This window comes from Oncorhynchus mykiss, chromosome 28, assembly GCF_013265735.2.
Source record: "Oncorhynchus mykiss isolate Arlee chromosome 28, USDA_OmykA_1.1, whole genome shotgun sequence".
NCBI classification, from domain to species: domain Eukaryota; kingdom Metazoa; phylum Chordata; class Actinopteri; order Salmoniformes; family Salmonidae; genus Oncorhynchus; species Oncorhynchus mykiss.
The window spans coordinates 28,773,792-28,893,546 of record NC_048592.1 but is presented as its reverse complement, the minus strand read 5'-3'; the positions used below and the strand labels follow the sequence as shown (position 1 = coordinate 28,893,546).

The following is a 119,755-nucleotide window of genomic DNA, read 5'->3' as shown; positions in this document are numbered from 1 at the left end:
AAGATTGCTTGTCCAAAAATGTGAAATGCTTTTTACTGGCAGAAGTGCCATATATTGCCTGGCGTTCACCTATACATATAGTAGGGGAGGAATCAGAAAGATAAGTACTGGATCAGTACTGGATAAACTTGCACAATTACCATAAATGGTTTGTCTTTCACTTAAACAATGGGAGGAACCAGAAATATAAGTTTTAGGCTACTGGAATTCTTTGCAGTTTGGATGTTTTAACTATAATTGTTTTATCACCGGCCAAATGGGGCAATCTCAGAACGGGCTCAACTGCTCAGTTGACTTGCCCCAGCCAATAGGGCAACGCTTAATGTCAATCCCTGCTTATACCAGTAACTTGCAACTTGAATTCTAGTTTATGAAGTTTTGGCTCAGCCACTGAGACTGGGTGCCAACAAACCGTTGGACAAAGGAAATTATTACACAGCCACATGCCAAGTTAAATAGTGTGAGCAGCCAGAAAGGAAAATGTGAACAATCCAAATCCATTAGCAACAAGGACTTCATTATAATCCTGAGAATTTTATATGGGAATTTATTGGCATTTTATTTAATTTGTGTTACTTTGATATTGGTCAAACGGAGGTAAAGGTTTTGTGGGTGGTTTTGCTATGTTATGTATGGTATGAAACCAAGTCTATCAATCATGACAGGTCTATTTATTGTGCTTGAAACCCATCACAGTGACCATATACTATCACAATAGTGGCATGAGAAATAATGTCAGTACTGAAGATGTCTTGAAAGTTAAGGAGCCTGTAGTCATTTTAGAAGGGGAAAGAAATGTGTAGGAGTAACAGTAGCCTGGGTCCAATATCTGCTTGTACTCTTGCCAACTCCATTGCTGTCATTAACATGACAATTCCATAAGGAGTTATCAAAAGAGATACAAACTGGCACCCAGGCTAGCCTAATGGTAGTTTGTACACAACATGACACAAAAAAATGTATTGTGATAACATACTGTGTGCATTGGGACAGAAGCCTAACACCTAGCTTACCTGTCACACATTAAGTCACGATGCCGAACTTTCTGGGTATACAAGGAGCAGAACATAGGCATCCTATTCAGTGTTTAATAGATTGTCTATGGTATCACCTGATTTGCCCAATTAGTGCTTGCGTTGCGTAATTAGTGCTTGGTTTGGTTGGTGCATAGTTTTGGATCATAAATTCTCTGCTAACCCAACTGGGAGGCTGCAGACTGCTGCCAGCTATTTGTGTGGGCAGCTGTATCTGGTCTCAGAGCATTTTGTATTATTCTGTACGTAAATGTTAAGGTGAGTGAATGAGGACCCAAAAGCGAACTAACTTAAACAGAGCTTCTTTAATAACCAAACATAGGTAGGCTCAGATAGACCGGCAGATTCCGACAGGACAGGACAAGGTTACAGCAAACATGACGATAGTCTGGCTCAGGCATGAAACACAAACAAGAATCCGACAAGGACAGGAACAGAAACAGAGAGAGATATAGGGACCTAATCAGAGGGAAAAAGGGAACAGGTGGGAAACGGGGTGAATGGGTAGTTAGAGGAGACAAGGAACAGCTGGGAGAAAGCGGGGGAGAAAAGGTAACCTAACAACGACCAGCAGAGGGAGACAGGGTGAAGGGAAAGGACAGAGACAAGACACAACATGACAGTACCCCCCCACTCACCGAGCGCCTCCTGGCGCACTCGAGGAGGAAACCTGGCGGCAACGGAGGAAATCCTCGATCAGCGCACGGTCCAGCACGTCCCGAGAGGGAACCCAACTCCTCTCCTCAGGACCGTACCCCTCCCAATCGACAAGGTACTGGTGACCACGGCCCCGAGGACGCATGTCCAAAATCCTGCGGACCCTGTAGATGGGTGCGCCCTCGACAAGGATGGGGGGGGGGGGGGGGAAGACGAGCGGGGGCGCGAAGAACGGGCTTAATACAGGAGACATGGAAGACCGGGTGGACGCGACGAAGGTATCGCGGAAGAAGAAGTCGAACTGCGACAGGATTAATGACCCGAGAAATACGGAACGGACCAATGAACCGCGGGGTCAACTTGCGAGAAGCCGTCTTAAGGGGAAGGTTCTGAGTGGAGAGCCAAACTCTCTGACCGCGACAATATCTAGGACTCTTAGTTCTACGCTTATTAGCAGCCCTCACAGTCTGCGCCCTATAACGGCAAAGTGCAGACCTGACCCTCTTCCAGGTGCGCTCGCAACGTTGGACAAAAGCCTGAGCGGAGGGGACGCTGGACTCGGCGAACTGAGATGAGAACAGCGGAGGCTGGTACCCGAGGCTACTCTGAAAAGGAGATAGCCCGGTCGCAGACGAAGGAAGCGAGTTGTGGGCGTATTCTGCCCAGGGGAGCTGTTCTGACCAAGACGCAGGGTTGCGAAAAGAAAGACTGCGTAAGATGCGACCAATAGTCTGATTGGCCCGTTCTGCTTGACCGTTAGACTGGGGGTGAAAGCCGGAAGAGAGACTGACGGAAGCCCCAATCAAACGGCAAAACTCCCTCCAAAATTGAGACGTGAATTGCGGACCTCTGTCCGAAACGACGTCTGACGGAAGGCCATGAATTCTGAAAACGTTCTCGATGATGATTTGTGCCGTCTCTTTAGCAGAAGGAAGCTTAGCAAGGGGAATGAAATGAGCCGCCTTAGAGAACCTATCGACAACCGTAAGAATAACAGTCTTCCCCGCTGACGAAGGCAGTCCGGTGACAAAATCTAAGGCGATGTGAGACCACGGTCGAGAGGGAATAGGAAGCGGCCTGAGACGGCCGGCAGGAGGAGAGTTACCGGACTTAGTCTGCGCGCAGACCGAACAAGCAGCCACGAAACGACGCGTGTCATGCTCCCGGGTGGGCCACCAAAAACGCTGGCGAATGGAAGCAAGCGTACCCCGAACGCCAGGGTGGCCGGCTAACTTGGCAGAGTGAGCCCACTGAAGAACGGCCAGACGAGTAGGAACGGGAACGAAAAGAAGGTTCCTAGGACAAGCGCGCGGCGACGGAGTGTGAGTGAGCGCTTGTTTTACCTGCCTCTCAATTCCCCAGACAGTCAACCCGACAACACGCCCCTCAGGGAGAATCCCCTCGGGGTCAGTGGAGGCTACTGAAGAACTGAAGAGACGAGACAAAGCATCAGGCTTGGTGTTCTTAGAGCCCGGACGATAAGAAATCACGAACTCGAAACGAGCGAAAAACAGCGCCCAACGCGCCTGACGCGCATTAAGTCGTTTGGCAGAACGGATGTACTCAAGGTTCCTATGGTCAGTCCAAACGACAAAAGGAACGGTCGCCCCCTCCAACCACTGTCGCCATTCGCCTAGGGCTAACCGGATGGCGAGCAGTTCGCGGTTACCCACATCATAGTTACGTTCCGACGGCGACAGGCGATGAGAAAAATACGCGCATGGGTGGACCTTGTCGTCAGAGAGGGAGCGCTGAGAAAGAATGGCTCCCACGCCCACCTCTGACGCGTCAACCTCGACAACGAACTGTCTAGAGACGTCAGGTGTAACAAGGATAGGAGCGGATGTAAAACGATTCTTGAGGAGATCAAAAGCTCCCTGGGCGGAAACGGACCACTTAAAGCACGTCTTGACAGAAGTAAGGGCTGTGAGAGGAGCTGCCACCTGACCGAAATTACGGATGAAACGACGATAGAAGTTCGCGAAGCCGAGAAAGCGCTGCAGCTCGACGCGTGACTTAGGGACGGGCCAATCAATGACAGCTTGGACCTTAGCGGGATCCATCTTAATGCCTTCAGCGGAAATAACAGAACCGAGAAATGTGACGGAGGAGGCATGAAAAGTGCACTTCTCAGCCTTCACAAAAAGACAATTCTCTAAAAGGCGCTGGAGGACACGTCGAACGTGCTGAACATGAATCTGGAGTGACGGTGAAAAAATCAGGATATCGTCAAGGTAGACGAAAACAAAGATGTTCAGCATGTCTCTCAGGACATCATTGACTAATGCCTGAAAGACAGCTGGAGCGTTAGCGAGGCCGAAAGGAAGAACCCGGTATTCAAAGTGCCCTAACGGAGTGTTAAACGCCGTCTTCCACTCGTCCCCCTCCCTGATGCGCACGAGATGGTAAGCGTTACGAAGGTCCAACTTAGTGAAAAACCTGGCTCCCTGCAGGATCTCGAAGGCTGAAGACATAAGAGGAAGCGGATAACGATTCTTCACTGTTATGTCATTCAGCCCTCGATAATCTATGCAGGGGCGCAGAGACCCGTCCTTCTTCTTGACAAAAAAAAACCCCGCTCCGGCGGGAGAGGAGGAGGGGACTATGGTACCGGCGTCAAGAGCTACAGACAAATAATCTTCGAGAGCCTTACGTTCGGGAGCCGACAGAGAGTATAGTCTACCCCGGGGGGGGGTGGTTCCCGGAAGGAGATCAATACTACAATCATACGACCGGTGTGGAGGAAGAGAGGTGGCCCTGGACCGACTGAACACCGTGCGCAGATCGTGATATTCCTCCGGCACCCCTGTCAAATCACCAGGCTCCTCCTGTGAAGAAGAGACAGAGGAAACAGGAGGGATAGCAGACATTAAACATTTCACATGACAAGAGACGTTCCAGGAGAGGATAGAATTACTAGACCAATTAATGGAAGGATTATGACAAACTAGCCAGGGATGGCCCAAAACAACAGGTGTAAAAGGTGAACGAAAAATTAAAAAAGAAATGGTTTCACTATGATTACCAGAAACAGTGAGGGTTAAAGGTAGCGTCTCACGCTGAATCCTGGGGAGAGGACTACCATCCAGGGCGAACAAGGCCGTGGGCTCCTTTAACTGTCTGAGAGGAATGTCATGTTCCCGAGCCCAGGTCTCGTCCATAAAACAGCCCTCCGCCCCAGAGTCTATTAAGGCACTGCAGGAAGCAGACGAACCGGTCCAGCGTAGATGGACCGACAAGGTAGTGCAGGATCTTGAAGGAGAGACAGGAGTAGTAGCGCTCACCAGTAGCCCTCCGCTTACTGACGAGCTCTGGCCTTTTACTGGACATGAAGTGACAAAATGACCAGCGGAACCGCAATAGAGACAGAGGCGGTTGGTGATTCTCCGTTCCCTCTCCTTAGTCGAGATGCGGATACCTCCCAGCTGCATGGGCTCAGCACCCGAGCCGGCAGAGGAAGATGGTAGTGATGCGGAGAGGGGGGCGACGGAGAGCGCGAGCTCCTTTCCACGAGCTCGGTGACGAAGATCAACCCGTCGCTCAATGCGAATAGCGAGTTCAATCAAGGAATCCACGCTGGAAGGAACCTCCCGGGAGAGAATCTCATCCTTTACCTCTGCGCGGAGACCCTCCAGAAGACGAGCGAGCAAGGCCGGCTCGTTCCAGCCACTGGAGACAGCAAGAGTGCGAAACTCAATAGAGTAGTCTGTTATGGATCGATTGCCTTGACATAGGGAAGACAGGGCCCTGGAAGCCTCCTCCCCAAAAACAGATCGATCAAAAACCCGTATCATCTCCTCCTTAAAGTCCTGATACTGGTTAGTACACTCAGCCCTTGCCTCCCAGATTGCCGTGCCCCACTCACGAGCCCGTCCAATAAGGAGAGATATGACGTAGGCGACACGAGCAGTGCTCCTGGAGTAAGTGTTGGGCTGGAGAGAAAACACAATATCACACTGGGTGAGGAACGAGCGGCATTCAGTGGGCTCCCCAGAGTAACACGGCGGGTTATTGATTCTGGGCTCCGGAGATTCGAAAGCCCTGGAAGTGGCCGGTGGATCGAGGCGGAGATGGTGAACCTGTTCTGTGAGGTTGGAGACTTGGGTGGCCAGGGTCTCAACGGCATGTCGAGCAGCAGACACTTCCTGCTCGTGTCTGCCTAGCATCGCTCCCTGGATCCCGACGGCTGAGTGGAGAGGATCCGAAGTCGCTGGGTCCATTCTTGGTCGGATTCTTCTGTTAAGGTGAGTGAATGAGGACCCAAAAGCGAACTAACTTAAACAGAGCTTCTTTAATAACCAAACATAGGTAGGCTCAGATAGACCGGCAGATTCCGACAGGACAGGACAAGGTTACAGCAAACATGACGATAGTCTGGCTCAGGCATGAAACACAAACAAGAATCCGACAAGGACAGGAACAGAAACAGAGAGAGATATAGGGACCTAATCAGAGGGAAAAAGGGAACAGGTGGGAAACGGGGTGAATGGGTAGTTAGAGGAGACAAGGAACAGCTGGGAGAAAGCGGGGGAGAAAAGGTAACCTAACAACGACCAGCAGAGGGAGACAGGGTGAAGGGAAAGGACAGAGACAAGACACAACATGACAGTAAATCTGAGACACTCCTTTTTAGTATGATATGTTATGTATGTTATGTATTAATTTATGGATGTCCATCACCCATTTTGTATGACATGTTACAAATTAAAATTCGTATTACATGTTACAAATGTGCAAAAATCTATGATATTTTACAAATTCTAGCTAGGATGCTAACATTAGCTAGCTTGCTAACGTTAGCTAGGCTAGGATTTAGGGTTAGGGTTAAGGTTGGGGCTAAGTTTAGGAGTTTGGTTAAATGGTTAAGGTTAGGGGAAGAGTTAGTTAAAAGGGTTAAGGTTAGGGTTAGGGTTAACTAACGTGCTAGGTAGTTGCAAAGTAGCTAAAAAGTAGTAAGTAGTTGAAAAGTTCCTAATTATCTAAAAGTTGCTAAAGTTGTCCATGATGACATTCGAATTCGCAACCTTTGGTAACCCTCTGTCTTATGTAACCATACCAAAAGCAACATATCATACTAATTTGAGTATGCCGGATTTACATTTACTATGTTACTTCTAGTCTATGAGACAAGGCTGGGCAGCTGCAGCCGCCACTGGTTACTTCTACTATCAGAAGGCCCAGAAGACCATCAAACCCAAGGAAGAGGTCCAGGTGATTTACAATGAGAATAGTAAGCGCCGACAGAGATGGCCGCCTCGCTTCGCGTTCCTAGGAAACTATGCAGTATTTTTTTTTTTTTACGTGTTATTTCTTACATTGTTACCCCAGGTAATCTTAGGTTTTATTACATACAGTCGGGAGGAACTACTGGATATAAGAGCAACGTCAACTCACCATCATTACGACCAGGAATACAACTTTCCCGAAGCGGATCCTCTGTTTTGCCCACCACCCAGAACAACGGATCGGATCCCAGCCGGCAAACCAAAACAACAACGCAGTAAAAGGGGCAGACGAAGCAGTCTTCTGGTCAGGCTCCGGAGACGGGCTTATCGCACACCGCTCCCGAGCATACTACTCGCCAATGTCCAGTCTCTTGACAACAAGGTTGATGAAATCCGAGCAAGGGTAGCATTCCAGAGAGACATAAGAGACTAACGTTCTTTGCTTCACTGAAACATGGTCGTTACAGTCACCTGGTTTCTTCACGCATTGCGCCAACAGAAACAAGCATCTTTCTGGTAAGAAGAGGGGCGGGGGGGGGGGGGGGGGGGGGGGGTATGCCTTATGATTAACGAGACGTGGTGTGATCATAACAACATACAGGAACTCAAGTCCTTATGTTCACCTGACCTAGAATTCCTCACAATCAAATGTCGACCAAGAGAATTCTCTTCGATTATAATCACAGCCGCATATATCCCCCCCCCCCCCCCCCCCCCCAAAGCAGACACATCGATGGCCCTGAACAAACTTTATTTGACTCTATGTAAACTGGAAACCACATATCCTGAGGCTGCATTCATTGTAGCTGGGGATTTTAACATTGGGATATGTTCCGCATTGCGTCAAACAACATTGACGAATACGCTGATTCGGTGAGCGAGTTTATTAGCAAGTGCATCGGCGATGTCGTACCCACAGCAACTATTAAAACATTCCCAAACCAGAAACCGTGGATTGATGGCAGCATTCCCGCGAAACTAAAAGCGCGAAGCACTGCTTTTAATCAGGGCAAGGTGACCAGAAACATGACCGAATACAAACAGTGTAGCTATTCCCTCCGCAAGGCAATCAAACAAGCTAAGCGTCAGTATAGAGACAAAGTAGAGTCGCAATTCAACAGCTCAGACACAAGAGGTATGCGGCAGGGTCTACAGTCAATCACAGATTACAAAAAGAATACCAGCCCCGTCGCGGACCAGGATGTCTTGCTCCCAGACAGACAAAACAACTTCTTTGCTCGATTTGAGGACAATACAGTGCCACTGACACGGCCCGCTACCAAAACCTACGGACTCTCCTTCACTGCAGCCGACATGAGTAAAATATTTAAACGTGTTAACCCTCCCAAGGCTGCAGGCCCAGACGGCATCCCCAGCCGCGTCCTCAGAGCATGCGCAGACCAGCTGGCCGGTGTGTTTACGGACATATTCAATCAATCCTTATCCCAGTCTGCTGTTCCCACATGCTTCAAGAGGGCCACCATTGTTCCTGTTACCAAGAAAGCTAAGGTAATTGAGCTAAACGACTACCGCCCCGTAGCACTCACTTCCGTCATCATGAAGTGCTTTGAGAGACTAGTCAAGGACTATATCACCTCCACCCTACCTGACACCTGTGACGACCCTCCCACTCTGTCTGCTGTATTCTGTCTTTGTTATTGTTTCCTTATTAGGATGCCGGTGGGCGGAGTTGGGAGGGTCGTCAGCTTCATGGGAAACACCTGGGCCAGGTGTCTCCCAGGATAAATAGACCTCTTCCACATTCATGGAGGAGACTCTCTCCATGCAGACATTTGTAGATTGTGTTGTGGTTCTTGGTGGCCTTTTGTTTGTTTGCTTTGGCACCTTTCAACACCCTGCATTATCACATTCATGCATGCAAAACACTCACTTACGCTACTGATTACTGATTACACACATCATTGTATATTTTCCTTAGTTGCTTTAGTTAATAAATATATATTTTGTTACTCCTTATCTCCACGTTGTCTCCCTTTGTTACGGGCTTTGAGCCGGTTCGTGACACACCCTAGACCCACTCCAATTTGCTTACCGCCCCAATAGGTCCACAGACGACGCAATCGCCACCACACTGCACACTGCCCTAACCCATCTGGACTAACCCATCTGGACAGCTCAGCATTTAACACCATTAGTACCCTCCAAACTCGTCATCAAGCTCGAGACCCTGGGTCTCGACCCCGCCCTGTGCAACTGGGTACTGGACTTCCTGATGAGCCGCCCCCAGGTGGTGAGGGTAGGTAACAACATCTCCACCCCGCTGATCCTCAACACTGGTGCCCCACAAGGGTGCGTTCTGAACCCTCTCCTGTACTCCCTGTTCACCCACGACTATGTGGCCATGCACGCCTCCAACTCAATCATCAAGTTTGCAGACGACACTACAGTGGTAGGCTTGATTACCAACAACGATGAGACGGCCTACAGGGAGGAGGTGAGGGTCCTCGTAGTGTGGTGTCAGGAAAATAACCTCACACTCAACGTCAACAAAACAAAGGAGATGATCGTAGACTTCAGGAAACAGCAGAGGGAGCACCCCCCTTGAATGGACACTCCAATTCAAAGCAATGCACCATGAGATGTGGATTGGCAGCAGCCATGTGGGATGGAACATTGCTTCAGTGAGTTTCAGAACATGATGTCTCCCTTCCTCTTCATCTCAGATTGCCTGGCAGAATGTGGAGCACTTATGCGCACACAGCTTTAGAAGTTACAGGTCTATGAGAGCCAGAAATCGTGCTTGTCTGTAGGTGACCAAATACTTATTTTCCACCATAATTTGCAAATAAATAAATTACAAATCGTACAATGTGAGTTTCTGGATTTTTTTTCTCATTTCGTCTGTCATAGTTGGAGTGTACCTATGATGAAAATTACAGGCCTCCCTCATCTTTTTAAGTGGGAGAACTTGCACAATTGGTGGCTGACTAAATACTTTTTTGCCCCACTGTAGCTCTTCCCTTGACTTCTTCCTCTAGCATCACACTGACTGATGTCATATTTTACATGTCAACTCTCAGGTGGAAAAAAGGCTGCACTGCAGTACATGTGCATCGTCAGGGGCAACAAGACACGCCTGTGCTAGGCCATGTACACAAAAAGGTCCATGCTGTGACTCAATGGAGTATAACTACGACCGGAAGTGACTTTCCATAGCAGATTCGGATAGCACTAACCCTAACCCTAGTGCTATCCGAACTAACCCTTTTCCTAACCTTAACCTAATTTTCCTAAACTTCTGTGTTAGCTCTCCTAACCTGCTACGTAAATTCTCCTAACCTGCTACGTTAATTCTCCTAACCTGCTACGTTAGTCCTCCTAACCTGCTATGTTAGTTCTCCTACAAAAAAAAAGTTACTTCCGGTCGTAGCTGTATACCACCTAGTCAAAACCCACTGGATGAGTCTGTAGGAGCAAAGACTCCTACCCCTTCAAAGATGTCACTATTATTTGAGATAAGCAACTCTATACAGTCAAAGATGTCCCTCTTATAGGAGATAACCAACTCTACACATACCTTAAGAGCAAAGCTAACACTCTCATAGGATTACAAACTCTACACCATAAATCAGGGACGGATAACTGGCTTATTTTTATTTTAGGAACTCTCAAATTACTGTTGAGTGTAAGAATTGTAGAATACTTAAGGTGCAATTTCGAAATTTGGTTGTGCATCAGCAGTTTATCTCTTGTTATGTCAGCCACTCATTTAGCCCATGTCAGCTAAAACATTTTTTGATCGGTAAGATGGCCAGACTATCTAAACTTTTAATAATCATGGTCGAAATACAGACCGGGAGGCCCCCATTGATTTTGTTAGTCACACTCACTCAGATATCATATGCTGGCCTACTAGGCAGAGTTGCTCTGTCCACTGTCTGTGTTCGTTTGCCCATCTTAATCTTTTATTGGCCAGTCTGAGATATGTCTTTTTCTTTGCTACTCTGCCTAGAAGGCCAGCATCCCGGAGTCAATTCTTCACTGTTGATGTTGAGACTGGTGTTTTGCAGATACTATTTAATGAAGCTGCCAGTTGAGGACTTGTGAGGCGTCTTTTTAACAAACTAGACACTAATGTACTTGTCCTCTTGCTCAGTAGCGCACCGGGGCCTCCCACTCCTCTTTCTATTCTGGTTAGAGACAGTTTGCGCTGTTCTGTGAAGGGAGTAGTACACAGCGTTGTATGAAGTCTTCAAAATATTTCTCGCATGGAATAGCCTTCATTTCTCAGAAGACGAATAGACTGACGAGTTTCAGAAGAAAGTCCTTTGTTTCTGGCCATTTTGAGCCTGTAATCAAACCCACAAATGATGATGCTCCAGATACTCAACTAGTCTAAAGAAGGACAGTTGTATTGCTTCTTTAATCAGAACAACAGTTTTCAGCTGTGCTAACATAATTGCAAATAGGTTTTCTAATGATCAATTAGCATTTTAATTAGCATTCCAGCTTCAAATGGACAAATGGGCTCCTGAGTGGCGCAGCGGTCTTAGGCACTGCATCTCAGTGCTAAATGCATCACTACAGACCCTGGTTCGATTCCAGGCTGTATCACAACCGGCCGTCATTGGGAATCCCATAGGGCGTCGCACAATTGGCCCAGTGCTGTCATTGTAAATAAGAAATGACTTGCCTAGTTAAAAAGGTTAAATAACATAAAATGTTTATTAAAAAATTGTTGGTGGAAGGTCATGATCATTACTCTGAAATGTTTTTGGCTGCTATTCTTTTCAATATTCAATAGGGTTCAATCATTTTGGTTGAATAGGTTGGCTATAGTAGAAAACCAGGCTTCCTAGATGTGACAACATCGTGATTTTGGAGGTATGGCTACGCAAGACTAATAGTAGCATAATCTTTCTCACTGGACTTACAGTTGAAGTCGGAAGTTGACATACACCTTAGCCAAATACATTTAAACTCAGTTTTTCACAATTCGTGACATTTAATGCCAGTAAAAATTCCCTGTATTAGGTCAGTTAAGGATCACCACTTTATTTTAAGAATGTGAAATGTCAGAATAATAGTAGACAATTTATTTCAGCTTTTATTTTTTTCATCACATTCCCAGTGGGTCAGAAGTTTACATACACTCAATTTGTATTTGGTAGCATTGCCTTTAAATTGTTTAACTTGGGTCAAACGTTTCGGGTAGCCTTCCACAAGCTTCCCACAATAATTTGGGTGAATTTTGGCCCATTCCTCCAGACAGAGCTGGTGTAACTGAGTCAGGTTTGTAGGCCTCCTTGCTCTCACACACTTTTTCTGTTCTGCCCACAAATTTTCTATGAGATTGAGATCAGGGCTTTGTGATGACCACTCCAATACCTTGACTTTGTTGTCCTTAAGCCATTTTGCCACAACTTTGGAAGTATGCTTGGGGTCATTGTCCATTTGGAAGACCCAATTGCAACCAAGCTTTAACTTCCTGACTGACTGATTTTGCTTTAATATATCCACATCATTTTCCTACCTCAGTTGCCATCTATTTTGTGAAGTGCACCAGTCCCTCCTGCAGCAAAGCACCCCCACAACATGATACTGCCACACCCGTGCTTCACGGTAGGGACGGTGTTCTTCGGCTTACAAGCCTCCCCCTTTTTCCTCCAAACATAACGATGGTCATTATGGCCAAACAGTTATATTTTTGTTTCATCAGACTAGAGGACATTTCTCCAAAAAGTACGATCTTTGTCCCCATGTGCAGTTGCAAACCGTAGTCTGGCTTTTTCATGGCGGTTTTGGAGCAGTGGCTTCTTCCTTGCTGAGCGGCCTTTCAGGTTATGTTGATATAGGACTCGTTTTACTGTGGATATAGATACTTTTTTACCTGTTTCCTCCAGCATCTTCACAAGGTCCTTTGCTGTTGTTCTGGGATTAATTTGCACTTTTCGCACCAAAGTACGTTCATCTCTAGGAGACAGAACGCGTCTCCTTCCTGAGCGGTATAATGGCTGCGTGGTCCCATGGTGTTTATACTTGCGTACTATTGTTTGTACAGATGAAGGTGGTACCTTCGGGCGTTTGGAAATTACTCCCAAGGATAAACCAGACTTGTGGAGGTCTACAATTTTTTTTCTGAGGTCTTGACTGATTTATTTTGATTTTCCCATGATGTCAAGCAAAGAGGCACTAAGTTTGAAGGCAGGCCTTGAAATACATCCACAGATACACCTCCAATCGACTCAAATGATGTCAATTAGCCTATCAATTAGCCTATTAGCCATGACATAATTTTCTGGAATTTTCCAAGCTGTTTAAAAGGCACAGTCAACTTAGTGTATGTAAAGTTCTGACCCACTGGAATTGTGATACAGTGAATTATAAGTGAAATAATCTGTCTGTAAATAATTGTTGGGAAAATTAGTTGTGTCATGCACAAAGTAGATGTCCTAACCAACTTGCCAAAACGATAGTTTGTCAACAAGAAATTTGTGGAGTGGTTGAAAAACAAGTTTTAATGCCTCCAACCTAAATGTATGTAAACTTCCGACTTCAACTGTACATGGACAACTTAGCTGTCTATCTGTACGAGAACCTGTCTGTAATGTATTTTTTGTTGTGTTGGAACCCCTGGAAGACTTGCTGTAATCATGGAATGGGGATCCTAATAAAATACAATCTAAACCAGCAGTGAAGGATAAGAATGTGAGTCTTTTTGGACTTTCCCTCGTCTGTGATGTAAAGAAAACATGTGGTGTCGGAATGTCAGATGTGCTTCCAGGCACGAAACCACCTGATACAGGCATGTTGGAAATGAATGGGAGGAGTCATGGACTGGAAAGAGCTCTGCAGGGTAGTTATGCCTCCAATAACAGACCTGGAAAAACCCAACTCAATGTGTGTGTGTGTTTTTGTTGTGGGTGGGTGTGTGGGTGTGTGTTCGCGCGTGTCAACGAGCCTCACAGTCCACTTACAGGCAGCCCTTCTGGGAAAGTTGTACTAAGCATCTCTGAATGCATTAGTAGAGGCATTTCCACGTCATTTCATTGAAATGACGTGGAAACAACATTGATTCAACCAGTGGGTAAGGACCCAGTGCTGGAAGTGTGTAGCCTGTAAACAAGACAAGTAAAATTATAAACTTGTAATAATATGTAAAGTCTACATTTAGTAATGGTATTTTGTGAAAAGGTATGTGGTCACAAAAATTAAATTCATAATTTACCTAAGATGTTGGAGCCACCTTATCAATGTCATGTAATATAGGTCTAATGGTTGAGTATGCCTACTGGCACAGCACATTTAGTACAAGGACAGTAGGTTTTGACCACAACAAAACATTTAGAGTAGTTGCTAATGCCTCTTTGTTGTAGGGGAAATGTTTTTTTTCGCTCTCCCATCACATTCATTTAGGATGCTGGAACGCATCCCTTTGGGCAAAAACTGGTTGAATCAACATTGTTTCCATGTAATTTCAACAAAAAAATTCAATATGGTGATGTTGAATCAACGCGGGAAAATGATTGGATTTGAAAAAAAGTCATCAAGGTAAGGGAATTTCATATTACTTTCACCCAACTTTTAAACTTAATTCAAGAATATGGTGCCATTTTTTTTGCTGATTTCACATTGAATTCATGTTAGTTGACAACTCAACCAAATGTAAATCAAAACTAGATGTTGAACTGAAGTCTGTACCCAGTGGGATGACAACATGACCTACCGTGGCACAGACGTGTGCAGTCAAAAGACTCTCCTGTTTCTTCTTAAGAACTTCTCAACTGGAAAGGATCTGACTAAGAAAAGGAAATAATCTTCTTAATCATCAATCAGAAAAACATCCTTACAGAGGCATGCCTGCGCACACTCACACACACACACTCACGAAGGGCGGGTTCAACATTACAGCAGACTTTAAAGGCGAGGCAAGACTGACGGATCTACAAATCATCTTACATCATAAATAACTACTCAATATAATATGTAGATCAGTTACCCATGAAATATCACGGTTTTGGTGCTCTCGAACACAGCCAAAGACTCGCGTGTGAAGGGATAGTCAGGGCTGACTGACTTGGCTAAGGAGGGGGATTAGTGGAATGGGAAATTGACTGTCCAGCAACCAACAGTCAAATTAAATTAAATTGTATTTGTCACATATGATGAATACAACGGGTGTAGACTTTACCATGAAATGCTTTCCCTTCTCAATAATGCAGTGCAAAAAAAGAACTTGGAACACGGCAGAATAATATACACAAGAATGAAGCTATATACAAGGAGTACCAGTACCAGATCAATATGCAGGGGTATGAGGTATTTGAGGTAAATGTGTACATAAAGGCAGGGTAAAGTGACTAAACATCAGGATAGATAAGAGTCAAATAAAACATGCGCCGTGACTAACATAAGAATAGGGAATGACAGAGGAATTAAAAGGAATTAAAGGATGAAAGGAGGGGTAGCAAAAAAGTCATGTTGTTACAAGAAGAAGGAATAGGGGATCAAACCTGCTGCACAATATGTCATGAGTCACAGACTCACACGAAGGCCATAATGGCTATGCAGCTTAGATCTCCCAAACTAGGAGCGGCACCATGCAATTCAACAATGTGAATTACACTCAGTGGTGGAAAAAGTACTAAATTGTCATACTTGAGTAAAAGTAAAGAAAGATACTTTTACTTGAGTAATTTTCTATTAAGGTAAGTCACATAATAAAATACTACTTGAGTAAAAGTCTAAAAGTATTTGGTTTTAAATAAGATTGGCAAATTCGCCACTGGCGCCCTGTGCTCTTCACAGATGAAAGCAGGTTCACACTGAGCATGTGGAGACGCCGTGGAGAATGTTCTGCTGCCTGCAACATCCTCCAGCATGACCGGTTTGGCGGTGGGTCAGTCATGGTGTGGGGTGGCATTTCTTTGGGGGGCCGCACAGACCTCCATGTGCTCGCCAGAGGTAGCCTGACTGCCATTAGGTACCGAGATGAGATCCTCAGACCCCTTGTGAGACCATATGCTGGTGCGGTTGGCCCTGGGTTCCTCCTAATGCAAGACAATGCTAGACATCATGTGGCTGGAGTGTGTCAGCAGTTCCTGCAAGAGGAAGGCATTGATGCTATGGACTGGCCTGCCCGTTCCCCAGACCTGAATCCAATTGAGCACATCTGGGACATCATGTCTCGCTCCATCTACCAACGCCACGCTGCACCACAGACTGTCCAGGAGTTGGCGGATGCTTTAGTCCAGGTCTGGGAGGAGATCCCTCAGGAGACCATCCGCCACCTCATCAGGAGCATGCCCAGGCATTGTAGGGAGGTCATACAGGCACGTGGAGGCCACACACACTACTGAGCCTCATTTTGACTTGTTTTAAGGACATTACATCAAAGTTTGATCAGCCTGTAGTGTGGTTTTCCACTTTAATTTTGAGTGTGACTCCAAATTCAGACCTCTATGGGTTGATAAATTTGATTTCCATTGATAATTTTGTTGTGATTTTGTTGTCAGCAAGAATATTTCATTCATTCAGATCTAGGATGTGTTATTTTAGTGTTCCCTTAATTTTTTTGAGCAGTGTACATTCTTTAGGCCCTAATCTATGAATTTCACATGACTGGGAATAGAGAAATGCATCTGTTGGTCACAGATACCTTGAAAAAAAAATTGGGGCGTGAATCAGAAAACCAGTCAGTATCTGGTGTGACCACGATTTGCCTCATGCAGCGCAACACATCTCCTTCACATAGAGTTTCTTTTGATTGTGGCCTGTGGAATGTTGTCCCACTCCTCTTCAATGGCTGTACAAAGTTGCAGGATATTGGCGGGAAGTGGAACACACTGTTGTACACGTCGATCCAGGGCATCCCAAACATGCTCAATGGGTGACATGTCTGGTGAGTATGCAGGCAATGGAAGAACTGGGACTTTTTCAGCTTTCAGGAATTGTGTACAGATCCTTGCAACATGGGGCCGTGCATTATCATGATGAAACATGAGGTGTTGGCGGCAGATGAATGGCACAACAATGGGCCTCAGGATCTCGTCACGGCATCTCTGTGTATTCAAATTGCCATTGATAAAATGGAGAAAAAAACCGGATGTGGCAGTCCTCGGCCAGTTGGACGTACTGCCAAATTCTCTCAAACAAGGTTGGAGGCAGCTTATGTTAGAAATTAACATTACATTCTATGGAAACAGTTCTGGTGGACATTCCTGCATTCAGCATGCCAACTGCACACTTCCTCAAAACTTGAGACATCTGTGGCATTGTGCTGTGTGACAAAACTGCATATTTTAGAGTGACCTTTTATTGTCCCCAGCACAAGGTGCACCTGTCTAATGATCATGCTGTTTAATCAGCTTCTTGATATGCCACACCTGTCAGGTGGGTGGATTATTTTGGCAAAGGAGAAATGCTCACTAACAGGTATATAAACAAATTTGTGCACAAAATGAGAGAAATAAGTTTTGTGTGCGTTTGGAACATTTCTGGGATCTTTTATTTCAGCTCATGAAACCAACACTTTATATGTTGCGTTTATATTTTTCTTCAGTATACATCATCCATACACATGCATTATGTAATAATCTAATGAACACTTCCACTGAGATTGTAAATAGTATAGGATACACCAACCAAAACTATTTTAAACTTAGGGCAAATTGGACAGTTTTCTTTTTGGCATTCGGTACATATCTACTATTTTTTTTTTCTCTACTTACTTACATTCAGAATATCTGCAGTCAAGTTGGATTACCAATGACAGAGAGCAGGGTTTCTGGGTTGATGTGTTCAAATCTGTCAGGCTCCAAACTCTCTTGCATTTAAAGAAAGTGGAACAAGGATGTTGACAGTGAAGTCGTTCATCTGGAGAAAAAAAAATGTGAGCAATTTAAATGGTTCAGATAATGATTGGATAAGGGGAGAGGAAGAATAATTAACTACAAAGCGTCATTGTAGAATGCCAGGTGCCGTGTGCAGTAGACCAGTTCTCTAAGTCAGCGCATTGCAAATAGTTGGGGCCAGGTTAAGGGTTGTGAGGAGGCAGCGGAGCCAATGTAATGGGGGCCACATTAAGGGGAGCTAGGATAGTGATGGGGTTTGGACCAGAGAAAGAGACTGGGGATGGTGCTGCTGTACTGCCGAAATTAGGAGCCTGGCAAATGGGCTGGGCCAGGGCCAATGTAGTGCAGAGAATATGGGTTACAGGAGGCACAAGCTGGGTGTAAGAAAGCTAACTTGGTGCTTCCTTACTTGTCTTCTGTAATTTATATTAAATGTTTACGAATTACTTAGCACAGATCAAACACAGGTGACACACTCAACCAAAGGTAATATTTGGTGAGGTGACCAAGCAATTAAATCCCCATGTACACTGTGAAATGGGACTAATCAGATGAAGTGCATTAATGTTGCTCGTTTAAAGCAGTATTTACAAATGTTTCTGTGTGAGATCTGTCTTGTAGCATGTGGATGGGCGTGGCCAACAAGCACACAGGTGACATGTGACATGTGCACACGGTTTGCTCATTAAGAAAACACATTCCATTACTAATTGGAGGGAAAGAGAAAACACACTCCATTACTAATTGGAGGGAAAGAGAAAACACACTCCATTACTAATTGGAGGGAAAGAGAAAACACACTCCATTACTAATTGGAGGGAAAGAGAAAACACACTCCATTACTAATTGGAGGAAAGAGAAAACACACTCCATTACTAATTGGAGGGAAAGAGAAAACACACTCCATTACTAATTGGAGGGAAAGAGAAAACACACTCCATTACTAATTGGAGGGAAAGAGAAGACACACTCCATTACTAATTGGAGGGAAAGAGAAAACACACTCCATTACTAATTGGAGGAAAGAGAAAACACACTCCATTACTAATTGGAGGGAAAGAGAAAACACACTCCATTACTAATTGGAGGGAAAGAGAAAGCACACTCCATTACTAATTGGAAGGAAAGAGAAAACACACTCCATTACTAATTGGAGGGAAAGATTTTCTGCTCTAGTCCAGCTCTTTATAAGTATTCTATATATGCTTGTATCGTACAGGTTATAGTATCTAAACAGTTATTGTAGAGTTGTTTACTTTGTTAATTATTTATTGGCTTAGTTTGACAAAGTGTTTTCTATTAATATAAGTGTTTTTTGTTTCCGTCCACCTGGTCTCTGCAAAGGTATGAAATGCTCAGGTGTAGCGCTTTATGATTAAGATTAAGATGGCAGTCTGTCTCTACAGGGGTTAGTTAGGGTTGTTCTGAGCTCTTGGGGCTAGTCAGACTGTTCTTCAGCCTTTTTAATTCTTAGGGCTAGGCCCCTTTTTTCTCCACTTCCTGTCTGAATGACATGCCCAAAGTAAACTGCCTGTAGCTCAGGCCCTGAATCCAGGATATGCATATAATTGGTACCATTGGAAAGAAAACACTTTGAAGTTTGTAGAAATGTAAAATAATTCAGGAGAATATAACACAATAGACATGAAAGGAGAAAATCCAAAGAAAAACCAACCAGATTTTCTTTTGAGAGACCATCCTCTTAGAATTGCAAGAGAAAGGTCATATTGAACATTTGCTCCCTGGATGCAATTCCTATGGCTTCCACAGGGTGTCAGCAGTCTATGTTCAAGGTTTGAGGCTTGTAACTTCAAAAACGAATAAGAAATATCAGTTTTAGTAGAGGGACACAGTCTTCGAAATTCATGTTTGCGTGCACCATGAAGACATTACGCACCTGCTTCCTATTGAACACACTTCTTTCCGAAATAAATATTATAGTTTGATTACATTTTAGGGTATCTGAGGGGTAAATAGAAACGTATTTTGAAACAAAGTTTAGGGGTAGATTTTCAGATTCCTTTCTCTGCATGTTGAACGAGTGGAGCCATCGATTACTCAAATCGATGGCGCCAACTAAACTGACTTTTTGGGATATAAAGAAGGATTTTATCTAACAAAATGACACTACATGTTATAGCTGGGACCCTTTGGACGACAAATCAGAGGAAGATTTTCAAAAAATAAGTGAATATTGAATTTTTATTGGTGAGAGTATGAAACCTGTGCCGGTGGAAAAATATTTTGATGTGGGGCGCCGTCCTCAAACAATTGCATGGCATGTTTTTCACTGTAATAGCTACTGTAAATCAAAACAGTGCAGTTAGATTACCAAGAATTTAAGCTTTCAGCCGATATAAGACATTTATATGTACATAAATGTTTAAAATCCATAATATTTATTTATTTATAATATTTATGTATTGATTATTTATTTGAATTGCGCGCCCTCCAGTTTCACCGGAAGTTGTCCCTAAGAGGTTTTAATCAGTTTATCATTTACTTTGAGCCTGGTCCAGCATCTTGTTGGATGATTTGTATACTTTGTAAATACCTGCATCTGCTCCAATAACCTTTAAATAAAAACCTTTCACTGGATATTCTGCTTCCTGCCTCTCTTTGTTCACCAACAGTAAACAGACAGCTCAAACTATCCAGGGCAACTAAGGGGCATACCATCCACCCTTACACTGCGGTTTATATGGGGGTAACTAGATACAGTTGGTCCTCAGGCTGAGATAATAGTTTGACCTAAAAAAGGTTGGAGGATTTGCGTAAGCAGTGAGGGGGTGTTGAATGTGGGGGTGGTAGGTGAATCATGTCTAACCCAGATGAAGACCAGTTAGACCACCCATCCCATATACCATATCTGTCTGTGAATCAGGAACCAACATTGAGTTTCCATGGCGATGGCACACATTCACAAACCTGACCAATTACTGGAACTTTCCATGATGATGCATTCACTCCCTGACCAATCACCTCTCCTTAACATGGACACACATTAGAGGAGTGTTTAATGTGTTTAAATGACTTTTCACTTTGCATATACCTGATTATCTAGCTGGTTAATGATAGTGATTTAACATTACACCATTATATCGTTTGATAACACAGTGAGCAATGGTTCCGTGGTTGCCATGGAGCCGTGAGTTCGCCTAGGTAGAGAGCTACTGTACATTTTGTAAATATTTAACAATTTTGAAGTGTGTTTTTGTTAAATGTTTTAATCAATTTGTTTGTTGATAACTCTGTTTTGATCACATAAATATGGTGGTCTTCAATGTCAAAGTTACAAGACCTTGATGTTAAATCTGTTTGTTTTTCCTTGGCTAGCTAGCTAGCTGGATGGCTAATGTTTTCATTTAAATAAGACAGCAGCAGCTCAGGCTTTTTATTTTCACCTGCTGTTTGGAAGGTGGAGACTGATGTGTCTGAGATATCAGAGAGGCAGAAGGACTGTTCCTCACCACTGCTGATGTGTGGTTGAATTTCTGGTGCTTTACTGCAGCTGATGCATCACTCAGTAGGGTGTTACACTGCCGACAATAGAGGATTAGCTAGCTACCCACGGATGAGCGGCTACTATGGAGTAGCTGGGTACGTCAGACAAAGAGATGGGCCTTGATGAAAAACTACTGGCTTGTCTGACAGGCTTACTTTCTCCCTGGCTGTAATGTACCAGCGATGCACCCTCCGCTCAAGCCATACTGACTTTTCCAAACTGCATCAACTCCATTCGTTTTTCATATTTAATTTGTTGTTCATTAATGGATTATGTATTTTGTTAATGAGGACCACAATGGAAAAACTTTTCCAAACTTGTGTTATCCTCTGATTTGTAAATGCTTTGTATCCATGTGTGTGGTTGTATTGTACATTTCATATAATCTCTCTTTTCTCATTCAATGAACTTGAACGTTTCCTTTCCTCATTTGTAATTCCTGGAGTCACAAGTTGTCAAAAGGTCTGATGTTATTAGGATACTACTGTGTCATACCGTATGACATTTCTGTATTAAGTGTGTGACCTTTGATGATTGTTTACATAAGCTTACTTGTGTAAGGAATCTACAGCTCTTCTGGGTGGCACACCTGTGGTTTTCTTACAGGAGACCTGTGGCCTATGTAAATGGTTTGTGAAGTATTGTTATAGCATCTACGTAGTGCTTTCCCAGGGTCCGGATGCAAACAGGTCAGCTGCCTTATATGGCAGTGGAAGGAAGTAGAGGGAGGTGCTTACACTAGCAATTAGGTAGTGGCACAGAAAGCAGTTAGGCAATGACACAAAAACATCAACAGCGGTGGTCTGTCTTGACATGCTGTAAATAGGAAAGACAGCTGTGATCTGTGTTTACTTCATGTACAAGTCACAGCTGTGTTTGAAATAAGTAGAGACAGGGAGAGAGAGAATGGTAGAGAGAGTGAAAGAGATGGGACAAACACCAAATTGAGACTGCATGCAGAATTCTGCAAAAATATCCTCTGTGTACAATGTAAAACACCAAATAATGCAGGCAGAACAGAATTAGGCCAATACCCGCTAATGATCAAAATCCAGAAAAGAGACGTTAAATTCTACAGCCACTTAAAAGCAAGTGATTCCCAAACTTTCCATAACAAAGCCATCACCTACAGAGGTGGAGAAGAGTCCCCTAAGCAAGCTGTTCATGGAGCTCTGTTCACAAACACAAACAGACCCCACAGATCCCCAGGACAGCAACACAATTAGACCCTACCAAATCATGACAAACCGAAAAGATAATTACTTGACACATTGGAAAGAATTAACAAAAAACAGAACCGGAATGTTATTTGGCACTAAACCGAGAGTACACAGTGGTAGAATACCTGACCACCGTGACTGACACAAACCTAAGGAAAGTTTTGACTATGTACAGACTTAGTGGGCATAGCCTTGCTATTGAGAAAGGCCACCGTAGGCAGACCTGTCTCTCAAGAGAAGACAAGCTATGTGCACACTGCCAACAAAATGAGGTGGAATCTGAGCTGCACTTCGTAACCTCCTGCCAAATGTATGACCATAGAGACACATATTTCCCTCAGATTACACAGATCCACAAAGAATTTGAAAACAAACCATACTCCCATATCTTCTGGGTGAAATACCACAATGTGTCATCGCAGCAGCAAGATTTATGAGTGAGAGATATGGGTAGAAAGAAAGATTCCCACTGAGATAAGTGACTCTGCCTTGCTGCCCTATCAGCACATTGTATGCAATGTGTGTGTGTGTGTGTGTGTACGCCAAGGTCTGAAAGTCCCAAGACAGCATGAAACCATCGCTAGTGTCAGAATGATCAATATTCACACAGCGATTCATGTTTGACAGCAGTATTGGGTTTGGTTTGAATTGATGCCAAATATATCTATTTATTTCAATTCATTTCTGTGCCTGAGGATTACATCTCGTCTTAGTCATGATGTAATCGTCATCGATTCGACGACCATATAAACGTGCATCCCTTTCACTAGGATAGAGCTGTGTGAGTCACAGAAAATGTGAGGGCAAAAGTTTAAACTAACAGAAAAATGTATGACAATATTAGAGACACATATTTCCCTCAGATTACACAGATGCACAAAGAATTCGAAAACAAACCCAATTTTGATAAACTCCCATATCTACCGGGTGAAATACCAGTGTGTCATCACAGCAGCAAGATTTATGACCTGTTGCTACGAGAAAAGTACAACCAGTGAAGAACAAACTCCATTGTAAATACAACCCATATTTATGTTTATTTATTTTCCCTTTTATACTTTAACGATTTGCACATATGACATTTGAAATTATTTTATTATTTTGGAACTTTGTGAGTGTAATGTTTACTGTTATTTTTTATTTTTTATTTCACTTTTGTTTATTATCTACTTCACTTGCTTTGGCAATGTTAACATATGATTGATTCCCTTGCCAATAAAGCCCTTAAATGTAATTGAATTGAGAGAAAGAAAGAGGGTGAGAGATATGGGTAGAAAGAAAGATCCCCAGAGATATGTGACTCTGCCTTGCTGCCCTATCAGCAGATCATCAGCAGTTCATACAATGAGTGTGCAGGATTTCAATGACATCAAGGGTGGCACATATACTTCAGACAGTAGACACCCGTATGGAGTAGGTGACAGGATGGGGACATGATGGTGACAGTTTAAGGTAACCAGGCTACTCTGGTCAGTACAAAACATCAACAAAGAGATACGTTAAGGTTGTGAATGTGAGGTTACAGTGTGTATCCTGAAAATCACTCATCAACCAGGAAGTGACAGAATAAAACATGTGTTACTGTATGTCATCAGTGTATCAGAAACATGTATACTTTCAAGACAATCTGAAGTCCTCGTTCAGGTAGACTAAAACTGAACCTGACACACAATTCGTTCAGACAGAGAAAAGTATGATAAGAACTGGTTAGTATCATCAAAGACAGAACAATCAGTTAAAAAATATATATTGACCACAAGACAACTGGATTCTCTGAGTGTGTGACCCTGATAGGTTTGTGTTACAGGCATAAACAATGGATGAAAGGGACAAAGATACACAACAAGATGAAAACAATATACATTTAGTCTCTTCCTCTTTACATCTAATCGATGCCACTCCTTTCAGGAAGTGCAAAGGACTGAGTGACAACCTAAAACAAATACTCAGTTACTATAATGTAAGCAACATGACATTGAGGGTTGTTATAAGGACAATGAGCTCTTTATTATATAGAAGTAGGGATTGACATTAAGGGTTTCCTTATTGCCTGGGGAAAGTGAACTGAGCAGTTGCACAAGTTGAGCATGCTCTGAGGTTGCTCCATTGGGCCACATGTGCTTTAAACAACCAAACTGCAAATAATTCCAGGGGACTAAACAGATCTTTCTGGTTCCTCCCTTTTGTTTAAGTGAAAGACAAACAATTTATGGTATTTATGGCAGTCGGGCAAGTTGAGCCGGCTCTGAGATTTGTTTTACTGATAACAACCGAATTAAAGAATTCCAGTACTGATCTTTCTGATTATTCCTATATGTGTAGGTGAAATGCAGGCCATATATGGCACTTCTGAATGTAAAAAGCTAATTACAATTTTTGGGCAAGTGATCATAATCTTTGGGTAACAAAACAATTCTGCTGATTTGCCCAATGGTCAAATGCCTTTCAGACTTTAATGTCAATCCCTTAGAAAATCAGAATGTGTTCCCACTAAAATAATATGATGAAGAAGTACAGTGGCAAGAAAAAGTATATGAACCCTTTGGAATTACTATTCTGTTGTTAATTTACTTATGTGTTTTGGGTCGCTGTCCTGTTGCATTACCCAACTTCTGTTGAGCTTCAATTGGCGGACAGATAGCCTTATCCTTATATTCTTTTTCATTTTTCCGTTTTTCCGTCATTTTTCCATTGATGATAGCAAGCTGTCCAGGCCCTGAGGCAGCAAAGCAGCTCCAAACCATGATGCTCCCTCCACCATATTTTACAGTTGGGATGAGGTTTTGATGTTGGTGTGCTGTGCCTTTTTTCCTCCACACATAGTGTTGTGTTCCTTCCAAACAAGTCAACTTTAATTTAATCTGTCCACAGAATATTTTGCCAGTAGCGCTGTGGAACATCCAGGTGCTCTTTTGCAAACTTCAGATGTGCAGCAAAGTTTTTTTTGGACAGCAGTGGCTTCTTCCATGGTGTCCTCCCATGAACACCATTCTTGTTTAGTGTTTTACATATCGTAGACTCGTCAACTGAGATGTTAGCATGTTCCAGATATTTCTGTAAATCTTTAGCTGACACTCTAGGATTCTTCTTAACCTCATTGAGCATTCTGCGCTGTGCTCTTGCAGTCATCTTTGCAGGACGGCCACTCCTAGTGAGTAGCAACAGTGCTGAACTTTCTCCATTTATAGACAATTTGTCTTTCCGTGGACTGATGAACATCAAGGCTTTTAGATATACTTTTGTAAACATTTCCAGCTTCATGCAAGTCAACCATTTTTAATCTTGGGTCTTCTGAGATCTCTTTTGTTCGAGGCATGGTTCACATCAGGCAATGCTTCTTGTGAATAGCAAACTAAAAATGCATGAATGTTTTTTATAGGGCAGGGCAGCTCTAACCAACATCTCCAATCTGGTCTCAATGACTGTACTCCAGGTTACCTGACTCCTGACTCCAATGAGCTTTTGGAGAGTTCATTAGCCTAGGGGTTCACATAGTTTTTCCAACCTACACTGAATGTTTAAATGATGTATTCAATATAAACAAGAAAAATACAATAACGTGTGTGATATTAGTTTAAGTAGACTATGTTTGTCTGTTGTGACTTAGATGAAGACCAGAACTAATTTTCTGACCAATTTATGCAGAAATCCAGACAACTCCAAAGGGTTCACCTACTTTTTCTTGCCACTGTAATTTACTAATTTAACATCGAATTGTAATATAAAACATTATATAAACAGTTGAGCTTGGCTTCCAATGAGAATGTTTGTAACTTTCCACCCGCCTCTATCCACATCTGTTTCAGATATTATAACAGCAACTTGCCGGAAAGCAATCATCCTGTATGAAAAAAATCTGTCACTCTGCCATGCATATACAGAAGTATGCCCTGGTCTGAAAGTCCCAAGACAGCATTAAACCATCGCTAGTGTCAGAATGAGCAATATTCACACAGCTATTCATGTTTGGGAGCAGTATTGGGTTTGGTTTAAATTGATGCCAAATACACATTTTTATTTCAATTCATTTCTGGGCCTGAGGATTACGTCTCGTCTTAGTCATGATGTAATCCTCATCGCTTCGACAACCATATACACGCACATCCCTTTCACTAGGATAGAGCTCTGTGAGTCACAGAAAAAGTGAGGGCAAACGTTTAAACCAACAGAATCACAAATATTGTAAATATTTACTGTGTGGGAATTAGGGAATCCCTGTCATGAATCATGCTGTCTAGGAAGGAAATTCAGTCTGAATTCAGATTTGTTAATTCATCATAGAACAGTCTATGCTATTGGTTTTGCCCTGCAATGTATGCATGATAATGTGATTTCAAGAATTATTGGAAAATCTTTTTCAGAGGCCTACTGACTGAATATATAATTATTCTATTCTAATAAAGAATTAATGTTTCCCACGATACACAATCATGTCTAGTCACACATGCAGTCAATCACAGTCCCAAAGAGGAAACTGCTCTTTTCATTTTAGAATCTTTCCATTATCATTCTCTTCAATAGATTTCAATAGAAAAATATTAAACAAAAGTCTAGCAGCATCCCTGCACCACTGGTTCCCCCGTCCAATAGTCAGTTATGCCATGCGCAAATTCTGTCTCATTTTAACCATTCATAACCTCTGTCACCTTGTTAGGTTATGATAATCCATACAGACTTTTAAAAATAATGAAACATTTGGACAGTCTTCTGTTGCCCAGCTTCCCAGATTCAGCATGTGTTATGCTTGGAGTTGGGCACTGCTGGCAGTATGAGGGGCCCCTAAAATTTCCATGTTGCATGTTCTGAGAAATTTATAAAATTGGGGGGGGGGTTAGGAAACTGATGTTGCCATTGTGATTGTGTAGCTTTTTTGCCATGTCGAACATGTGACTGAATCAAACTAGCTACACTTTAATGAGTTACCAGATTGAATAATCATGGTATTATTTACCCAAATTTCCCAACATGAAAACAATGGCCAGTAAGAGACTAGCAGGTCTAATCATGTTAGCTTGATCCCAGATCTGTCTGGCCCACCCCTATGGTAAACTCACAATGAACATTGGAGTTGACAAGACAGCACAAACAGTTTTGGAACCTATCTTGGCCTTGCACTGTCCAGAGAACACTTTTAGGATGTGGTCTGACTCTGCGTGCATCTCAGATGTTGTTTACAGAATGTTTGCTTACTTTACATCAACAGTGATACAGTGACACATCCACAGAGGATTATTTGGTGATGCATGTTTAACAGATGAAAATAAACTATGTGACTCATCCAGTTAGGGGCTGTGTTGCTGATATTATGCTTTCGAAGCTACGCATGAGAACATATCCTGGTCTTCTATGACTGACCTAAGGCACTGGTGGCAAGCTTTCCCTTTCAAGGCCCTGGCAAGTTAGGTCTTGACTCTGTGTGTATGTAATATTGCCATAGCAACAGGAAGGGAAAATATAACAAGCCTGAAGAACAAATAAAAGATATTGACATAACTTTTGTTTTGCTTTACCTCCTGAGCATGCTGTACAGTCGTGGCCAAAAGTTTTGAGAATGACACAAATATACATTTTCATAAATTCTGCTGCCTCAGTTTGTATGATGGCAATTTGCATATACTCCAGAATGTTATCAAGAGTGATCAGATGAATTGCAATTAATTGCAAAGTCCCCCTTTGCCATGCAAATGAACTGAATCCCCAAAAAACATTTCCACTGCATTTCAGCCCTGCCACAAAAGGACCAGCTAACATTATGTCAGTGATTCTCTCATTAACTCAGGTGAGTGTTCACGAGGACAAGGCTGGAGATCACTCTGTCATGCTGATTGAGTTCGAATAACAGACTGGAAGCTTCAAAAGGAGGGTGGTGCTTGGAATCATTGTTCTTCCTCTGTCAACCATGGTAAACACATGCCGTCGTCATTGCTTTGCACAAAAAGGGCTTCACAGGCAAGGATATTGCTGCCAGTAAGATTGCACCTAAATCAACCATTTATCGGATCATCAAGAACTTCAAGGAGAGCGGTTCAATTGTTGTGAAGAAGGCTTCAGGGCGCCCAAGAAAGTCCAGCAAGCGCCAGGACCGTCTCCGAAAGTTGATTCAGCTGCGGGATTGGGGCACCACCAGTACAGAGCTTGCTCAGGAATGGCAGCGGGCAGGTGTGAGTGCATCTGCACGCACAGTGAGGTGAAGACTTTTGGAGGATGGCCTGGTGTCAAAAAGGGCAGCAGGAAGCCACTTCTCTCCAGGAAAAACATCAGGGACAGACTGATATTCTGCAAAAGGTACAGGGATTGGACTGCTGAGGACTGGGGTAAAGTAATTTTCTCTGATGAATCCCCTTTCCGATTGTTTGGGGCTTGTCCGGAGAAGACAAGGTGAACACTACCATCAGTCCTGTGTCATGCCAATAGTAAAGCATCCTGAGACCATTCATGTGTGGGATTGCTTCTCATGAGCGGTTTGTGGCTGGTTGAAAATTTCAACAAGCATGTCTATTCTGGGCTCAGTTTTTGATAGTGCAACACTGAGGTCATGCTCAGCATTGACACCGTTTCTTTGCTTGAGAACCCTGACTTGCATATGTATGTGGTGCCAAACTGGATCAGAACATCTACTGCTTTCTCAGTCAGGCAGGAGACCGCTTCCTGCTGTAGATGAACAGCCCAGAACTGTGTGAGTGTTTGTCTAAAAAAAAACATCTTGCTTCAATCAGTTTATTCCAGTTCAGAATAAAAATTATTACTTGTATTTTAACAGCAACAGTTCCGACCTAGACGTGTTTTCAACAAACATTTCTACAGTTAAATGTACAGTAGGCCTGAATTTTTCATCTGTACTGTTTCTTAGGGTTGCACTATCAGTAGCTAGTTAGCTTGCTTTGGCTAACGTTAGCTATTAGCTGTGTAACGTTAAAAGGCCAGGGGATTGTTTGAAAGAGAAACTCACATCTACTACTATGAGAGATAGTACTCCCTTATTTCTGCATATACCTGTTATAAAATGACAACAATGCCTTGCTAGTTGACTGACTTTTCCACTTTAGAAGCACTGTTTCTGTGATCTTCAACAAAACTGCAGAGAAAAGATCCGGTAAACCGCGAAGCACGCGGTCATCTCCCTCTCCAACTCGCGCAACTACCAAACTGAGCAGAGCGCGTACTGAACCGAAAGCGCAGTCGCACTTGGCCAAATAAATTCCAGTAATTAATGAAATAATGATGCATTTACGTCGCGACCCACCATTAACAGGTCCGCGACCCATACTTTAAGAAACGCTGCTTTAGGAGCTTAGTTCAACTGTCCTACCCCATCATAACGCAATATACAAGCCGGTTTTACGTCATTGTTTGTAAACAATGAAATTGTAAACAAACCCTATATAGCCTCAAAACATGGTTAAAAATATAATTTTGATATAATGGATAGTCAGTCCTTGCACCCATAGCTCTTTCTATTGAATTTAGAGTGGTTAAATTTGTCCCGCAACATCCATCAAAGTTTTACTAAAAGGTGGAAGGGCTTTGTTATTGTTTGAGCTGAAGATTTTCCCTTTATAGGTTTATGGTTTTACAGTGTACTGTGCGTCACTGTGTTCTGACAGGTGTACTAAAGACCATGTTTCATGTCTCTGGGATTAGAATGCACATTCAGATGGTTAAAATACGTTAATCTGCAACCCATCATTTCAGATAACCAGCGCAATAGTCCGCACTAGATGGAGCAATATAAAACGACATCAGGCCTTATCATAATTTATGCTCAACATTATCGAAACCACTGAAATGTTTTGCTTGTGTATGGATCCATATAAAGACTATTCTGTAATTTACTGCAGCATAGCACACATTTGAGGGACAGTGCCTAGAGCACTGGAACGTCACCTTGGACACAATGATGATGTACAAGACAAACCAAAATACATTGACACACTGTACACATTTATTAAGAATCTAGCAAGTTGTGTTGGCAGCGTTATCATCAAAGATAATGTTTTATTTTCAGCTCTGTAGAAGCTTTATGGTTTATGGTTGCCCTAGGGGGGCAAAGTAGCTTTTCAAATTTAGCGACAGAGATCAAATGAGAAAGGTTTCAGGTTAAATTGAGATGTTGTATTGTAGTTGCTCTAACACTGGAGATGGAGATGGAGAGATTTTGGGGGGAGGGTGTGTATATCACAAGGATTGGCATGGTCCAGATTAGTAAGGTTTAGGTTTGAGGCATTGTTTTGAGCAGGCCTATGAATGCTGTCATTACTCAGACTTAGCCGCATCATGTCTAAACAAGCTGCTGTTGTAATCGCCTCTTTAGATGCTCCACCTGAAGAGTTGTATTGGCTCCCTGATCTTATGCTTAGTGGTTTAGGGGGTCTGTATAGGTCATACAAATAATACATGCCACATTGTTATCTTTATCTCCAAGCAGCATCTTACACACGTAGTCCCACGCAGACCCATGAATTAACTCTGTTTTAGAAAACCCTGAATATTAGACATAATCTTAATCTGATAATACAGCATCATCCTGGCTCCCTCTGAATGTCTCTGACAGTTTCAACATGCTGCATACAGCACACAAGCCAGGCACACCTACGAACCAATGTGATGCTGCAATGCTGCCAAGGCGACAACTTTGTTACAAGCCAGTCTCTTTGAGGAAGTGGTGATAAGAAAATGGTTTTCATTGATAAACTGTATTTTGTCTCTTCATTCAGAAAGTTCATTATGTCAAGCCCAGATGAAGATGAGGTGCCAGCAATCCAAACAGGTGACAGACAAATCATCAACTAATATCAACCCTTCTAGTGACCTGACTCTTTATAGGTCTACACGGTTTACAATTCAAACCTCACATGAAATGAGAGTGAATTCTGTACAAACAGTCTTTCTGATGCAGACTTTTTTCTCTGTAAAACTCGGCTCTTGTTTTCACCTATTGATGGACCCCTCTCAACCCATATAATTACATATAGAACCCCGTCTCAACTACTTTGTGGTTTATCTACAAGGCCCCAAGGGTGTGATCAATGACTGGAAGAAGTTCAAGTGTGAGGACCAGGACACCCCTCCCAGCAAGAAGGAGCTCCTCAGACAGATGTCCAACCCCCAGAGCGATGACATCCCAGACAGACTCAACCGCAAGGTCAGTCAGTGTTCAACCACAACCACACGGTCAGTCAGTGTTCAAACACAAACACACGGCGAGACTGTAAGTGACTCGACCACAGAGGGAGACACAAGTGTTACAAGCTCCTGTGAGAATCATAACATGTTTACTTTACCTATTTTAACCCATAGAAATAAAATGAATAGACCCTCCATTCAAGTCAATTATATTTCTGTTTCAGACCCCTATACATCCTAGACATGAGCCTTGACTCAGCTTCCATCACCCCATTTGTCTCCATACAGATGAGTATCCAGGAGTTTGAAATGATTGCAGAGGAGGATGAGAAGTGCATGCACTGCTGTCGATTCTTGCGCAGGAAGGAGATGCACAAGCGTCTCAGCTTTGGCCCTAAGTTTGACAGTGTGGTGGAGTTGGACAGCGCCGAGGCCTTCCTGGAGGTCATTGAGAAGGCGCACCGGCTCACCCTGGTGATCGTACTAATCTACGAGGACGGGGTCAAAGGTTGCGAGGCACTCAACTCCTGCCTGGACTGCCTGGCCACAGAGTACACCAGCAGCAAGTTCTGCCACATCCAGGCGACCGCAACAGGTGCCGGCGAGCGCTTCTCAGACAACGTGCTGCCCACCATTCTGGTGTACAAGGCAGGCAAGCTGCTAGGCAACTTCCTGTCCATGACACAGCACCTCAGTGAGGAGTTCTTCGCTACCGATATCGAGGCGTCCCTCAGCGAGTATGGCCTGCTGCCCAAGAAGGAGTTTGCGACCTGTCCTGATGAGGAGGATGCAGGTGTGGAGGTGGAATAAGGGTCTTAATAGGGTGTCAATGACAGTCAGAGCACATTTCTGAATCTATTAGCCTTCTAGGCTGCTGTAAATGCAATATTTTTAGTTAACAGTATCCACTATCCAGTCAAGGCCGTTTAAGTTTATCACAGGCAGCGTACATTCACATCAGCAAAGCTACAGATTTCAGACATCAGCTCAATACTGTATGTGTGTATCACTATGAAATGCTTTTATTCTCTATGTGTGTGAGATTGATAAGTGGATAATATTGCAATCTTTGTTAAAGGTTGTATTGGCGACACAGTATAGGATCCTGCGGTTGGAGTAATGAACCCCCTTTTGGGGGCTTGGGCTTGTTTATCACTATTGACTCAACGTCATTGCATTCTGTGCTATATTTTCATGTTTGAATTCAATAGGTTTAATGTGTTCACCCCCAATCAGTCATTAAAAGCAGTGAAAGTGTTGGTTGGGTTCTCATGAAAGTGTTGGTTGGTTTCTCGGTCTAATTGTTTTATCAATATTAACAAGCCTATAGGGAAATGAATGGGGGTTTTGTATGGATTTTAGATAAACGCTGAAAATAAGTCTGTGGTAACAACAGGCTTAGGAGATGTTATACATTTTGTTCCTTGAAAATCAGCTAATGTAGCTTTTTGTGAATTTCGAAGCATTTATGTAATCAAAACAAGCCCGCCCGTAAAGCACTGTACATAATAATTGTTCATAAATTCATAAAGGTCATGTTAACTGACTGATATTATCTGACAGAACAAAACTTTTTAAATACTGTATTCTAAGCCTGTATTAAACTGCAACCTTATTTTCGGCATTTATCCAAAAAACAACGTCCTTCCCCGTAGGAATGGCTGAATGAACCAGAGGTAACTCATTGCTGTTTTTTAGGTCTACAAGCTGGCGAGCTCTATACCGAGCATGACCATACTGTAGCCCTAGGTCATCGCAAAATACTGTAATGAATACCAACGCTCTGAGCACTTCTGATGCATTTCCGTTGTTCGTTGTGCCAGCACTGTGGGTGAGGAGTGGTCCGATAGACATGGTTGTTGGCATGAAGCGTGGGTGGCATGAGGTAACATGTCAGGACAGAGTGGATAGTTTGTGGTTATCTCACATCAGAATATCTTATGATGCCTGAATTAACTGAAAATAACAATTAGCGGGTCCATTTTCCCCATCATAATAAATCATAGAGGGAATTTTAAATATATGCTTCAACATGTTAATTGGACACACACTTACTGTAAGACATTACACCATATTCTATACACATGCTTCTCTGAGAAAATTCTTTATTTCTCTCTATATAATTCTGCTTTACAATTCATTTGAAAATAAATATGCTAAATGATCAATACAGCTTGCATATGCTTGTATAATAATAAATCATGTCAACTCAATTTCATGAAAATGCAATTAAATCAAGCGATTTAGTCACTCCACATAGGACCAGCTGTTGTTGTGTGTGTATCCTGTGTGCCTCCACCACTTGTTGCTCAGGTAGAGCAGCAAGTTGCCCATGGCTAGGAGAGTGATTGCAACACCTATACAACATGGCAACACCTACAAAACACAACGGTATCTGGCTGAGTCAAGAGACAGCTATGTTACATACCTGATGATGCTGATTAATAGGTTGGTTAGGTGTTAGGAATGTCACGAGAGGTGCTTGCCTAGTGGTTCACAAAATAACCACAATACCATTGTCATGGTTCCACCTGTCACCAGAGGGCGGCAGAGACCGTCCTAGAGACATTAACGACACTCAGGTGTGTCCTATTTACTTCTGATTTCCCTGTTAAAAGGAGGTGTTTTCTTGTGCAGAAGCCTGTATTATGTGCCGTGTGCGGTTGTCTCCCGAGTGAGTTTTCGAGACTCAGTGTTTGTTGGTCTCCCAGTGTTACTGCGATCCTTCTGTTACCGTTTCTCAGTAAAGTAACATGTTTTTCCTTAACCACTGATTCCTCGTCTGGTCTCGTTACACCTGGGGCTAACCTCACCATGTCACAACCATTACCCTAATCTTTTCGCAATCGATACTTCCTGTACATGCCTTTACATACACAAGCTTCAGTCTTTCTCAATAGCTATTGATATAATGTTAACTCAAATCACGACAGCCAGGAGTTTTTCCCTGGTCATTCAGAGTCGTTGGGTTAAATGCAGAAGACACACTTCAGTTGAATGCATTCAGTTGTACAACAGACTAGGTATCCCCCTTTTCAGTTCCTTTCCTTTCTTCCTCCTGAATTCTGAGGAAATGGTTGTTTGAAGAGAGTATTTCAAACGAAATACCAGCGTAGTACACTATATATACGAAAGTATGTGGGCACCCCTTCAAATTTGTGTATTTGACCATTTTAGCCACAGCCGTTGCTGACAGGTGTATATAATCGAGCATAGAGCCATGCAATCTCCAAAGACAAACATTGGCAGTAGAATACCCTTACTGAAGAGCTCAGTTACTTTTAATGTGTGGCACCATCACATTCCAACATGTCAGTTCCTCAAATTTCTGCCCTGCTAAAGCTGCCCCGGTCAGGAGGAGCAACAACAGCTCAGCCGCGAAGTTGTAGGCCACACAAGCTCAAAGAACGGGACCACCAAGTCCTGAAGTGCGTAAAAATTGTCTGTCCTCTGTTGCAACACTACCGAGTTCCAAACTGCCTATGGAAGCAACGTCAACACAAGAACTGTTCGTCAGGAGCGTCACACTTCACTATCTGGCAGTCCAAAGGACAAATCTAGGTTTGGCGGATGCCCCAATGCATAGTGCCAACTGTAAAGATTGGTGGAGGAAGAATATTGGTCTGGAGCTGCTTTCATGGTTTGGGATTAACCCTTAGTTCCAGTGAAGGGAAATCTTAACGCTGCAACATAGATGATTCTGTGCTTCCAACTTTGTGGCAACAGTATGGGGAAGGCCCTTTCCTGTTTTAGCATGACAATGCCCACATGCTCAAAGCGAGATCCATAGAGAAACGGTTTGTCGAGATCGTTGTGGAAGAACTTGAATGGCCTGCACATACCCCTGACCTCAACCCCATCGACACCTTTGGGATGAATTGGAACGCCGACTGCGAGCAAAGCCTAATCGCCCAACATCAGTGCCCGTCCTCACTAACGCTCTGTGGCTGAATGGAAGTCCCCGCAGAAATGTGCCAACATCTAGTGGAAAGCCTTCCCAGAAGAGTGGAGGTTGTTATGTCGGCAAAGGGGGGACTTTGGAATGAGGTGTTGGACGAGCAGGTGTCCACATACTTTTGGTCATGTGGTGTACATCTTGTATGTTTTGGGGTCTTCAGTCTTCAGAGGGTGTCTTAGGAGGTGCATCAACAGTAGATTTAGCCTTCAGCTACTTCTGAAAAATCATCTTCTCTAGGTCAATCATAGGAGCTTCAAAATCAGACATTTTCAACAATGTCACCCTTACAATCAATGGAAGACAAGTAGAAGTATGGAAATAATAGAAAATTTAGATTCTAAACTCTACAATGATTTAGGAAGCTAAAACAACCCATATGATATCACTTCTTAACCAACATACCAAAATAAAAACTATTGGTTTGAAGAATTTCAATTATGAGTAACGACCATCATAAGATGTCTTTCCTCACGTGACTGACTAAACCGAAACACAGTTGACAATGAGGTTTCCCCACAACATTGTGTGTCACGGTGGGGAAACCTGATATGTTTCCAAGTAGTCATTGTATGATCTTTCATGAACTATTCACAGGCATGTAGCCTCAGGTTACTGATTGTGACCGTTTCCCTCTGGAATTCCTGTTTCATTCCTCATAGGAAGTAACACTCCTTGCTTTATTGACCCGGTCATTGGAAGATTACACTTGATACTGTGGTAGTCTACATTGTCTATACCAAAACAGAGAATACCCACTTCCTGGATCATGTTTATTATGGCATGTTTGTGTTTTGCTATGGAAAACGAAAATGTGTCTTTCCTATTGGGAAAGTTCAGATAGTACCTCCCTGTTTGACAAGCATAATTTTAACAATCAACTAGCGTAATACTTGTCATTCTTTGAGTTACTTATAATCCAAATTAAACTAACTGTCATGGCGTCCACCTACGTTGACCCCTGACCACCGGTTGTCATGGTAACCCTAACCCACCTAAGAGGGCCTCCTGGGATGTGCCAATGTTGTTCTCGGGCATGTCGGGCATGTCCCTGTTGAGATGGTCACTCACGTCGGACACACACTCGTCACGGAACATGTAGTCACACACACACAGGCCCGTGCCGGGCAAGGAGGCAAAAACTCTGTAAACCAACTGACCCCGCTGAAGAGAGGAGAGCAGAAAAGCATTATTATTATTTTTACCTTTAACTAGGCAAGTCAGTTAAGAACAAATTCTTATTTTCAATGACGGCCTAGTGGTGGGTTAACTGCCTGTTCAGGGGCAGAACGACAGATTTCTACCTTGAACCTTGTCAGCTCGGGGGTTTGAACTTGCAACCTACCGGTTACTAGTCCAACGCTCTAACCACTAGGCTACCCTGCCGCCCCATTATGTAAACTCTGCAGATTTAAGTATGAGTCATTGTTCAGTGTTTGATTTGTTATTGTTTGGGGGAATATATACTGTAATGCAGGAGAACAGGTAAATGATGGGACAGTGAGTATTGCGACGACCAGTGAATGGTCAACAGTGTCACCTTGTGGTTGATCTGCATAGCCTAAAATCCAATGCATAGCCTAAAATCCAGAGAACTAATACTGTATCTTTGTCCTCTCTCTCTCTATTAAAATATCTTCCAGGAACATCTCCACTCTGCTGGACATTATGTTCATATTAGTGGTGTAAAATACTTTTGGGGTTATCTGTACTTCACTTTTCATATTTTTGACAACTTCTAATTCACTACATTCTTTTAAAAATTATGTACTTTTTACTCCATACGTTTTCCCTGACACTAAAAAGTACTCGTTACATTTTGAATGCTTAGCAGGACAGGAAAATGGTCCAATTCATACAATTATCAAGAGTGGTCATCTCTACTGCCTCATATCTGGGTAACTCAGGGCTCCCGAGTGGTGCAGTGGCCTAAGGCACTGCATCTCAGTGCTAGAGATGTCACTACAGACACCCTGGTTTGAATCCAGGCCGTATCACAACTGGCCGTGATTGGGAGTCCCATAGGGCCGGGCACAATTGGCCCAGCGTCGCCTGGGTTTGTCCAGTGTAGGCCGTCATTGTAAATAAGAATTTGTTCTTAACTGACTTGCCTAGTTAAATAAAGGTACAATTTTTTAAAATAAATTTCAAAAAACTCACTAAAGCACAAATGCATTGTTTGTAAATGATGTCTGAGTGTAGGAGTGTGCCTCTGGATATCCGTAAATTCAAGAAAAAATGTAATTGTATCGTCTGGTTTGCTTATTAAGATAAAGAATTTGAAATGATTTATACATTTACTTTTGATACTTTACACTGGATGATATCTCTTTTGATGACCTATCACAAAGGCGGCAGGGAGAATGTTCATTCAAAGATACTAACTGTTGTGGCTCATGCAATGGAATTAATTTTTTGTAATGTCAACAAATCACAGCACAGATTGAAGGGTAAACTTCCTGGTTTTCACTCGCAATGGCTGCCAGTCCACCCACAATGCCACCATTTACTTGAACGGGCATGCCCATTCTATTCATTATATTTCTACAATACACACACGAAATCAGGCACACACTCACAAAAGCATAACACACACTGACGAACGCGCAGGCACACAAACAAGCATGCACACATACAAATGAACTGCAGCAAGGAAACTCTGAGCCCTTGTTATGGGCTACAAAAAAAAACCCTACTCATGACATTCTTACCAATAGGATAATGATCTGGGCTCGGAACGTCTGCTAAACAGCCTTTACGTTATTTTTCTGAACAGAAAAGCATTGACTTGTAATAAGCAGTAATACGGTCCTACGAACTACACTGTGCCACCAAAAGTAACGCTGTGCTTACCTGCCCTGCCACTAGCTACACTTCATCAGGCATCGTTTTGCCATTGATGAGGCAAAGCCCATCTTCAATCTGCTTTGCCCATGTTTGAAGTTCCTCCTGAAACACACAAGCAAATTATTAGTTTCACTAGAACTAACATTTTAATCCACTGTCCTATTTGAGAATATAAAAAAAGGCAAAGTGAGCTCTGCTAAAGAGGAACTCACTAGGCATTTCCTAAAATGTACTGTTTATTCATCTCTCATTTAGTGATGTAATGCTGACACACTTAATAAAGGTGTTTTAATAAGGGTGTTATAAACATTCATATGGAGCTATAACAATAGATCAGGTAATAGTATCCAATATAACCTCCATCACCTTCACACACTTTTCCATGTCCTGTGGAAAGACATGCATCTCTAACACGGGGAACAGCAGGTCCAGTTTCACTGAACATGTAAACATTGGCCACGAAGTACACCCCCACCACTGGTACTTCCAATCAGCAGGCTTGGCTCTGAAATCACCAATCAGAATAAAGTTAAGGCTTGTAGTATTTCCAGGGCTGAATTTGAATACAGAAAAGAGAAAGTAGAGGAAAATTGACCGCTTTAAAAAGGCCATACTGTCACACATATTAACTCATCTTGGGATCTCGAACATCAAATGTTCAGCAAACGGCTCTGAGAATGATACAAATGTTTTCCAATGCTAAGGCTTCTCCTTGCATCAAGCACACCACACAACTCGGCAAAGATGTCACCACCTTCATCAGGGACTTTAGTGAGACCATTGTTCATCATTTACTGTCTTTGGGCAGTAAATAGATGATGCAATTGAGACCAATTTGGGCAGATGTGAAGCGTGACCTCAGTAACATCCTCCTTTGTGAGACTCCATATTCGTCACTTGGATATGTGCTTTCCCACTGCAAAGATCAACAACTAAAAACACACTCTAGTTTTAAGAAGCCCACTTTCTAGTAATGCAGTTCCTGTTATTAAAATGCATGATCTCTCTATATATAATAATACTCAGAAGGATTTAGGCTTTTGAAACATTATTGCCCCAGCTTTAGTTTGTGTCATGCTTAACTGTCTCAATGTATTTTGAGTCTCTTTGGGCAGCTCAGGTGGGGTGACAAGAAATATACCAAAAACTGAGAAACCTCCCTGTAACACCCGGGAAACCTTCAGAAAACCTACATTACTACATAATTAAACATTATTACAGAGTGAGACAGAGATACAAGTAATTGCTCACAGTGCTAAAACTGTGTCATGTTATGTGAACTAACTATAAGAGCTGACATTTTCATTTTAAAAGTTGCATTATTATTATTGTATAAAATGCACTATTGTCATTATCTAGCTGTCTGGCATGCTCAGTGACCACGTCCAAGTCCAGGTGGTCCAGTGAGATCCCAGCTCTCCTGCTGACAGATGGAGACCCCAGTCCCTCTGTGTCCTTCTGAGGTGTCCTCATAGTCAGCACCACAAAGTCTCTCTGGGATGAACTCTGACAGAGGGGACTAGGATGTCCTACTTAAGAGTGGTTAGAAGTCCTACCAGGAGTTTTTCTGAGTCCCGTGACCTGAATAAGAAAAACTCTGGGCCCTCTGTAAAAAGTAAGCTATTTTCTGGTCAAATTGTGTGCTCACTAGACACCAAACTGAAGAAGAAAAAACAGACTAAACCAACTTTCCAGCTGAAATAATAAATGTAATAAAAATATAGATTCAATTATTATATATATTTATTTTTTTCCGATTTTTCAAGGGGTGCTGCACCCCTCAGCACCCCTACTTCCCATGGCTGTGTAAACATGAATATAAACTACATTTATTTGCAGACGATCTCCTGATATACCCAATCAATATGGAAAACTCAATACCCCCTTGTTTAAAATATTTTCTGAATACTCTAAAATCAGAGGATATAAAATTAACGTGGTTAAACTTAAATAATGCCAATAGGAAAAATAATAACTCATGATCTACAGCAATCCTTTAACTGGACCATACTTATGATGCTTAATATAAGTGACATCTGTCACGTCCTGACCTTAGAGAGCCTTTTTATGTCTCTATTTGGTTTGGTCAGGGTGTGACTTGGGTGGGCATTCTATGTTCTGTTTTCTATGTTTTTGTATTTCTATGTTTTGGCCGGGTATGGTGCTGTCTATCGTTGTCTCTGATTGGGAATCATTCTTAGGCAGCCTTTTTCCCTTCTGTCATTGTGGGAAGTTGTCTTTGTTAGGGGCACTATAGCCTTTGTAAGCAGCAAGGTCGTTTTTGTTATTTCTTGTTTTGTTGGTGACATTTTAACGCTGCACCTTGGTCTCATTCTGACGACGGCCGTGACAACATCAAACAACAAATATTTAAAGATAACTTTATCCCATTATTCAACAATATGAAAACAGATCTAATTAAATGGAACAATTTTCCCAAAAATCTTACAGGTAGAATAAACCTGTTCAGAATGGCATGGCTCCCAAATCTATTCCCGGTAATACCAGTTACCCCACCGAAGACATTCTTTAAAAAAGTATACTCGGTCATAACAGACTTTATATGGGAAAATAAAACTCATAGAAGAAAAGGAAAGTTTCACATCTCCCCAAGTCTGAGGGTGGTTTTAACCTCGCAGACGTGGAATTGTATCAACACGCAGTGGCGTGTATTCCTAGATGCCAAGGGAAGCCAAGGCTTCTCCAAAAATGGACAAAACCCCCCTACAAAAAACACATATCATTTTTTTTTTTCATCATCTCTCTGTGTTTCATAATTTTCCTTCAATTTGCAAGAGTCTGAATGTATCTCACAGGAGAAAGCATCCGAGCGAGAGAAAACAGCGCCCCACTGTCTCAGTATGTGTAGGCCATCTACGTATCTGACACTCCTCTGTTCAAAAAGTGTATTGCATTGTTGCCACCTGTAGCATTGAACGCAAAGGAAGCCAGCGAGTATTTGGCCTCCCTTGATAAAAAAATGGTATAAAATAATAGCCAATCAGCATTGAGCTAAACTGAGTGAGCTCAATTGTGAATGGCCCTGGCGCACTAAAATAAATTGTCAAGGGAAGCCAGTTTGGATATGGCTTCACTCCTATCACATGGCATAGAGAGCATACATCATTGACAGACAATTTGAATTGTTGCATCTCATTATGTTGATGTCCTCAGGGACTTAGCTAGCTAGCTAAAATTGGCCCTTTCCTAAATTAGCTATGGATGGAGATAGGGATTTGGACTTGTGGTTTTACTTAATTATCTGTACTGGCCAATGGTTGTTACTGGCGATTCTGATCTAACCATAAATTCATACATTGTGCCCCTTGCCCGAGAGGATGGAAGTTCAACATGTAACGTTAGCTAGATGTAGAAGGCTAATGTTAACTAGCTAACGTTGCCCATGAAAGGAAGTTAGGCTAGCGAGCAAGCATTTTAGCCAGGTAGCCTAGGACAACAAAAAATAAAAGCGTGTACTTTATAACAGAGTCATAGACCGTTTCGTCAACATGAAAGAGAGGAGGATGGCATTGGCGTTCCTCTACAAGTAGGGTGAATCAACATGGTTTTTCTATTTGCACGAATGCATCCACACACACACACACACACACACACACACACACACACACATACACACAGAAATAAGAATCATGGAAAGCCACATCATATTTAGCTTACGTTGTTTGGACTAAATTGTTTTTGGTATATTTTAGTTGTCACTGTACTAGACTAAGCAGAGGTGATTTGATGATATTGAAGTGGGGGTCTTGGCTTCTCCAGTGATTTTACCCACGCACCGCTACTGTCAACTCGCCACCCAAGGCTTTTACTTGAGACATACACTGAGTGTACAAAACATTAGGAACAACTGGTCTTTTCATGACATAGACTGGCCAGGTGAATCCAGGTGAAAGCTATGATCCCTTATTGATGTTACTTGTTTAATCCACTTCAATCAGTGTAAATTAAGGGGAGGAGATAGGTTTAAAAAAGCCTTGAGACAATTGAGACATGGATTGCGTGTGTGCCATTCAGAGAGTGAATGGGCCAGACAAAAGATTGAAGTGCCTTTAAATGGGGTATGGTAGTAAGTGCCAGGCACACCGCTTTGAAAGGGTCAAGAACTGCAACGCTGCTGGGTTTTTCACGTTCAACAGTTTCCTGTGTGTATCAAGAATGGTCCAACACCTAAGGGACATCCAGACAACTTGACAACTGTGGGAAGCATTGGAGTCAACATTGGCCAGCATCCGTGTGGAACGCTTTAGACACCTTGTAGATTCCATGCCCCGACAAATTGAAGCTGTTCTGAGGGCAAAAGGGTGTGCAATTCAATATTAGGAGTGTGTTCCTAATATTTTGTACACTCAGTGTATTGTTAAATGCACTAAAGAGGAACAATGGGTACATATTGTTTTCAAAGGATAAAGCTAAGAACATTAACATAATAAGAACACCATAGCAATATGGAAGAAAATGAAACATTCTACAAGAATCAATATCACTCCCAAAAAACACACCCCTATGGAACAATTCTTGGATAGCTTTTCAGAGCAACAACATCTCCACCCCGCTGATCCTCAACACTGGGGCCCCACAAGGGTGCGTTCTGAGCCCTCTCCTGTAATCCCTGTTCACCCACGACTGCGTGGCCACGCACGCCTCCAACTCAATCATCAAGTTTGCGGACGACACAACAGTGGTATGCTTGATTACCAACAACGACGAGACGGCCTACAGGGAGGAGGTGAGGGCCCTCGGAGTGTGGTGTCAGGAAAATAACCTCACACTCAACGTCAACAAAACTAAGGAGATGATTATGGACTTCAGGAAACAGCAGAGGGAACACCCCCCTATCCACATCGATGGAACAGTAGTGGAGAGGGTAGCAAGTTTTAAGTTCCTCGGCATACACATCACAGACAAACTGAATTGGTCCACCCACACAGACAGCATCGTGAAGAAGGCGCAGCAGCACCTCTTCAACCTCAGGAGGCTGAAGAAATTCGGCTTGTCACCAAAAGCACTCACAAACTTCTACAGATGCACAATCGAGAGCATCCTGGCGGGCTGTATCACCGCCTGGTACGGCAACTGCTCCGCCTACAACCGTAAGGCTCTCCAGAGGGTAGTGAGGTCTGCACAACGCATCACTGGGGGAAAACTACCTGCCCTCCAGGACACCTACACCACCCGATGTTACAGGAAGGCCATAAAGATCATCAAGGACAACAACCACCCGAGCCACTGCCAGTTCACCCCGCTATCATCCAGAAGGCGAGGTCAGTACAGGTGCGTGCATCAAAGCTGGGACCGAGAGACTGAAAAACAGCTTCTATCTCAAGGCCATCAGACTGTTAAACAGCCACCACTAACATTGAGTGGCTGCTGCCAACACACTGACTCAACTCCAGCCACTTTAATAATGGGAATTGATGGGAAATGAAGTAAAATATATCACTAGCCACCTTAAACAATGCTACCTAATATAATGTTTACATACCCTACATTATTAATCTCATATGTATACGTATATACTGTACTCTATATCATCTACTGCATCTTTATGTAATACATGTATCACTAGCCACTTTAACTATGCCACTTTGTTTACATACTCATCTCATATGTATATACTGTACTCGATACCATCTACTGTATGTTGCCTATGCCGCTCTGTACCATCACTCATTCATATATCTTTATGTACATATTCTTTATCCCCTTACACTTGTGTGTATAAGACAGTAGTTTTGGAATTGTGAGTTAGATTACTTGTTGGTTATTACTGCATTGTCGGAACTAGAAGCACAAGCATTTCGCTACACTTGCATTAACATCTGCTAACCATGTGTATGTGACAAATAAAATTTGATTTGATTTAATTTAGAATTCACAATAAACTGGTCCACAAAGAAAAAATTAAAGTCATAGAAACCATAAATGACTTGGTAATAGGAAATACATTTATTTCAATTACAGAATTAAAAAGCAATTTTGGACTGACCTATGTAGATATTTTCAAATACATGTCACTTAAGTTTCATATCACGAATATGTGATTTGAAATCATTTGGACATCAGAGCTATGTGGAGGGAATCCTATTTGTGTCACAACTTCCTCCGAAGTTGGTTGTCTTATCTTCCCACACACCTGGCATTGTAGCCGTGCATAATTGGCCGACTCCCACCACAGTAAAGGAGGTGCAGCGGTTTCTTGTGTTTGCCAATTACTATCAGAGGTTTATCCGGGGTTTTTGTCAGGTAGCGGCTCCCATTACATCACTGCTGAAGGGGGGCCCGGTGAGTTTTCAGTGGTCGGCTGAGGCGGACAGGGCTTTTGGTCACTTGAGGGCTCTGTTTACCTCGGCTCCTGTGCTGGCCCATCCGGATCCCTCTTTGGCGTTCATAGTGGAGGTGGATGCGTCCGAGGCTGGGATAGGAGCCATGCTCTCTCAGCGCTCGGGTACGCGCTGAGAGAGCACGAAACTATGACGTGGGGGACCGGGAGCTGTTGGCTGTAGTAAAGGCTCTGAAGGCATGGAGACATTGGCTTGAGGTGGCTAAACACCATTTTCTCATCTGGACTGACCACCACAATCTGGAGTACATCCGGGCAGCGAGGAGACTGAACCCTCGCCAGGCTCACCCGTTTTGTGTTCACTCTGTCCTAAAGACCAGGCTCCCAGAACGTGAAGGCAGACGCATTGTCCCGGCTGTATGACACAGAGGAGCAGCCCATGGATCCCATTAGGCATTAGGCATTACGTGCAGAGCCCGCTCCCGTCCAGTGTCCTGCTGGGTGTCTGTACGTCCCGTCTGCTCTCCGTGACCGGTTGATCTATTGGGCCCACACGTCACCCTCCTCTGGGCATCCTGGGATCGGTCGGACAGTGCACTGTTTGAGCAGGAGGTACTGGTGGCCTACCTTGGCTAAGGACGTGAGGGTTTATGTTTCCTCCTGCTTGGTGTGCGCCCAGTGTAAGGCTCCTAGGCACCTGCCCAGAGGGACAGCCACATAGACAGTCATAATTATAGCTAAAAAAATCATAAGACATTGTAAGCCATACTTATCAGGACATTTCTAGTAAGACCTTTTGCTAAGGCACAGTCGTTAAGGCAACCACTGACCAATACCTATAAGCTACAACCTTGTTCGGGCGGCGTTCGGCCATCATCGGCCCACTTTTCATTTTCCATTTGTTTTGTCTTATCTTCCCACACACCTGGTTTCAATTCCATTATTCATTCCACAACAGCCTTGGTCGCACCTGTCGGTGGATTTTCTTACCGATCTCCCCGCTCACAGGGTAGCACCGCGATCCTGGTCGTTGTGGATCGGTTCTCCTAGTCCTGTCGTCTCCTCCCTCTGCCCGGTCTCCCTACGGCCCTACAGACTGCAGAGGCCTTGTTTACGCACGTCTACCGGCACTATGGGGTGGCTGAGGATATAGTGTCTGATCAAGGTCCCCAGTTCACGTCTAGGGTCTGGAAGGCGTTCATGGAACGTCTGGGGGTCTCGATCAGCCTTACTTCGGGGTTTCACCCCGAGAGTAATGGGCAGGTGGAGAGAGTAAACCAGGATGTGGGCAGGTTTCTGCGGTCATATTGCCAGGACCGGCCGGGGGAGTGGGCGGCGTTCGTGCCATGGGCCGAGATGGCACAGAACTCGCTTCGCCACTCCTCCACTAACCTCTCTCCCTTCCAGTGCATACTGGGGTACCAGCCGGTTCTGGCGCCTTGGCATCAGAGTCAGACCGAGGCTCCTGCGATGGATGACTGGTTCAGGCGCGCGGAGGAGACATGGGAAGCTGCCCGTGTTCACCTTCAGCAGGCCGTGCTGCGCCAAAAAAAAAGAATGCAGACAGTCACCGCAGTGAGGCCCCGGTGTTGGTTCCTCTCCTTGTTCGGGCGGCGTTCGGCCATTATCGGTCCACTTTTCATTTTCCATTTGTTTTGTCTTATCTTCCCACACACCTGGTTTCAATTCCATCATTACATGTTGTGTATTTAACCCTCTGTTTCCCCCATGTCCTTGTCCGGAATTGTTTGTTGTAAGTGCATGTGCACGTTTATCTGGTGTGCGACGGGTTGATACCCATTGATTGTTTGTTCTGTTTCCGGTGGTTTTTATTATTAAACTGCTCCGTTGTAAACACAGTTTTTGCTCTCCTGCGCCTGACTTTTCTGCCGCCAGTACGCACCCCTTACAATTTGATTCAGAAAATTATACTAATATGATAGATAAGATATACAAAACCTTGCAGAGAGCCTCTCGAACCAATAATTAAAAAGAAGAGATGTTGATTTGCACAAGACGGAGGGAGTGTTTGAACATAACTAACAAAATTACAGTTCAAGAAAATGTTTGCTTAATCCAGTATAAACGAATGTATAGAATGTATTATACAAGACAACAACATTCACAAATTATACAGTACAATGGCAGAATCATGTCTTAAGTGTAAAACGGACAATGACTCAATAATTCATGCCTTCTGGGAGTGCGATAAAGTCCAAAAGTTGTGGCAGAGTTAGAATGTTGGCTGTCAGAAGGTTTACATTTTTTTTTTTTTTTTTGAATTTTACCCCTTTTTCTCCCCAATTTCGTGGTATCCAATTGTTGTAGTAGCTACTATCTTGTCTCATCGCTACAACTCCCGTACGGGCTCGGGAGAGACGAAGGTTGAAAGTCATGCGTCCTCCGATACACAACCCAACCAAGCCGCACTGCTTCTTAACACAGCACGCATCCAACCCGGAAGCCAGCCGCACCAATGCGCCGGAGGAAACACCGTGCACCTGGCCACCTTGGTTAGCGCACACTGCGCCCAGCCCGCCACAGGAGTCGCTGGTGTGCGATGAGACAAGGACACCCCTACCGACCAAGCCCTCCCTAACCCGGGCGACGCTAGGCCAATTGTGCGTCGCCCCACGGACCTCCCGGTCGCGGCCGGTTACGACAGAGCCTGGGCGCGAACCCAGGAACTCTGATGGCACAGCTGCGCCACCCGGGAGGCCCCCCGAAGGTTTACAATTTAAGATGACTTTTAATGTGTCTATCTGCATATTTCAGGGTGCGGTGAGATCCCCAATGGGTTGGACCATACTTTTCTCATCAATCATTTAAAAAAAACTTTTACTTAAACTGTAAATTAAATTATCAAATTCTTTATTATTTTAAAAAACATTGTGTCTACAGAGAGAAATATAATAGTGCAATTTGGAGCCATATTGCATAGTGTCAGAAGCACTGGAAACGCCCAAAGTATGAAGAATGAGAGGGCATGTTGGAGTGAGAGAAATGGGATGGGTATGGATCGGGTGGGAACATGTTGGTTTGAGTAGGTGTGATGTCATTGATGTTTGTTGGAATTTGTGTGCGTTTGTCTATTGTATACTGTCTATGTATGTTTTCTGATTTTTGAAAATTAAAATAAAATCTTAAATAATAATCAAATAAAACAGGTAGGGACTACCTGAAGTGGTACTTTTCGTTTTCCATTACAAAGCGTTTTGCTACGATGTGTGACCCTGACACCTATTAGGGAATGACGCATAGATCCATGATATGTGAACCTTTCCTGGCCAATGAGAAGTCCTGTGACACAAAATGCACGGAGATTGGACAGATATTTCACCACCACACCCTCCACTATGTAGTCTCTGCCCATTCTAATGACAGAATGAAGACGGAGAAAGGCAGCGAGAGAACTTTTGCTTTCTCTTCAATCATGAAGCCCTGCAAGTTATATTCAGAAGCTGTGAAACACAACATTTTCCAAAATATCACAGTAGTTTATTTCATATAACTAATGGACAGTACTTCAGCAGAAATTAACGTTATAGTTAGCTAGCTCAGTCTGGCATGACACGTTACATTAGTGGATGGAAAGGTAACTTGGTTTTCAAAAAAACACATATCATCTAGAGGTTTGACAATCACACAGAGGTGTAAGATTGTATCCTTATGAGTTCAGCCCAAATGTATAAAAATGTAGGCTTAAATTTGTTGTTATAACGTTAGCTACCTGGTTGACATGAGTGGTTACTTCATGAACAGTTCCAGCAGCAAATTAATATGGTTGTCACTAATTAACACAGCCACAAAGACAGTCATAATTAACCCCACCCATTTCTACAATTATTATTTTTAAAATCAGATTTTAACCTGTAGTGACACCCCATCCCGTGAACGGGACCGTTATCATCATCTGACACTTATTAGCATAACGCAATGGACATAAATCTTCCTAGAAAATATTCCTATTCATGAAAATCACAAGTGAAATATATTGGAACACAGCTTAGCCTTTTGTTAATCACCCTGTCATCTCAGATTTTCAAAATATGCTTTACAGCCAACACTAGACAAGCATTTGTGTAAGTTTATCATAGCCTAGCATAGCATTATGCCTTGCTAGCAGCAGGCAAACTTGTCACGGAAATCAGAAAAGCAATCAAATTAAATCGTTTACCTTTGATGAACTTCGGATGTTTTCACTCACGAGACTCCCAGGTAGACAGCCAAAGTTAATTTTTTCCCAAAATATTATTTTTGTAGGCGAAATAGCTCCAGTTTGTTCTTCACGTTTGGCTGAGAAATCGCCCGCCAAAAAATATTCCAAATTAGCTCCATAATATCGACAGAAACATGGCAAACGTTGTTTAGAATCCATCCTCAATGTGTTTTTCTAATATCTATTCGATAATATATCCGTCGGGACAATTTGTTTTTCACTAGGACCGATTGGAATAATGGCTACCTCTGTATTTTACGCGAGAATCTCTCTCGGAGCCACCATGTGACCACTTACGCAATGTGGCCGCCTATGGCTATTCTTGAACAGAAATGCGTAAAACTACGTCACAATGCTGTAGACACCTTGGGGAATACGTAGAAAGCGTAAGCTCGTTGATGGTACATTCACAGCTGAATAGGGAGTCATTGGAACGCAGCGCTCTCAAAACCTGGGGCACTTCAAGATTGGATTTTTCTCAGGCTTTTGCCTAAAACATCAGTTCTGTTATACTCACAGAAAATATCTTTACAGTTTTGGAAACGTTAGAGTGTTTTCTATCCAAAGCTGTCAATTCTATGCATATTCTAGCATCTTTTCCTGACAAAATATCCCGTTTAAAACGGGAACGTTTTTTTTCCAAGAGGTTTTAAACCTAACCACACTGCTAATATTATGCCTAAACTTAAATAAGGGACCAAATTTGCGGACAACAGAGAGGAAAAGACGAAGCGAGAGGGTCTACTCCGCCCAAAATCTGTCTACGAAATAAAACCACAAAGAGAGGAATTGTATGCAAGTCAATGGGAGTGTCGATTTTGGTCAGCACAAATGTAATTACTAATTTGTTATTGTGAGGCGTATTTGATCGAATAAACGTTTAGTTATGGTTAGGCTGTTATGAATACACTGACATAAGTGGACACACCTGATATTTCGGCAACTTTGAAAAAAACGACTTCATATCAGAGATGGGAATAACTTGTTTTCTGTAATACTCTATTGAAATCGTTACATTAAGTACTTTCGAGGAAAATAGGCAGGTGCCGCGTTCAAAACAACGGGGAACTCGAAAGTATCCGACAATTGTGCGTTCAAAACTGGGAACTGAATAAAAACGAGCTCCGACTTGGAAAAATCTATTTGAACGATCATCCAACTCGGAATTCCAACTCGGGAACTCTGGCCGCTTCCTAGAGCTCCGATTTTTTTAGACATTCTAACTGTTGTGAACGCTCGGAAGTCAGAGATTTCCCAGTTGTTTTGAACGCGGCAATACCCTGCCTTTTAGAAGGGATTGTGTGACGATTAGTTTAGCAACCACGTGACGCAACCTGCCAACGTGAAAGCGATTGGTCAATTGTCTGTTGGACGGGGCGTTGATTCCCATTCATTGGCCACTATCGCCTCTAAATTGTACACCGTAAACCTTAAACCCTAACCTTTACCCCTAACTTTAACTCTTACCTAACCTTAACCGTTGTCCACTTAAATTGGGCGACGTCCCAACGATACGTTTAGATGGTTGCAACCCCTATTACCAGCCTGTTCAACCTCTCTTTTGTATTGTCCGAGATCCCTAAAGATTGGAAAGCTGCCGCGGTCATCCCTCTCTTTCCTAAGGGGTGACACCTTAGACCCAAACTGTTACAGACCTATATCCATCCTGCCCTGCCTATCTAAAGTCTGTGAAAGCCAAGTTAATAAACAGATCACTGACCATTTCGAATCCCACCATACCTTCTCCGCTGTGCAATCTGGTTTCCGAGCAGGTCACGGGTGCACCTCAGCCACGCTCAAGGTACTGAACGATATCATAACCGCCATCAATAAAAGACAGTACTGTGCAGCCGTCTTCATCGACCTGGCCAAGGCTTTCTGTCAATCACTGTATTCTTATCGGCAGACTCAATGGCCTTGGTTTTTCTAATGACTGCCTTGCCTGGTTCACCAACTACTTTGCAGACAGAGTTCAGTGTGTCAAATCGGAGGGCATGTCTTTATGGGGGTACCACAGGGTTAAATTCTCGGGCCGACTCTTTTCTCTGTATATATCTCTGTATATATCAATGATGTCGCTCTTGCTGCAGGCAAGATCCACCTCTACGCAGACGACACCATTCTGTATACTTCTGGCCCTTCCTTGGACACTGTGCTAACTAACCTCCAAACGAGCTTCAATGCCATACAACACTCCTTCCGTGGCCTCCAACTGCTCTTAAACGCTAGTAAAACCAAATGCATGCTTTTCAACCGTTCGCTGCCCGCACCTGCCCACCCGACTAGCATCATCCACCTGGACGGTTCCGACCTAGAATATGTGGACAACTATAAATACCTAGGTGTCTGGTTAGACTGTAAACTCTCGTTCCAGACTCATATTAAACATCCCCAATCCAAAATCAAATCTAGAATCGGCTTTCTATTTCGCAACAAAGCCTCCTTCACTCACACTGCCAAACTTACCCTAGTAAAACTGACTATCCTACCGATCCTCAACTTTGGCGATGTCATCTACAAAATAGCTTCCAATACTCTACTCAGCAAACTGGATGCAGTCTATCACAGTGCCATCCGTTTTGTTACCAAATCACCTTATACCACCCACTACTGCGACCTGTATGCTCTAGTCGGCTGGCCCTCGCTACATATTCGTCACCAGACCCACTGGCTCCAGGTCATCTATAAGTCTATGCTAGGTAAAGCTCTGCCTTATCTCAGTTCACTGGTCACGATAACAACACCCACCCGTAGCACACGTTCCAGCAGGTATATCTCACTGATCATCCCTAAAGCCAACACCTCGTTTGGCCGCCTTTCCTTCCAGTTCTCTGCTGCCAGTGACTGGAACGAATTGCAAAAATCACTGAAGTTGTACACTTTTATTTCCCTCATCAACTTTAAACATTAACTATCCGAGCAGCTAACCGATCGCTGCAGCTGAACATAGCCCATCTGTAAATAGCCCACTCAATCTACCTACCTCATCCCCATACTGTTTTTATTTTATTTACTTTTATTCTCTTTTGCACACCAGTATCTCTACTTGCACATCATCTGCTCATTTATCACTCCAGTGTTAATCTGCTAAATTGTAACTATTCGCTCCTATGGCCTATTTATTGCCTCCCTCCTCATGCCTTTTGCACACACTGTATATAGACTTTCTTTTTTTCTTTATTGTTTACTCCATGTGTAACTCTGTGTTGTTGTCTGTGTCACACTAGTTTGCTTTATCTTGGCCAGGTCGAAGTTGTAAATGAGAAGTTGTTCTCAACTAGCCTACCTGGTTAAATAAAGGTGAAATAAAACACCTATTTCACATATTATTAACACATATTAAAACATATTTCACCGGATGTATAAATGTGAAGCATCTGCTTGGCGTTTGCGCGTAGTGCGAGGAAGCCCAATGGCCACCAGTGGGAGAAGATGGAACGAGATGGAGTTTGGACGATATTCTGCACATTTTCTCAATACGGTTTTCTGTTCACAAAACTAAAATCTGTCTAAAAGAGTGGACTACGTTTTGTAGACTTTACCCTTTGCCAAAGTAAAAATGTCGTTGTTTAAGAGTGCAAATACCAATTTAGTTAATCCACACGTGCACTTCAAAGTAGGCGTTCCCTAACGGAAATATACAAATTATGATAGAACGCCTCAATAGGATCTCGCTAGCTCGTGCTTGGCGTTGCCCTCCTCCTTGCTTGTTTTGCCCACTGACAAATGTCTTCCCATTTGAAACGATGGGCTGTGGTCTATCTTGGTTTAGTTATTTAAACAATGTTGGTTGATACACAGAACAATGAGTTCGTTCTAAAACGTTTTTGGTTGATACTTGTGGCATCGCCTAAATAATACGTCACTGCATCCGAGGAAGATGATTGGACAATATACTCAATCTCCCATGATGCTCCGCGGTTAATGGTATTGTCGCTGATTGACAACGTAGGTTATGCTACTCGAGGTCATTTTTTTCTTCTGATAGCTATCCCAACGAAGTTGTTTTGCGCTGTTTCGGACTGGTTGGGAGATGGCGGCAGTTCTGCTCCAAGTTTTGGAGCGTACAGAGCTTAATAAACTCCCTAAAGCTGCTCAAAACAAATTAGAAAAGTTCCTTACTGACCAGAAGAATGAAATCGAATCCCTCAAAACGCAGCACGAGCGGTTCAAAGCGGACTGTGGTAAGTGGAGTATTGGCTAGTCGGTTAGCTAGCTTAGCTAGCTATTTATGTCAACCAATATAACTTTAGCTGCTGGTTGGTTATATTTTACGTTACTAGTTAGCTAATAATCTATGAAGCTGGCCGTATTTATTAACTACCACAGCAGTAACGTTATAGCCTGAGATGGTAGTAGTACAGGCCCTGTACTGTAACGTGAACGTTAGCTGGTTGAGTGCAATTATTGTTTTGCAAGTGCGTTTTAAGTGAAGTGAGTTTGCTAATTATTTAAGCTCGCTGCCTCTACCTTCTAGGAAGGGGTGACTAAACTGATCACGTTTTATTCCATGTACATCCTCAAATTCTTGCTCCTACACGTTTCTCATTCATATTTCCAGTGTTACTCATTATTGTCTAGAAGACTAGCGCTAGACACACCAGCTACCTACATAATATTATTGCCTCCCATGTCAATGTTTTGTACCTACATTGTATCGCTAGCCCTTGCTCATGACAATTTCCCATTACATAAGATGAATTGGACGAAGGCGTTTTCTGTACGGGGGAGTTTTGTTAATTAAGAGCCCTGACGCTCAATCTCAATAAGTGTATAAGGATTATTTCTTGCTGATGAAGGATAAGGGCCATATGCTACGAAAGCCATATTGCAAGCGATGATTGTTGACATTTCTTAACGTGTTTGAGAGCTAGCCTATCGCCTGCCCATGTGTGACATATCCCTATGCCTTACTACATATATAGAGCAGCAATACTTTGACGTTGAGAAGAGATTGGCAGAGAGTCAAGAGCAGATTGTGTCTCACACCCGGAATTACCAGACTCTCAAAGAGGAGAATACCAAACTCAGTAAGTAGTCTGTTGTTTTCCACACTACCAATGTTGACATTCCATCTGTCACACAGTCCAAGTCCAGGAGGTTAGATTGAAGGTTAAGTGTTATATTCTCTTTCTCTGTAGTCGAAGAGCTGAACAATCTGAAAGGTGTGGATGTGGACTCGTCAGAGGAGAAGGAATCACAGCAGCCGGTGAGAATATGCGTATCTTTCCGTTATGCATGCAGAAAGCTTTTTCATCAAACTTCAGGGAATGGAAGGGCATGAGCGTTAACATATATCATAACTCTATCTCAGAGCAAAGCCAAATATGAGATTGAGGCCGAAAGGCGGGAACTGGCTCGTCTGCTTGAAAAGAGAACTCAAGATGTGGAAAATCTCACCGGTAAGACACGGACTTGGCACATGCGAGTTGTCCTCATTGTAAATGATTTGTTTGTCTTACTACCTGCTATTATTCCATATGATGAGTGTGTTAATTTGTTTTCCGCAGAGGATGTCAAGCGGCTCAATGACAAGCTGGTGGAGACCAACACAGCCAAAATAGATCTACAGCTCAAACTGGATGAGATCCAATCTTCTGAGGTCTCCATTCAGGTGAAAAATTCCAGAGCCTCAGAGCATGCTAGCCCTTTACTTTATATTAACTACATTGCCAACATAACAAGGTTGTATTTCAAGCACTTTGAGAAGCAGATTGAGATGGGGTGTCTGAGTATGCACCTGTCTGATCATCCCTATATTGTATTGAATACAATGATTGCTTAATGATTTCACACATTGTATTTCTAGCACCGTGAGAAACGTATGGAGCAGGAGAAGGAGCTACTGCAGAATCAGAACACGTGGCTGAACTCTGAACTGAAGACCAAGACAGAGGAGCTGCTATCAGTCTCCAGGGACAAGGGCAAGGAGATCCTGGAGCTCAAGTGCAGCTTTGAGTGCAAGAAAGATGAGGTACTGTACCATAAGGCCCACTGGTTTTATGACTTCTTGTGCAAATATATCATATATGCTTCAATTTCACCAGGCTGTTCTGTAATTGTATGATCTCGTATACAAAGCAATAGGCATAGAAAATGTCAATATAACTCTTAGCTATAATGATGTGGAGAGCATTACATTTCTTTGGTATGAATGTTGTGACCATATAGAGCAGTCTATGTCCTTACACCCAGTGCCTTCCACCCTCTCTCCAGGTCACAAGACTTCAAACCCAAGTCACCAATCTGAAGAAGAGCAGTGAGAACCTGCAGAAGCGAGTGGAGGACCTGATGACAAAACTGAAAGAGGTTTGGTGTAAATTCAACTGATTATAAATGGGATTATTGATAAGGAACTATACTGTTATCAATACATCTATGTATTGTAGGCTAAAGACCATCATAGCACCATGGAGGAGAAGTACCGCAATGAACAGAATGCCCACATCAAGCTCTCCAACTTGTACAAGGTAATTATCTGACTATTCTTCTAATGTACTATGTTGGAATATGTATGAGCGCTGTTTTTTAGTATGCAGGGGTATATTTTAGCACTGTTTTGCATTATGTACAATATTTAGTGTGAACATTTAGTCATATAAGGCATTCATAGCAGTGCGGTGGTAGCTTGCTAATGGTCCGTTCTTCTATGTGGTTTCTTTAGGGGTCAGCGTCAGATGCAGAGTCCAAGAACGAGGAGTTGAACAGGGCCGTGGAGGAGCTGCACAAGCTGGTGAAGGAGTCTGGTGATGGTGAGATACACAATGCGTTCACTCTATTGTTTCCAATTCCTAATGGTTGTTGTCAACCATTGATACAATCTATCTAAATAATATCACATTTTGAAAAGACCCAAATGTTATAGGGAAAAGTAACACTTTGGTTTGGCTGAAATCTAATAGAAAAATTAATAAAAACATAGTATACATTTTTTTCTAATTATGTCATGGCTCTTCTTCCAACAGCGAGACAGAACATGGAGAAGAAGCTGGCAGATATGGAGGGGTCAAAGAGCAAACAGGAGGCTGAGCTGAAGGAGAAGTTTAAGAAGATGGAGCTGGAGAACGCCAACCTGCGTGCCTCAGATAAGAAAAGAAGTATGGGACAGTACTGTATATCTGTATTGTCTAGAATTTTCCTTTAGCTACAATCTGAATCTGTTGATCTTGGACTCCTCAGTCCTATATTCTCTTGAAATTGCTTATTTGAGATATTATCTCATACTGCAAGACAAGGTGTCTAGGATTGTTGAATGATTTGTTTTTTAAAAAGTGTTTATTTCTTCAGGCATGCCAGTGCTCACAGAGGAAGAGTTGGACTCCATGTGTCCGACCGCAGCTGCTGTGGCCAAGATTGTCAAGCCTGGAATGAAGTTCATGGAGGTAAAATTACATGTTTTAACATTGTGACGAAGCATTGAAATGAAGTGTCCAAAAGTCTCGAAGATACAGTGCCTTCAGAAAAAATTAATACCCGTTGACTTATTCCACATTGTGTTGTGTTAGTCTGAGTTAAAAATAGATTAAATATATATTTTTTTATTACCCATCTACACACAATGCCCCATAATGACAGTGAAAACATGTTTTTAGACATTTTAGCAAAAACTATTTAAAGTGAAATACAGAAATATCTTATTTACATAAGAATTCACATCCCTGAGTCAATACTTTGTAGAAGCGCCGTTGGCGACGATTACAGCTTTGTCGTCTTGGGTACATCTGGATTTGGGTGAGCTTTGGTTGAGCTACTCAAGGACCTTCACATTCTTGTTCTGAAACCATGCCAGGGTTGTTTTTGGCTGAATGCTTGGGGTCATTGTCCTGTTGGAACGTTAATCTTTGCCTCAGTCTAAAGATGTCCGTATGCTTCCCAGATGAAACGGGTAGTAAGAGTTTGTGCATATATTATGAAGACATTTGTGACGTTTTGGATTAAAAAAAATTCTGGAGTCAAGCCAAAGTCTACGCCCCTTTGTTGGTGATTGGTTAACAGGAAATCGTCTAGCATCCATACGGTTTGGCCTGCAAAACTATTATGACCCCTCTATGGAAAGAAAAGACTCTCACGAACACGTACATGACCACAGGCCTCACAATACCCGCCTGAAGGTCCCCCAGTACCAGCTGAATAAATGAATGGAAGTATATATGGAGACTGTTTTGTGTCAAAAAAATAAGGGGTTAATGTAAAAAAAAAAAATGCATGTTTCCAGATGTTTCTTATCTTTCTCAGATATAGGACAGACTAGAGGTCGACCGATTTAATTAGTGCCCATTTCAAGTTTTCATAACAATCGATAATCGTCAATTTTGGACGACGATTACATTGCACTCCACAAGGAGACTACATGGCAGGCTGACTACCTGTTATGCGAGTGCATCAAGGAGCCAAGGTAAGGTGCTAGCTAGCATTAAACTTATCTTATTAAAAACAATCAATCTTAACATAATCACTAGTTAACTACACATGATTGATATTACTAGTTTATCTAGCCTGTCCTGCGTTGCATATAATCGATTCGGTTCCTGTTAATTTATCATTGAATCACAGCCTACTTCGCCAAACGGGTGATTTAACAAGCGCATTTGCGAAAAAAGCACTGTCGTTGCACCAATGTGTACCTAACCATAAACATTGACGCCTTTCTTAAAATCAATACACAGGTATATATTTTTAAACCTGCATATTTAGTTAATATTGCCTGCTAACATTAATTTCTTTTAACTAGGGAAATTGTGTCACTTCTCTTGCGTTCTGTGCAACAGCGTCGGGGTATATGCAGCTGTTTGGGCCGCCTGGCTCGTTGCGAACTGTGAAGACTATTTCTTCCTAACAAAGACTGTAATTCATTTGCCAGAATTGTACATAATTATGACATAACATTGACGGTTGTGCAATGTAACAGCAATATTTAGACTTGGGGTTGCCACCCATTCGATAAAATACGGAACGGTTCCGTATTTCACTGAAAGATTAAGCGTCTTGTTTTCGAAATTATAATTTCCGGATTTGACCATTATTAATGACCTAAGGCTCATATTTCTGTGTGTTATTATATTATAATTAAGTCTATGATTTGAAAGAGCAGTCTGACTGCATTCATTCAAACAGCACTTTCATGCATTTGCCAGCAGCTCTTCACTCTGCTTCAAGCATTGCACTGTTTGACTTCAAGCCTATCAACACCCGAGATTAGGCTGGCAATACTAAATTACCTATTAGAACATCCAATAGTCAAAGGTATATGAAATACAAATGGTATAGAGAGAGAGAGAGAGAGTCCTATAATAACTACAACCGAAAACTTCTTACCTGGGAATATTGAAGACTCGTGTTAAAAGGAACCACCATCTTTCATATGTTCTGAGCAAAGAACTTAAACGTTCGCTTTTTTACATGGCACATATTGCAGTTTTACTTTCTTCAACACGTTGTTTTTGCATTATTTAAACCAAATTGAACATGTTTCATTTGTTATTTGAGACTAAATTGATTTTATCTATTATATTAAGTAAAAATAAGTGTTCATTCGGTATTGTTGTAGTTGTCATTATTACATATATATATATATATATATATATATATTTTAGTCGGTATCTGCGGTATCAGAACAGTCTATCAGAACAGACTTCCTATAGATTTGTTTGGTGGGGGACTATCTGTCCCCCCCCCAAATTGGATGCACCCGACGTCAATTTGGAGTGTCATAGCAAGGGGGTGTGAATACTTATGTAAATTAGATTTCTGTATTTCTATACATTTGCAAACATTTCTAAAAACCATGTTTTCAGTTTGTTATTGTGGGGTTTTGTGTGTAATTTAATCTGTTTTTGAATTCAATATCACAATAAAATGTGGAATAAGTCAAGGGGTATGAATACTTTCTGATGGCAAATGTTTAGTCATGACTTAAACACAAAACAATCCTGCTCTCTTAGCTGTACAACGCATTCGTGGACATCCAGGACCAGTTGCTCGTGGAGAAGCAGGAGAACCGGCGTGTGACGCGCGTGCTGGACGAGATCGTGCAGGAGGTGGAGGAGAAGGCGCCTATCCTAAAGCGCCAGCGGGAGGAGTATGAGAGCATGCAGAGGTCCATGAACAGCCTCTGTGCCAAACTGGAACAGGCCAGGACGGTGAGCGGGAGAGGTGGCGGGAGTGGCAGGACTGGGCGAGTGAGGATCGATATGTCGGGGAGGGGAAAAGAGAAATTGGCAGAGGAAGAAGCTGGGTCGTGTTCATTAGGCACCAAACTGAAGGGAGGGACTACCTAGACTTATAAGAAATGCTCATTTTAGTTTTGAAATGTCTTCCATTTCATGAACAAAACCCAGATACATCACATAGAAGAGGGGAGAGAATACGACGCAGAAAAATATAGGCATGTATCAGTGCTAATGTCTGAGTTGAGGATTGGATTGACCAATTTCGATCTCTTGTAATCTTCAGGAGATCCACAGCCTGCAGAAAGAGACAGATGAGGCCAAAAAGCACTGCTCCAACCTGGAGAAGGACAACCAGCACTCTGAGAGAGAGCTGGAGGACATGTCCCAGCAGGTATACCATGTTGTCATTTAGTGTCTACCATTACCATATTAATATAACTGTTAACTTAAAATGAACTTAACTACGTTCCAGTTTAACAACGTTTACTAAACCATATTTCCACAATACATTGTGTTCATTGCTCTCAGGCCAGGTCCATCAACAGTGAGACTCCTGTCCAGGTGCACTAATAACAGAGTAATAGCACTGTAATAACAGAAATATAGGGGAACTTAAAATATGAAGTTAACAGTTTGGTGGCTATCAAAGTGTCTTGGTTTTCCTTGCCTTAACAAAATCAAGAGAAGCTCCTCCAGGAATAAGAATAGGAGCCACTGCCTTTAATAAGTTGCTCTCATATAGATTTTACTCCTTTTCATCGCACCCTCTAGGTGCGCGTCCTGCTAGTGGAGCTGGAGGAGGCGCGTGGCAACCCGGTGGTCCGCGAGGAGACGATGAACCTGAGCAGCAGCTCTGAGATCATCAACCCACGCCAGGTTTCCTTCCGCAGTGTGGAGGAGCTGCAGCGGCAAAACCAGAGCATGCTGGCACGTCTCCGGGAGCTGGGGGAGAAGATGGAGAGAGAGCAGACTGAGGCCAAGTCTGCACGGTAGGGAACGTTTATCAACCCCTTGACACTGTACTTCCTCACCCTTGAACATAGTATCGCAGTCATACAGTCAGATTTAATTTGCTTAGTGCTTTTTACAAATGCATTATTTCTGAAAACAAACTCTATTTCTCCTGTCTTGTGTATATGTAGTGTGACCCAGCTGGAACAGCAGCTAGAGAAGGTCCAGAAGGAGCTGGAGATTATAAAGGAGCAGAGAAACCAGCAAAAGCAGCTGGCTGACTCCAACGGCCGCCAGAGAGACATGTACCGCATCCTGCTGTCCCAGAGCACCGGCTTCAACCTCCCACCACAAGGTGAACTTCTCAGCAACCATCTCACAACCTAACCCCAACCTACCCGCTGTAAACACTCATCAACTTAAACGTAACCTCAACCACCACAGTATAACCACCCCTCAACCTAACCCTAATCATGACAAAGATATATGCATTGAGCCTACCTTCACACATAACCAAATCAATACATGGACCCGGGCATGTTTATTTATTGGGGCTTGGAGCTTTAGATCAATTCATTGATCTTTGTTATGCTGACAGGATATGTTCTTATTCCCAGGTCCTACACAGGAGGCAGCCCCCCAGATGTACACCCCCAGCCGGCCCTCCTTCCCCCCTCCCACCAGGTCCACCCCCATGAGGGCTTCAGCCGCTGAGTCTTCCCAGACCACCCAGGCCAAGGCTGCTCTCAAACAGGTCAGATGCGTACCAGGGAGAGGCAGTCAGACAACATTCAAGTTGACACTTTAATTTATTCTTTGTTGAATCAAAGGAAATTGAATAGTATCTCATCTATGTTATGAACTTGTTTACTTACCTCGCGTTGGTCAGCATGCGAAACTGGGCACAGTGTGTAGTTTGACTAGCCTACTGTTATTGCCTGGGGTTGTCCAGCATGCAAAATGACTTGTAGATCACTGTCACTGCTGTTCACATGCAGTTCGGCACTGCAAGAGAGAACTCATCAGTTGTTACAAAATATTTTGTATTTTGATGTAATAATCATCATATCGAAGTAAACTTGGAGTCACGTGATATAATTTTTACTTCCACTAGGAGTTTATAGGCAGATTAAATAAATTATCATGAACTTTATGGTGGTGATGGACAGTGGTGAGCTTGATGCAAATTTACAATAAATATTGAGAGTATTATTTGAATGCTGGTGACATATGATAATCAATGGTTGGCTGCCAATTATCAAATATAAATTATATTCCTCTTATCCATATCATCATATAACGTACCCTGTCCACTATCAGTGAACTGTTTAGAGAGCATGTGCCTAAACCAGATTGCGCAAGTTCGCGATTTATTGCCACAGTTTGCGACAAAACAATCCGTAGAGTTGAAAATGCGATGGAAACCAATTTAACTTACACTCAGTGATCAAAGGGGAACGATCGCAGTTTATTAGGTTTATTAGGTACACCACCCCGTTCACAAAAATATTTTTTTCATTCTGCCCCTTCCAGTTGAACGACTCCTTCACCACATACAAGAATGAGAAGGCGGTGAACGACAGGATGCTGAACGAGCAGAACGAGAAGCTACAGGAGCAGCTGTCTGCGGTCCGCTCCCAGAAGGCCAAGCTCTCCACACAGCTGGAGTTCGCCTCCAAGAGGTAAGTTGTTTTTTAAGTTATACTAAATCCAACAACAATACTGATGTGTATGTCCAGCATTGCTTTTTCATACTTCACCTGACTTATTTTAGAAAATTCGGAGAAAATTGATTTCTGTTGCATTTTTAATTTTGGCTATTGATCATTTTCCACTTCCCTTTTCGAATGCTCTGAACAAACACATCTCATATGTATTTTTTGGGGCAGAAGTGTCCATCTGCTGAAGTAAATCAAACCATGTTTGGTCTCTGTCAGATACGAGATGCTGCAGGAGAATGTAAACGGCTACAGGCGGGAGATCGCTGCTCTGCACGATAAGAGCCAGAAGATGGCCGCCACGGCTCAGAAACATGAGCAGATCATCCACACCATGACCCAGGATCTCCGGGCGGCCAATGAGAAGCTGGCCTTGGCAGAGGTTAGGAGGTTAAGCTTGGCCCAGGCGTGGTTAGTTAAGTTGCGATGGGGTATGTATGTTTATTAATTAACTTTCTCCCCTCTCTCTCCATTTCTTCTTTCTCCTTTCTTTTCTTTCTTCCCCCCCACCATCAGGTGCGTGGTGAGAACATGAAGAAAGAGAGAGACATGCTGAAGTCAGCAGAGTCCAGACTGAACCAGGAGAAGGAAGCCATGATGGCTGAGCAGCGCAACCAGAACCTCCTGCTCACCAACCTCAAGTCAATCCAGGTACACACACTGCTCTTACATATGTCAACCAGTTACACAAACACATTGTATCCTTACTGAGATCTATCCTGACAGACTCTTCACAGTGGGCCTCTAGTAATTGAAAATGCCTCAAAGGACAAATCTGTGGTTTGGCTTTACCCCACTTTCATTAGCCCTGTGGGATATCACTGCAAATGCAGCTTTGCCGTAGAGTCCAGTCACACTACTCTAGTGTAGAAAAGATCTATGTTTAATGACGATCACCTCCCTGCCTTACTCTTGTCCCATAGCTGACGATGGAGCGTACAGAGACCGAGACCAGGCAGCGTCTGAACAGCCAGATAGAGAGACTGGAGAGAGAGCTCACCCAGTTTAAGAAGAAACTGGCTGAGGAGGTGGAGCAGAGGCACATGCTGGGCCGTAACCAAGACGTTCGTATATACTCAATCTTTTTCTTACTTCACTTCCTTCCCTCTTTCTTACTGATTTGCTCTCTGACACTGGTTGTCTTTTTTTCTGTCTCCTTTATCTCCTCTCACTTTTTCATCCCCTCTTTCTTCCCCCAACCCTTTCGTTCTGTCCTTCTCTCTTTAATTGCCCTTCTCGTAGGGTATGAGTTGAATACCCGTGACGATGAGAATATTAGACCTTCTGTGGCTTTTACCATAACATCACTTAAGCATTCCGCATGCTTCGGTTCAGCTCGCAAACTCCCTTAAAAGAACGAGAAAAAAGCGGCAATAGTACTGTTTGTCCGTCTTTAGACGCCGTAGCCAGTATACACTTCCTCAACATTCAGAATTAATCTAAGATGACTCAAGAAATCTGTCATTAATTATGACGTTTTTGCCAAGATTTTAGTCGAGCAATTTTACATCTAACTAAGATGTTTGGTGCAAAAAGTGAAGAAATTTGCATTAAATGATTTGTTTCTCGTTGAATGACAACAAGCACTTCAGTGAAGAATCCCTACTAATCCCTACTGACCAATCACTGACGAAGGGGTGTAGACTTCGTCTTGCCTTCAGACATTTTTGTGTGTGTGTGTGTGTGTGTGTGTGTGTGTGTGTGCACGAACAGCCCCAAAAAACCTTGCTGAAGACCAAAACAAAGAAAAACGTCACAATGTTGTCATAATATATGCACTAACTTTTTCGGCTGGGAGCATGCGGACACTTTTAGGCCCCCTTTCCTTCCTCCACCAGTTTTTATTTAAATATACTCCCTCAGGCTCAACTGCTGGAGGCCAAGAAGCAGCTAGAGGCCCAGTGTGCCCTGCACCAGAAGACCAAGGAGCTGTTGAAGAATGCTGAGCAGCAGGCTAACCTTCTGAAACAACAGCTCAGCCATGCTGAAAGCCAGAACCAGGGTTCAGGTCTGGGCCAGGGTCAGAGCCTGGGCCAGACTAACCCCCGGGCACCCATCAGAGCACCGTTAAGAGGTAGGCTTTTGTCCAAAGGGGCAAATACAGATGTCCTCTGGAAATTTGACAGGAGACATTGCAATGTATTGTGTAAAAGCATTGGAAATGGTGGCATTGGACCAGAACTGTTGGCATTTTCAGTCACTCTCTGTGTGTTTGTTTGTAGCTCCATCTCAGACCCAGTCCCAGGAGGCCCAGGCCAAGCTCCAGTCAGAACTAGAGGAGGTGCGTGGGCGTTTGCAGCAGGCCGAGAAGCAGATCAGCGATCTGCAGGAGCGCCTGCAGAACGCGAGCACTAACGTGGAGCAGTACCGCACCGTAGTGCTCAGCCTGGAGGAGTCCCTCAGCAAAGAGAAACAGGTTATGTGTTGAGAATTAGCACAAGAAAAGCATACAAGTACTTATTATCCTACAATGACCCTTTCCCTTTGACTTATCAATCTTCCATCCTTGTAGTAATCGGCACTACCAGTGGAGTTCAAACTCACTTTGAACACCAATTTGATATAACTTCTTTGATGCCTAACTTCCTCTCTCTCTACCTCTCAGGCTCGTTCTCCTGTGGAGACTCGTCTAAAGGAGGCCCAGGAGTTCCAGCGTGGGCTGGAGAAGAAACTGGTGGAGGCTGAGAAGGAGAAACAGGAGCTCCGTGAGGAGAAGAGGAAGGCCATGGATATTGTGGAGAAACAGGTAAGATGGCAACTGTACCAAATACTTTCTCAAAACATCAGAAGCCACAGCTGTTGCTAAATGTTGCAATGTATTGACCCCTCTTAAGTTTGGATGTCTGGAGCTGGCATGTTAGTCGGGGGCCCAACAAGGCTCTCCTCTGTCATCCTCCGCTCATGCCTACTCCTTTTCCCCCAGGTGAATGAGCTGAAGAGGACCATGAAAAACTTGCAGTCAGAGCTGCAGGAGGCGGAGGAGAGGAAGGCTGCAGCCATCACCCAGGAACAGAAGGCCATGCAGGACAGCCTGCAGCAGGTAGACTTCCAGCTATGTCAGGCTACATGTTCTCAGTCGATAATTAAGGGCAAACTGCCCTGGATGTTGCTTGCTTCAGATCCTTTGTGCTTCACCTCTAGTTATACATGAGGTAAACCGCTAGAAAGACTGTTGGTATGACAGTGTCTAGGCATGGGTTTGTCAAACTTGACTCTCTCTTTTTCCTTGCACAGGGCAAGCTGGCAGCGGAGGCCCAGAACAAGTACGAGCGGGAGCTGATGCTGCATGCGGCTGATGTGGAGGCGCTACAGGCGGTCAAGAAACAAGGCCTGCAGGGGAACCAGAGCAGGAAGCAGCTGGAGGACAAGGCCAAACAGACCACCACCCAGCTACAGGAGGCTCGCACCAACTGGAACCAGCTGGAGAAGAAACTCAAGGTTGGTGGTTGGTCAGGAGGTGGGGGGGAGATGTGATGTGAACGTTGTTGAAAGAGTTATGCGGATCTTTTTGACAGACAATGTGGTAAAGAACTATTAGATCTGGCCAGGATGTAGCAGGTTACCGTTCCATCAGTTGCTTACTGGTGATGAGCTGGAAACATTGTTCTTCACACCCTGGCTTCCCTCTTCCCCCAGGAGGACCTGTCCAAGCAGCAGAAGCGGGCAGACGAGCTGCAGAAGCAGAATGGCCTGCTGCACCAGCAGATGGAGAGCCTGGGAGCCAAAATGGCCGCCACAGTACAGCAGCAGCAACAGGCTAGTAGGGAGAGCAGCCTCAACCTGTCCTTCAGCGAAGAGGGCAAGTCCCAGGAACAGATCCTGGAGATCCTCAGGTAGTAGATAGGGATGTGACTTTGCTTACTGTGCCAATTCCTTTATAGATACTTGATACCTGTATTGCTGACCTGTGTTAAACATGGATCATTTACATCTGAATCTGCGGTCACCTGAATTTCCTGATTGTAAAACTGAAAGATCACACTGATACATTTTTACACTACAAAATGGTTTCCCAGACCAGATTGAGCTAGTTCTAGACAACAACAAAAAAGGACCATTCTACCTTAAAAATGGGCTTAATCTGTGTCTGGAAACTGAGCCTATACTAGAGCTGTTCCTAACCAGTACTTTAGCGAGCAAGCAGTTTGTTAAGCCTGCTCTGACCTTTCCCTCCTGCAGGTTTGTGCGTCGTGAGAAGGAGATTGCAGAGACACAGTTTGAGGTGGCCGAGGTTGAGACACTGCGCTACAAACAACAGGTTGAACACCAGGATCGAGAGCTGAAGGAACTACAAGAGAGCCTCAACGCTGAGAGAGAGAAACTACAGGTAGAATTAGAAAGTTCTTAACCTTTCAGAGCATCCTTTCCTCTGTTACAGCCTGCTACGGGTTCATATTTTAATTTCAACCAACTCTGCTGTCTGCCCCCCAGCTGACAGCAAAGACCATGGCCCAGCACGATGAGAAAATGAAGAGGATGGAGAACTTAAACGTGCTGGTGGAGACCAACAAGATGCTGAAGGAGGAGAGGGAGCGACTGGAACAGGAGCTGCACCAAACCCAGGCTAAAGTAAGGACTACTATACACTCTATTGAGTGATGTGGAAAACACGGACAGAATCACGGAATCCAGACATTTAAACGGAATTCAACAATATTATAACATGTATCGAACTTATTAGGAAATCAACTAAATGTTTTGAATTGATAAACGCTATAATTTGCAGCTTTCTGAAACATGAATGCCCATGTTTGTGTGCGGTGCGTGCGTTTGGTACACATTTTGTGTAGCCGTTAATGATGATGCTAATGATGACTGTAAATTCGTAGATGGAAAAGCATTCCTTAACCTCAATGAAATGTTAACTACAAAGTAGCCTATGCCTACCTGGCAGAATATCTGATTATTTACATCAATCCAGTGGCCATTTGTTTTGTTAACTCTGCAATCACATGAGTGCTACAGAAACACTGCATACCATACAATGGTCTCTGTGGGTGATTTGGAGAACAAAAACCAGAAGACGAAAACAAACCTAGAAAAACAAACGGAATCAAGCAAAACGCATGAATGGATTTTATTGGGCCCTATGAGTGTTAAAAGCATCACTAATAATTGGTACTAGCTACATGATTTCTTTCTAAAGATGTTTGTTAGCTGCAGTAATACTCACAAATGTTTAGTAGGCATCCTAATGTTGATTTCTGAGCCAGTCTGTTGTCTTTTGGACACACATCACCTGTATGATGAGACTGAATTACATTTTTTATAGTTCTGTAGAACTCCGTTGCTTTGATGCTATACACGAAGAACCCTTGTCTCTATACATATACTGACAGAGTGCTCTTTTTCTCATGTGAATTGAGCATTTACCATTACCTCCTTTTTCTTCCAGGTGCGTAAGCTGGAGGCGGACATCACTCCCCTGCAGGACTCCAACTCTGAGCTGAGTGAGAAGAATGGCATGCTGCAGGCTGAGAAGAAACTGTTGGAAGAGGACATCAAACGCTGGAAGGCCCGCACACAGGTCAGAGGTCAACTTCAATGTTTGTGTGAGAGAGATTATGTACAATATGTGTGCGTGCTGTTTGTTCATAAATTCACTTTGGCTATCTACTCTGATTTCAGAGCACTCTCATCTGAGTGTACAAGAGCGCAGAATAACTGATGCATTTTCGAACACACAACACCCATTGAATATGGCCGGTGTCATTAAACGTCTGCAAATAAGTGTAATTCAATTATTGCAAGCAGGACAGTTGCAGTCACCAACACCAATAACATGAAAACAGCCTAACCAGCTCTGCTAGGGAGAGTAAAATGGTCAGAGAGCTGTTCTCTCATTTGTTTCTTGAAGTAGCTAGCCAACGTTAGCCAGTTAGCTTGGGTGCTTGACTCCCATTGTGAGGTCAGATCAACCCTACTCTTCAGCCAGATCATCCAGTGTGCACTCTGAATGCTCAGAGAATTTACGAATGGACAAAGCACAGAGCACACTCTGGCATTCCAGAGTGAATTTGTGTGTGTGTGTGTGTGTCTCAGCAACTGGTGAGCCAGCAGAAGGACACAGACCAGGAGGAGAACAAGAAGCTGCACTCTGAGAGAGAGGCCCACCTCAAACGCATCCAGCAGCTCTCTGAGGAGACTGGGAGACTGAAGGCTGAGGTGGCCAGGTCAGTACGCACTCACCCGAAATAGACTCATCACAATTAACGTACAATTCTTTATATTTGTTGATATAAAAAACAAGGCAATAACCTACACTTATCAAAACTACTATAACTACCAATTTGCTGTCCTATATTTATCTTGTCTTACTACTACTACTACACAATACACCTGTCATGTTGTGACATGCAATTTGCCGCTCACTCTGATTCTATTCATCGTTGTAGAATTATAAAACACGTGCACACCAGGGTTGGGGACTATTCATTGTTTCCAATTCAGAAACTGAATCCAAATGTAATAGTACAGTAGGCTCAAATATAAACTGTCCCAAGATTATTGTCCAAAATAATTTTATTAGGTTATTTTCTAATCCGCATTCATCTACACTTGACTCTGTACATACCCCTGTCCTCCATTAGGACCCATGCGTCGGTTATCACAGCCCAGAGCCAGGCGCAGAACCTGAAGGAGAATCTGGGCAAGGTGACCACTGAGAGGGATGCGAAGCACCTGGACATCCAGGAGAAGTGCAAGACCATCACGCAGGTCAAGAAAATCGGACGACGCTACAAGACGCAGTATGAGGAGCTCAAAGTGCAGCACGACAAGGTGTGTGTGTGTGTGTGTACATTTGCTGATCGTGCATGTTTAAACTGTACCTGCACATGTTTGCACCCACAGCTACAATGACCGGGGCCAGTCAGAACTTTACTGACTGTTAATTCTGTTCCGTTCCAACACTCTGCTCCTGTCCCCTTTGGTAGCTGGTGGCGGAGGCAGCAGCCAAGCCAGCCCAGGAGGAGGTGCTGCAGGCTGTGCAACAGGCCCAGCAGCAGGCTCAACAGGCCCAGCAGGCCTCTGCCCAAGAGATCCAGAGCCTGAAGGACTCCCTCAGCCAGGCTGAGACCAAGGTCAAAGACCTGGAGGGACAACTGGAAAACGTACAGGAGGTAGGTATACTGTATGTGTATGGAGCCAGTGTTGTAGATGCTGGGCTTAACTGCTTTTCTAAAAGTCTACTTTTGTGCAGGTGGGTGTTGGCACCTTGTCAATATCATAAACCATGTTTCCATCCAACCATTTAATGCGGTTGAATTACCTGACGCATAAAAAAAAGTCCTGACAGGAAATGTCGGTGTAATTTCATAAATGTCGAAAAACTATTTGTTCGGTCGACATGGTGGGATCTTTTTGTCTGTATAAAGAATAATGCGCAAAATGGCGGTGGAAATGCATTCATGCGCAAATATTAACATAACCATCATATCGAAGTAAACTTGGAGCAAATGATATTGGCCAACCACCACAATGTGGAAAACATGAAAAGTTTATAGGCAGATTAAATAAGTTATGAATTTCAGCTGGTGGTTAAGTGCACAGTGATCAGGCACATTTCCAATAGGCTAAATATTGAGGGTAGGCTGTTATTTGAACGCTTGTGACCTGATGATCGGTGCTTGGCTGCCAATTATCAATTGAGATCGTCTTGCTCTTATCCATATCTCATCATATAACCCCCTGGCCACTATCAGTAAATTCTTGTCCTAGAGAGCATGAGGTGAAACCAGACTGAGCGATTTATCACTACAGTTTTTGTGACAAAACCATAGACTGAAAAATAAATGATGTACATAGCCTTTTATCCCCAACAAGTCAGTTTTATGGACAACTCACCACTGGTGAGAAAATCTGGTGATTTTATGCAGATTTTTAAAAATATTCGCCTGATTATCTGTCACCATTTGGATGGAAACCTAGCTATTGACTAGAAATGAACCTTTGATTTGATTGTATTTGTATTTCCATTAAAATAAAAAAATCCAGAGAAAGGTCATGATTGAATACATTGCCACCTTCCTTGTCCAGCCATGATCCTGTTCCCTTGTTCTGGAGGACCAATCTATTCCCTTTCCTGTACTTCCTTCACCATACAGCTTTACAAAACACCTCAAACCGTTGACCCCCAAACCCCTCTAATGATAGCAGGAGACACATTTCTATCTCGTATGGATTAATAAAGTATTGTTCTCAATCACCCTGTCAGACGGTGAATGAGCGCAACACAGAGATGGGGCGGCTGAAACAGGAGCTGACCCGGCTCCAGGAACAGTCTACACAGGCCCAGGGGACACAGAGTGAAGTGACCCGGCTGAAACAGGAGCTGACCCGGCTCCAGGAACAGTCTTCCCAGGGGACCCAGGGTGAAGTGACCCGGCTGAAACAGGAGCTGACTCGGCTCCAGGAACAGTCTACCCAGGCCCAGGGGACCCAGGGTGAAGTGACCCGACTGAAACAGGAGCTGACCCGGCTCCAGGAACAGTCTACCCAGGCCCAGGGGACCCAAGGTGAAGTGACCCGGCTGAAACAGGAGTTGGCCCGGCTCCAGGAACAGTTTACCCAGGCCCAGGGGACCCAGGGTGAAGTGACCCGGCTGAAACAGGAGCTGACCCGGCTCCAAGAACAGTTTACCCAGGCCCAGGGGACCCAGGGTGAAGTGACCCGGCTGAAACAGGAGCTGACCCGGCTCCAGGAACAGTCTACCCAGGCCCAGGGGACCCAGGGTGAAGTGACCCGGCTGAAACAGGAGCTGACCCGGCTCCAGGAACAGTCTGCCCAGGGGACCCAGGGTGAAGTGACCCGGCTGAAACAGGAGCTGCAGGAGAAGACTGCTCAGGAGGAGTCGCTACGGCAACAGATTGCCGACAAGGAGGAGAAGACCAAGAAGGTCTTCATGGGCGCCAAGCAGAAGATCAACCAACTCAACAGTAAGTCACATAGCTAGCTGTTTATGTTTTGTTTATGCACATTATCTAGTTTGTTGCCCTGATTTTAAAGAAATTATTTAAGTGATCTGAGAACTATCTGGGGTTTGTACTCATCACGGATTCCAAATGAAGTATTCTGTGTGTGTCCCAGTTGCGAAGGAGCATCTGACCAAGGAGGTGGAGGAGCTGAAGCAGCAGCGGGAGGAGCAGGAGGTGCGTCTGAGTGCTATCAAGTCCCAGTATGAGGGCCGTCTGCACCGACAGGACCGAGAGATCAGGGAGCTCCGAGACCACCGTGACGAACAACCTCAGAGAGACGAGTCCCAGGACCAGGGGAAAAATAAGGTACAGGCACTGCACACAAACGTCTGCATGCACCCATACGTACTGTACAGGGAGTACTGTACACTTGATTTGGGATAAATTACATTTTAAATTCAGTCAATCCAGGAGATGAATTGAAATTCCAATTCAATTATTTGTGATGGACACTTTCTTCTTCCAGACCCAGGAGCAGCAGCAGAGAGCTCCAGATCAGAGGCAGATCAACCAGAGGACTTCCCAAGCTGCAGACAGGGGAAGGTAGAAATATGTCTGAATCATGCACACTGAAAATAAATACTGGTTTAAAATCTAAAGTAACTGATGCATCCCCCAACTCTTAACACCACGTCTGTGTCTTGTCTCCCATTTCTTACCAAACAGTGGTTCTTCCGGCTCTTCAGAGCAGCCCCCCACTGCCAACATCAAACCCACCACGGTGTCGGGCGGTGCCCCCAGTAAACCTTCCCCCATCCCCGGGAACAAGTCCACCCCCAGGGCCAGCATCCGACCCATGGTGCCCATAACCATGCCCACCCCCACGGCCACTGTCATGCCCCATACACAGTCTGAAAGCCAGGAAGGTGAGAGAAGTGGCTCTGTATTATAGGATTGGCATTAGATGGGCGACTGTCCCCCAGGGCAGCTGTGGATGGGCGACTGTCCCCCAGGGCAGCTGTGGATGGGCGACTGTCCCCCAGGGCAGCTGTGGATGGGCGACTGTCCCCCAGGGCAGCTGTGGATGGGCGACTGTTGACCTGACCTTGTTATCCCCTGTGTGTTAACCCCCACAGTGCTGCAGTCCTCTGAGGGTGGAACCCCTGTGGAACACGTGTCTGTGTTCGGCAGCACCAGCGGCTCGGTCCGCTCCACCAGCCCTAGCGTCCAGAACATCACGCACTCTCAGTTTCAGCCAATCAGCAGCCAGGCCACCGCCTTCGTCCAGCCAACCCAGCAACAGCAGGCCCCGCCCACCGCTGAGCTGGCCAGTCAGGAGACAGAGGCGGGCCCTAGTGGTCAAGTGGAGAGGCCCTCCACTTCTACGGCCGTATTTGGCTCCGCTATTGCTACAGGGGGCTCTGCTGGGCCAAAGCGTGCACGCGAGGTGGAGCTGGAGGCTCGGGCAGAGAGCGTCGACATGGCCCTGGAGAACCCAGACGAACCACCCATCCCCAAAAAGCTCCGTATCATCCAGAGAGTGGGACTGGAGGAGGAGAATGAAGAGGGCACTGATGGAGAGGCTGAGGGGTCAGGGGAGAACCAGGAGACTCCAGATGGCAGCCAGGTAAACCTTAAGACATAGGAGTGTGTGCGCACATTCATACGCATGTGTATCAGGCCCTGTATGTGTACAGGTGCATGCATCCATCATCACATGAGTGTTGTTGCAAAACCCTATCTAACTGTGTGTGGTAGGAACTACCAGACGTGTCCTTTCCTGTACTGGGAGAGGTGGAGGAAGAGGATGACGGGGTGTCCCAGTCTGTCCCCTCAGACCACCAGGTGACCCCCCAACCCTCGGACACCCAGGACTCCAGCGAAGAGCGCCAGCCTGACGTCATCATCATCGACACAGACAGCTCCAGTCGAGAAGAAGAGGAGGAAGAGGCAGAGCAGGTGAGGGTTTCAGTATATGTTGACGTTAAAATATATTGTGTTTTATGAATGTTTGCAGAATCTGATCTGTTGAGCTCTATTTAGGTGTTTAATTCGAAGTAAGGTGTGCATTTCACGCTAGAAGTGCATTTCACACTAGATTATTTACTCTCTGTAAAAGCACTTTGTGACAATTGCTAATGTATAAAATCTTTAAATACATTTGATTATTCAAGAGATGTTTGTATTTTCTCAGTATGAGGAAGAGGTGGAGGAAGAGAAGGATGATGATGATGACGAGGACCAGGGGATGGGAAGAGAGGAGAGCAACGAGGGGAGCGGAGACGCCAACGAGCCATTTGAAGGAGACGAGACGGGCCCTGAGACCTCGGAGCCTGCCTCGGAGAACGAGGAGAGCATGGGAGCTATAGACTCCACCTCCCAGAAACAGGCTGACTCACAAAGCGGTGAGAGACACTGTTTTTGTACGACATTTGTATTAGGAAGTCCCCCAATTTGCATTTGAAACACTGATGACTGAGGGAGTTTTGTCTGACAATTGAGAGACTTCCAAATATGGATGTCGTGTTTTGAAAGTAAAATGAATGCAGTAAATATCATTAAGTAGAAGTGAATAGAAACTTGAGGTAGATGTGACTGACGTATCAGAGTCTGAGACATTAACCCCTTCCCCTGCTTCCAGGTGAGGGGAGCAGCAGTACCACCGAATCCTTCCCCATGGCCATGTCCGACCCCCCCAAAGAACTACTACAACCTACCGCTAGTACTACCAGCACTTTCTCCTTCTCTACCTCCCCCTTCTCCCCCTCCTCCAGCCTGCGCCTGCCCCAGTCTGTCCCCCGCCGACCCCCACACCCCCTGCCCCCACGCCTCTACATCCAGCCCCCTGGCCCTGAGCTGGGCCTGGGACCTCCACCCACACAGGTAAGGTTTTGATACAGATGTAAATACAGATATTCAGATGTAACCTGTACTAACATGCTCCTGGGTTCAATTATACAATATTCACTATGTACTGAGTCAGCTGTGCAAAAATATTTTGTCTAGTTCAGTGTCCTTGTGGTTGTTTGTCCCACAGAGGCTGTCTGCGCCAATCCGCCGGCAGTCTGTAGGCAGAGGACCCCAGCTAACGCCTGGGATAGGCAACATGGTAAGGCAGGAGGGAATGGTGCCTGGCTAAATTTTGAGGCTTGGTTTCCCAGACACAGATTAGTGTTACCAAGCTTATTCCTGGACTAAAGGCTTCTTGGTCTAGGCATAATTTGGGTCCAGGAGTATTTCAATGACCATGTAACCTAACCAAGTTATGTCTTGCACAGTTTGCTAGTCCTTTCTCACCATCTCTGTTCTCCATCCCTCAGCAACACTTCTTTGATGACGATGACAGGATGGTCCCCAGTACGCCCACGCTGGTGGTTCCCCACCGGACTGATGGCTTTGCTGAGGCCATCCAGTAAGTCTCTCTCACACACACACACACTTACTTGTATGGACCCTTAAATGAATGTTGTGATTTGGTATTTATTGACTGGACCCAGTCTCTTGGCCATTGGTTTTTCATTGATATTATTATCGGTGTCTGTCTCAGTTCTCCACAGGTAGCAGGAGTTCCTAGGTTCAGGTTTGGTCCTCCTGAAGACATGCCTCAGGCCAGCTCGTCCCACTCTGACCTCGGACAGCTCGCCTCACAAGGAGGTATAACACACACCAAGTAGCACTGAGTGAATATGCTGCTCTGTACTGTCTTTTTCCTCTATAGATACAATATATCTGTCATGAAATGTATATGTCATTGTAATGAGTGTCCGCTTCAACTCCCTGACCTCTGTGGTTGTGTCTGTAGGTCTGGGGATGTACGAGAGTCCACTGTTCCTGGCCGCTCACGACGAGGAGTCTGGAGGGAGGAGTGTTCCCACCACGCCCCTGCAGGTTGCTGCCCCAGTGACGCTCTTCAATGAATCCCACCCCTCTGATGCCCAGGACATGGCATCCCAGTCTGTTCCCATGGTGACGACATCCACGAGCCACCACGGGCTGGCAGTCCCCGGCGGAGAGGCCATCCCAGGAGATGACGGTGACGAGGTGTTCATGGAGGCAGATAGTGAAGGGTGAGACCAGGGGTTGTTGTGGTGTGGGGATGGGGGGTGTGTGTGTGTGTTGCTCATACACTTTTCAATCCTATTAGTAGGAGTGGTGAAGCGTCCATGGATAGCCAGGCTGAGATGGACTCTGTCCAGCCGTCAGACGATGCCAGTCTGCCCTCCACAAGCCAGGAGCCCACCTCCAGCTCTGCCGGTCAGTACAGCTTTCCCTCTCTCACGTCTCTCTTGCTTGTTCTCTCACACCTCAACCTTCTCTCATCCCTGCTTACAACCTCTTTGTCTCTTCTCTAATTATTTTGCTCCCTCTCTCTTCAGACACCAGCAGTAGTGTGCAGCCCAAGCCCTCCGGTCGCCCCTTGGCCCAGCACTCTCTGCCCATGAGAACAGCCAACAGGGGCAGGGCGCTCATCCGCAGAGGAGGTGAGCTTTCATCTACATTGAATTTTTAAGTCTTGAAGGCCACTTTTAACCCAGAACAACATGTTATAAGTCCATTCAACTAAAGCAGTAGCTTTGCTACCATACTGTTGCCTAATAGTGGAAACGCAGCACACAACAAAGTAGATGAGAATTTTTTAAAATTAGTTTGATAAGCAAGTGCAAGTAGGTGACATAAAGCACACATTGTAGACTTTTGTTTGGCATGTTGGAGTACATGTGCCACAAGTATAGTTGGAGCAGGGTTGCTGTCTTGCGAGAGATACTTAAGCCCCCCCAGGTATGGTTTAAACTTGGTCTTGTAAAATGTTTTATCTTAGGTTTGAACTTAGCACTGACAGTTTAGAGGTAATTATTTCAACGCACATCAAAACAATCTTCAAAGAAGCTATAGTGACCCAATCTAAAGCAGCACAACAGAGTTACAAGTGTCATGAAGTGGCCATTTTGGATGATGGTTAAGATGGAACTTGACTCTTTTCGCCTCCTCCATTCAAGGTATGGGCTTCCTTCGAGCAGGAAGAGGCCCCTTCGGCAGAGGAAACCTACCCCGCTAATGATGCCATCATGCACTGCTCCATCCCCCGCCCTTCATCCCAACTATCAATCATAGTGTCTTGGTCTACTTAAAAAATCATACTAATTTGTGATTGACTTTTCTTCCCTAACTTCGTGTCAGTGGATACCATGTGCTTTAAAAGCGTACATTTTTTGTTGTTTTGTATTTGTTTCAAGAAGAGTGATTGTTCCATTGCTTTTGTTTTTGCTAATAAACTTAGAGAAAAATAAAATGTTTGTCGTAATCGTGCGTTGTCGGTGGTCCATCCATAGGGTTGTTCTAGACACACTTGAGCCAGTTGATGGAGTTCTGGCGGGGATCGGGGTTGTCTGGTTTGGCCAGAGCAGGCAGGTCACCAGATATCTTGATGTTGAAGTAGAGCGCTAAAATGGATTATAGATTATAAATGACTACCTTTCCAACAGAATAACTGTTTTGCTTTTAGATTAGCATTTTGACTTTTTAGTATTTGTTTTTATCCCAAGTGACCGGTCATTTCCACATTGCGTATTCCGTTTCTCTCCAAGTCAAAACATGTTTGATACCATTCCAGCCATTACTGTGAGCCCGTCCTCTCCAATGAATGTGCCAACTGCCGCTTGTGGTTCAAAGGCACTTAAATCTCTTATCTTGCCCATTCACCGTCTGAATAGGACATACAAACAATGTCTCAAGGCTTACACATTTTTCTTTAACCTGTCTCCTCCCCTTCATAAACACTGAAGTGTGTTTAACAAGTGACCTCAAGGGATCATAGCTTTTCAACCTGGGCAGTCGGTCATGGAAAGAGCAGGTGTTCTTAATGTTTTGCAAACTGTATGTCAAACGCAGCATCGGCGTAAGAATGATACATTTCTTAAATGTGTACATTACGTCTGTCTTTTGAACTGCAGTAACCCCATTTCCATGATATAACCAAGATATCAGATGTACAATACCTCAGACTAAGACTTGGGTCCAGCAAAGAGGAAGTATTTGTATCTGTCGGCCTTCTTGGCGCTGGGGACAGACACAGCTGAGGTCACTGAGGAGGGGAAGCCTTTCAGAGACGGCTTGATGTTAATCTCTACTCCCAGACGCACCGCTGCTCTGTGACCGTGGGGTTTCTTGGTACTGGACTTGGATTTCTTGCCACAGACGGGGCTACTTCCAGCAGGGTAGGAGTATTTCTGCATGGTGCCTCCTGTGAGAAAGAAATGGTCAATTAGGCTTGAGTGAAGCAAGCTCATTGGTGTAAATCATCATGTAAAGCAATGGGAATAGGTTAGGTAGTGGTAATCCTCAAAGCTCTCCCTAACTTTTCTTGAAGAAGTAGACAGACTCGGGCCTTCTCCTGTTAACAGGCACAGACAGGGCTGCAGTGATGGTGCCAGTCAGACCATCAAAACTAGAGGCAACAGATTTGGGGTAACCAGGCTCCATCTTGCCGTTGGCCATCCTCCAGTAGCCTTACATGGAAAAGAGATGGGGACAAAAGTGTTGCCATTTGGTTCCACCAAGGCATCTCCACTGCCCCAACCCTCTGAACTTCTCAGGTTCTAGGTTTTTCCTCTGCAGTTCTACAGCATCTTGATGTAGCTCTTTCCCTGGCAGTTGGTGCGGGTGATGGCACTGTCAATAGGGGACGGAATTCCAAACTCCTCCGTGACGTTGCGGGCTGGGCAAAGGGCCTTGGTCCTGGGGTCCATCGTCCAGAAGAAATGACCTGGTTGGGGGAAACCGAACCACAATCATTAGATAATGTATCAAGTCACTTCAGTTTTTGTCTGCTGCTGCTTTGGAAAAGCTACTTGACCTTCATAAACATTTAATCACTAAGTAATAAGTGAGATATGAGAGAGCTGTGTAGGACAGTGCTGGGCATGAGCTAGGCCACTATGCTCAACACACACTTGAAGATGAGAATGGTTCCGTTGGCCAGTCTGATGGGCAGGTCACTGCAGAGGTCTGGGTTACTGTTGGCATCTAGAGTAAAGAGGACACACCCGTGTGGGTAGAAGCCATTACAATTGTGAAGAATATTTAGGTGTTATTTACTATATAATATTATACATATAGCTTACTGTATAATAGCTAAATATTTACTTGACAGTGATTGCATAATAATAATAATAATAGCAATAATCAATTGATGCAGTACTATACATCACAACAGAGCAGACATCCCAAAAGTGACTGACGGAGAAACATGACAGTATCTAATCCTGAGGTCCCCAGCTGGTACACTTTTTTGTGGGGTTTGTTTGGGTTGTTGACCTCCAAGGCCTTGGCTATGCCTGCCAGGGTGCTGGGGCCGTTGAGCTGAGATGCCCTCCAAGAGACTGGTGGCTGCATCACTCAAGGCTTCACAGGAGATAAGGGGGCAAGATGGAGGACGTTAGAACATGTACATACCAACAAACACAAGCAGGTATCAGCACTCAGAGACAAAACTAAGATGCATAGAGCTTTGCTCTTGTCGCTCGACTACCTCAAAACATAACTAGCTGTTCTGCCACTTTCTCAGACAACACCTTCATCAAACACTTGACACTCACTATCCATGACAGTGGCTGGGCCATGACAGTGGCTGGGCCATGAAGCGGTCAGTCAGAGGGTAAAAGTCAGGGTTCAAAGGGGATGCTGGGTCCTCGGAGAAAGGAGAATAGTCACTCTGACTAGAGCTGCTGGATCCAGGGTAAGGGCCGTTGGTGTCTGTGAGAAACACAGACCGGTTACAGGAATCCACAGAGCAGGCTACCATAAACTCTAAATTATGAAAATGACTGAATGATTCTAGCATGTAGTTGTAATTCTTAATCAATTGTTGCCCAGCACCAAGTGCCTTGTGTTGACAAAGTCCTCAATCTCTACATTTCATACATTACATGCAGTGTTATAATGTCAATGATGGACAAGAGCACCCACAATAGGCTGAACTTACAATAGTCCTGAGTCTCAGGAAAGAGGTCAGACGGAGCGGGGTATGTGACCTTACTATGGTCTGAAAGCACAACAAAAATACCAGAAATGATCAACTTTTGTGTTCTGAGACCCAGAGGGCAGACAGACACGGGTTCAGCCCCTGAACTGCTGCATGTATCAGTACAGTTACTGCTTTCATCTCATCTGACCACAATACATCGATAACCTATAGAGGCCTATTGTGGGTTGGATTATCACATGCAGTCAGTCGGTCACTGATCAACACGTAACCAGATGGAGGCTAATTGCTCTTCCAGTCAATAAGCATGGCCTTGGTTTGGAAAAACTCAGGACCCCAGCTATTACACACATGCCTTGTCTGCCTTCCTCACTCTCGCTGTTTAAAGTTTTCTTGGAAAATTTGAGAGACTTCAATTCTGTCTTGCTGGAGGATTTGTTCTTAGGAAGCGCTAAAGATAATTAATTGTATCTTATTCAAACGTTTCTATTGTTTAAAATGGCCCACTCTAACCTAGCACTGAGACAGTTTGGCCTATTATCAGGGTACACAAGCTCTGTTGATCCATGCAGTTACTTTGCTACAAAGACAAAGACAATAACTGAGCCTGTTGGCTTTTTCGTGGCATCCTGCTTGATCCTCTGGGTTGGTGTTGGAATTGGAGTGGCATCTAAAAACAGAAGAAAGTTGATGGTGATAATCAAAAACGATTAGTAAATGGTCTGACCCATCACTCTATTCAACTCACTTTAAATCATTAACTACATAGGCAGTGTTCTTTAGACATGTTCTCTGTGGGACTGATGGGTTTAATGGATTACTGATTGCTGGTTGTATTGTCCTGGTTAAGTTGAGCTAACTATCAGATATCATGAAAAAGTGTTGTAAAGAGTCTTCATAAAGATAGCTGTTGGACGTACTGCAGTGGTTCTGGTAGTCACGGCAACAGGTGTCATAGCGGACACAGCCTGAGTCACATTCGCAAAGCCTGCCTCGTCTGAACCATTCACCACACCTACCACTGCACGACCTGATATTCACCAACACACAGACTTTCTCTTTGTACATGGTCCTCTCTACTACACCATTGATGGATGACTTGGCCTGTCACATAGTTTGAGTTTCAGGTACATCATCACATGTTTACATTCATGCATATATACAGACTCTGATGAATAACCATGCTGACTTTTAAATAAAGACATAGTAATAGCATCAGTCTTACCGGAAGTGCAGAGAGCCTCAAAGTCCTTGCAGCACTCGTCATGAGGGAGGCAGCTGGCGTCACACTAGCAGGGCTGACCACGAGCAAATGGCTCACCACATCTAGCACTGCAGCTGTCTGCAGGTTGGGACGACAGCGATGGGGAGGGATGAGCTCAAAAAACAACTACTATTGTACATTCAATGCTACCATTAAAAAAGGTCCAAAGTGACTTACAGAACTGTTGCATTAACAGTGTCACATATTCAGCATATAATGTGGCCCCTGTACCAGACAATGGGTTCTTACCTTGAGCAGCAGAGAATGGCAGAAGAGCAGCACGGGTCGCCACCACGAAGGCAGCCAACAGCGACGATGCAGTCATCATGAGTTTGTCTCTAATAGAATAGAAAAAGAAGACTATTATTAAATACCTTTTGTCCAACTCAGTAGGATGAACTGGAAAAAAGCATCCTCCTCTTTGGTTTCATCCATAAAGGAGTGTTACAAAGTTACATTCAAATAATCAAACCATAACTAATTATCAACGTTCTTTTCACATGTTATGCTTGGTAGGTCCCTGAAATAGAGAAAAAGATCAAAGAAAGCCAATCACCTTCACACAAGTCAACTGCAGTCGACTCACCTTGCTCTCCCTAACTTCCTATGGGCTTTATATAGTGTGAATAGGGCTGGTTTTGGAGTGACAGCTACCGCAGGATATTTTTATTAGTCCAAATACAGCAACAATTAAAACCACAAATGATGCAGAGACCTCCTACGCACTCACAGGAAGTAGAACTAACCTGGCCAGGCGTGTTGAGGCGTGGAATACGAAACTGAAAGAGCATCTGTGGGAATAGACACCGATGACATCACAGTGAGGTGACGACCTTGCTTTTCAAGGGTCCCCAAAAAACACTATGTTCTTTATATTAATAACCAGACCTGCATGGTTGTTCCCGCCACTCTGTGTGGACTCCAACAACGACACACTGATTGGTTTTTATCATCTTAATTAAATTAAAGTCCGCCTGACAACCTCAATTGGTTAAAAGGTTGAATTGTTCTCGTGATTCACAATGTACCACAGTGTATGATCAAGCTTTCACTCTCAGGGCCCAAACTTCAAACTGATGTATTAGTACTGTATTACAAAACAAAAATAACAGTTATTTTTTGGTGATATTTTAACTACATTCTGACTAGTGTTCCTTACAGTAGGTTAGTGGAACATGGTCAATCATGACTAAACTAAACCAATTACTCTATAACCAGGAAGAACTCTATGATAGTGCCAATATAATAGGTAATCTCTGGCTAGTACTAGGGCTCTTAAAGGTTTCCCTTGTCAGATCATGTGGTCAGGAAAATCTCTGGTCCTAAGTGATAATGTAGCAACTGAACAGTGTGCAGTGATTTGAATGTAAATCATTCAGCACACCTTTATTGTGGCGTTCATCTCTCTGAGTAGGTCTGTGTACAACACAAGGGGTATACTACAACGCAGGATCAATGAGTTAGCAAGCTCACCTGCTTAAATATTCTGAAATAACTTCTTATTTAAGCTTGAAATGGACATGGTCTAATTGAGTCAACAACCAAAAACACACATCTAAGTTTAGCCTTCTTAATGAACCAGAAAATCAATAGTTATTTCTGGTTGTTTATCAAAGTTAGCTGGCTAACTCATTGATCCTGCTTTGTAGTACACCCCTGAGATCTTCCAGTGATTTGATCTCGCTACAATAACAATGAGGCGCACCGAAACACAGCACTTACTCTCACTACCATTTGGTATTTTATTAGGATCCCCATTAGCTGTTACAAAAACAGCAGCTACCCTTCCTGGGGTCCACACAAAACATGAAACATAAAACAGAATGACATAATACAGAACATCATTAGACAAGAACAGCTCAAGGACAGAACTACATACATTTTAAAAAAGGCACACATCAATACATACACACAAACAAGTGTCAATTGCTGCTTTATTTTTTTTAGAAAATGTTTTTTTTTTGTGTGACCCTGCCTCTTGATACATTTTCAGTGTTTGGAACAAAATATACTTTTCAAGAAAGAACAGTCTCTCCTGGTTCTATTCTAAGGTAATGTCTTCTACCCCACCGACGAACATGTAGGTATTATTCAAACCGTCTCTCCGAGGCAATATGTTTCAAGAAAGAAAATAGCAGTGGGGGGAAAAGTACCCAATTGTCATACTTGAGTAGAAGTAAAGATACCTTAATAGAAAATGAAGTGAAAGTGAAATTAAGTAAAAGTGAAAGTAAAAGTCACCAAGTAAAATACTACTTGAGTAAAAGTCTAAAGTATTTGGTTTTAAATATACATAAGTATCAAAAGTAAATGTAATTGCTAAAATATACTTCAAAAATCAAAAATGCTAAGTAAAAGTATAAATCACTTCAATTTCCTTATATTAAGCAACCTTTCCTTTCTTTTTTTCAGGGCCACACTTCAACAGTCAGACATCATTTACAAACAAAGCATTTGTGTTTAGTGAGTCTGCCAGATCAAAGGCAGTAGGGATGACCGGGGATGTTCTCTGTTTAGTAAGTCTGCCAGATCAAAGGCAGTAGGGATGACCAGGGATGTTCTCTGTTTAGTAAGTCTGCCAGATCAAAGGCAGTAGGGATGACCAGGGATGTTCTCTGTTTAGTAAGTCTGCCAGATCAAAGGCAGTAGGGATGACCAGGGATGTTCTCTTGATAAGGGCGTGATTTCGAATATTTTCTGTCCTGCTCAGCATTCAAAATGTAACGAGTACTTTTGGGTGGTGTCAGGAAAAATGTAAGGAGTAAAATGTACAATATTTTCTTTAGGAATGTAGTGGAGTAAAAGTAAAAGTAAAAAAAAAAAAATAGAAATAGTGAAGTATAGATACCCCAAAAAACGACTTAAGTAGTACTTGAAAGTATTTGTACTTAAGCACTTTACACCACTGGAAAATAGTGAGTGCTTCAAAGAGCAATCTTAAACACACCCATGTTCACACATGCACTTGGCTTCACATAAACATCCTCTTTGACCAATAATCTTACAATCAGAATTTTACGAGTTCACTAGATCAAAAATGTATAGCCCCACATTTACCATTTATCCAGAGTGACTTACAGGAGGAATTAGGGTTAAGTGCCTTGCTCAAGAGCACATCGACAGATTTGACCCTGGTCGGCTCAGGGATTCAAACTAGAAACCTCTCGGGTATTGGCCCAAAGCTCTTAACCACTAGGCTACCTGCCGGCAGGTTAACATGTGGAAGATGCTGAATCTTACTGAAGGTTGATGCCTACAAAGGGACTGACTGAGGCGACTCCCTGCTCTGTGACCCCAAATTCTTTCTCAGTTCTGTGAACATTATGTTGTAGTTCTTGATTTCAGAGTCTTGTAAAAGGTGGTTTGTAGGAGCTGTGTTGGAGGCCTTATTAGGCTAGTATACTACCCAGCTGTCAGCCTACAGACCACAGGAACACAAGCTGGCAAGACTTCCACAGCTAATCATGACCTTTGTCTCTCTCTGCCTCTGGACTGGACTCACCGTGGGTGACGAGAATTATATGGTTACAGTCTGATCTGCCCAGAGTTCCTATGAACTAACCATGATCTGCTATACTGTACGGCATCATTTAGTGTGGAACTCAAGCCAGGTACTATGGATAGGGCCAGGATTTGTCTTGTTCTTGAGATCTGGTCAATTAAATCTCTGGGCTCTGAGATATAGGCCGGCAGATAGCCTAGCAGTTAACGCATTGGGCCAGTGACAGAAAGGTTGCAAGTTTTAAGCACTGAGCCATCAAGGTAAAAAATCTGTTGATGTGCCCTTGAGCAAGGCACGTAATCGTAATTGTTCCAGGGTAGCCGTTGATAATGGCATACCTTGGCTGTGACACCACTCCGAGGGTGGAATTTTTTACATTTCCAATTCATGCATGCATATTAATACATGTGAAATGGGACGAATACTACTATTATTATAGCCTATAACTTGGGCCCAGAGTTTATGCAAAGTCAGGAAGAACTCCTGGCCCAATTTGAGTATCGTTGCTGTAAAGGGTGGCTGGCATTGGAATGAATTAATGAAAATCAGACCGCAGTTGTTCTTTTTGCTCCAACACTCTTGAATGGACACTTAATAAATACTCAATAAAGGAGATGTGCAATGACTTGTTGGGATGAAATATGTGTTATAGAGATTAAATAGCTACCGAATGGCATTTACATATTTTGTCACTTAAAAGAGCAATACTAAACGAGACACACATGTCAACTTTGTGTGTAACCTTGACGTTTTATGAGGTAAGTCTCTAATTTCAAGAGAATAATTAGATAGTATTTCACTAATGCAACACAAAATGATGTATGGCAAGTGGGAGAGCTGTTGGTTGGTCCACTGACATTATAAAATAAACTGTGGTTCTATGTCTTACTACTATTTAGCTTTTCCACGCATTTGACATTCTCAGGCTTTCCAACGCTGCTTGTGCTCTTCACATATGGGAAGGAGATTACAATAGGACACAGAACATGATGTTACCACATACCATTGAGTTTATTGCAAGTTTATAGCATAACAAACTGACTGAGTGAGGTTCTGTTCAAATCTTTGCTAGGTTTCTTCTCCCATCCTACACATAATGTATTTACAGTAGAAGTCGGAAGTTTACATGCACCTTAGCCAAATACATTTAAACTCAGTTTTTCATAATTCCTGACTTTTAATCCTAGTAAAAATGCCCTGTGTTAGGTCAGGTAGGATCACCACTTTATTTTAAGAATGTGAAATGTCAGAATAATAGTTGAGAGAATTATTTATTTCAGTTTTTATTTCTTTCATCACATTCCCAGTGGGTCGGAAGTTTACATACACTCAATTAGTATTTGGCAGCATTGCCTTTAAATTGTTTAACTTTGGTCAAACGTTTCAGGTAGCCTTCCACAAGGTTCCCACAATAAGTTGGGTGAATATTTGCCCATTCCTCCTGACAGAGCTGGTGAAACTGAGTCAGGTTTGTAGGCCTCCTTGCTGGCACACGCTTTTTCAGTTCTGCCCACACATTTTCTATAGGATTGAGGTCAGGTCTTTGTGATGGCCAGTCCAATACTTTGACTTTGTTGTCCTTAAGCCATTTTGCCACAACTTTGGAAGTATGCATTATCCATTTTGATAGACCCATTTGCGACCAAGCTTTAACTTCCTGACCAATGTCTTGAGATGTTGCTTCAATATATCCACATATTTTTCTGCCTCATGATGCCATCTATTTTGTGAAGTTCACCAGACCCTCCTGCAGCAAAACAACCCAACAACATGATGCTGCCTCCCCCGTGCTTTACGGTTGGGATGGTGTTCTTTGGCTTGCAAGCATCCCCCTTTTTTCTCCAAACATAACGTTGGTCATTATGGCCAAACATTTCTATTTTTGTTTCATCAGACCAGAGGACATTTCTCCAAATTTCTTTTGATTTTCTCACAATGTCAAGCAAAGAGGCACTGAGTTTGAAGGTAGGGCCTTGAAATACATCCATATGTACACCTCCAATTGACTCAAATGATTTCAATTAGCCTATCAGAAGCTTCTAAAGCCATGTCATAATTTTCTGGAATTTTCCAAGCTGTTTAAAGGCACAGACAACTTAGTGTATGTAAACTTCCGACCCACTGGAATTGTGATTCAGTGAATTATAAGTGAAATAATCTATCTGTAAACAATTGTTGGAAATATTACTGCCAAAACTATAGTTCTGTTAACAAGACATTTTTGGGGTGGTTGAAAAACTAGTTTTAATGACTCCAACCTAAGTGCATGTAAACTTCAGACTTCAACTGTACATACTGTATTTACATACAGTATGTTTAAAGAATGGGATTTATCTTTGTTGTCCTGTTTTGTAACTGCACTCTAAATAAAAATCTAATTGAGGCTGAGAATAAAGGTTGACAGAATGAATTGACCAGACTTGAAGCAATTTATTATGTTAAAAGTTGTCTTTCTATTTGCACAGATATTCTATTCTGGTGACATTGTATTTCATACCGTTCATCATTGAATAAAATAAGACATGTTGCATTCATTTGTTGCTAGATCTGATAATTAATACTCTTCTTTTTACAAAAACAAATCCTCTTTAAAATTCACCTTTGACAGTGTTGCATTTCTTAAAATACCAATAGAAACTTTTTATTTTCACATTATTAATTGTGCTCGGTACAAAATATGCAAGTGAAGAACTCTCAAGTTTGACTTCATAGCAGTTGTACTCTGGGGTACGGGATCTGGGAATTGGGTTTAGGGGGTATTTACAATGGGTAAGACTTGTGTCATGTGATCTGGTGCGGCGCTTCGAGCATTTCCATGAGGAAAGTATCTATGGGCGTATCTCCTATCAGCTTGAAGAAGAAGAGGTGCTCCAGACACTTGAGGCCGATGGAGCGTAGTGCAGGCAGACGCAGCAACAGCTTGGCAAATCTAACCAGGAGAAAGTAGATAAGAGGGAAGAGGGAGGATTGATTACTCTTGTCTGGGGTGTAATTTTAAAGCCTTAACAAATCACATTTTATTTGTCACATGCACCGAATACAACGCCTTACAGTGCAATGCTTACTTACAAGCCAAGAGGCTTGGCTATATACAGGGGGTACTGGTACAGAGTCAATGTGTCAAGGTGCGGGGCCACCGGTATTGAGGTAATTATGCACATGTAGGTAGAGTTATTAAAGTGGCTATGCATAGATAATAACAGAGAGTAGCAGCAGCATGGGGGACAATGCAAATAGTCTCGGTAGCCATTTGATTAGCTGTTCAGGAGCCTTATGGCTTGGGGGTAGAAGCTGTTTAGGAGCCTCTTGGACCTAGACTTGGCGCTCCGGTACCTCTTGCCGTGCCGTAGCAGAGAGAACAGTTTATGACTAGAGTGGCTGGAGTCTTTGACAATGTTTATGGCCTTCCTCTGACACCGCCTGGTAGAGAGGTCCTGGATGGCAGGAAGCTTGGCACTACCCTCTGTCGTGCCTTGCGGTCGGAGGCCGAGCAGTTGCCATACCAGGCAGTGATTCAACTCGTCAGGATGCTCTCAATGGTGCAGCTGTAAAGCTGGATCTGAGGACCCATGCCAAATCTTTTCGATCTTAGTCCTGTGTTGATGCTTTGCCTGTTTGATCGTTCGTCTGAGGGCATAGTGGGATTTCTTATAAGCTTCCGGGTTAGAGTCCCACTCCTTGAAAGCGGCAGCTCTACCCTTTAGCTCAGTGCGAATGTTGCCTTTAATCCATGGCTTCTGGTTGGGGTATGTACGTACAGTCACTGTGGGAACGGCGTACTCGATGCACTTATTGAGAAAGCAAGTGACTGTGGTGTACTCCTCAATGCCATCGGAAGAATCCCGGAACATATTCCAGTCTGTGCTAGCAAAACAGTCCTGTAGTTTAGCATCTGCTTCATCTCACCACTTTTTTTATAGACCGAGTCACTGGTGCTTCCTGCTTTAATTTTTGGTTGTAAGCAGGAATCAGGAGGATATAGTTATGGTCAGATTTTCCAAATGGAGGGCGAGGGAGAGCTTTGTACGCATCTGTGTGTGTGTGGAGTAAAGGTGTAATGGAATACGCAAACCATGAAGATGAATTTCGATTTATCGTCTTTAAGTCAGACTTAGCGGAGAAGGAATATGGGAAAATTAGAGCCTATATGGGTAGAGTAAAGTGTGATATTTTAAAGAGCTGCAGTGTCATATAGTAGGAAGAGTCAGACACATGAGACTGTTGAATGACTGGACAGTAGTGTGTATGAGTGTGTCATTTACCTAGACTAGGGATTGGATTAATCTGTGTTGTGGGAGATCGATTGAAATTGAAATGCAATGTTCCCGTGTTTGCAAAGACTGCATTCACGGTAAAGGCTGAATTTGTCGGGCTAATTCTGAAATGTCCTTTACATTTTAGCGTGGGTCTTCTGGGATACTTCCACAATAGGGATTGAATGCAGCCCCAAATTAAGCAGAAAATGTATAAGACTGAAGGAGAGTGTGACTGTGAGAGACTGACCTGCCAGGCTGCTCCGGATATCTGTGTTTAGTGTAGGACTCCAGTGAGGCGTACACCTTCTCTCTCAGGGCTTCCACCTCTGTAGGATTAGACAGGCCCTTGGCATCTGGAAGCAAAGAACATTCATAGACAGAAACTTACCCTTGTGCACACAGTAGACAGTATGTGAAATATATTATAAGTGTATTTGTAATGTATTTCTAAAGTCGAATATATGGTGGTCGGTGAGTTAAAAACTTTAAATTATTAAAAAAATATAAGTTAATTGGACAATAAAATGAACGAGGATGACCATCCTCCTCTTCCTCCCTGGACGAGCTGCCTCTTGTATGATGATGGTAGTTACCTGGGTTGAAGAGAACAATGGCTCGGAGGCAGCCCAGCTCAGTCTTGTCCATCTGCATGTCTTTCATCTTAGACACCAGCTCCGTCAGCACCCTGGAGACCACAACACAGCAAGAAAATACACTGAAAACAAGTCAAGGGAAAAAAACATGGTCACCCTTTATTTTGCAATTCCATCTATAGATATTCAACAAACTATCATTAAAGACATTTCTACTACTGCAGAAATACCAGGGCTACATTTCTAGCCATGTTACATAAGATAAAGCTATAGTGTAGGCCACAGGAGGCTGCTGAGGGGAGGACAGGTTATAATAATGGCTGGAATGGAGTGAATGGAAAGGTATCAAACACATGGAAACATGTTTGCTGTGTTTGATACCATTCCATTGATTCCGTTCCAGCCATTAATATGAGCCCGTCCTCCCCAATGAAGAAGCCACCAGCCACCTGTGGTGAGGGCTATGCGTTACTATGGTATCCATATTACACATGTCAAGGGGTTATACTGTTCAAGTATTTTTCTCTGACCTGTCAAAGATGGAGCCCACCCCGGCACTGTGGGCGCTGCTGCGGTGTACGTGGAGCCCCGTGGCCAATAGGATACCATCCTTCACTGTCACAGAGCGGTGGGAGAACGAGGCAATGAGCAGCTCATTCCAACCTAACAGAGAGAGAGAAAAACACACTGTGGTTAACTGTTGAGTTTAACTTGAATTGTGACTATGTTGTTGAGACTAGAACTACCTACGTGTCCAGAGGGGTAAGGGTGTGCTAAGGAAACAGCTCTGTGCAAAAATATACTGTATTGTTCTACCACCACTACTCATAGTAAATATTTCCATCAATGCACTAGATTAATCAATAGGTGTCTATGGTGTGTGAACAGGCATGGTGATCTGCTGTGCTGTAGCTGGAGCCTACCTGCTCTTAATAAGATGACCTGGTCGTCCAGGGGCAGCTCAGAGAAGTGGGGGATCCTCTTGGCCCACTCCACCAGGGTGAACAGCTGCTTGTCTGCTGCCTGGCAGATGTTGGTGACCGGGTCGTTCTTCTGTCAGATAGACAGAGACACACATGGACTATTCAATAATCAGCTATGAAAGAGGACACTGAGTTTGGAACAAATAGACATGTGTAGAGTGACCTCAAGCATTCAGGACAACAAATATGATTTGACGTAGTGGAGATCTGTCCATAGAGAGAGAGAGATGGGCGGAAGGATGGACAGAGGGAGGTTTGCTTACAGAGTTGCCTGCGCTCGCCTCCATATAGGCTTCAGTCTTGGGTTCGATAGCCAGCTCCGCGTCCAGTATCTTCTCAACAGGCATGTCCTCATTAAAACTACTGGTAGACTCCACCTCATTATCACTCTTCTCCCGGCCCCGCTGACGCTCCTCCTGCACCGCTGCGCAGAGGAACACACAAACATGGGAGTCACACACACACACACACACACACACACACACACACACACACACACACACACACACACACACACACACACACACACACACACACACACACACACACACACCTTCTCTCTTCATGCCCATAGCCAGACACTTCTGATAGCGGCAGTACTGGCAGCGGTTGCGCTGGCGCTTGTCGATCAGGCACTGCTTGCTGTCTCGACACGTGTAGCTGAGGTCCTTCCTGATGGTTCTCTTGAAGAAGCCCTTGCAGCCTTCACAGCTGTACACGCCATAGTGTTTCCCTGGAAGAACATGGAATATATAGAAGATCAATAATGTATCGATCAGATCACCTCTTAATGTAAATGAACTGTTGTTGTGTGGTTCTCTCTGGATGTTATCATTCTGTTAATGCTGTTAGTGAGGGGATATAATATGATGGAGCATTTCATAAGGAAATGTTTTGGCTTAGTTATCCTGTAGCTATGTTGATGAAGGTGGTATGGTATACTAGTAGTAGGGAAGGAATATCTTCCAAACCATGTAACTTGTCAAGGGGAAAAACTATGGTACAGTATAGTGTGGTCTAGTCAGGTAACCATCTACAGTACAGTATATTATAGTCAGGTAACCATCTACAGTATAGTATGGTCTAGTCAGGTAACCAGCTACAGTATAGTATGGTCTAGTCTGGTAACCAGCTACAGTATAGTATAGTCTAGTAACCAGCTACAGTATATTATAGTCTGGTAACCAGCTACAGTATAGTATGGTCTAGTAACCAGCTACAGTATAGTATGGTCTAGTAACCAGCTACAGTATAGTATGGTCTAGTCTGGTAACAAGCTACATTATATTATAGTCTGGTAATCAGCTACAGTATAGTATGGTCTGGTAACCAGCTACAGTATAGTATGGTCTAGTAACCAGCTACAGTATAGTATGGTCTAGTAATCAGCTACAGTATAGTATGGTCTAGTAATCAGCTACAGTATAGTATGGTCTGGTAATCAGCTACAGTATAGTATGGTCTGGTAACCAGCTACAGTATAGTGTGGTCTAGTAACCAGCTACAGTATATTATAGTCTGGTAACCAGCTACAGTATAGTATGGTCTAGTAACCAGCTACAGTATAGTATGGTCTGGTAATCAGCTACAGTATAGTATGGTCTGGTAACCAGCTACAGTATAGTGTGGTCTAGTAACCAGCTACAGTATAGTATGGTCTAGTAATCAGCTACAGTATAGTATGGTCTAGTCAGGTAACGAGCTACATTATATTATAGTCTGGTAATCAGCTACAGTATAGTATGGTCTAGTCAGGTAACTATCTACAGTATAGTATGGTCTAGTCAGGTAACTATCTACAGTATAGTATGGTCTAGTCAGGTAACTATCTACAGTATAGTATGGTCTAGTCAGGTAACGAGCTACATTATATTATAGTCTGGTAATCAGCTACAGTATAGTATGGTCTGGTAACCAGCTACAGTATAGTGTGGTCTGGTAACCAGCTACAGTATAGTATGGTCTAGTAACCAGCTACAGTATATTATAGTCTGGTAACCAGCTACAGTATAGTATGGTCTAGTAACCAGCTACAGTATAGTATGGTCTAGTAACCAGCTACAGTATATTATAGTCTGGTAACCAGCTACAGTATAGTATGGTCTAGTAACCAGCTACAGTATAGTATGGTCTAGTAACCAGCTACAGTATATTATAGTCTGGTAACCAGCTACAGTATAGTATGGTCTAGTAACCAGCTACATTATATTATAGTCTGGTAACCAGCTACAGTATAGTATGGTCTAGTAACCAGCTACAGTATAGTATGGTCTAGTAACCAGCTACATTATATTATAGTCTGGTAACCAGCTACAGTATAGTATGGTCTAGTAACCAGCTACAGTATAGTATGGTCTAGTAACCAGCTACAGTATATTATAGTCTGGTAACCAGCTACAGTATAGTATGGTCTAGTAACCAGCTACAGTATATTATAGTCTGGTAACCAGCTACAGTATAGTATGGTCTAGTAACCAGCTACAGTATAGTATGGTCTGGTAATCAGCTACAGTATAGTATGGTCTAGTAACCAGCTACAGTATATTATAGTCTGGTAACCAGCTACAGTATAGTATGGTCTAGTAACCAGCTACAGTATAGTATGGTCTAGTCAGGTAACGAGCTACATTATATTATAGTCTGGTAACCAGCTACAGTATAGTGTGGTCTAGTAACCAGCTACAGTATAGTATGGTCTAGTCTGGTAACAAGCTACATTATATTATAGTCTGGTAATCAGCTACAGTATAGTATGGTCTGGTAACCAGCTACAGTATAGTGTGGTCTAGTAACCAGCTACAGTATAGTATGGTCTAGTAACCAGCTACAGTATAGTATGGTCTAGTAACCAGCTACAGTATATTATAGTCTGGTAACCAGCTACAGTATAGTATGGTCTGGTAATCAGCTACAGTATAGTATGGTCTGGTAACCAGCTACAGTATAGTATGGTCTGGTAACCAGCTACAGTATAGTATGGTCTAGTCTGGTAACAAGCTACATTATATTATAGTCTGGTAATCAGCTACAGTATATTATAGTCAGGTAACTATCTACATTATAGTATGGTCTAGTAACCAGCTACAGTATATTATAGTCTGGTAACCAGCTACAGTATAGTATGGTCTGGTAATCAGCTACAGTATAGTATGGTCTGGTAACCAGCTACAGTATAGTATGGTCTGGTAACCAGCTACAGTATAGTATGGTCTAGTCTGGTAACCAGCTACAGTATAGTATGGTCTAGTAACCAGCTACAGTATAGTATGGTCTAGTCTGGTAACCAGCTACAGTATAGTATGGTCTAGTCTGGTAACCAGCTACAGTATAGTATGGTCTAGTAACCAGCTACAGTATATTATAGTCAGGTAACTATCTACAGTATAGTATGGTCTAGTCAGGTAACCATCTACAGTATAGTATGATCTAGTCAGGTAACCATCTACAATATAGTATGGTCTAGTCAGGTAACTATCTACAGTATAGTATGGTCTAGTCAGGTAACTATCTACAGTATAGTATAGTCTAGTCAGGTAACTATCTACAGTATAGTATGGTCTAGTCTGGTAACAAGCTACATTATATTATAGTCTGGTAATCAGCTACAGTATATTATAGTCTGGTAACCAGCTACAGTATAGTGTGGTCTAGTAACTATCTACAGTATAGTGTGGTCTAGTCTGGTAACAAGCTACAGTATAGTATGGTCTAGTAACCAGCTACAGTATAGTGTGGTCTAGTAACTATCTACAGTATAGTATGGTCTAGTCTGGTAACAAGCTACATTATATTATAGTCTGGTAATCAGCTACAGTATATTATAGTCTGGTAACCAGCTACAGTATAGTGTGGTCTAGTAACCAGCTACAGTATAGTATGGTCTAGTCTGGTAACAAGCTACATTATATTATAGTCTGGTAATCAGCTACAGTATAGTATGGTCTGGTAACCAGCTACAGTATAGTGTGGTCTAGTAACCAGCTACAGTATAGTATGGTCTAGTCTGGTAACAAGCTACATTATATTATAGTCTGGTAATCAGCTACAGTATATTATAGTCTGGTAACCAGCTACAGTATAGTGTGGTCTAGTAACCAGCTACAGTATAGTATGGTCTAGTCAGGTAACGAGCTACATTATATTATAGTCTGGTAATCAGCTACAGTATAGTGTGGTCTAGTCAGGTAACGAGCTACAGTATAGTATGGTCAAATCTGGTAAACAGCTACAGTATAGTATGGTCTGGTAACCAGCTACAGTATAGTATGGTCTGGTAACCAGCTACAGTATAGTGTGGTCTAGTCAGGTAACGAGCTACAGTATAGTATGGTCAAATCTGGTAAACAGCTACAGTATAGTATGGTCTGGTAACCAGCTACAGTATATTATAGTCAGGTAACTATCTACAGTATAGTGTGGTCTAGTCAGGTAACCCGCTACAGTATAGTATGATCTAGTCAGGTAACCATCTACAGTACAGTATGATCTAGTCAGGTAACCATCTACAGTATAGTATGATCTAGTCAGGTAACCATCTACAATATAGTATGGTCTAGTCAGGTAACTATCTACAGTATAGTATGGTCTAGTCAGGTAACTATCTACAGTATAGTATGGTCTAGTCTGGTAACAAGCTACATTATATTATAGTCAGGTAACTATCTACATTATAGTATGGTCTAGTCTGGTAACAAGCTACATTATATTATAGTCAGGTAACTATCTACAGTATAGTATGGTCTAGTCTGGTAACAAGCTACATTATATTATAGTCAGGTAACTATCTACAGTATAGTATGGTCTAGTCTGGTAACAAGCTACATTATATTATAGTCAGGTAACTATCTACATTATAGTATGGTCTAGTCTGGTAACAAGCTACATTATATTATAGTCTGGTAACTATCTACAGTATAGTATGGTCTAGTCTGGTAACAAGCTACATTATATTATAGTCTGGTAACCAGCTACAGTATATTATAGTCAGGTAACTATCTACAGTATAGTATGGTCTAGTCTGGTAACAAGCTACATTATATTATAGTCAGGTAACTATCTACAGTATAGTATGGTCTAGTCTGGTAACAAGCTACATTATATTATAGTCAGGTAACTATCTACATTATAGTATGGTCTAGTCTGGTAACAAGCTACATTATATTATAGTCAGGTAACTATCTACAGTATAGTATGGTCTAGTAACCAGCTACAGTATAGTATGGTCTAGTAACCAGCTACAGTATATTATAGTCTGGTAACCAGCTACAGTATAGTATGGTCTGGTAATCAGCTACATTATAGTATGGTCTAGTAACCAGCTACAGTATATTATAGTCTGGTAACCAGCTACAGTATAGTATGGTCTGGTAATCAGCTACAGTATAGTATGGTCTGGTAACCAGCTACAGTATAGTATGGTCTGGTAACCAGCTACAGTATAGTATGGTCTAGTCTGGTAACCAGCTACAGTATAGTATGGTCTAGTAACCAGCTACAGTATAGTATGGTCTAGTCTGGTAACCAGCTACAGTATAGTATGGTCTAGTCTGGTAACCAGCTACAGTATAGTATGGTCTAGTAACCAGCTACAGTATATTATAGTCAGGTAACTATCTACAGTATAGTATGGTCTAGTCAGGTAACCATCTACAGTATAGTATGATCTAGTCAGGTAACCATCTACAATATAGTATGGTCTAGTCAGGTAACTATCTACAGTATAGTATGGTCTAGTCAGGTAACTATCTACAGTATAGTATAGTCTAGTCAGGTAACTATCTACAGTATAGTATGGTCTAGTCTGGTAACAAGCTACATTATATTATAGTCTGGTAATCAGCTACAGTATATTATAGTCTGGTAACCAGCTACAGTATAGTGTGGTCTAGTAACTATCTACAGTATAGTGTGGTCTAGTCTGGTAACAAGCTACAGTATAGTATGGTCTAGTAACCAGCTACAGTATAGTGTGGTCTAGTAACTATCTACAGTATAGTATGGTCTAGTCTGGTAACAAGCTACATTATATTATAGTCTGGTAATCAGCTACAGTATATTATAGTCTGGTAACCAGCTACAGTATAGTGTGGTCTAGTAACCAGCTACAGTATAGTATGGTCTAGTCTGGTAACAAGCTACATTATATTATAGTCTGGTAATCAGCTACAGTATAGTATGGTCTGGTAACCAGCTACAGTATAGTGTGGTCTAGTAACCAGCTACAGTATAGTATGGTCTAGTCTGGTAACAAGCTACATTATATTATAGTCTGGTAATCAGCTACAGTATATTATAGTCTGGTAACCAGCTACAGTATAGTGTGGTCTAGTAACCAGCTACAGTATAGTATGGTCTAGTCAGGTAACGAGCTACATTATATTATAGTCTGGTAATCAGCTACAGTATAGTGTGGTCTAGTCAGGTAACGAGCTACAGTATAGTATGGTCAAATCTGGTAAACAGCTACAGTATAGTATGGTCTGGTAACCAGCTACAGTATAGTATGGTCTGGTAACCAGCTACAGTATAGTGTGGTCTAGTCAGGTAACGAGCTACAGTATAGTATGGTCAAATCTGGTAAACAGCTACAGTATAGTATGGTCTGGTAACCAGCTACAGTATATTATAGTCAGGTAACTATCTACAGTATAGTGTGGTCTAGTCAGGTAACCCGCTACAGTATAGTATGATCTAGTCAGGTAACCATCTACAGTACAGTATGATCTAGTCAGGTAACCATCTACAGTATAGTATGATCTAGTCAGGTAACCATCTACAGTATAGTATGGTCTAGTCAGGTAACTATCTACAGTATAGTATGGTCTAGTCTGGTAACAAGCTACATTATATTATAGTCAGGTAACTATCTACATTATAGTATGGTCTAGTCTGGTAACAAGCTACATTATATTATAGTCAGGTAACTATCTACAGTATAGTATGGTCTAGTCTGGTAACAAGCTACATTATATTATAGTCAGGTAACTATCTACAGTATAGTATGGTCTAGTCTGGTAACAAGCTACATTATATTATAGTCAGGTAACTATCTACATTATAGTATGGTCTAGTCTGGTAACAAGCTACATTATATTATAGTCAGGTAACTATCTACAGTATAGTATGGTCTAGTCTGGTAACAAGCTACATTATATTATAGTCTGGTAACCAGCTACAGTATATTATAGTCAGGTAACTATCTACAGTATAGTATGGTCTAGTCTGGTAACAAGCTACATTATATTATAGTCAGGTAACTATCTACAGTATAGTATGGTCTAGTCTGGTAACAAGCTACATTATATTATAGTCAGGTAGCTATCTACATTATAGTATGGTCTAGTCTGGTAACAAGCTACATTATATTATAGTCAGGTAACTATCTACAGTATAGTATGGTCTAGTCTGGTAACAAGCTACATTATATTATAGTCTGGTAACCAGCTACAGTATATTATAGTCAGGTAACTATCTACATTATAGTATGGTCTAGTCTGGTAACCAGCTACATTATAGTATGGTCTAGTCTGGTAACCCGCTACATTATAGTATGGTCTAGTCTAGGGCCTGTTGTGTTTTACCTGAGGATCGGTCCCCACAGATGGCACAGATGTGCTTGGACATGGACCCTGGGCTCATGCAGCCGTAGCTGTTCATGTGACCCAGTCCAGCTAGGCCTGGAGGAGGCTTGATATCCTCACTGCTGCTCACATTGTTCAGAGAGTTCATCTACAGAGAGGGGGACATCGACAGCAGAGAGGGGGTTAATGGGGAAATGTGTGTGGGTGTCTCACTTTCGCCAACTGCCCACTGTATCACAAGTAAAAAGTCACCGACTTGCAGCTTCCCAGTTTTGTTGAAGACAGAACTCAGCACTTCCGGGTTCAGCAAAGATCACAGTGAGTGATATATTATGTCAGTCTTTCTATGACAACATCCCTATTTAAAAAATATATATATATTTCACCTTTATTTAACCAGGTAGGCTAGTTAAGAACAAGTTCTCATTTGAAACTGTGACCTGGCCAAGATAAAGCAAAGCAGTTCAACACATACAACAATAATAGAGTTACACATGGAATAAAGAAACATACAATCAATAATACAGTAGAAAAATCTTTATACAGCATGTGCAAATGATATAGGATAAGAGAGTTAAGGCAATAAATAGGCCATGGTGGCAAAGTAATTACAATATAGCAATTAAACACAGGAATGGTAGAATGTGCAGAATATGAATGTGCAAGTAGAGATACTGGGGTGCAAAGGAGCAAGATGGGGATGAGGTATATGGGATGGGCTATTTACAGATGAGCTATGTACTATTTCAACCATGCATTAGCTACACAGTCAGTGCCTTCCTCAGTGTATTTGTGTGTATGCACCCGTGTCAATCAATGTGCATCATTCAAACATAATAGCCCCCAGGTGTGCTAACGTGTGTTTGTATTCACTCCTCCCTTGTCCTTTCTGCCTCCCCCTCCCACCTTACAACCTTATCGGAAGTGTTTTTTTCCTTTGTCATGTGACCTGTTCCCTCTAGGTGAGGAAGTAGCAGTTCACTTTGAATGTTTACTCTCAGCGAACACCCACAGTCAACATGGACACAAGGTTCTTAAGGAAGGGCACAAAATTATATCTGCTGATACCAGTTTGAATTCTAATCGAACTCAACTGAAAACACTCAATTGAAACCTGTTACATGCAGTTCCACATGAGAGCAGTAGAGGGAGGTAGTTGGTCATTAAAGAGCGACTGCCTTTAAAATCAACTAATCCCTTTGAAAATGGCCTATGTGGTATCGATATGAGTCATAAACAGTTAATATAGTGTCAAAATTGACAATAAAGTCTAAATAGGGTAATTTTTGTAATAAAGTCAGTCTGGTCTAAAACGGAGTTTGGAAAGATTTTGCGTTACAAAGGGTAAATGAAGGTTGGGTTTGTCACGTTCTGACCATCGTTCGTGTGTTTTCCTTGTTTTAGTGTTGGTCAGGACGTGAGCTGGGTGGGCATTCTATGTTGTGTGTCTGGTTTGTCTATTTCTATGTTTGGCCTGATATGGTTCTCAATCAGAGGCAGGTGTTAGTCATTGTCTCTGATTGGGAACCATATTTAGGTAGCCTGGGTTTCACTGTGTGTTTGTGGGTGATTGTTCCTGTCTCTGTGTTTGCACCAGAGAGGACTGTTTTAGGTTTTCACTTTTCTTGATTTGTAGTTTATTTTCATGTATAGTGTCTTTATTAATTAAAGAACATGAATAACCACCACGCTGCATTTTGGTCCGACTCTACTTCACCCAAAGAAAACCGTTACAGAATCACCCACCACAACAGGACCAAGCGGCGTGGTGAAAGGCAGCAGGAGCAGCGTAAAGAGGAATGGACATGGGAGGACGTTTTGGACGGCAAGGGTTGTTACACTTGGGAGGAGATACTGGTTGGAAGAGATCGCCTCCCATGGGAACAGGTGGAGGCACTTAGGAGAGCAGAGGCAGCCGGAGAGAGGAACCGGCGATACGAGGGAACACGGTTGGCAAGAAAGCCCGGGAGTCGGCCCCAAAAATTTATTGGGGGGGGCTCATAGGGAGTATGGCTACGCCAGGTAGGAGACCTGCGCAAACTCCCTGTGCTTACCGGGGGGCTAGAGAGACCGGGCAGGCACCGTGTTATGCTGTGGTGCGCACGGTGTCTCCAGTGCGGGTGCATAGCCCGGTGCGGTACATTCCAGCTCGGCCTTCGGCCGGGCTAGAGTGAGCATCGAGCCAAGTGCCATGAAGCCGGCTCTACGCATCTGGTCTCCAGTGCGTCTCCTTGGGCCGGCTTACATGGCACCAGCCTTGCGCTCGGTGTCTCCGGTTCGCCTGCATAGCCCAGTGCGGGCTATTCCACCTCGCCGCACTGGCAGGGCGACCGGGAGCATTCAACCAGGTAAGGTTGGGCAGGCTCGGTGCTCAAGAGCTCCAGTGCGCCTGCACGGTCCGGTCTACCCAGTACCACCTCCACACATCAGCCCTCCGGTGGCAGCTCCCCGCACCAGGCTTCCTGTGCGTGTTCTCGGCCCAGTACCACCAGTGCCAGCACCATGCATCAGGCCTACAGTGAGCCTCGCCTGTCCAGCGCAGTTGGAGCCTTCCGTCTCTACAGCGCTGCCGGAGTCTCCAGTCTGCATAGAGCTGCCAGTCTGCATGGAGCTGCCAGTCTGCATGGAGCTGCCAGTCTGCATGGAGCTGCCAGTCTGCAAGGAGCTGCCAGTCTGCAAGGAGCTGCCAGTCTGCAAGGAGCCGCCAGAGCTGCCAGTCTGCAGGATGCCGCCAGAGCTGCCAGTCTGCAAGGAGCCGCCAGAGCTGCCAGTCTGCAAGGAGCCGCCAGAGCTGCCAGTCTGCAAGGAGCCACCAGAGCTGCCAGTAAGCATGGAGCAGCCAGAATCTTCCAGATCCGCTAGTCAGCCAGGATCCGCTATTCAGCCGGGATCCGCCAGTCAGCCAGGATCCGCCAGTCAGCCGGGATCTGCCAGAACTGCCAGTCAGCCAGGATCTTCCAGATCCGCCAGTCAGCCAGGATCCGCTATTCAGCCGGGATCCGCCAGTCAGCCGGGATCCGCCAGTCAGCCGGGATCTGCCAGAACTGCCAGTCAGCCAGGATCTGCCAGAACTGCCAGCCAGCCGGGATCTGCCAGAGCCAACTACCTGCCTGGGCTTCCTCTCAGTGCTGAGCTACCTCTCAGTCCCAAGCTACCCCTCAGTCCCGAGCTACCTCAGTCCCGAGCTGCCCCTCAGTCCAGTGGGGCCCTTGGTGAGGACTACTAGGCCAAGGTCGGCGGCGAGGGTCGCCTATCTAGGGACGCTAAGGAGGTGGACTAAGACAATTATGGAGTGGGGTCCACGTCCAGCACCAGAGCCGCCACCGCGGACAGATGCTCACCCACACCCTCCCCTATAGGTTTAGGTTGTGCATTCGGAGTCCGCACCTTGGAGGGGGGGGGGTACTGTCATGTTCTGACCATCGTTCGTGTGTGTTTTCCTTGTTTTAGTGTTGGTCAGGACGTGAGCTGGGTGGGCATTCTATGTTGTGTGTCTGGTTTGTCTATTTCTATGTTTGGCCTGATATGGTTCTCAATCAGAGGCAGGTGTTAGTCATTGTCTCTGATTGGGAACCATATTTAGGTAGCCTGGGTTTCACTGTGTGTTTGTGGGTGATTGTTCCTGTCTCTGTGTTTGCACCAGAGAGGACTGTTTTAGGTTTTCACTTTTCTTGTTTTGTAGTTTATTTTCATGTATAGTGTCTTTATTAATGAAAGAACATGAATAACCACCACGCTGCATTTTGGTCCGACTCTACTTCACCCAAAGAAAACCGTTACAGGGTTTTGATTTGACGATGTCCCTTTGCCCACTATCATGGGGTGACCAGCTGTGGTGACTGCTCTCTATCCAATAGCATAGACAGTAAGGCTCTGACTTTGTTTACATAAGACAACACATTGTGCATTTTTTTACATGAGAACTACTGCACCAAACACCTTGGTTAGATATAAAATCGTGCAACTAAAACATCCTCAGCAAAAACGTCAAAATAAATTACAGATTTCTTGAGTTATCTTAGATTAATTCTGGGGATTTTGAGGAAGTGAAATAGGCTCCCGTATCTGCAGTGTCTCATGGGGGACAAACATCATTAACCAAACTGTATCGGTCAGAAAACACACGTCCAAGACTGAAAACTTGTTTTTCAAATGAGCAACAGAAAAACACACGTGCCAATTGGTGTGCTCAGTTGCTCTTTAAGGAGGCTTTATAAGCCACTCTGGGCCATCTAAAGGTCTAATAGGGGTTACTTATATTTGTCCTGTTTTACACATGTACAAGTGTTGGTGTGAAATGGAAATGTGTTTTTTGCATATCCCTCAGAGAGTGGGGTCACGGCCAGGGATCAGCCATTATAGATGCCGACCCTGGAGCAATTAGGGTTAAGTGCCCTTTTCACCTTTTCACCTAGTCGGCTCTCGGATTCAAACTAGCAACCTTTCGGTTACCGGCCCACCGCTAGGCTGCCTGCCGATCATTATCAGACCATGAAGTATTTGTGTTCTTTGAAATACTTTGAGTTTGATTGAGCCTGTCTAGAGTGCCAGAGGGGCGGGGCTTACACTTTAAGGACTATTCCATTGGTTCCATTGTGCCAGATAAGCTCAATCAAGCCCAGCTAAAGTATTAGAAATAGAACAAATACTATTTGAACCCAGGTCTGATCATTAAGAATGAGAACATCCTCCTAAAACTGCATTATTCTGACAGTGAGGGATGTATGCGCTGTGCTATACAGGCATGCTCAAATCAAATCAAATTGTATTAGTCATATGCTCCAAATACAACAGGTGCAGACCTTACAGTGAAATGCTTACTTATGAGCCCCTAACCAACAATGCAGTTTCAAAAAATACGGATAAGAATAAGAAATAAAATGAACAAGAAATTAAGAGCAGCAGTAAAATAACAATAGCGAGACTATATTCAGAGGGGCACCGGTACAGAGTCAATGTGCGGGGGCACCGGTTAGTTGAGGTAATATGTACATGTAGGTAGAGTTATTAAAGTGACTATGCATAGATCATAACAACAGAGAGTAGCAGCGGTGTAAAAGAGAGAGGGAGGGGGGGGGGGGGGGTGGCAATGCAAATAATCTGGGTAGCCATTTGATTAGATGTTCAGGAGTCTTATGGCTTGGGGGTAGAAGCTGTTTAGAAGCCTCTTGGACCTAGACTGCTGTGTACGCACGCGCACACACACAGGTTAAGGGACTATTGCAGGTCAAGAGACCAGCCTGGGTCTAGTGTGTTTGGGTAGTAACAGAGCTTTCTGGCCCCTAGTCGGCTTACCGCTGTGTACTGTACTCTACTGTAGACTAAAAGGCGACAGGGTCGACACACACACACACACTCACGCACGCACATACACAAAGGAAACATATGCACGGATGACCTATATAGTTAGTCTACACACCACATCCCATGTCTCTCACTCCACACATATCAGCCATGGGGCCCTTGTTGAATACTTCATATAGCCTATACATTATTCACAGTGCTCTTAATGCTACCGACTGTTCTATACACATTTCTCTGTTGCTTGGCTCATTGAAAGTACCAGCTCATTGAAAGTGTCTACTTCTTTGAGACCAAAAGGGAGCTGCACTATTAGCGGTAAGAAGAAATCCAATTTTAACATCCTATTGGCAATAAATGGATCTGAATCTGACTATTGCATATGTGTCCCTATTTGCTTTACAGAAGCCTGTTGGCACAGCTGTCATCAGATGACTTCAATTTGTGTACTCTTTTCTGCTAGCTAGCTAGCCTTCAAGGCTTTAGCTTAGCAGGCTGGGTCAATGATATCTCCCTCCGACTCACTAGCCATCACGCCTCATTAGCTTAGCTCAGTTAGCTCCGAGTGGGACAGCCAAATACAATTTGCTCATCCCCTCTAGGGCAGGCAGAGGCCCAGCCAGTGGTAAAGGCAGGGACGGTGCAAAAAAAACGGTCAGAAAAGGAGACATTCTAGATTCTATTTAATGCAGGACAGAACGGCAATGTTTTTTTTTAACTAACTGAATAAAATGTTAACTTTTAAATTCACAAGAGTAAGCCTCTATTTCCCCCATTTGTTATCTATTTGAGACTTGGACTCGAAGTAAGTGGAAGCGCTGTCTCACTAATGGAGTGGGGACGAATGAATTGAGCAACAGAATAGAATGAGGTTCTATTTCTAGGGCAGTGATTCAGTTGTAGTCTGTGGACATGAATGAGTCTGGGTCAGGCTAACCTAATGTAGCAGGCCTGAGCTGTGTTTCTTTCTTTCTGGTCCTGACGAGAGAGAAAAAAAACTGTCAGGGGAGGTTTTCCTCTGCACTGGTCAACCAATCCAGTAAATGTGGAGATGTTAAGATAGAGTGTTGCCTTGTTAACATCCAAAAGCAGAAGTTGTGTCACAGGCTTTTTTAATTTCCCTTGAAAACCGGATGCATTTTTGGCGACCCCACTGTGGGTGGGGTCAGGCTAGCCTTCTAGGTTCTGTTAGAACAGTGGTCACCAATCTCCAAGGCATTCCTAACAATGAAGCCTTGCGTTCATATTTGTATTTATTTGTCTCAGGCTGTTGGCGGTAGGTGCACCTGATTCAGCTGCCCTACATGCCAGGTAGGTGAAGTGTTGCAATTTAGAACCATTTCATGTGTCTGAAGGTACAAACTATGCCTTCTTGGAGGGCAAAACTGTTTGAAGTAACGTAGCAGGTGTAAAAGAAGCTAAAGCAAAGTCGATACTGTGAGATTTCAAAATGTTTAAAACCAAGACCAGAGAGACTGTCAACGAATACAGCAAAGAGCTGCTGTTTTTATGACTGAGTTCATGTTGAAGTTTTTACTCTTTTTATTCAACAGTTTTATAAGCCATAAAATGTGCATTCTTCCTACCTCCACTCGTGCTACAACAAACACTGCAGCTGTAATGAATGAGTAGGAAAGTGTATAGGTGGGCTTGCATTGTTATTATCAGCGGCTTGGGTCTTCTTTAATATCGAGGAATATGTCACTTTCTCTGGTCATTGAAGTAACAACATGAATTTGTGCATGAGGCAGAAATAATGCGGTGCGACTCGAGCTTAACTATCAGCTGGAAGACGGTGTCTTTTTTTGGTCAGTGGAGGAAAGGGAGAGCGGAGGAACGTTAGGAGGTAGACCCTCAGGATGCTGCGTTCTCTCTCCTCTGAGACAATCAAATGCAGGCACCATCAGCCCAATAAAATACAAATAAAAAGCAAATGTATGCTCTCTCAGCTGTGCCTCACATGTAATACAACAACTGATCTATTACCGGTGTGATCATATTGTCTACCTCAAATGGTTTAATATAATATAAAAAGTGGTCTGAACAACAATACACTGGCAGGGGAATTAAAGCAAAGCCAATATGCAGTGATAACGTATTGGGCCTATAGCCTACTGCACAAACCTCATTTCTACAGTACTGTTTTTAATAGGTTAACGTTGCATAGGCTTACGTCCTGTCAAAATGATTCTGAGCAGTTGATCTCAACCTGCATTTTGACTCAGAATGTGATCTTGACTTTAGAATGTGATCTTGACTCAGAATGTGATCTTGACTCAGAATGTGATCTTGACTCAGAAAGGGTTGGTGACCACTGTGTTAGAAGGATGCAGATGACCACTAAGGAGTCTGAGACTTCTGTAGTCTCAGCTCTGACAGAGAAACAGTTAGAAATACAACAGGCCAGGAAAGGCTAGTCAGCTGGGTGTAGAGTAGTCTCCTTCAATTGGCATGGGTTTAAAGCTTGGCATGCAAGGCTAGGGCATTGAGAGACTCATATAAGTGACAACAATGTATCCAATGCAGTAGTTCCAAAGCAACTTTGGTGGGTCGGCTCACCTGCTGTAAGGCCTCTCGTGTTTTTAGTGTGTTCGTGTTTAACAAGTGTGTGTGTATAGGCGTGAGCATAAATAATTGTCCAGGAGGCAGGGAGCCTAGAAGTTAAGAGTGTTGGGCCAGTAACCGGAAGGTCACTGGTTCTATTCCCCAAGCCGACTAGTGAAGAAAAATCTGTTGATGTGTCCTTGAGAAAGGAACTTAACCCTAATTGCTCCAGGGTCGTTGTCAATAATTGGCTGAGCCCTGGTCATGGCCCCTGTCTCAGGGGGAGTTGGGATATGAAAAAAATACATTTCCAATTCAAAAATAGGACAAATATAAGCTAATTATTAACTAATTATTATGCATGTGAATACATTGACCCTTACCTGTGGGCTGGAGAGTGTGCTGAAGCCCATGGTGGGAGTAGGGGGGATGGAGACACTTGGGGAGCCCAGAGATGACGAGGTGATGACTGAGTACGGCGAGCTGCCCTGCCCGTTGAATGGCGAGCCCAGGGTGCTCATGGGAGACGGGAGGGGCTGCCCAGGGTTGACAGAGGCACTGATGACGGAGGGGTGGTGATGATGATGATGGTGGTGGTGATAGGGGTGGTGGTGAGGGGGCCCCACCATGGTGCTGAGGGACTGAGATGGGGTGGAGCTCAGGTGCGAGACCTGCACAGAAGAACCTGTAATTAGAGCAAAAAACAGCCAATCAGAGATGAAAATTAAGGAGTTAGGAGACACGGCAATCAATAAAAGAACAGAACAGAATGGAACACAGCAGGGTTTATTCATTAGAGCACACCGTAGAAAAGCTTGCTACAACTGAACACAAGCATTTCTTATTGGACCAGTTCATGTAGTTGGTGCCTCATGAATTCGACCGTCATCTATATAAACTATTTTGTCCTCAAAGAGGATAACCGTTTTCATAGGGATCAATAAAGTGAAACATTCAGATGTTGCAGGTAGAAATCTACAGTGTAGAACCAAAACTCTAACCTATTCTAGTCTATTCCATATGAAAATAAAATGTTCATGACTACAGCAAAAGACCTTGGTTCTGGTTCACAGACGGTGTGATGACCAATCAGACCAGAGAATAACAACTAGACCCACATCAGCCCCTTTTCACAGCAAAACGAGGTGCTTGAGTAGACAGCCAGGGGTCCAAAATGTCCATCACTCCATTTAACCTCATCACTGATCCAGCTGGTAAATGCACTGTGATGGACCTGATGTAGCCTGATGTAGCCTGATGTAGCTGGTCGCTTGGGGGTCAGTACATGGGGAAAACCTGCATAAGGGACTTCCATATATCACCAGAATAGCCCAAAAGGTCAGTGCAGAGACAGGCTACACTGATCTGATCATTCATAGGAGCTTTATAAGGTCATATTCACATTATGCATCAACATGAGGAAATGTCAGGGGGATGTCACAGGGATGCTAGAGGGATGGTTGGGCAACATCATAGAGCTTTTCTCTATGACCTTAGCCAAAATAACGACAAACATTAGCCTACATCACGACGACAAACATTAGCCTACATAAGGAAAGTGAGACTTTAATGCTGCACAAAGATTGTTTTTTAGTTTGTATAGCAATTTGGGTTGATATGAAATTGCCATGATTGTATGAGAACAAAACGAACGAACAACAGAAGGTGATAGAAGGTTATTTCCCTTCCAAAACAAACCGACTAAAACTCCCATTATAAATCTGCGTCATCAAAAAAATCATATCAACAACCCCATTCCAACAGAAACATAATTCAACAAGAGAGGGCTTTATCAACTATCCAATCTATTTACATGTATGCAGATTGTAGCACGGCCAGGGTTTTCTTCCTAGCTGGAATATAGAATGACAGGTTGACATTTCAGGCCCCAACAATTTAAGGTTGGGCTGTTGGGCAGAGCTGTGTGTCACAGGGTTAATGGGGGGTGGCATTTGCATGGGGCATGGTTTCAGGGTCGCCATAGTCAGTCCTGGGTACAGGGATCTCTCTCATGTTACACAGGACAGAGTCTGATAGGTCAGCCAGACCAGCAGCGCTCGGACGCCAGTCTACAGTGGTCACTGATACTAGCATGTGTTAGTGGGGTTGGGACGTTTTGTGTGGCAGTGTTAAATGACTACTTGATTTTCATGCACACAGAAAGTCTCTCTCACACACACACACACACACACGATCATAGCCACACATGCTTCACACCATAATCCACGCATTACAATAAACATAACGCTCACACAAGTATAAAAAGGTTCCATCTATAAAAGTAGCAAGTCTAAAACAAGCTAAAGGAGGACAAAGGCACTTCCTCATATTGTGTAGTAACAGCTGTACCTTTAGCAGTTTCTCTGCCAAACCAGACGCAGGAAACCCCAATGTATATTTAGACAGGTTGAACAGAATCTAGAAAATAAATGTGTGCGTGTCTGATCACACACACACTTTCACCAACTGTCTACTATTGTGTCACAAAGGTCCAAAGACACCAACACACAGCTTGCCATTTTTGTTGAAGACAGAACCCAGCACTTCATGTTCAGCAAAGATCACAGTGAGTGATATATCATGTCAATCGTTCTATGCCAACAAATACATGCCCACATACTTCAGTTAATTCATGTATTAGCTATTGTACCTAGCATACAGTCAGTGCCTACCAAGTCAAAGTATATTACTCTGGACTATATGTATGGTCGAAGTGGCCATCTATGTTACTCACTGTCAAAGTCAGGAAGGAGCATCAGGGGCTGGTAGTTTACGTACATATCTAACTCTGATTGGCTAATGTCTATTAAGTCGCTTTCCTCTTTTCCTCCGGAATCTCCGACACCTGCTATGATTCTCATGTCTGCAGGCGACACCTCGGAGGATCTGCAGGGGGCTTGACCCTTCCAACGCAGGCGGCGGGCTGGCAGCCCCCGATCATGTGTGTGTGTGTTACAAGCAGCTGTAGAGTGGCACACACACACACACACACACACACACACTCGCTCTCTCTGTCTCTTGGCACAGCTCCTCCTGTGATATTAATGCCTGCTAAATGTCAAATTCCAACAGCAAAGAGCCTCACACACGTACAAACACGTACACGTGTACACACACACACATATTAATAGGCATATTTGAGCAACACACACGTACACATATGAATGTAAATGAGTATGTCACCATACAAACATCATCTGGGTTAAGTGGTTTAGAAGTGTTTTCAAATGATTTCTTTCACTGACTTTCATAGAGATACCATCATCATAATAAAAAAATATGATCAGTGAGCGCCTTAGCTTAATCATGTAAAAAGCAGGCCTGTAGCCTTTTGGCCTGGTCTGGTCTCCCCTGTCGTATTCATTATGATCTGAGAGCCAAAACTGATCATAGAAAAGCCCAGGCCTGGTGTGTGGAGACAGAGCCCACTCATTCCTGTCTAAATGGAGATGATGTCTGATCAATCAGGGACCGTATAATCCTCTTAGCCTCTGTAAGCATCTCCAACCTGGTTATTTACTGTGTGTGTGTGTGTGTGTGTGTGTGTGTGTGTGTGTGTGTGTGTGTGTGTGTGTGTGTGTGTGTGTGTGTGTGTGTGTGTGTGTGTGTGTGTGTGTGTGTATTAGAGGTAGTGGGCTTGAAGCGGTTGAGTGGGGGCTTGGTCTACACGACAGCATGCTGAGGCACTGTAGAACACATTTCCCAGTTGCTTGTTACATGACAAACATACACATTCATTCACACGTGCAGTCTCTGTCCCTGTTCCATGTGTCTAAAGGGATTTGGCCTAGAAAAGGAGAAAATTATATCCTGTCTGTCGGATGGGCTCTCTCAAATACCCAGTGGGGGATTGGATGACTTTTTAATTAAAGATGTCCCTTCTCTCTTGTAGACTTGTCCCTTTTTCCTGTTGAAATGACAGAAGATGTGCCGAGCAGACATCATTAACTTGTATGGCTTAAGCATGAGAGGAGAGTGAAGTGAAATAGAGAGTCCATTCAGTCCAACTCAAAGCTTCACATTCATTGATAAAACAATTCAGTATTACATGGGAGGATACAGTAACTTTGCTAACAGTTACTAATGGTAATATGGAGTCAACTGCTGATATACTGTATTTGTAATGGCTTGGGACCACTGGTGAATGGATTCATGCACTAAACCAGATATGCACTTTTTCCTTGTTCACGTATCAGGAAATCACACTGTATCAATTCCTATGGCAGAGGACACCTATTTCCAAGATGATTGTTCAACGTTGGTCTGACCAATCAGAATCTATGCTTCGGGATTGTTTTGATCATGCGGACTGGGAAATTTTCCGGGTCGACGTATACACTGACTCAGTGACTGGGTTCATCAGGAAGTGCATACAGGATGTTGTTCCTACCAAGATGATTACAATTTATCCATCCCAGAAACCGTGGATAGATGGTAGTATTCACACAAAACTGGAAAGCGCGAACACCACATTTAACCACATCCAGCTATGACCTCCGTAAGGCAATCAAAGAGGCAAAACAGAGGCCAGAACAGGGACAAAGTGGAGTAGCAATTCAACGGCTCAGACACAAGACATATGTGTCAGGGACTCCAGACAATCATGGATTATAAAGGGAAAGCCAGCCACATCGCGGACACCAACGCCTCGCTCCCGGACAAGCTAATCCCCATCTTCGCCCACTTTGAGGAAAACATCGAGCCACCACCGTGGGCCCCCTCCGCTTACGATGACTCTGTGCTCTAGTTCTCCATGGCCGACGTGAGTAAGGTATTTAAGAGTGTTAACCCTCGCAAGGCTACCAGGCCCAGACGGCATCCCAAGCTGCATCCTCGGAGCATGCGCAGACCAGCTGGCTGGAGTGTTTGGGGACATATTCAATCTCTCACTGTCCCAGTCTGCTGTCCCCACTTGCTTCAAGATGTTCACCATTGTTCCTGTACCCAAGAAAGCGAAGGTAACTGAACTTAATTAATATCCCTCCATAGCACTCACTTCTGTCATCATGAAGTGCTATGAGAGGCTAGTTAAGGACCATATTACCTCCATCTTACCTGACACCCTAGACCCACTACAGGTTGTATTCAGTCCCAACAGATCCACTGCCCTATCCCACCTGGACAAGATAAATACCTATGTAAGCATGCTGGTCATCGACTACAGCTCAGCCTTTAACACCATAGTGCCCTCCAACCTCATCACTAAGCTCAGGGCCCTGGGTCTGAACCCCGCCCTGTGCAACTGAGTCCTAGACTTCCTGAGGGGCTGACCCCAGGTGGTGATGGTAGGCAACAACACCTCTGCCACGCTGATCCTCAACACGGGGGCCCCACAAGGGTGTGTGCTCAGCCCCCTCCTACACTCCCTGTTCATCCATGACTGTGTTGCCACGCACGTCTCCAACTCAATCATCAAGCCTGCTAACGACATAGCAGTGGTAGACCTGATTACCAACAATGACGAGACAGCCTACAGTCCCTTCAGGACTACTACAGCACCCAATGTCACAGGAAGGCCAAAAAGGTCATCAAGGAACAACACCTGAGCCACTGCCTGTTCACCCCACTGTCATCCAGAAGGTGGAGAGTACAGGTGCATCAAAGCTGGGACTGAGAGTCTGATAAACAGCTTCTATCTCCAGGCCATCAGACTGTTAAACAGTCATCACTAGCCGGCCTCCACCCAGTACCCTGCCCTGAACCTCAATCACTGTTACTAGCCGGCTACCACTCGGTACTGAACTCTGCACTTTAGAGACTGCCGCACTAGGTACATAGAGTCATTGAACACTGGTCACTTTAATAATGTTTACATACTGTTTTACCCACTTTATATGTACATACTGTATTCTAGTCATGGCTCATCCTATATAACTACTGTTGTACACACCTTTTCTATTCATATACTGTCCATACTGTCTATACACACCATTTTATACACTGAGTATACCAAACATTAGGAACACCTTCCAAATATTGAGTTGGCTGGATGTTCTTTGGGTGGTGGACCATTCTTGATAGGGACGGGAAACGGTGTCCCCGGTGTGCCTGGCACCTACTACCATACCCCGTTCAAAGGAACTTACATGCTTTGTCTTGCCTATTCACCCTCTGAATGGCACACATACACAATCCATGTCTCATCCACGTCTTAAAAATCCTTCTTGAACCTGTCTCCTCCCCTTCATCTACACTGATTGAAGTGGATTTAACAAGTGACATCAATAAGGGATCATAGCTTTCACCTGGATTGACCTGGTCAGTCTATGTTATGGAAAGAGCGGGTGTTCCTAATGTTTTGTACACTCAGTGTATATATTTTGTCTCATATGATACATAATGTACTGTAACCAAGACAGAGTACCTCTCTCCTATAGCTACACACCAAACTGCACCATTTCACTGTTATCATATTACTTACAGTACATTGTGGTTTGACTTTTTAATAATTCAACCCTGTTACATTTAGACATGTCAACCCTGTTACATTTAGACATGTCAACCCTGTTACATTTAGACATGTCAACCCTGTTACATTTAGACATGTCAACTCTGTTACAGTGGGGCAAAAAAGTATTTAGTCAGCCACCAATTGTGCAAGTTCTCCCACTTAAAAATATAAGAGAGGCCTATAATTTTCATCATACGTACACTTCAACTATGACAGACAAAATGAGAAAAAAAATCCAGAAAATCACATTGTAGGATTTTTAATGAATTTATTTGCAAATTATTGTGGAAAATAAGTATTTGATCACCTACAAACAAGCAAGATTTCTGGCTCTCACAGACCTGTAACTTCTTCTTTAAGAGGCTCCTCTGTCCTCCACTCGTTACCTGTATTAATGGCACCTGTTTGAACTTGTTATCAGTATAAAAGACACCTGTCCACAACCTCAAACAGTCACACTCCAAACTCCACTATGGCCAAGACCAAAGAGCTGTCAAAGGACACCAGAAACAAAATTGTAAACCTGCACCGGGCTGGGAAGACTGAATCTGCAATAGGTAAGCAGCTTGGTTTGAAGAAATCAACTGTGGCAGGAATTATTAGGAAATGGAAGACATACAAGACCACTGATAATCTTCCTCGATCTGGGGCTCCACGCAAGATCTCACCCCGTGGGGTCAAAATGATCACAAGAACGGTGAGCAAAAATCCCAGAACCACACGGGGGGACCTAGTGAATGACCTGCAGAGAGCTGGGACCAAAGTAACAAAGCCTACCATCAGTAACACACTACGCTGCCAGGGACTCAAATCCTGCAGTGCCAGACGTGTCCCCCTGCTTAAGCCAGTACATGTCCAGGCCCATCTGAAGTTTGCTAGAGAGCATTTGGATGATCCAGAAGAAGATTGGGAGAATGTCATATGGTCAGATGAAACCAAAATATAACTTTTTGGTAAAAACTCAACTCGTCGTGTTTGGAGGACAAAGAATGCTGACTTGCATCCAAAGAACACCATACCCACTGTGAAGCATGGGGTTGGAAACATCATGCTTTGGGGCTGTTTTTCTGCAAAGGGACCAGGATAACTGATCCGTGTAAACGAAAGAATGAATGGGGCCATGTTTCGTGAGATTTTGAGTGAAAACCTCCTTCCATCAGCAAGAGCATTGAAGATAAAACGTGGCTGGGTCTTTCAGCATGACAATGATCCCAAACACACCGCCCCGGCAACGAAGGAGTGGCTTTGTAAGAAGCATTTCAAGGTCCTGGAGTGGCCTAGCCAGTCTCCAAATCTCAACCCCATAGAAAATCTTTGGAGGGAGTTGAAAGTCCATGTTGCCCAGCAACAGCCCTAAAACATCACTGCTCTAGAGGAGATCTGCATGGAGGAATGGGCCAAAATACCAGCAACAGTGTGTGAAAACCTTGTGAAGACTTACAGAAAACGTTTGACCTCTGTCATTGCCAACAAAGGGTATATAACAAAGTATTGAGATAAACTTTTGTTATTGACCAAATACTTATTTTCCAACATAATTTGCAAATAAATTCATTAAAAATCCTACAATGTGATTTTATGGATTTTTTTCCCTCATTTGGTCTGTCATAGTTGAAGTGTACCTATTATGAAAATTACAGGCCTCTCATCTTTTTAAGTTGGAGAACTTGCACAATTGGTGGCTGACTAAACACTTTTTTGCCCCACTGTACATCTGTTATATCAATCTAAATTTGTGATTTTTACAACTGTTTTGGCTTTTCAGCAACACTGTCATTATAACATCATGATAAAAGACAACACATGCTACATACAACTGTTAATGTATTCACACAAATAGCCTTGGACACGTGACAGTGACACAAGACCATTACAAATGCATGTCGTAAACAGGCGTTCAATCAACCATTTCATACATGTTCACCATCATTCCATGCATGCATCTTCATGAGTCTGTTTTCTAAGCATTGTGTAACATCATATACAATGAATAAAGTCAACCACATTCTGAGTGGGTTCCCACTGTATATAGAAACCCTGATCTCGCTCTCTCTCTCACTCTCTCATTCTCTCTCTGAGGTTAACATTTCCATCCTGGTGTCTATTTCATGTCCTGATTAACAGAGGTGGGGGGGGGGGGGGGGGCAGTCATATGCCATGTGGCCAGGGGGTAGCAGGGGAGGGGCTCACCGTCTGTGGAGTTTGGAGAGGGAGTGTGCACGTGTGTGTGTGTGTGTGTGTGTGTGTGTGTGTGTGTGTGTTTGCTTGTGGGGGGGGGGGGGGGGGGATTAAAGGGGATTATCCCCCTGGAGAAGATGGTATATTGAAGCAGCTCTATAGAGCTTTTGGGCAGGGGAGGAACCCAGGATATGGTGCTGCTGTACAGAAAACAACTGGACCTTCTCCAAGGCTAGAAGCTTTTCAATACTGTGCCTTCACTGATCTCCGTCTCTAAGAAACTGGCCACTATCTCTGACCACAATTGAACTCACACAACAAAAACAAATTCCCAAAAAGCTGATAAACATCTCAACATTGAGATGTTATGTACAAGCAGTTACAGTATGGCATAGAAATAGAATCACTATTTATGTAGATGCTCTATAGGCTATTCTATTCAATTCCCCTATAATCCTACAAAAGACTACAAAGTTCTGAAGTTTCCATAAAGAGTAAAGCCAACCACGAGCCCCTCTATCTGTGGAGCAGCACTGCTCTCCTATTCTACTGAAGCAGTAGCGTTGGCTACCCAGACTGGGCCCACTACAACTGGGGCAGAAAAATTACCAATTAGATAAGGGAGCTGATTCACAATCACAAGCCTGCCGGGATACACATCAGAGCACCGCGCCTGGCCCTGACTAAATGTTATCTAATGGCCGGGCCTGCCAGCCCTGTATGTTGACACCATTTCTGCCTCTGCTATTTCTGAGTTTCCTCCATACAAAGAGAGACAGACAATCAGAACAAATGACAATAAAATGACAGAATGAAGAACAGAGCGGTGTATAGAGGACATTGGTTATAGCATCAAAGCACAATGAGTCGGGTACAAAAGAGTAGCCCACGGCAACAAGCGCGGTTGAAAGCGGAGAGCATGGCAGCAATAAGGTTATGATGAGAAGGCAGACAGGGACCTGATATTAATCCTATATGTTGGATCAGGTCTGGACATAGCCAAGTTACTCTCAACTCCACGATGTACATCACATTAAAGGAGTTGAGAGGAGACGACTGTGGGCGGACTGAAGCTACAAGTACATAGAAGGTCCTAAGTAATCCAATTAGACGGACAGAGAGACAGATAGACAGACAAATACACAGACAGGTACACAACACACACAACTACAGAATGCTCACACACCCACACACGCACTCACGCATTTGACAAGTACCAAGCTACATACTAATATCTGTTAAGAAACAGGTGTCTTGTTGAATGCCAAGTAAGATCGAGCGAGGGAGAGAGAGAGAGAGAGAGAGGGAGGGAGAGAGACCAAAGGTGCCACTTTATCTCCCCACTCTCTTCCCTCTCTTTATCTCCTAACCCCTTTACAAACACAGCAGCACATAGAGGGCCTCTCAGTGCCCAGGACCCAACACAACACAGGCCTTGTACTACCTATTAAGGGACATCATCAAATAATTGTTAATGAAACATGAGGCCCATGTTGGGTCATCGGATCCCACTGTGGAGAGAGAGAGAGAGAGAGAGAGAGAGAGAGAGAGAGAGAGAGAGAGAGAGAGAGAGAGAGAGAGAGAGAGAGAGAGAGAGAGAGAGAGAGAGAGAGAGAGAGAGAGAGAGAGAGAGAGAGAGAGAGAGAGAGAGAGAGAGAGAGAGAGAGAGAGAGAGAGAGAGAGAGAGAGAGAGAGAGAGAGAGAGAGAGAGAGAGAGAGAGAGAGAGAGAGAGAGAGAGAGAGAGAGAGAGAGAGAGAGAGAGAGAGAGAGAGAGAGAGAGAGAGAGAGAGAGAGAGAGAGAGAGAGAGAGAGAGAGAGAGAGAGAGAGAGAGAAAGAGAAAGAAAAAGAGAGATAGAAAAATAGAGAAAGAGATAGATAGAGAGAGAGAAAGACAGGGTGAGAGAGAGAGAGATAGAAAAAGAGAGAGTGAGATGCAGCTTATCTCTCAGTAGGCCTTAGTTCCCAGGAGAAGACTCAGAAGTGGATACTCATCCTGTGGAGCACTGCTTATGCTCCAGACACTACATGCTATAGCACTGAATAAATCAACATTAGTTTATGTGGCTTCACCTCAGACAGACAACATTGACTTAGTCTATCTGTCTTTCATATCAGTCGGTCTATCGATCCATCTACATGTCTGTCTGTCTGCCTGAATGCTTGTCTGTCTGTCTGCCTGTCCATCAGCTTTCCTGTCTGCCTGACGGTCTGGCTGTCTGTGGTGTGAAGCTCAATATGAACTGATGGTGATTTATTCAGTGATATCAGGAAGTCTCAACACTGATTATAATGAGTACTACAGAGAACACTGGTAGCTAAATCGACTTCCATCCCAGTTCTATACAGTATAAGGGCAATTAAGAGGTAGCGCGTAGGAACGAAGCATGCTAGTGAATAATTAACTAAGTATAACTAGGGGGACCTTTGGGGGTATTTGAGGAATCAGAGTATTTTTTGACATCCTCTTCTTGTTCTACTGTTGATGAATATAATACAGCAACATCTGTTCCCAAACCTGTGTCTAAATGTCGTCTTATTACAACAGCATTTTTCTGTTATTTTTAAACAGGCATTTATGTAACAACCTTTTCATGAACAAATATGGTCAGCGCTGAGAATTATGTCAATGGTATAATAACACATGAAGAGACATGTTCAATAGCAGGTTTATTAGCAGGTTTAGAGTTGCTGATTTACCTGATGGCTTGCAGACAGGGGAAAACAAGTATGTCAAACTACAGTATGGAGCCTGAACTGAAATTAGGCCAAATAGTGTACTGAAGTTCATTGATCTTTGGCTGACACCAGTGGAGAGGCTGTAGACCCAGGATGCTGCTCGTGTTGACTTACCCTGTCTACAGACAAACTAAAACACAGCATGGTACCATATATAAAAAATACCAGATTAACTCTCGCTTTTCATTTCCAAAAAGCCTCCACTGAAATGGGTCATTGTCTTCTAGTCCTGCTGTTCCAACACCGACAGAATTGTCCTATTTTGGCCGAGAGAAAATAAAGTAGCTTACAGTATATTATAAACTCTGTGGTTGGAGCCCTAAATGCTGATTGGCTGACAGCCGTGGTATATCAGACCATATACCACGTGTATGACAAAACATGTATTTTTACTGCTCTAATTACATTGGTAACCAGTTTATAATAGCAATAAGGCACCTTGGGGGTTTGTGGTATATGGCCAATATACCACGGCTAAGGGCTGTATCCAGGCACTCCGTGTTGCCTCGTGCATAAGAACAGCCCTTAGCCGTGGTATATTGGCCATATACCACACCTCCTCGTGACTTATTGCTTAATTATAAACTTGGTGGTTCGAGCCCTGAATTCTGATTGGCTGACAGCTGTGGTATATCAGACCGTATACCACGGGTATGACAAAGCATTTATTTTTATTGCTCTAATTACTTTGGTAACCAGTTTGTAATAGCAATAAGAGACCTCCTCAGGCCTTATTGCTTAAATATAGTGAAGTTATCCTCACATAGCCTGGCATGAGATAACATGTACAGTAGTTTAAATACACCATCAAACCCTTTGAAATGCATGAATGGTGCTAATGAAGGCAGTTTGTCAGTAATCGTATAGCCTCAAACCATTCTCTCGCATCAAATCAAATTTTATTCGTCACATGCGCCGAATACAACAGGTGTAGACCTTACAGTGAAGTGCTTACTTACAAGCCCCTAACCAACAGTGCAGTTTTAAAAAATATGCATATGTGAGAGGCTCAGTCAGTGGACGAGTGTTAGTAGGCTTGTGTTGTCAAGGGTCCGTGCTATCTGGGATCCTTGGGGCATCCCTACCCAATTGAAGTTGACATTTAAAATGGTTACGGTTAGGGTTAGGCAAAGGTAGGATTTAGGGTTAGGATTTAGAGTAGGGATATCCCAAGGATTCCGAATACCACTGACCATAGTCAACAGGACTGATCCCATGTCAGCCTTCCTAATCACCATTGGCAGTGAAAACCAGAATGACTTGGCCACATGACTTCTCATTCTCTTTGACTGCTTGCTGCAGGAAGAGATCATGGAACTCACAGCTGTGAACGTAGCGCCATATGGCTGGTTCCTACGCCACTAACGTGTTCTGCCATTGCATTGGTGCATTACAGTATGTGTTACTAGTGAACTATATTTCATTGAATTGTGAACTAATGTGAATTCAATGTGAAATCAACAATAATTTGAACCATGTCATGGGATTTAGGTTCAAAGTTCGGTGAAAAGAATGACTAAATTCTCTAAATTCCTTTACTTTGATGACTTTTTGCAAATCAAATCAGTTTTCCACGTTGATTCAATGTCATCACATATGGGTTGTTTTTTCTGACGTAGAAGCAACATTGATCCAACCAGTTTGTGCTCAGTGGGATCATAGCAGAAGTCAGACCATGCCAATGTTGAAATAAAACAAAGTCCACCGCTGCAGAGGAGACGAACCCATGCAGATGAACTTGTCCCACACTCATTTGTTCACATAACTAAACCCTAGAGAGAGAAAGAGTGTGAGAGAGAGAGAAGAGAGTGGACGAGAACAATAGAGTGAAAGAGAAAAAGAGCGAGAAAGAGAGAGAGATAGAGAGAGAGAAGTAAAAATAGATCAAGATGTCTCAGATTCCTGGTCCAATGTGGGATAATGTCCTCTGTAGCAATATAAGCATGTCATTACACAAACATAACATGCTGAGAAAGTAATGGATTTGAGTCCTTCAGAATCCTCTCTGTAGCAGTATAATTTACTGCATGCATGGATTCATGCTTGTTCTGGTAATAATCCACTAAACTGATTCAGTGACAATTGCTATCACACTTTGTCTGTTTTTTTAATGAATGAATTATTGACAATAGTTGGTGTTATAGATTGTAATGATCAATACTTTTACACTAAAATCTAAATATGAATCGGGAAATGATACAGTCGCCTAGGCTGTGTGGAAATGCAATAGAATAGAAAATAATGTGCATTTCCAATACAAAGATAGAAGAAGTCTTTGGGTCCACAGGACTGCTTATTCGTGGTTTGTTGTGCTGTGGCCTCATTTTCGTTCTTTGATTGAAAAAAAAATATGATGATTCAATTACGGAACAATTTCAACCAATTAAGAATAACCTGCTAAAGAGAAGTAGAGCTTGCAGTGAGAAAAAATCGTATCGGCCTACCCTCTCAATGTAGTCTTCTTGACGAACTTTCCTCGAGAACAGCCGTGAGGTGAGTGAATGTATGGCTGTCGAATGGATAAGCGCTTCTCTGCCAAGCCAGACCCATAAATAAGAACAAGGCAGCGAACAGTTTAACAAGAGGCGCGTAAGAAAGGACATAAATTACAAAAGCGCAATTAAAGTGCCAACCCCTGACCCTGACTGAGGAGCAGAATCACTATCAGCTGACTTGAGCATTGGCACTGCCTCCTTGTCAATCAATACACATTAGGCGCCGGACAAGTGTTAACTACATAGATAACATTGCCACGCGGGATTTATTGCAGTCCGTATAAAGTCGCCTGTGCAGAGGGAATTCGGAAACTAAACAAACACAACACAGAGAACTGCAAGAGCAGCCTATGCGGGATATACCGCCCGCGTCTCAAGACTTGATAGAGAAACGGAAAAACATACTTACTTAGATGTAGATAAGAGTCATTGTTATCCATAACTGTATGGACGTTATTATTATTGTACGTTTTTTCTCTCCAAGATGAATGTTCTTGTTTAGCGTTCATAGGGCAGCATCTCTCTGTGAACGTCGTCCCCGCCTTGACTGAGTTCTCTTCTTACTGTTGCCTGACTGGGCTACCACACACGGAGGGGCCCAGCGGAGGGGGTGGCGAAATCAGGAATCCCACTGGGCAAAAACAGGTTGAATCAACATTTGTTCCATGCCATTAAAAAAAAAAAGAAGCTATGTCATGATGCTGAATCAATGTGAAAAAACTGATTGGATTTGCAACAAGCCATCACCATAAGGGAATTTCGTATTTCTTTACCCAACTTTTTACCTAAATCCAATGACATGGTGATTTTTCTTCTTCTTCACAATTCAGGTTAGATGACAACTCAACCAAATCTAAATCAAAACTACATGTTGAAATGACGTATGTGTCTAGTGGGATTCTCCCAAATGACAACCTAATTCGCTTAATTTACAAATAATGACATCTATTTACAAATAAAATCTAGTACATTAGAGGCATGCCAATTTAGGATAATGTGTCTGCAAATTTTTTGGGGCACAGCAAAAGTAAATTAAATATGCCAATATGCTATATACTTAATTGAGGAATTAAAGTGGAAATTCCTCCAATTCCAAGGGGATGCTACAGGCTGTTTGACTGCTGATGGAAGGTCTGAAGACCCCTTGGACCCCCCCTCCCCTCAGAGTGAGGGGTCATTTAAGGGTGAGCTCCCACTACCTCGGGAGGTTATTCAGAAGTCACCGGCATTCACAGT

At 43.4% G+C, this 119,755-nt stretch overlaps 4 protein-coding genes and 1 pseudogene across 8 annotated transcripts; 2 read left to right on the top strand and 3 right to left on the bottom strand.

Annotated features, from left to right (window-relative positions):
• Positions 1–31,176: 31,176 nt before the first annotated feature.
• Positions 31,177–32,822, top strand: LOC110508863 (phosducin). Its single transcript, XM_021589731.2, has 3 exons — positions 31,177–31,222; positions 31,464–31,597; positions 31,867–32,822. Exons 1-3 carry the CDS (start codon positions 31,180–31,182, stop codon positions 32,386–32,388), a joined length of 699 nt encoding a protein of 232 aa, XP_021445406.2. The 5' UTR covers positions 31,177–31,179; the 3' UTR covers positions 32,389–32,822.
• Positions 32,823–33,825: 1,003 nt separating this feature from the next.
• Positions 33,826–48,054, bottom strand: LOC110508210 (annotated as a pseudogene).
• Positions 48,055–52,821: 4,767 nt separating this feature from the next.
• On the top strand, positions 52,822–75,943 carry LOC110508860 (nucleoprotein TPR). 2 transcript variants are annotated; one of them, XM_021589729.2, is made up of 47 exons: positions 52,822–53,084; positions 53,826–53,930; positions 54,042–54,109; positions 54,215–54,302; positions 54,411–54,514; positions 54,710–54,874; positions 55,117–55,209; positions 55,290–55,370; positions 55,565–55,652; positions 55,866–55,997; positions 56,188–56,282; positions 58,842–59,039; positions 59,353–59,460; positions 59,841–60,058; positions 60,212–60,375; positions 60,638–60,774; positions 61,554–61,702; positions 61,958–62,120; positions 62,255–62,389; positions 62,662–62,802; positions 63,602–63,812; positions 63,961–64,154; positions 64,344–64,484; positions 64,662–64,778; positions 64,973–65,176; positions 65,375–65,571; positions 65,918–66,065; positions 66,170–66,307; positions 67,134–67,265; positions 67,781–67,911; positions 68,329–68,518; positions 68,674–68,859; positions 69,954–70,674; positions 70,826–71,019; positions 71,180–71,256; positions 71,380–71,579; positions 71,790–72,280; positions 72,412–72,612; positions 72,848–73,058; positions 73,295–73,536; positions 73,691–73,762; positions 73,974–74,065; positions 74,201–74,307; positions 74,456–74,720; positions 74,801–74,907; positions 75,030–75,134; positions 75,651–75,943. In XM_021589729.2, exons 1-47 carry the CDS (start codon positions 52,934–52,936, stop codon positions 75,707–75,709), a joined length of 7,716 nt encoding a protein of 2,571 aa, XP_021445404.2. In that variant the 5' UTR covers positions 52,822–52,933; the 3' UTR covers positions 75,710–75,943. The 2 variants fall into 2 exon arrangements, with proteins under 2 accessions (XP_021445404.2, XP_021445403.2); XM_021589728.2 differs by having other exon boundaries at positions 74,798–74,907.
• A 5-nt stretch (positions 75,944–75,948) lies between these two features.
• On the bottom strand, positions 75,949–80,223 carry LOC118944891 (proteoglycan 4-like). Its single transcript, XM_036967122.1, is given in 8 exon segments — positions 75,949–76,089; positions 76,662–76,894; positions 77,010–77,159; positions 77,240–77,416; positions 77,602–77,742; positions 77,968–78,054; positions 78,259–78,405; positions 80,148–80,223. Coding segments are annotated over 8 exon segments (1,110 nt in total). The 3' UTR covers positions 75,949–75,990.
• Positions 80,224–85,814: 5,591 nt separating this feature from the next.
• Positions 85,815–119,202, bottom strand: LOC110508859 (retinoic acid receptor RXR-gamma-A). Of its 4 annotated transcripts, XM_021589727.2 has the most exons (11): positions 118,929–119,202; positions 118,469–118,556; positions 105,041–105,342; positions 96,813–96,960; positions 89,786–89,965; positions 89,496–89,656; positions 89,173–89,302; positions 88,780–88,912; positions 88,250–88,341; positions 87,904–88,009; positions 85,815–86,329 (listed from the first exon to the last, which is right to left on the bottom strand). In XM_021589727.2, exons 3-11 carry the CDS (start codon positions 105,284–105,286, stop codon positions 86,182–86,184), a joined length of 1,344 nt encoding a protein of 447 aa, XP_021445402.1. In that variant the 5' UTR covers positions 105,287–105,342; positions 118,469–118,556; positions 118,929–119,202; the 3' UTR covers positions 85,815–86,181. The 4 variants fall into 4 exon arrangements, with proteins under 4 accessions (XP_021445402.1, XP_021445401.1, XP_021445400.1 ...); XM_021589726.2 differs by lacking the exon at positions 118,469–118,556; XM_021589725.2 differs by lacking the exons at positions 118,469–118,556; positions 118,929–119,202 and adding an exon at positions 107,392–107,624 and having other exon boundaries at positions 87,904–88,006.
• Between the last annotated feature and the right edge of the window lie 553 nt (positions 119,203–119,755).

Coding starts and splice junctions, on each gene's coding strand:
- LOC110508863 (XM_021589731.2), top strand. CDS start 31,180: ATGTCAAGCCCAGATGAAGATGAGGTGCCAGCAATCCAAACAG. Junction 31,223..31,463: donor GGTGCCAGCAATCCAAACAG/GTGACAGACAAA, acceptor TTTATCTACAAG/GCCCCAAGGGTGTGATCAAT. Junction 31,598..31,866: donor CAGACAGACTCAACCGCAAG/GTCAGTCAGTGT, acceptor GTCTCCATACAG/ATGAGTATCCAGGAGTTTGA.
- LOC110508860 (XM_021589728.2), top strand. CDS start 52,934: ATGGCGGCAGTTCTGCTCCAAGTTTTGGAGCGTACAGAGCTTAATAAA. Junction 56,283..58,841: donor CTGGAATGAAGTTCATGGAG/GTAAAATTACAT, acceptor CTGCTCTCTTAG/CTGTACAACGCATTCGTGGA. Junction 75,135..75,650: donor GGCGCTCATCCGCAGAGGAG/GTGAGCTTTCAT, acceptor CCTCCATTCAAG/GTATGGGCTTCCTTCGAGCA.
- LOC110508859 (XM_021589724.2), bottom strand. CDS start 107,518: ATGAGAATCATAGCAGGTGTCGGAGATTCCGGAGGAAAAGAGGAAAGC. Junction 105,343..107,391: donor GCTCCTTCCTGACTTTGACA/GTGAGTAACATA, acceptor CTCTAATTACAG/GTTCTTCTGTGCAGGTCTCG. Junction 96,961..105,040: donor GCACACTCTCCAGCCCACAG/GTAAGGGTCAAT, acceptor CCCTCTCTGTAG/ATGAACTCTCTGAACAATGT.